The following is a 144,179-nucleotide window of genomic DNA, read 5'->3' as shown; positions in this document are numbered from 1 at the left end:
AAACCCAGTTCCTTTGATTTCAAATCCAGTGCTACTTACATGATACCAGTAAAACCTTACACTTATAGAATTAAGCACTAGACCTAAAGTTCAATGAGAGATGAGGAAGGAGAGAGATCCCTGTGGACTGGGGTTGGGGAGTTGGGATCAGAGAAGGTTTTGCAGCAGAGGTAAGACTAGCACAGGGTCCTGAGTGGCAGACAGGATTAGATAAACAGAAGGGTGGGGAGCACATTCTGAGGTAGAGGGATGAGCAGAAGTATGGAGGTAAGAATTAGCCCAGTTTATGTTGCCCCACCTGCCACCCCCATGGAGCTCTAGTCTGGAATGAATGGGGCCCCACTGGAAAATCCAAACAGTTTCCTTTCCTTTGTAGATAGCAATTTCACCTATTTCCTGGCCATCCATGAATTGGTCTCAAACAATAACAGCATCAGGAAAACCAGAAGAGGCTGTCCCCTGCCCTGAATTTTCCCACCCCCAAGAGACCAGGTCTTGGTATTCTCCTCAGTAGCCAAATGCTTCCCTGTTTCTCTCTTCCTGGTATAGTTTTTTTCTCCACCAAAAAGCTATTGTTGAAAGAAAGACAGAGGCAGAGAGAGAGAGAGACAGACAGGGAAAGAGAGGCAGAGAGAGGTACAAAGTTTAGATAAGAGTACTACAGTTGGAGAGACTTTAAAACATAGGGAGAGAGAGAAAGAGATAGAGAGAATAGTATAGGAAAAGTAGCAAAGAACTTGACTCAAGTAAACTTTGGTTCAAACTTTGGTTCAAATTCTAGGTCTTCCACATCACTTCCACTATTGCTATAACCTTGGACAAGTTATTTGGCCTCTCTGAGCCTCAATTTCTTCCCCTGTATCTTGCACAGACTATCTTGAAGGTTGTTCTCAGTTCTAACATTCTGTGTTCTAAGGTTTTCTCCCAGCTCAGATTTAGAGCTGGAAGGGACCTTAGAAATTGTTTATAGGGGAGGAAACTCACAACTAAGGAGGCCAGGTCACTTGCCCAAAGTTGAACAGTTTGTAAGTGGGAGAGCCAGGATCTGAATGGAGATTGTGGGCCTTCAAATCCAACACTCTTTCCATTGCACCAAAAGGTCTGACATTCAACCTCTTAAAATCCCTTCTGGCTTTAATGTGTGGTGGTCTGAGGTCCTATCCACATTTATTATTCAATAACTATGCCTAGTGTAGGGCTTAGCTAATAGTGGTTATATAACAAATGACTGTTGAATTGAATTAAATCAATTCACTTTCTCAAGCTGTTTCCCTGGCCCACTCACTTCAATTTACCCAAATCCTATAAGGTCAAGTCTCAAGGGAAATATGGAATTATGGAAAAACCACTCAAAAGGGCTGGCAGGCTTGAGTTCCAATCCCAGCTTTTCCAGTGACTTGCTTAATTCACTTCATTTCCCATCTGCACAATTATGTGATTAGACCAGGGACCTCTAAGATCCTTTCTAAGTCTGTAGTATTGTGTGTTCTAAAGTCCTTCCAAGTCTAACATTCTTATCTTAATTTTGTACCTCTTTTCTCATTCCAACCCTAGCCCAGCATCTAAATACTGTAGGCTCTGAGGTGTTTATACTTTGCCCTAAAATGTTTACTTTTAATTGAGCCCTACTAAAATAAAGGCACATCTTCATCCTGGATCTGAGAGCCTTTGATGCTGAGATGTTCAAGCCCCAAGCAGGCACTAGAGGGAGTCGGTATCTGAGATTTCCAACAGAAATAAAAGCCACAGGAGCTGTCTCAGGTCTTCAGAGTTGGGTGGCTGCTGCTTTTACCATGAATAAAACCCAAGCCTTTTAATCAGCATCATTGTTCACTCATTACCATTCACCCATACCCACTGACTCAATGAGTACATAGCAAGGGAGAGGTCGTGCTCATAGAGAGAGCCTGTGGCTGGAGGCAGTTTGTGGCTAGAGTTTGTGTTCCATTTGACTGTGTTCTTCCCTTGGAAAAACAATACTTCAGCCTGGCCTCCTATCTTTTGTCTCCTGCTGCACCTGTCCACACATGGCTTACACTTCCAGGCTAGAAAAGGAGGTTCATCAAGAGATTGCTCCAGACTCCCCAGGATGTCTCAGGCCCTGGAGGTTCCCTAGTCCATCCTTGAGGGACATAGATTTAGAATCTTATCCATGTCCTTAATTTTCAGATGAGTAAACAGAGGCCTGAAGAGGTTAAGTGACTTGCCACATGGTCACTATGGCTAGCAAATAGCAAGGCTGATACTTGACCAAGTCTTCTATCTCCAAATCTGCTCTTCTTCCCACTATATGATAGTATGATAAATGTAGAGGTGTAAGAGACCTCTGAAACCATCTAGCACAATGCCATTTTACAGATGAAGAGACTGATTAAATTACTAGGCTCAGTAGTAAGAGTCAGAAGCAGGATTTGAACCCAAGTCCTTTGACTTCAGACCCAGGGCTATTTCCATTTTACCATCATTCCTCCTTACTGTTGTCATCCATGAGGACTGTGTGTGCCTATCCCAGCCTGGAGAGCTAGTCAAAGTCACAAAACCAGAAGACTTCTCAGGTACCACCTAGACACTAATCAGAGGCAACTGGTGGCCCAGTGGATAAAGTGGCTGGAAAACTTGAGTTCAGATTTGGCCTCAGACACTTACTAAATGATTTAAGTGACTGTAGGAAAGTCACTTAATCTCTTTTTGCCTCAGTTTCCTCAACAGCAATGGGGATAATAATAGCATCTATCTCATAGGGTTGTTGTGAATATCAAATGAAATAATATTTATAAAAAGAGTTTAGCACGATGTCTGTCATATATAAATTCTTATTCCCTTCTCTAATCCAACCTTTTCATTTTACAAAGGAGAAGATTAAGGAGGGAAAGTGGCTTGCCCAGAAATAGATGGCAAATTAACAGACTCCCAGATCAGAACTCTTTCCATCCTTCCCATTAGCCTTACTATCTTGGTAGGATTTGGATGGGTAGGAGAGTGCAAATGAGGGGATAACCTAAGCAAGGGAATGAATTACACTTAATTTCAATTCAACAAATGGTCTTAAAGCACCTGTTATGTGCAAGGTCCCATGCAAAATATGGTCATAGAGCATAGAAGAGCTGGAATAGGCCTAGTATCTTGTCAAAGCCATAGGACCAGGATGGAATTTGAGATCACTCAGTTCAAGTCTTTCATTTTAAGGAGGCAGAAACTGAAGCCCTCGTAAGTAGAGCACCTTGCTTGAGGTCATGCCAAGAGTTCATAACTGAGATCTGATCAGAACTTGTCTCCTGTCTCCCAGTTGAGTCCTCCTTACCCTGGTTGGAAGGTCAATCCTGGCTCACCAAGAGGTTGGTGAATACATGAGGCTTTTCTGCCTAAAACTCTCTGGCTAAGATGATCAAATTGTATGCAAGTCCTCCACAAAGCCCAAGTTCTTGAAGAATCCTACCCTCTGATTGTCCCATTCCTTATCACTTCAAATAGAATAACTCATATTGATACAATGTTTTAAGTTTTGCCAAGGACTTTCCTCGCAATAATCCTTCGAGATAGATGTTGACCAGTGTTGTAAGCCTTGTTTTATAGATGAGTAAACTGAGGCTCGAAGAGATTAAGTGACTTGCCCAAAGTAAAAAACAAAAACAAACAAACAAACAAACCCCCTAAGTTTCAGAGCCAAGTTTTAGACCCAGAACTCTCCTGATTCCAAGTCTACTATTCTTTCCACTATACTAGACTGCATCTCTTGGACTACTTCCATACATGAAGGATCTGTTATTTCCAGTGTGAATATTTCCTTCACCAACATAGATCATGGTCTCACTATCTTTGAAAGATGGTCTTGGAACAATGCTGAGGCTCTTAGTTGAAGATAGAAAGAAATACAGATATGCAGATGTACCACTTTTTACATGGCTAATCAATTCCCTTTTCCAAATTCACTGGGAGCCAAAAAAAAAAGCTAATAATTTTTGTTTTGCCTAAATCAATGATTTCATTCTTGTGGGGAATTTCTGAGGTGGAAACCTCCCTCTACCATTGCAGTTTATCACCTTTGAGAGTTGCCTGGGGCCACTGTTAAGGTTCAATGTCACATAGTATGTATCTGAAACTGAATTTGAACTCAGGTCTTCTTGACTCGTGCTGTTTCTCACTAATGCAAATTTAGACTGCATTAATAGAAGCTTAGCATCCAGAGAAAGGAAAGGGATAGCTCTGCTGTACTCTGCTCTACTCAGACCACATGCAGACTAGAATGTTCAGCTCTGGCTGCCACATTCTAGAAGACTACTGAGAAGCAGAGTTACAGCATATCCAGAGGAGGGTGATCAGAATGGTCTAGAAGCAATGCTATATGAAAATCAATGAAAGAAACTGGGAATGTTTAATTTGAAAACAGGACACTTGTGGATGGGAAAAGGGAGGTGGGATGGGAAGAAGAGAACATGATAGCTATCTTCAAATACAGGGCTGTTATTCAGAAGAGGGATTCAACTTTTCTACATTGGCCCAGAGGTTAGAACTAAGAGAAATATGTAGAAGTGAAAGAGGGACAGATTTAAGTTCAATAGAAGGAGAACTTCCCTTCTATGGGGATGCCTGTATCCTATGGCCATTCTCAATGACTTATAAGTCTATGCCTGTGACCACCATATCATGAGACAACCTCGCCACACTGTTCACCTCTCCAAGTAGAGGACCTCCCAACACTTTTCACATGACTAATAACTTTTTCTGGCTTACACTTCAGTCTTCTCACCCAACATGATCCTCTTTCATTCTAATGCCTTCCCCCTGTTATTTCAAATTTATCTTGTATGAGTTTCATTGTGCATAGTTGTTTGCGTGTTGTCTCCTCCATTAGACCATGAGCTACTTGAGAGTAAGAACTATCTTGTCTTTCTTTGTATCCCCAGCATTTAGCACAGTGCCTGGAACATAGTAGGCACTCAATTAATGTTTATTAAGTGACTGTGCCCCCAGGGACAGCTTCCCTTTACAGTTTGTCTTTTCCTATAAGAATATAAGCTCCTTGGGAGTAAGGATCTTCTTGTTTTTTTGTATAACCAGTGCTTAGCACAGTACCTAGCAATAATAATAATAATGAGTAATAATAATAATAATAGCTAATACTTATATAGTACTTACTGTGATCCAGGCAGTGTGCTAAGTATTTTACAATGATGATATCAGAAACCAGATGACCACTGATCAGGGATACTATAGACAAGATATGCTTTGGTTAAAGAACAAGGGTGGGGGGTGGAGGGCCTACATGTACAAAAATATAGCAGTTCTTTTTGTGGTGGCAAATAAATGGAAATTGAAGGGATGTCCATCAATTGGGGAATGGCTGAACAAATTGTAGCTTATAATTGTGATAGAATACTATTGTACCATAAGAAATGATGAGCAGGATGGTTTCAGAAAAACTTGGAAAGACTGGTATGAACTGATACAAAGGAAATGAGCAGAACCAGGAGAGCATTGTACACAGTAACAGCAACACTGTGTAATGATCAGCTATGATAGACTTAGCTCTTCTCAGCAATACAATGATCCAAGACAATTCCAAAAGACTCATGATAAAAAAAAATACTATCCACATCCAAAGAAAGAACTATAGAGTCTAAAGGCAAATTGAAGCATACTATTTTCACCTTTTGTCGTTTTTCTAATTTTTGTAATGTTTTCTTTCACAACATGACTAATGTGGAAATATGTTTAACATGACTGTATGTGTATAACCTATATCAGATTGCTTGTCATCTTGAGAAGGGGGGAGGGGAGGGAGGGTGAAAATTTTAGAACTCAAAATCTTATAAAAATGAATATTGAAGGGGAAGCACTAATTGAAGATGACTTCCAACTAACAATTCCAAACAATGCCACCTCCATTCCAGCCATCATTCCCACCTCTTCACCACCAGAACCTTGCACTCAGCCCTTGAAACCATCATGGACTTAGGAGGAAGAGGAAGAAGAGGAAAATCAATTGTAGGAAGAGGCAGAAAGACAGTATCAGGAGCAGCAGAAGAAGCTCCAGGCTGACCCCACTGTTCAGACAGACCAGCCAGAAGCAGTGACATCAAATTCTTCTGTTAACCTCAATTTTGAAATGGATGGAAACTGTAAAGTAACTATGGAAAATAAACAAAGCCTAACCCCTGTTAGCCATAAATTAGAATAAAATGACTTAGCAAAAAAAAATAGAATGTTGAAAACTAAATTAAAATATTATTTTAAAAAAGGAAAGAAAAGATATGCTTTGGGTAGAAGTTAGACTAGACCATAGGATCATAGATTTGGAACTGAAAGGTGCCTTAGAAGCCATCTCTGAGTCTAGCCCTGTTATTTTACAGATAAGGAACTGAATCCCATAGAGCTCACGTGTCTTGATCAAGGTCACACTGGTAGCATTTCCCCTGAGTGCAGAGGTTATACACTAACTAATTAAGAAACTCAGAAAAATACCAACATTGCAAAATGGAAAGATGACTACTAGAAAGTCATATAATGCATTCCAAAGTCAAGTAAAAATGACTTTTGGATCATACCTTTGTACAGACAGTAAGACTATTAGTACACTTCATTTTATACAATAGATGTATTCCTAAAAATTTTGGCATCAATCATATTAATTTTTATAATCAAATAATTTCTGATAGAGAAAGACAAGAATATTCTGACTTGTCCCCACAGAGATTTTTAAAAGTCCACAGGTACAGGCCTATGAACTAAAATTCTAGAAAGGCAGGTCAGAAAGAATAGAAAACTCTCAGGAATGAAATTCTGGAGACATAAAGAGAAAATTCCAACAAGGAAAAAGGCGAGTTGTTTACATAGACTGATGTGAATACACAGAGAACTTAATCAACCTTGTTGTTGTTTAGTTGTTCAGTTGAGTCCTTCATGACTTATTTGGATTTTTTCTTGGCAGAGATACTAGAGTGGCTTGCCATTTCCTTCTTCATTTCATTTTATAGATGAGGAACTGAGGCAAATAGGGTTAAATGACTTGCCCAGAGTCACACAGCTAGTAAATGTCTGAGGCCAAATTCAACTTCAGGAAGATGAGTCTTCTTGACTCTCGGCCTGGTGCACCACCTAGCTGCCTCAATCAACCTAAATCTTTTAAAAGGCAAAATACAGAAGTAAGGACAGATAACAGAAGAAAAATACAAAAGAACGGCCTTGTTCTGTAAGAACATTGTTAGGACTTAGGAATCTCAGAATAGTGGAGGCTGTCGAGGAAAGCTAAGGAAAAAACAGAAGGTTGTGGTTTTGGGGGTTTTTTGTTTTTGTTTTTGTTTTTTAGCTATCTTGGGGAAAAGAAGAGAATCAAAAATGAGATAATACTTCTTAAGACAGATGGGATAAAAACAGATGACATAATGAAGGCAGGAACCACATAGTTTCTCTGTCTCTCTCTCTCCCTCTCCCTCTCTATCTCTTTCTCTCTCTCTCTCTCACATACACACACACACACACACACATATGCACACATATATGAGATACACCTACCGTATGTATATGAAAGATACACATACACATATGTGTATGTGTATGTGTATCTGTAGAGTATATGTAATATCTGTGTGTGTTTGAGTGTATGTATATGCATAGATAGGTACATACGTGTACATACATACACATACAGAGACAAAGAGAGTCAGAAAAGCTTCTATTCAAAGTATTGCCTCAGACATCTACTAGCTATGTGACCTTGGGTAAATCCTTTACCTCTCAATTCCTCAGGCAACTCCTTAAAACTATAAATTTCAGAGTGGTTGCCAATCTAGATTGGTAGAGGGAATTTCTCTATGAAGTATTCCTTAAGCCCTGATGACATCACAGGTCAAGCTCTGTATCCCACCCCTCATCCTCACAAAAATATATTTTTTGCTTATGCAGATTTGTTGTTTCTACCATAGAATGTCAGTTCCCTAAAGTTTCCTAAAGATCATTTCATTTTCTGTCTTCATGTCCCCAGTGTCTGTCATATAGGAGGCACTTAATAAATGTTTGTTGATTGATTTGATGAGAAGAAAGGGGAAATGGTTTGCCTAAGGGCCACCCAAGCAGTAAGTAGCAGAGTAGGGGCTGGAACTCAGGTCGTCTGGTTCCAAAGCTGGCTTTCTTTCTCCTGCACCACTTTGTCCTTTCAAGCTTTAAGATACTATGAGTGCATACCAACAGGCACTAGCTACCCCTCCCATTAACTATTCTCACTTCCCGCAATCTTGGCTTCAGCCTCCCTGCTCAAGCTGAGGGAAGGAAGGGAAGATTGAATTAGCAACCTCAGAGCAGAGCACTCTGGGGATCCTGATTAACAGGCACAGCCCAGAAACCACAAATCCCCTGGGCCAGTTCATGCTAAAGGGGAAAGACTGGGGCATTTGGCAAATGTCTGGACACCCCACAGTTAGTTAATGGCCCTGTTCTGTCTAGCAACTAATAAAATGTTAAAAAAAAGGCTGAAAAAACTTAAGTCACGTGACATTAGCTGCCAATGTCTATAGAAGTATATTTACTAAAGTCTACATTTCCTCTCACCCTAGGTCCTTCTACCACTTTTTCCTTTTTTAAAAATTTAACTTTATTATTTTTTTTTCTGATTAGCAGGCATTTATTTTCTGTCCCTTCCACCCCACCCCAATTGAATAATGAAAGAAAAAGAAAACCCTCATAATAAATATGCATACTTGAACAAACACATTCCCACATTGACCATGTCCAAAAACGTGTATCTTATTCTGCATTTTTAGTCCATCTGGGCAGGAGATGGGTAGCATTCTTCATCTTCAGTCCTCTGGAATCTCCACTATTTGTTTTTGAGTTTTAGTGGTGTTTTTTGTTTTGGTTCGGTTTTTATATCACAGTCATTTTCTGATATACTTTTCTCCCACAACTGTCACTGCTCCACCAAACTCGCCACAATGAACTTTCTTTTGAAACGAAGACAAATAGTTAAGTGAAATGAACTGGTTCATGGACCAAGTCTAATAGCATATGTAAAACTTCATGCCCATAATCCTATACTTCTCCAAGTCTAGGTTCCCCCATCACTTTTCACAGACTTTTTTTTTCATGTACCTTTTTCCTAATTCCAAACTGACAACCAAAACAAACCATTAGGATATGGTAGTAAGAAATGTAATCATGACATGGTATTCCTTTAAGGGCCTTTGAGTTCCACTCCATTCTAACATTCTATGCTCTAAACTCCTTTCCTGCTCTGACATCCTATGTTCAAAGGTCCAACCTAGACCAAGTCTTATCTTGCCTATTAGAACGTAAGCTCCTTGAGGGAAGGAAATGTTTTTGCCTTTTTTATGTTCTCAGCGCTTATTACAGTGCCTGGAACACGGCATGTGCTTAATAAATGCTTGGTGATCTGTCTTATGTTATGTATTCTAAGGACTCTTCTAGCTCTAACATACTAAGTTTTAGGATCCTTTCCAGTCCTGGCATTCTATGTTCTAGGTTCCCTTCCAGCTCTAACGTTCTATGTTCTAAGGCCCCTTCTAGTTTTAACAATCTATGTTCATGAGAGTCTAAGATGGCAAAGGGTTTCTTTTGCTTTGCATTTACAAGGAGATTGGAAATAGCTTTCCTCTGCTCCCACAGTGACCTCTCTTCCCTAAATTGAGGGATTAGGACTCACACCAGAACCTTAACTTCCCCCACTTTGCCAAATTCTCAAGTAGCACAGCAGGTTCTACTTACTACATTCCCCACTGTGGCAAGCGCCCATGACATTGGCCTGCAATTTTCTGACACTAATTGTTAATTTCATGCACGTGATTACAAGCTTGGGCAAAGCCGAGAGCTCAGACTCTACCAAATAATGCTTTTCTTGCTGCCAGCAAAGAACCTCTGGGTTGAATTTTTGAGTGTCTGCTCTCTATCTGCCAAGGAACCGTCAAGATAAATTCCTTAGAGATGGTTTTATGGTTTTAACTGAAACTTGACATTGGCTTGTTCTAAAATTTCCAAGAAAACATTACAGTTCCATGTGAGCATTGTGGATTGACTAAATCAATGCTATAATAGTGAATAGATATGTCTGCATGTTGAACATTAATCCTTAGGGGCCCTCAGAGGGACACTAATAAGATGCGGAGCTGGACCACAGAAATCCCAGGGCAACTCAGGTAGGGAATAGTCTCTCAAGAGATTTCTTCTCCTTTCAGTTAAAAGCAATCAGAATAGTCTTTTGCATAAGACCAACTCCTGATGAAGGGTACAACAAAGGAGGAAGAAAAGGGGAGCAGAAGAGGAATAGATGGGAATCACGACATTGGAGTTCCAGTCCATGGGACATATCTGGACAGTCAGTGTTGTTTTATCTGAGCTCATGTCAAATCTGTTAAATGTCTATGTGACCTTATTTAAACTCTTTGGTGCTCAAGTTTCCTCATTTGTAAAATTGCAGGATTGCAGTAGATGATTTTTAAGGCTGCTTCCAGCTCAAATGGTCGATGTTCAAAGGTGGGTGGTGATGGTGATAGTGGTGCAGAAAATCCCATAATCCATTTCTACATCTAGACTACAAAATTATAGTTTGGCTTGTTTACCCCCTTTCCATTTAAAACCAATTCCCAAAGTAATCTTGGTTAAGCAAATGTCTTTACTAAAATCTTCCCTATTCCCTTCCCCCTGAAAAAGATTGATAAGAAAATCCTGGCAACAGAATAATATACTATGTTATTTTTAGAATTATAGAATATTAATATTGAAAGGAATTATAGAACACAGAATGTAAAAGCCAAAAGGGGCATGAGAGCATAGGATGATGAAGTATGAAAAGAGCCTAGAGCATAGAACTTAGAATATAGAATGTTAGAGGAGTAATAGACTTGAGACATCATCTTAGTCCATTTCCCTCATTTTATAGATGAGGAAACTGAGGCTTTGAAAACAGGAAGTGACTTGCCTAAGGTCACAGGGCAAGGTAATAATGGAGCCAGAACTAGAACCCAGGTTTCCCGGACCAATGCTATTTCCACTTTACCCTACTGTCTTCTATGTTGGAATACAAAAGAACTACTTCAAAGATTTTCCCAAGGATGCTTAGTACGTTTGCTGAAAATCTTATGGCTTCACGTCCTTAGAACCACATTTACAGAATGTTGGCATTAGAAAGAATCTTAGAGATGATATAATCAAACCCTATCATTTTATAAATGAGGAATGGAAGCCCATGGAGGCCCATCTTCCTAGGTGGTGTGATTTGCCCTAAATCACCTAAGGTAGCAAGAGGCAAAGGGAAGATTCGAACCCAGGTCTTTTAACTCAAAGTCCAGTGAGTTTTTGCATAATACCACGCTTATTATAAAGAACATAAAAAATTTCTTGGAAATTACAATTCCATCTTGACAATATCAATGTTGAATGCTTTTTAATATTATAGATTTTAAAACCATTTAATAAAATAGAAGTTTCTGTACCTTTAACTCCAGATACTAACCATTTTCCTTTTCCTTTTCAACCCTTTTTACTGGAGATGCAGAATTCATTAAAACAAATCTTACAGAAAGGGCATGACTAGCTAATTTGCATTATGCTCTCAAATTAAAGGAATACCATTCAGTAATTATATTTCTTATTTACCATTCCCTAACCTGACCTTTTCTTTTTTCCCCCCACAGCTCTCAGATGGTATGTTTACTGAGAATGCTACAGTGAAACCACAGGGATTTCTGTAAGATTTGTTTGCTTTTTTCCAGATCAAAAGAAAAACTGTGAAAGCATTCTCCCTCTCCTTTCACTGTTTCCTCCATCAAGGTAGAAAGAGAAGTCTTCTTTGAATAGAAAAATACCCTCATTCGTTCTAAATAGAAGATTGCATATTTAATTCTCAACTCAGTCTATAATCTTCTGGGAGAATAGAGACATAGAGAAACCAATAACGTCAGAGCTAGAATGTACTTCAGAATTCCTATATGACCTTCTGAAAGTCATTTGACCTTTCTAGACCTCAGATTTATCATGTGTAAAATAATGGAATTTTAGTACATGATTCCACATTCCTTTCCAGCTCTAACTCCTGTGACTGTAGAATGTTACTAATGGAACATAAAATAGAGCTGATCTTAGAACATAACAGCTGATGTCAAAGTCCTACACATGAATTCATTTGATCCGCACAACCGTACTGTGGAAAAGGTATAATTATGCCCATTTTACAAATGAGGAGACTAAGGTAAGCAATTTGCCCATAGTCAAACAACCAGTAAATTTCAGAGGTAAGATCTGAACCCACGACTTGCCCAATTCCTAGTCCAGTGGACTACAATATTCTCTCACTTTAGAGAATGATTGTACTATCTATGTGACTCTTAACAATTACTTTACCTCTTCCAATCTCAGGTTAAAGAAGGTGATCATATTTGTACTCCCTGTCTCACAGGGATATTGTGAGGATCAATTAAAATAATTACATAAAACATACCTGAAAACCACAAAGTTTTGTAAACTAAAAAGCACTGCAGAAATGCTAAAATAGAGAATGTCAGAACTACAAGGAACTTTATGATGTAAGCCCAACCAACAATCAGTCAATAAGGATTTATTAAGCCCCTTCTCCATGTCTGGCAACATGCTAGGTTCTGAGAACTCGAAGACAAAAATCAAATCGTTAATGTTCTCAAGGAGCTTACATAATATTGGAGGAGACAGCATGAATATATAAGTATAAACAGCTAAAATAAAATAAATACAATTTAGTTTAGAGATGGAGGACATTAGCACTCATTGAAGTTTTGGAGGGTTTTTTAGGCTTCATGTAGAATGTGCTGCTTAAATTGGCTCTGGAAGAAAGTGAAAGATTCTACACTCAGACAGAATAGTGGATAGAGTACCGTATTTGGAGTGAGGAAGACAAGAGTTCAAATCCTCAACACAATAGAGGCACATCAGAATCTTTGACTATATGACCATAGATCTAGAACTTGAAGAGACCTCAGAGGATATCTAGTGCAACCTTTTTTTTTTCTTTTTTCTTTTACAGGTGAGGAAACTGAGAACTGAGATCCAGAGAGGTTAGGTGGTTTATCCAAAGTCACAAGTAGCAAGATGAAAGATTGGGTTTGAACACTGGTTCTCCAAATCTAGAGTTAGTACTCTTTCCATTTATGGAAATGATGAAATGTAGGTTGTAACCATCTCCTATGTGTGGAGAATCATGACATTTGAGGATGTTGAGGAACTGGGAGGATAGGGGGCTTTAGGTGTATCAATATGTATGTGAAGTTTCTTAGTATTAGTGCCCTAATAATAGCAGAAGTAGAGAGGAGTGGAAATCAACTAGCCCCATAGGTACTGAACTTTTTGACAACAGAGGGAGATTACGTGGGGGCGTGTAAACAATAGCCACCATGATTTGGGTAATCAATTCCGGTAGAGTGACTTTCAAAAGAGGAATTTTTGCAGAGTGATGATGGCAAAGGGTAAGTCTGGAAGAGGCAATGAGGATGATGTATTCCACCTATAGGATCAGTGTGATGGCCGCCAGGTATGGTCAGTGTTAGAGAAGATGAACAAGGATGTAGTGTCATCTGAGGGAAACCGGAGATCTATAAGTATCACAGGGCAGCTAGGAGGTACAGTGGACAGAGTGCTGGCTCTGGAGTCAGAAAGACTCATCTTCCTGAGTTCAAATCTGGCCTCGGACACTAACTATGTGACCCTGGGCAAATCACTTAACCCTGTTTGCCTTACTTTTCTCATTTGGCAAATGAGTTAGAGAAGGAAATGGTAAACTGCTCTGATAACTTTGCCAAGAAAACCTCAAATAGGGTCACAAAGAGTCGGACACAACTGAAAAACGACTGAACAGTAACAACAAGGGACATGAGACGAAAAGGTTCAAAATGAAAGGAAGTATGTTAGTTATGGAATGGAAATTCCAGAGAGCGCAATGAAAAGGGATGAGTAGAATTGGAGCAGGGAATGTGAAAGGTAAAGCTGAAGAAGATGGTGATAAGGAATTGGGAAGGAGAGATAGGGAGGAGGGTAGTTTACTCTTGGGCAGTCAGAGATTAAGCTTTGGTTCAAGAGCCAGACAATAATTTTGTAGCCTAGATATGGAAATGATCGTGGGATTTTCTGCAGAACTATCATCACTAGCCATCTTTATCCTTCAAATATTTGAGCTGGAAGCAACCTTAAAAATTGTCTACTTCAATCTTGCAATTTTACAGATGAGGAAACTGATCCCCAAAGAGGTTAAACAAGGTCACAGATTTGATATGAGCTCAGATAGAACAGCACTGACTGTTCAGATGTATCCCACGGTCTTGAACTGCAATGTCATGATTCCCATACTCTACTCCTCTCCCGCTCCCCTTTTCTTCCTCCTCTGTTGCACCGTTCATCAGGAGTTGGTCTTTTGCAAGACTATTCTGATTGCTTTTAAATAAAAGGAGAAGAAATCTCTTGGAAGGCTATTTCCTTCTCCTGAGTTGCCCTGGGATTGCTGTGGTACAGCTCTGCATCTTATTAGTGTCCCTCTGAGGGTCCCTAAGGATTAGGGGGGATTGGGGGAGAGGATGGTCGAAGCAAAACACTTTAGAGAAGGGACAGGGTAGAAGGAGAAAGGGAGTGAAGGATAAACGGTGGAGGGGAGGAATAGGATGGAGGAAATGCACAGTAATCATAACTGTAAATGGGACTGGGATGAATTTACCCATAAAATGGAAGCCGATACCAGAATGGATTAAAAATCAGAATCTGTCCCTATGTTGTTTACAAGAAACATACTTGAAGCAGAGAGAGATAAACACAAAGGAAAGGTAAGGGGCTGGAAAGTTACAAGTGGTAAAAACTCGCCAGCTGTGGCAAGTAGGAATGGGTGGGAGCAGCTGCAATAACAATGATGACAGATTTGAAGACTAAAGCGCTCCTAGTCTCAGTGCCTCTGCCTCAGAGGCCTAGAAGATGTGAGAGGTGTAAGAGATCTTAGAAAATAGAATATTAGAGCTGGAAGACAAAAATTTTAGAAGAACAGACTATAGAATGTTAAAGGCGAAAGGAATGTTACAGATGATCTAATCCAACCTTCTCATTTTTTGAGTGAGAAAAACTGAAGACTAGAGAGGAGAAATGATGTCCCAAAGTTCATACAGCTAGTTAGTAGAAGAGTCAGGGGATGAAAAAGTATTTTAATACCATTCATATGACTGATATATTTTGGGGGCACAGACATAATATACTACACACCAAACATTTTAGAAAAGATTTCTTAAATCTATCCTGCCCTACAGGAAAATTGAAGGGGAAGAGGAGAAGTGGAGGGAGGGGGGAGAGATAGAAGGGAGGGCAGATTAGAAGGGGTTTTCAGAATGCATGCCATCTTGGGGTGGAGGGAGGGACGAGACGGGGAGAAAATTTGGAACTCAAAGTCTTGTGGAGGTGAATGTTGAAAACTAGAAGTAAATAAACAAAAATACTAAAAAAAAAGAATTTCTTAGCTTAAATGGATGTCAACAAAAGAGCAGGTATTAGGGGTAAGGCCGGAAATACTTTGAAAAGTTTAAAAATATCACCTGTCAGATAATATTAACACGATGTCCTGGAAAAATCACTGAACTAGGAGTCAGAATTCTTGAGTTTTGCTCACGGTTCTAGATCTGGTGTGACTTTGGGAAAATTTATTTTCCCTCTCTGAGCCTTGGTTTCCTTATTAATAAAATGATGGAGGTAAAGCCTCCTCCAGCTTTGACATTCCTATATTCAAAAGTTCCTTCCAGCTTTAACAGACTAGGGTTCTATTGTTATTCTTGAATCGTTGGTTTCCAAAACCTCCAGAGAGACTTTTTGCCCAATCTTTGAAGTCTAATTCAATTGACTCATTTAAAGGGGTCCTTGCACACTAGCTCCCTATAACCTAAGACCTTTTACCTATTGAAACAAAGGAATTCATTTGCTAAGAGTTAATTCAGAAATTGTGTCTTTAATTACTTAGACAACAAGGAAATATGTCAGTACAAAAGCCAAACACAGACTCCTTTGTTAAATCCATTCAAATTGAGACTATGGGGAGGGAACAACTATCCAACTTGGGGGGAAAGTTAGGACATCCCACCACTCCTGAAAGAGTTATTAGTTTGGCCCAGTGTGATGTGGTGGAGAGTATGCTGTGTTTGGAGTCAGAGGAACTAGGTTCACATTTTTGTTCTGCCACTACTTGAGGGATCTTGAGCAAAATTACTTCCTTTTAAGGTTAATAAGGGGATTGGATTTGATGATCACTAAAGTAGGCAGGCTAGTTTCTCCATTTGACATATGAGGAAATTGAATCTCAGAGAAGTTCACTTTTTTTTTTTTAAGGCAATTGGGGTTAAGTGACTTGCCCAGGGTCACATAGCTAGTAAGTGTCAAGTGTCTGGTCTGAGGTCAGATTTCAACTCAGGTCCTTCTGACTTCAGTACTCACTTTCTTCTTTCTTATAGGCTAACTATTTACTTCAGCTAACATTTAAGCACCTAGCATTTCTAGAACATCATGTTGGGCCCTGTATATGCAAAATGACAAGTCCCTCAAGGAACTAACAGTCTAGGAAGAAGTAGGGGTGAGGCAGGACTTAATATAGAGACAAATAACTATGATAACAGGTTAGATTGTAATGGAGGCAAAGGAAAGCCTATCAAAATGCTACAGAGGCAGAGCCAAGATGGCAGAGCAAAGGCAGAGACTCATTTGAACTCTCCCAAATTCCCCCTCCAAACAACTTTAGAATAACACCTCAAAATGAATTCTGGAGTGGCAGAACCAATGAAAGGAAGGGGTGAAATAACTTTTCAGCCTAAGACAGCTTAGAAGGTTAACAGGAAAGGTCTGTCTCACTGGGGTGAGAGTGGAGAATAGTTCAGTGCAGGTGGGCCCTTACAAGCCATTGGTGGTTGAGTGAATCAGCATCTGCAACTGTGGGAGCTCTCAGCCCACAGACAGAAAACTGGTCAGAAGGAGACTGCAGGGGACACTTTGCTGCCACAAGGTTCTGGACTCTGCTGCATTGGCCCATAAGGGTCACAGGCCCAGGTTACAATTCCAGGGCAAGAAGGAGCAGTAGCACACTAGAGCTCACAGCTGAAGGGTAGCAGGGACCCTGGTCAGAGTTCCAGAATGGAAAAGAGTGCTTGTGGTCACTCACAGACCAGAGCACAGGCCAGAAGAATAGTAAACACACCTCTCCTTAGATCATACCACCTTGGAAGAACTAAAAATTTACAGGTCACCAGAATTATCTCTGAAAACACAAGCACAAAAAACTGGAAGCTTGGAACAGTGCCCCCAGCAGAGCCAAACTTTAACATAAAGTTAAAATACAAGAAATAGGTTTGATAAATGAGCAAACAACAAAAAAAGAACCTGATCATAGAAAGTTACTATAGTTATAGGGAAAATCAAAACACAAACTTGGAAGAGGACAACAATGTCAAAAGGGCTACCTGCAAAACCTCAGAGAAAAAAGTGAATTCATGTCAAGCTCAAAAAGAATTCCTGGAAGAGCTCAAAAAGGATTTTTAAAATGAAATAAGAAAGGTAGGGGGAGGATTGGGGGAAAAAATGAGGGTGATGCAAGCTAATCATGAAAGAAACAGTCAACAGCTTGGTAAAGAAAGCACAAAAAAAATGGAAAAAGATGTGTGAAAATTCATTTAAAAATAGAACTTAAAAAGTAGAAGTGTCCAAATGGAAAAGGAGGTACAGAAGCTCTCTGAAGAAAATAATTCCTTAAAAATTAGAATTGGGCAAGTGGAAACCAATGACTCTGTGAGACATCAAGAAGCAATAAAAACAACACCAAAAGAATGAAACAATAGAAGAAAATGTGTACTATCTCATTGGAAAAACAACTGACCTGGAGAATAGATCCAGGAGAGATCATTTAAAAATTATTGGAAAGTCATGATCAAAAAAAAGAGCCTAGACACAATAATTCAAGAAATTATTAAAGAAAATTGCCCTGATATCCTAGAACCAGAGGATAAAATAGAAATTAAAAGAATCCACTGATCAGTTCATGAAAGAGATCCCCAAATGAAAATTCCCAGGAATATTATAGCCAAATGTCAGACCTACTAGGTCAAGGAGAAAATATTGCAAGCAGCCAGAAGGAAACAATTCAAATATCATGGAACCATAGTCAGGATAACACAGGATTTAGCAGCTTCTACATTAAAGGATCAGAGAGCTTGCAATATGATATTAAAGAGGACAAAAGAGCTAGGATAACAATCAAGAATCACCTACTCAGCAAAATTGTATAGAATCCTTCAGAGGGAAAAAAATGGACATTTAATGAAATAAAGGACTTTCAAGCATTCCTGCTGAAAAGATCAGAGCTGAACAGAAAATGTGACATTCAAATTCAAGACTCAAAAGAAACATAAAAAGGTAATCAGGGAAGAGAAATCATAAGGGATTCAACAAAATTAAACTGTTTACTTTCCTACATGGGAAGATGATACTGGTAATTCCTAAAAACTTTATCATTATTATGGAGTATACATAGACAGAGGGTACAGATGTGAATTGACTACGATGACATAATATCTTAAAAAACCCAAAAAAACAAAAACAAAATTAAGGGCTGAGAAAGAAGGATGCACTGGGAGAAGGAGGAAGGGAGAGGTAGAATGGGTTAAATTACCTTACATAAAGAGATATGAAAGAACTTTTACAGTGAAGGAGAAGATGGTGGGGGTTGGGCAATGATTAAATCTTACTCTCATCAGCATTGGCTCAAAGAGAGAATAACATATATACTCAGTTGGATATAGAAATGTATCTTACCCTACAAGGATGTAGAAGAGGAGGGGTATGAGAGGAGGGGGAGAGAGTGCTGATAAAAGGGAGGACTGGAGGAAGGGGTGGTCTGAAACAAAATAATTTAGAGGAGAGACAGGGTGAAAGGAGAAAGAGAGAAAAGGGAGACAAAGGAAAATAGGACAGAGGGAAGTACACAATTAGTAATCATAACTGTGAATGTGAATGGGTTGAGCTCATTCACAAAATGGAAGCAGATACAGAGTGGATTAAAAACCAGAATATGACAACATGCTTTGGTTTTTTGTTTGTTTTTTGTTTTTTTACAAGAAACACACTTGAAACAGAAACACACACACACACACACACACACAGAAGGGGGGGGCAGCTAGGTGGCGCAGTGCACTCCAGAGCATCGGCCCTGGAGTCAGGAGGACCTGAGTCCAAATCTGGCCTCAGACACATGATACTTACTAGCTGTGTGACCCTGGGCAAGTCACTTAACCCCTCATTGCCTCACCAAAAGGGAGGGGGAGAGAGAGAGAGAGAGAGAGAAGGTTAGGTGCTGGACCACAAGCAATTCTGCTTCAGCTGAAGTTTAAAAAAAAAAAAGCAAGGGTAGCAATCATTATCTCAAACAAAGCAAAAGCAAAAATCATTCTAATTATAAGAGATAGGCAAGGAAACTACATCTTGCTAAAAGATACCATAGACAATGATGTAATATCAATACTTAATATAGATGCACCAAATGGTATAGCTTCCAAATTTTTAAAGGAAAAGTTAAATTAGGTACAGGAGGAAATAGTGAAATTATACTAGTGGGGGAATCTTAAATCTTCCCTTTCAGAACTAGATAAATATAATTTAAAAAAAGAAAGAAGTTAAGGAGATGAATAGAATTTTAGGGAAAAAAATTGCATGTGATAGATCTCTGAAGAAAACTGAATAGGAACAGAAAGCAATATACCTTTTTCTTAGTGGTACATGGCTACAAAAATATAAACACAAATACAGACCATGTGTTAGGGCATAAAAACCTCACAACCAAATGCAAAAAGGCAGAAACATTAAATGCATACTTTTTAGATCATAATAAAACTAGGAGCTGGTTTTATGAAAAAAAAAACAATAAAACAGACAACAGGAATGGGTGAGGGCAGATTCAGGGAGGCAGTAGTCAGAAGCAAAACACTTTGAGGATAGACAGGGTGAAAAGAGAAAGAGAGTAAGACAAATGGAAAAATAGGATGGAGGGAAATAGTAATAATAACTGTGAAAAAACTCAAGTATATAGAAAACCAAGTCAAATTTATAAGAATTCAAGTCATTCATTACCCAACGGATAAATGGTCAAGGAATATGAACAGGCGATTTTCAGATAAAGAAATCAAAGCTATCTATAGTCATATGAAAATGCTCTAAATCACTATTGATTAGAAAAATGCAAATTAAAACAACTCTGAGATACTACTTCACACTTATTAGATTGGCTAAGATGACAGAAAAAGAAAATAGCAGATGTTGGAGGGGATGTGGGAAGACTAGGACACTAATGCACTGTTGTTGGAGTTGTGAAGTGTTCCAACCATTCTGGAGAACAATTTGAAATTATGCTCAAAAAGTATAAAAACTGTGCATACTCTTTGACCCAGCAATACCACTATTAGGTCTGTATCCCAAACAGATCAAGAGAAAGAGACAGACACCGAGACAGAGAGACAGAAAGAGAGAAGGCTTGTATGCACCAAAATATTTTTAGTAACTATTTGTGGTGGCAAAGAATTGGAAATTGAGGGGATGCCCATCAATTAGGGAATGCCTGAACAAGTCATGGTATATGATTGTGATGGAATGTTATTGTGCTATAAGAAATGATGAGCAGGATGGTTTTAGAAAAACCTTGAAAGACTTGAAAGGAACTGATGCAAAGTGAAATGAGCAGAAATGGGAGGACATTGTATACAGCAACAGCAACACTGTACAATGATCAACTGTGAATGACTTAGCTATTCTCAGAAATACAATGATCCAAGACAATATGGAAAGACTTGTGCTGAAAAATCCTGTCCACCTCCAGAGAAAGAATTAATGGAGTCTGAATGCAGATCAAAGCATACTATTTTTATTTTATTTTTCAGGGTTTTGTTTTGTCTTTTTTGTCTGTGTTTTCTTTCACAACATGACTAATATGGAAATATGTTTTGCATGTATAACCTATATCATATTGCTTGCCTTTTCAACGAGGGGGTAGGGGAAGGAAGGAGATCATTTGGAACTCAAAATTTTTAAAAAATGAATGTTAAAAATTGTTTTTATATGTAATTAGAAAAAATAAAATATTTAAAACTAAAAAGATTATGGAGATCATTTAGTGATCTCTCCCTCCTCAAATTTCTCATAGCACTTGGGGAGTAGAGGGTACAGTGGTTCAAATAAGGCTTCAAGGAGGAGGATGCATCTGAATTAGACTCTGAAGAGTTCTTTAAGAGGTCAGAAACCTCCAGTGTCTCCCCATTGCCTACCAAATAAAGTCAGAAGTTTGTACTTTATTCAGTAGGGAATGGGGAGCCACTGAAGGTTTCTGAATATAAAATGAACGTGCTCAAAGTGGTACATGATACAGTAAAAGTAGCATCTTGCTGTTCCTCGTACTCAGCACTCTCGCTCCCATGTTCAGCGCTTCCCCCCCCCCACCAGCTGCCCCTGAGGCCCAGAGTGCATTGACTCTTCTCCTTCTTAGAATCCCTCATTTCCTGCAAAGCTCCAATGAAGTACTTACTACCTTTTATGTGAGATTTTTTCCCTGTCTCCCCAGCTAATAACGCCTTCCTCTCAAAATCATACCCCTATGTTTGTGATGACTCTGATGGTGAGATTATAAACTTCTCAAGGGAAGGGCCTGCTTCACTTTGGTCTATCTGCACTAACAACCTAATCACTGCTTTTGATGGACTGAATAGAGCTGGAGATTTTAGGAAATAAAATATGAACACAACTGCAGAAAGCTATAGCTAAAAGAAACCTTGTAAAAGTAAACTCCTTGAGGAGATAGGGTGGTGTCATTTTTTCTTTCCTATTACCACAGCCTATTTGAATTCCTCGAGTACATCAGTTACTTAATATTTGTTGAATGGAATTGAAACTTAGAATATAAGAACGTTACAGCACATCCATATATTAGAATGAGAAGAGACTTCAGACATTGTTAGAACATAGAGCACAATGTTATAGCTGGAAGGACCTTAGAACACTGAATGTTAGGATGCCAGAACTAAATGTTAGATCATTTAGCCCAACCCCTCACTGAGGCCCAGAAAAGTGAAATGATTTGAACAAGGTCACACAGCTAGTGACAGTGCCAAAAAGTATAAGTATTAAAGAGGGAGATGTAGCTGGTAGAATTGGTGCATTAAGGTCACTGTGAATTTAAAAAAGACATTGTAACAGTGCTTTGAACTGAAAAGTTTTATAAACACACATCTATAACCTGCCCAAGAGGTAGATAAGCACTTGTCCCTTTATTTGTCCCCAATTTCCACTTCTTATAGAGGTTAAGGAACACACCCAGGGTTGGAATTGACACTCAGACCTCCCAGCTTCCGGGCTTTGGAGTTAGGAGTTCAGACTACACCTCCCGTGTCTATCAGGAAAAACATCTGGCGAGCAATGCCTGAAAATGGGATGTAAAGGGGAAGTGCTGGAAACTAATTTCTTTAGACTTAGAGCCAGACTGGACAAGTTGTGGGAGGGTGGAGCCCTCCTAGTCCCCAGTTCCTTGTTATTGAAATAGGTTATAGGACAAGACACCTTGATAATTTTTTTCAGCCTAGAAGTGTTCTCAGTCTGTTTAGTACTAGAAGCTTCAACTCAGTGGACCTTTTGGGAAATCTATTGTCTACTAGATGGTGATGTCAGAAAAGAAAGCTGAGAATCTAAATTCTAGGAAATTATTTGGGAACAAAGGGGTCAATTCATTAATAACCCCAATTTATGTAACACTTTAAGGTCTACAAAACACTTCTCACACAACTACCCTGTGCAAATATTTATAGCACTAGAAAGTAAAATGCTTCTATGCAACCGATGTTTCTCACCACAGTCCTGTGAGTCCAATATGATTTTATAGCTCCATTTTATTAATAAGGAAATTGAGGTTCAGAAGGTTAAACACTTTGTCCCAAGTCACATAGCTAGTTATGTTGGGAGTCAGGATTTGAACCCAGGTCTCTCTCAAAGTCTGACTATTCTCCCCTTTGCCCTAAGTTGCTTCCCTAATATCTTCCTTCTTACATAGCATCTTCTTACAAATACTTCTATTGGCTCTCCAGCATTGGAGAAGGCCTTAAAGGTCTCTAAACCTATATTTTGAAAGAGCCATGGTCACGGAACCACAGACTAAGAGCTAGACAAGATCTTATGCAGTCCTCTAGTTTAGTCCTCTCACTTAATAGATTAAGGAAGCAAGGCCAGAGAGGGGAAATTATTTGCCCAAAATCATACTACAACTAAGTAGTAAGGCTAGAACTCAAACTCCTGACTCCAGAGTGTGTGGGTAAATGTTTAATAACTGGCTTTGGGGGGAAAATGCACATATGACACACTTTAAACGTTAAATCTGCATTATTAACATTTTCTTCATCACTTTAAGTATGAACAATCAACCTAACAATAAATCAAGTCTCAATTCCTAGCATTTGACAATTTCCGAGGCATATATTCTAACACTGAAAATGTTAACAATCCCCTCTTGTGGGCTGGGTCAAGCTGGTTCCTAATCCAATGTTCTTTTCTACTTATGAGTCCTCCCTTTACCAATGTAGATCACTCTTCCTTAAGAGTATTGGTCAGGGCAGCTAGGTGGCGCAGTGGATAAAGCACCAGCCCTGGAGTCAGGAGGACCTGAGTTCAAATGTGACCTCAGACACGTGGCACTTATAAGCTGTGTTACCCTAGGCAAGTCACTTAATCCTGACTGCCTCATAACCAAAAAAAAGTATCAGTCTTCCACTTAAACTGATGCAAAGTAACATGAGCAGAACACTAAATAGTAACAGCAATATTGTATGATGAACCATGAATGACTTAGCTATTTTCAGCAATACCATGATCCAAGACAATCCCAAAGGACTCATACGATCTGCCTCCAAAGAACTGATATTGTCTGAATAGACTAGAGGATACTACTTCTCACTTTTTTTCTTCAAGTCTTCTTATACAAAATGACTAATATGGAAATGTTTGACATGATTGCACATGTATAACCTATATCAGATTGCTGATCTAGGGAGGGGACTGGACAGGGAGGGTGAAAAGGATAGAATTTGAAACTCAAAACTTTTTTTAAAAAAAATGTTAAAAATTGTTTTAACATGTAATTGGGGGAAAAGTATTTTTAAAAAATCAGTCTTCACAAATTGCCATGCTAAAAAAAACAAAATTCACTAGTTGGCCTGCCTTTTGATAAGCTTCTCTGCACTTATTTTCAATCCCTCACCAACCCCTTCCCCAACCACCATATCTGATGAAAAGAAATACTTTAATTCACCCATAATTTTGGTCAGTGTGGGTCCTGTCATAACCTATGAACATAACAATTCTCCCTCAGCTTAGGAGGGGTTCTTCATAAGCTGCCTACACCAAGAAAGTCATTGACCTAGTGGCTAACGCTCTAGTGATAAGCCTCTCTGTAGGTACATTTTATTGCCTGCTCTGTATTTGGAGCTTCTCCAGCTCACAGGGCCTGTCAGAACCTTTGAGAACCCAGAGTTATGTCTGTATCACAAGGAAGTATCAGGTCTTCTCCCAGAACGCTTCAAGCACAAATTGGAGCCAACTGGCAGTTTGAGTTCAATATTCCTGTAGTATGTTGTGAAAGTATAAAAAATGTGAATTCATCATTTGGATGAATTCCAGGCAAAATAAAAGACCAGACTCACCTGAAGTAACTCTACAAACTCATTATTGCCAAGGCACACAACAGTCACACAACCACACCAAAATGGCAAATGGTCAGCTCCCTGTCTATGTTTTTATAAGCTCTAATATTTTTTTCACTTAAAATCATGTTTCCCCCATAATCCATTAATAACTTTAGGTGAGGTATTCCTGTACTCATAATAGGGGTCAGCTTCAAGTGGAGTTGTGACACTTGGCAACCAGATGAATGCACACATAGTATAGTGAGAAAAGTACTGGATTTCTACATTAAAGGAACTAGGTTCAAATCCTGGTAGTGGTACTCGCTACCATGTACCATTTGGCAAGTCATCTCATCTCTCCACACATCAGAGAGCGGAAGAGACATCCCCAAAGACAAGGAAGCAATGGGACTCAAACTCGGGTCTCTTGAGTCATAGCCCAGTGACCTTTTCAGTCCATGACAGCGGCCTCCACTATCTGAAAGAAAAACACAAACAGCAGTACTCCAGAAACCTAAAAACAAGAAAGGGAAATCAACTTAAAAGGTCAGAAGGCGAAATGAAATATAATAAAGTGAAGTGATTTCCTTTAAGTCTCTACTAAACAGCTAGTTCACCCTAAGAATCAGGAAACAGTATAAAATAAGTGCCAAGCCACGTAAATGAGGTTTTCTTTTTTTATTTTCCTGGAAAGGACCCACTGGTCCTGCAGAGAAGCTGGACAAGAGTCTTAATTCTGTACTTGTTGCTTGAGGCTGTCTTTGAGTATGAGCTCGCTCTTCTACCAGCTAAAGAAGTAGAATCGGCTGCCATGTTTTGTAGGCTTCAAATTTCCCTCATAAGCAGGATTTGGCTCTGGTTTTGGTCTAGAATGATAGGGATTCTCTGGTAGAGATCGGGCTGTGCTCACTTTTGTAATCTGGAAAGGGGAAGAAGAGAAGCAAATGACAGTTTTAGGAGAAAGTTGTATAGTAGCAGGTGCTTCCATTTTTATAGGGCTTTAAAAGTTACCAAGTAGTTTCTTCACAATAATCCCCTGAAGCAGGCAATGCAATAGTTAGCACAGAAAAGGGAATGGAGATTGACTTGCCCATGGTCACACAAGCAGTAAGTGTGAGAGACAGATTTGAACAAGAGTCTCTCCTGACCCTGAACTTTGCACAGAATATCAGAAGTGGCAGATACCTCAAAGAATATCTAGGCCAACCTTCTTATCACATAGACAAGAAAACTAAGGTTTAAAGAGATAAAATGATTTGTCCGTAAATACATAGTCAATATTCAAAAGAACCCGGGTATTCTGACTCCAAACCAGTGCCTTTCCTACCACAACATGCTTTCTCTGGGGAAAACTACCGATTCTTCTCCATCCTTACTCTCCAGTCCCATTCCTAGTTTAAACCCGTGTGAACATACAAGTATGTTGGCAGGAGATCTGCAAATGAAGTCTAAAGGAGTGGGGTGGAGCTCTACCACCCTACTACCTACCTGTGGGCCCCTCAGCCAGGTAACTTCCTTTCTCTGATACTCAGTTTGCCCCTCTGTAAAAGGGGGATAACAACACTCTAACATACCCAGGAAAGGTTTGGGGAGGAAAACATTCTGTAAACTATAATGAAGCCCTGAATTAAGAGCTGTTTTATCAGGATAGTTTTATGCATAGGAGGTAACATATCTAACTGGCCACAAAATCAAAGATGGCTGGAAAACCTTTCCAAAGTACACCGAATCTTAAGATTGTAGCTTTAGAACTATACAAGACCTTAGAGGAAATTCAGTCCAAACCCCTAATTTTTTAGATGAGGTCAGGTGACTTGTCCACAGGCAGCATTCCCACCAAGTGCAAAGATCATATACTCAAAAACTAAGAAGCAACCGAAAAATACCAACACTGCAAAAAAAAAAAAAGAATCCTCCCAGTGTTCTAAAGTCAAGTAAAAATGACTTTGGGATCATACCTCATAAAAGGAGGTTGGTGTACCTTCTCTTATACAACAGATATGCTCTTAGAAAATTTGGTATTAATCATAGTTTCATATAATTATAGAAACTTAAAGATTTTGATAGATAAGGAGAAGGCAGGAATAGTATGACATGCACCCTACATTTTAGGGAGAGCAGATCTTTAAAAGTTCATAAGTATGATCCCATGTACTAAAATTGTAAAAGGGAAATGAGGCCAGAAGGAATAGGAAACTTTCAAAAATGAAATTCTAGAGACCCAAAGAGAAAATTTCAATGAGAAAGAAAAAGAGGAGTTGCTTGATATGGATATACAGAGAACTCAACTAAGTTTAAAAAAAACAAAACACAATACATACAGAAGAGGGAAGCAAGGGAAGATGACAGAGGAAGAATGCAAAAGTATCTCATGGTCCTATAAGAACAGAGTCAGGAGCTAAATTTCAAAAACAAACAAACAAAAAAAAGGAGCTTTTTAAAGCTAACTTGATAGAAAGAAAAGAATAAAAAACAAAATGACAGGGCTACTGCTCAGGACAGATAAGATGATGGTAGGGTAGTGGATAAAGTGCAGTTAGGTGGAGCAGTGAATAGAGTACAGCCCTTAGAATCAGGAAGATAAGTTCAAATTCTGCCTCAGACACATGCTAGCTGTGACCATGGGCAAATCACTTAGCTTATCTTATTCTCAGTTTCTGTTTTTGTAAAATGGGATAATAATATCTTCTAGATCACAAGGCTGCTTCAAGGATCAAATGAGATAACACCTAGAAAGAGCTCTTCGAACCTTAAGTCCTATATAAAAATTAGCTATTTTTGTGATTAAAACAGATGACAGAGAGAACCACTCAGTTTTCATTTGATTCTGCTTTCTCTCACAAGAAGAGTCAAACGGCATCTAGCACAATATTTACATAATTGTAGGTACTTAATAAATGTTTCTTGAATGAATGATTTTAGGACTAGAAGACAGAACAAATATGACTAATAAGGAGTTGAATCCCCAGATAAATAAGGACACAGTAAGAGAGACTCTAGCTGCCCTTGAAGAACTCAGGTTACCTAGCCTACATGAAACACATTCTGAAAGAACTGCAGATGTGATCATTGAACTATCAATGATCTTTAAGACTGTGGAAATCAGGGAAAAGATCACAGGACTAGAGAAGTACAAATGTTGTCCCAATTCTCAGAAAAGAGAAGAGAATGAGTGCTAACATTGGGCCAGTGAGCTTGACTTTCATTACTAACAAAATTCTATAAAGTACTATTAAAGGAATGTTTAGTAAACACCTAGAAAAGAGAGTGATTACAAAGAGTCAGCAAGGCTTCATTAAGAGATCATACCAAATTAATACAATGTCTTTCTTTCTTTTTTTTTTTTTTGACAGAGCTACTAGATCAGGGAATGCAACAGATAATATTTTACCTGCATTTCAGCAAAGAATTTGCTAAGAAACTTTCATGCTATTATTGTGGAAAGGATGGAAACATGTAAGCTAAATGGAGATAAATGGAGAATCTTACACACAAATGTAGAATCTTTGAACCCAGAAGAGACTAAAAAAAAAACAAAGCCCCATTAACTTTCACAAGTATAAGATGGGGGAAAATATGACTAAATAACAGTTTGTCTGAAAAAAAAATCTGAGGAGTTTTGGTGGCCTATAAGATCGACGAGCCAAATGATGGGATAGTTACTGCAATCTATTAATAGAAACCGTGTCCAGGGATAAGGAGGCAAGAGTCTCCCTGTCCTCTGCCTTGATTAGACCACAACTGGAACATTATGTTCAGTTTTGGCTACCAGATTTTAGGAAGGACACGATAAACTGAAGAAGATCAAGAAGACACCAATCAGGCTTTGAATTCATTTGAGGTTTATACCATATGAGGATATAATGAAGGATCTAGAGCAAGGGTGGGGAACCTGTAGCCTCGAGGCCACATGTGGCCTTCTAGGTCCTTGAGTACGACCTTTTGGCTGAGTTCAAGTTTTATAAAACAAATATTTTTGTTAAAGGGATTTGTTCTGTGAAGTTTGGATTCAGTCAAAGGGCTACACTTGGGGACTTAGAGGGCCACATGTGGCCTTGAGGCTGCAAGTTCCCCATCTCTGATCTAGAGAAAAGATCCGGGGAAGGGATGCAAGGGTTGTTATGATAGCTGCCTTCAAGGAATTAAAAGTGCTGTCATGTGACAGGGGCTTAGATTTGTTTCACTTAGCCCCAGAGGACAATATGTGTAGCTACAAAGATGCAAATTTAAGCTTCATATGAAGAAAAACTTTCCAATTCTCAGAGGAACCGGCTGAACCAGGAGATAGTAAGTTCTGAGGTCTGCATACAACGGCTGGATAAGCTGTTTTGGGGTATGTTTCAGAGGGGATTCTTTTTCCAGTATTGGGAAAGCTAGATGGCCACTTAGGTCCTGAAATGCCTAACAGGAAAATATACTTACAGTAGAGAATATTAGAGCTGGAAGTTATTCTAAAAACACAGTGATGGAGCTAGAAGGGATCTTAGAATGGACAGTAATGGAGCACAGAATCTTAGGATTCATTTACTCTTAACTCCCTCATTTTAAAGAATGGGAAACTGAGTCTCAGAGAGAGTGATTTGCTAGTAGCAAAATCTCCAAGCCTTCTGATTTTCCATACACCAAGCTATTATTTTCCCTACTGATTTATATCATAATCTTACTAATGCTTCATTTTTCTTTTCTTCCCTTTAAACTGCAGCCCCTCTCTCTTTTTCCCCTACCCCACCCCCACAAACTGATCTGAAAACAAGCACTCTAAAAGGGATCCTTCTATAAAACAAAATTCTTCTTAAATGTGAGTAATCATCCAATCTCATTTTTCTGTTTTGCAAACTTGGATTTCAGGAAGCCCATTGTATTTATAGTGACAACTAAAGGCTAATAACCTCAATGAGCATACTCCCCTACTTCTGTCCAAGATGCTCCTCTTGCTATTACTCAACTATTGGTTCAAGAGCAAGGTAAGCTACAAGTCTTTTACCTTTGACAGTTCTCCCAAGTCAGGGCGCACCCAGCCCAGTTTGTCCAGAACACAGTTGTCAAATTTTGCCTGTTCTTTTCGACATTGGCGAAACTCTTGAAGTTCAGAATAATCAAGACAGGTCCAATACTCAGTAAAGGGCTCAGCACAGTGTGTCTTTATACTCCTGAAAGGCAGGAACTAAGAAGTTAGCTTATGAGGAAACAAAATGGGGAGAAAAGTGATGAGTGTGTGAAAAAGCATAGAGGCAACATAGTGAAACAGAAAGATAACTGGATTTAAAATCAGGAAACTTGGATTCAAAGTTAGACTCTGTTATCTGTGTATCTCTGCTAACCATGTAACTGTGTAATCTGTGAGTATATAACTTAATTTCTATAGATATCAATTTCCTCATCTATAAACTGAGTGGCGGAAAGAACCTATGTGACATCTAAGGGCCCTTCCAATTCTAAATTCTATGACTTATGATGGTAAAGTACATTCTAGGATAAAAAAAAAAATCTCTTCAATCTATCCCCCACACAACTGACAAATTTGATGTTCTAAAAGCAGAGGTCTAACTATATCCTCTTCTGCTCAAGAAACTCAAATGGTTTCAAACTGTCTTAAAAAAAAAAGAAAAAGAAAAACTTCTTTCTTTGGCACTTAAGTTCTTCACAATCTGGCTTCAGCCTATCTTTCCAGGCTTACTGCACGTTAAACCTCCTTCACACCTTCTCTGCTCTAGCCAAACTGACCTACACAATATTCTGTCTCCATCTGGAGATGGAGCCTTTACATAGATCTGAATCCTTCAAGAGGTCTATCTTGATCTTCCCAGTTGCTACTTGCCCTCCCCACTACTCCCCAGAACTGACTCTATTTACTCATCTGTGAACATTATCCTCCCTAACAGCAAGCGAGTTCCGTGAGGGCAGAAATGGTTTCATTTTTGTTTCTTTATCCCTAGCACAGCAGGCACTGAATTAACGTTTATTACATAAATCAGTGGGATAAAAGTGGTAGGTAATAACAACAACAAAAATAGTAATGATGATGCTGATCTTTAAGTGTGTATATGTATAAAATATTGTTTCCAAAGCACTTTACTTACATTATCCCAATTAGTGTTCAGAATGAACTTAAAAAGTAATACAAACATCATTCGGTTTTTAAAAATGAGGAAACAAAGAATCAGAGATGTGAAAAGATTAAAACATAGACCTTCTTATTCCAAATCTAGCACTCTTCCTATTATGTCAATGATATTTTTGTAAAAACCTTGATTATGCAGTAAGGTCTATTATTGGAAAGATACCTGAGAACCAAAAAATTGGCCTAAAAGACCACAGAGAAGTCAAAACAGATACCATAGAGTTAAGTAAGGCCCTAACTCTCTCTCCCTCATGAGAAGCCTATTTACACTTGAAACATCCAATTCAAATAAATTAAGTTAATTTGATTCCTAAAACCAGAGCAGATTAGAAGCAAATTAAGCAGTGGTAAAGAGGGAGTTTGGAGAACTACACCAGCAGCAGGCAAATGGAGAGTAGCAAGAAATGACAATGACTATGAGAGAGAAGGCAGGAATACTACAAGAAGCAGACACAAGAAGTCAAAAGCACAAAGTACATTGCAAGACCACTAAGCACAGTGTTTTACAGAACACTACATCAACTAATATACATAGTGAAAGCTCTGGATCATCAAGAGAAGGTTATGTTATATCAAGTATTCTCTGTTTATGAGAAAATGTGTGCTTTATTTTAGAAAGACTTCCATCCCAAAAAGGGAAAACCGTTTTGGTGCTTAAAGTTTAAAGCCACTGAAAAAGTCTCTAAATTCCTCCTCCCCTGAAAACATCACACTGTTCCTAACAATGCTAGATACAGAAGGTGTTAACTGCAGTAAATGAGACAGTATTGATTATTAGCTGGTCCTAGAAAAGTCCAGGTCTCAGACTTGCATGTCCCATTGACTATCAAACTCAATATGTACAAAATCTGCTCCTTCCGAGTTCACTAACTCTTCAGCACCATCATTCACCTACTCTCATTCAGTCAGCTTGCATTTGTTAAGTACCTACTACGTGCAAGGCTGCTGGCTACTATGAACCAGGCTACTATGCTAAGTGCTAGGAACACAAAGAAAGGCAAAAGATTGCTCTCAAGAAGCTCAGTCTAATGGGAGAAACAACAAGAAAACAACTAAGTACAAACAAAACACTGATATCTAGATATAGCTACATATATGTACATATGTAGATACATCTCTATACATTACATATGCATACACAAGCTTTATATAGGATAAACTGAAGATACTCAATAATGGGAAGACACTAGCATTAAAGGGGATTAGGAAATACTTCCTGTAGAAGTTGTGATTTTAGCTAGGATCTGAAGGAAGCCAGGGAAGCCTGAAGGCAGAAATGGGAAAGAAGACAATACCAGGCATGACAGCCAGTCAGTGTCAGAACATGGATTACCTTGTTCCAGAAACAGCAAGGAGGTAAGTGTTGCCAAGAGCGGACAGGTTATAAAGGGCTTTGAAGACCAAAAAGAAAATTTCATATTTGATCCTAGGGGTAATAAGGAGCCACTAGAGTTTACTGAATAGGGGAGTGACATGGTGAGATCTATTCTTTAGGAAGATCAATGTGACAGCTGAATGGAGGATGGATGGAAATGGGTAGAAACTTGTCATTCTCTCCTGTTTAAAACCTAGGATTATCTTCAACTCTTCCTTTTCAATTGTCTTTCATGTCTAATCAGTTAGCAAGTGATCAACACATCTCACAATCATTTCCTCTTGATTCCCACTACCATCACCCTTAGTAAAAGATTTCATTATACTCACAAGGACTACTGCAATAACTGCCATTTAATTTGCATAGATTCTTAAAGTTTGTAAAGTGTTTCACATACAGAATTTTATTTGAACCTATAAGGCAAGAACCACTGGTATTATCATCCCTATTTTATATAAATGAGGAAACTGAGGCCTAGAAATGTCAAGTGAGTTGCCTTTGGTCACAAAGCTACCAAGTGTCAGAGGCAGGAGGCCATTCCTACCTCTAAGGCCAGCACTCTCTGCATGATATCTTATTGCCTTTCCTAACAACCAGAGCTCCTAATAAGTCTTCCTGCCTTCACTCTCCCTCTCTCCAATCCACTTTTTAATGCTACAAAAAATAATCATTCTTAAGTAGAGATGTAGTCAAGTCTCTCTTCTGCTCAGAAAATCTTTTGTGTGACTTCCTATATTGCCTGGTGAGTGAAATTAGAAATTTAATTGATAGATAAAATTGACTTTGGAGGGCTTGGTATATAATCATAATACTTCAGAGATGGAATGGACCGGACCTGAACAAAAAGCTACCACGTAACTAGGAAGTATGGCACCATTCCACCTTCTTATGGTATTCCCTTACATGCTCCCAAACTGAACGATTCTCTATGCTCGGAACCTACCCTAGACTTTCTACCCCGATACTGAGTATGGTGCTCTGCACTATTTAGTTACCAAATTTTTAATTGAATTGTTGAACATGATATGAGGTAAAACTGCAGGGGGAAGAAGGGAATTTATTTCTTAAGAACAACTTCCAACTGAAACGGTAAGCAGACCAGAGGTCCTCGGGAGGGTCGCTCAAATTAGGGTTCAAGGGTTCCCTTAGATTGTGGCTATCAGGTTTCTTTCTTGAGTAATCAGTTAAATGAAGGTATATAATGTAGAATTTGGTTATATTCTATTTTTTAATTTTATTTTAAACTTATTTCAACTAACAAAACTTGCCCTTTCTTCCTCCTACCTCCCCTCCTCACAATGAAAAGGAAAGGCAAAAAAAATTCCTTATAACAAATATGCAACCAAACCAAATTCAGTTACAATGTATTAATGACCTTTTTACAAAACAAGTTTAATAGAAAGCATGCCTCTATACGGCAAGATGATGATGACAGAGGTCAATTCAGGGTGCCCCCCCCCCAAAAAAAAGGAACTGTAGTGTGGCTTTTAATCCAGAAATTTATAATATAGTGGAAGGAGTACTGGGCTAAGAAAAAGGACACCAAGCTTCAAGTCCTGGCCCTGCTACTGATTTATTGTAAGGGAGTGGTTAAGTCAATATTGGGCCTCAGTTTCTTCATTTGTAAAATGAGAAGATTGCAGTAGTTTCTAAGGTTCCTTCTAACACTAATATTCTACAGCTCCATGATTTATGATAGTTTCAGTCAGTTATTCATGACTTCAAGCTCATCCCTGTCACACTAGAGTCTATACAACCTAACTCTCCCCCTAACATTCTCAGGATTAATGGCTTTCTTCCAAGGCAGCTTTCAGTCACCACAGGACAAAGTGAGAAAGAAACTTCTACCATGGGAACATGGTATACCTAAATCATAAGAAATTACTGTGTTAAGAATCTCCTTTTAAAAAATTAGAAGTTCCAATTTCTGAAGTCTTATTTTGAGCTTTTCCTAAATCAATTCTTTAGGTCTTATTATCCATGCTTCACACATGAATGTGTTAGAATGGAAAAAGCCATCGAATTAAGTGTCAAGAGGCCTAGATTTGAGCCATGAACAAATCATCTCTCTAAGCCACAGTTTCCTCATCAATAAGAGACAATACTTGCAATACATACTTCCTGGAGTTGTAGCAATGAAAAAACTTGGAAACTGCTAAACCCAGTAGAATAATAAGCTACTATTTATGTATTAATGTTAGTGTAATAGCATATTATTAATTAAACAATAATTCCTCTTATTATAAGGGGCACAGACAGTACAATGGGAAAATACATATATTGCTATGTCTCACCTCTGAAGTTCTTCGCTTATTTTAAAACTTGTCTCTGCAGCTGCCTTTTCGGAGTGTTATTGCCAATATTCAGCAAGACAACAATTTTAAAGTCTTATTTCACATTATTAACCTCTATAAACAATAACTTTCAGCTGAACTTTACCAGCTACTTCTTAAACTTGAGGTTCTATCTCTCAATTCTATGAATTTGTACAAATTGTTCCTAATGCCTGAAATGCATTACCTTCTTCATTTCTGTCTATCAGAAGAGTCTTGGACTTAGAGTGAGAGGGCCTGGGTTCAAATCCCAGCTCTGCAGTGTATTCTTGGGCAAGTTATTTAATGTCTCCACCTCAGTTTTATTCTATGCAAAATAAGGGGTTTGGGATAGATCAGTGGTATCAAACTCATATAGAAATAGAGGCCACCAAACCATATATAAAGATTCCTGTAGGAATACTAACTTAGAAAACCACATATTAATATTATCTACGTTTTATTGTATTTTTACTTATTTTGTTAAATATTTCCCAATTACTTTTTTCTTTTTTGCTTTTCTGTGAGGCAATCTGGGTTGACTTGCCCAAGGTCACAGAGCTAGTAAGTGTCAAGCTGAGGCCACATTTGAACTCAGGTCCTCCTGATTCCAAGGCCAGAGCTCTATCCACTGCCCCCCCTACTTGTCACCTCGGGGGTCCCCCCACCCCTTTCTGTTTTAATCAGGTTCAGGCTGCAAGGGGAGTGTTGCAGCTGGTGTCTGACACCTCAGGTCTAGATGACTTATAAAGTCATATATAAAGTACTTATATCTCTTAAGTCTATGATCCTCTGATCTTCCTTCAGGTTTTGCTATGATACCTTTCCTGATTCCCCCATTACTAACTGGTCCTGTCTCAAATTACTTTGCATATCCCTAGAGTACAATATAAGCCTTCTGAATACAGGGACTATTTTGTCTTTGTATCCCCAGAACCTAGCATAATGCTTTTCACATAGTATGCATTTTAGTGAATTAATTTTGGTTAACCAACTGGTCTTTTGTATCAGGGCATTTTTACACAGAGAATCTTTACCTGAAGAAATCAATAGCACAGTGATTGACAAGTTTCCCTTCGCTTAAACATCGCCTTGGGTCCTTTTCTTCCCAGCGGCAAAGCATAAATTCTTTATTGACTTTATCACACTGTGTGCCATAATGATGGGCTGCAGCTTTTAGTACAGAAGAACTGACATTCACCTGCAGGAAAAGTTTTAAAAGAATTACATATTTGTGAATGAAAACAAGTTCCTTAATCATAAATCATACTTGTGCTACTAGATTATAAGCTCCTTGAGGAAATGGATGATGTTTTTACCATATATTTTAGTGACTATACTGGTCAGAATATAAGCTGCCTCCAAATATAGGCAACAGCCCTAAAAGACTTATTTGAAAGGAAAAATAGGGACTTATAATGAAATAATTACAGACAACTACAATAAAAACTATGTATAGATTTGCTGTGAAAAACAGATGGTAAGGGAAGAGATACAGATTGCCCAAATGGTCAAAAGATGCCATGGTCCCAAAGGAAAAAGGTCTAGTACCTGAAGTTGAAGCAAGATGACAACCAGCATCATCAACAAATTCAAATTCATATTAAGAAAAAAAAAGTTATTAGAAACACAACTGTAGATTCCAAACTTGACTGATGTCTTTTATCCTGTAAAGGCTAGGTGAGGAGGTTAAAAGCTAACTGTAGCAGAATCATTTACCACATGCAAGTTTTGTATGAGGCATATTTGGTAGGGAAGGAAATCCTGATATTTATATTTGAAGCAATAGAATCAATCAATCAATCAATCAATAAACATTTATTAAGTGCCTACTATGTGTCAGGTACTGTGCTAAACACCGGGGATACACAAAAAGAGGCAAAAGACAATCCCTGCTTTCAAGGAGCTTACAATCTAATTCAGAAGATACCATGCAAACAAATACATACAAAGCAAGCTATATACAGAATAAATAGGGAAATAATAAAAAGCTAAGAGATGGAGTATCATTCAAAAACAGCAAGGAGGACAGTGTCACTGGATTGAATAGTTATGTATCAGGCAGTAAGGTATAAGACGACTGGAAAGGTAGGAGGCATCTGGGTTATAAAGGGCTTTGAAAGCCAAATAACACATTTTGCATTTGATTCCGGAGGCAATAGGACGCCAATGAAGTTTTCTGAGTAGAGGACATGATCAAACCTTTGCTCAAGGAAAATTACTTTCATGGCTGAATGGAGTATGGATTGGAATGGGGAGAGACTTGAGACAGATAACAATAGCAGGCTATTGCAATAATCAAGGTTCAAGGTGATGAGGGCTGCACTAGAGTGGTGGCAGTAACAGAGGAGAGAAGGGGGTATGTATGAAAGACATTGGAAAGGTGAAATTGACAGGCCTTGGCAACAGACTGGATATTGGGTGGGAAGGAACAGTGAGAGATAGTGATGACTCCTAGGCTTCAAGCCTGAGGGGACTGGAGGATGGTGATACCCACTACAGTAGCAGGGGAAGACTTAGGTGGCAGATAATGAGGTCCATTCTGGACATGCTGAATTTAATATGTTTACTGGATAGCAAGTCTGAGGTGTCTGAAAGCCAGTTGGAGATTTGAGATTGTAAATAAGCAGAGAGGCTGGGCAGGATAGGCAGATTTGAGAATCATCAGCACAGAGATGGTAATTAAATCCATGGGAGCTATGAGATCAAGCATAGAGGGAGAAGAGAGGAGGGTTTAGGTCGGACTTAATCCCCACCCCACCCCACCCCCACTCCTAACATTTATCTCAGGGCCTTGAATATAGCATGCACTCAACAAATATTTATTGAATTAAAAGTCATTAACAGCTCTTTACTATCCTCACACATTTATTCAGTATCTTTTTCCAAAATAGATTCCTGTTGGTTGAAAAGTCTTTAAGTATTTATAAATATTCTTTAAGTATTCATATGTACCAATTAATTTCTCATAATAACAATATCACTTCACATGTATACAATACTAAGATTTTAGATAACACTTGCCTTACAACCACCCTCTGATGTGGACAGATAACAACCCCATTGCTAGTAAATGTTAGGACTCGGACAAATGCCAGTCTGACTGCCAAGTTCTACTGGGTTAAAAAGTAGATCATTCATTAATTTATTCATTTTCATCCACCTAACACTGGGTTAGGTGTCAAGAGAAACACAAAGTTTAAATAAGAGAGATTACTGTCCTCATAGTGCTTTACAGTGCTTTTTAAGACCAGGGCTCAAATTCAGGCTTCACCTAATAACCCTTTTGTCCTTAACCTCTCAGTGCAACTCTCTAAAGCTATAAATTGAAGAGAAAGTGCAGACCAGCATTGACAGAGGGAGTTTCCTCACCTAAGAGTTCCCTCTATTAATGAAATCACAGTTCTAGTTTTCATCCAAATCCCTAAAAAATAAAATGTAACCAAAAAATCCCCCCCCAAAACAAAACAAAAAACCCCTTACATTCATGCCAGAAAACTTCTTTCCACAATCCTAAAAAAGTTATTTAGTGACAAATCAAGAGGCATATATTCTAATGATGGCTCATACTTTCATCAGGATATTGATATCTTTTGTTTTTTCATCATCTTTACTTTTAAATATTCTCCCCTCCTACCACTTATCTAATGAGCCATGCCATCTAACAAAAAAAAATTTAGACAAAGAAATAAAATTCAGCAAAACTGACCAACACATTAGGTATGCAATTTTCAAATCTCTCCTAGAGTACACATATACTCTGTTCTTGCTCTGACAAAGTCAAATAGTTATTGAATTAGCCAAGGGAATACTGACAGAGTTCTCCTAATTTCCATTCTGGGGTTCCTTCCACTCCAACATAGTGCAGACAAGGTCAGGCTGCCATCCATGGCAGCTAGAAATAGAACCATAATGCGCAGGTTCCTGGGGCCCAACTTTTGCTACTGGCTACTTACTGTTTACAAGCTATAGGACTCAGGTGACAACTATTGAGTCTGAGGTCTCAGTCAACTGCCCAAAGCTAAAAAGACTCTCCTGATGCTAAGGATAGGCCCCTCATTAAGTTCTGGACACAGACACATCAGACTGACACCATCAGGACAGAGAGAAAGTAAAATGACTGGTGACAGTGCCTCACAACGACAGGGAGTATACCTCAGGATCCACAAATATGGGCTTATGCTTACATCCAGAAAGACTAAAGAGAATCTAAAGGAGGGGAAAGGATGCCAGGGACCATAGGCTTTCCACTTATAGGAGGTGGAAAGGTAAAGTCTGAGAGAATTGAGGAACACTCTAGGTGGAAAATGGGAGGTGGGAAGGTTTCAAGTTTGGTAGAGAGTTGAAGGAAAAATACCTGGAAAGAAGGGATCAACAATCAGGTGTTTAGGGAGTGAATTGAGGTGGGAGAGCCTGTCCTACAGGAAAAGCCACTGCTGCCCTCATGTAATAGGCAGGTGCAGCCATTTAAGGGTCTCCCAAATCTGGCCCAGGAAGAGGTGAGCATCAGAAAGTAACGGTGAGGGGTGGAGGTAAGTTAGGCCCCAGTGGGGGAGGTAGAGAGGATGATGACGGACAATTTCGTGGTAAAGTACAGTCATTAATTTACTTACTTAGAAGAGAATGAGGGAGATAATTGTGCAGGGAATGTGGGGGTGACAGACAGGGAGAAGAACGGGGGTGACAGAGAAGAGAATGTGAGTGACTAATAAGAGAACGCAGGGGTCAATAGGAAGAAAACAGGGGTTACAGGGAGAAGAACGGGGTGACTTGGAAGAGAATGTGGGATGAATAAAAAGAGAATGGGGTGAGAGGGCAGAGAATCCTGGGCCGGGGGAGGGGATCAGGGGGAAAGGGCAGGAGGCCGGCCTAAGGGGCTCCAGGACGCGCGGAGAGGAGCCAGGCCCGGAAGGTGCAGGGCCGGGGCTCGGGCCGCCGTTCCGTCTATTGCTCACCGCGAGCGGGGCCTCACCTCCTGCACTTTGAGTTCGTCCAAGGTGGGCAGCTCCACCACACCTGGCATGGCGGCGGCAGCGCACGGAGCCCAAGCCGGCCTGCTCTACCCTGGATCTCCTTGAACTCCCCTTTCCCGGACTCTCCTCTCGAGTCGCACCGCAATGACGCATGCGCAGACGCGGTAGCCAGAGCAGGCCGTCGCTCAGCCCGTTACCCGGGGCTGTACGCAAGCGCAATGGAAGGCTGGCGCCTGGGGGGCGACGGGGCATGCGCAAGACTGGTTGCTATGGTGAGGGCCCTGTACACAGTGGCTGGGCCTGGATGTGAAGGGAGCGGACGCAATGCAGTACACCGGCAGCAAGTACTTTGGTGGATTTGTTCATGGAAGGTAAGGAAAGAACGTTGTAAACACACGGCAGTAGCCCGGCAAGAAGATGGAAGCGGAAGGAGAAGAATCAAAGGACAGTTCCTCCCAGCCCCAGCCTTGCTGTGCCTTCCTCCCTGATAGCAACAAGAAGTCCCGCTGCAGTGTCTTGAGGCCAACCCGACCAACGGGCCTAGTGAAACCTAAGTGCGCATCCACTAGCCTGCCTTATCGCGACAGCGCCTCCCTCTCTACATAGTATGTCGTGACTTAATTGGCGCTCCCTTCCCCTGCCCACCCTCTGTCATGTCCTAACACATCTCCTCCAAGCCTGTCAAACTTCTTAATCCCACATCTCCCCAGAAACACACTCTCCCCACAACCCCGGCCAGATTCATCATAGACGGTCAGAGCTGAAAGGACCAACTCTGCATTTTGAAGTTGAGAAAATGGAGACATTGTGTTGTGACACTAGTCTCTACCTACGTTGGTACAGCATGACTAAAAACTGCCTTCCCATCCTTCCAATTTTTGAGGTTATGAACAACAACAACAAAAAATTCACATGATATGGAAAGGCACCCTGGTGAATTGGAATGACCCTCAATTTTCCAAGCTCTGCTTCTGTCTAGCTGTGTGACTTGCACCAAATCACTTTTTCCTCCCTGGACCTCAGTTCTCATCTGTTAAATGAAAAAAGTTAGGTGATGTCTATCTCTAAGGCTGCTCTAATGTTCTATATTCCAAGTCTTATCCCGGTAACAGTCTGGTTCTAATTTCTAACATACTCTTTTTGTGTTCTGCGTTTTAATGTTCTATGTTTAAAGGTCCTATTTAGCACTAAAATTCTATGTTCTATGACCTATTTCAGGCATAACAATATACATTCTAATATTTTATATTCTAACACCCTTTCCATCTCCTAACTTTCCACATTCCATAGTTGAATGTTTTATGATCTCAGATTTGCATCTCTAACATTCTTGGTTCTAAATTTCCTTCCAGTGGTAACATTTCTAGAACTCAATGAATTTTTTTTTTAATTTTCATTGATAAATTTTGTTTTGCCATATTATACAATTTAAAGCCCCAAAATACTTGCAATTGAATTTTACAATATTAAAATCTCCCCCAAACAAGTAAAACAACATAAATGAGTGATTATAGTGGTGATTACATGCAACCTTACATTTTAGTAGTTTTCTGTTTATTAAAAGAATGAGTGTATGCCTTACAAGTTAATTTCAACGTCCATTATTCTTCATCTGAGTTTTGATGTTGTTTGAAGTTGTATTCATTTATGTAGTTGTAATATATATATTGTCCTTTTGATTCTGCTTTGTTGACTCTATCACTTCATGTAAGACTCCTTGTGTTTCATTAAATTCTTTATATTTGTCATTCCTTGTAGCACAGTAAAATTCCATTACGTTGATGTACTATAGTACGTGTAGCCATTCCCCAGTTTCCAGTTCCCCATACATTTTGTTTCCAATTTTTTTCTTATTGTAAATAATGTTCCGTGAAATTCTGTGTGTTTTCTTAAAACAGGATGGAGGGCCAGGCCTCGTACATTCTCCCAACGGAAACAAAATATCAAGGGGAAATGAAAGATGGAATGTTTCACGGCAAAGGAACCTTGTATTTTCCTAATGGGAGCCAATATGATGCCACATGGGAAAAGGGAAGAATCATAAAGGTACTCAGCTTCTTCCAGGAGACACAACAGCGATCTAGTGCTTTCCAGAACAGAGGCCCTTGAATAGAAAGCCTTGTCTTTCTCTGCTGTACACAGTTTAATCATTAACTCATTCAACAAAGATTTATTCAACAAAGATTTATTCAATGCCCATTAATTCAGCCAATAAGCATTTATTAAATAATTATATTCAAAGGGTACATATAACTTCTGTGCATATAAAGGACCAACTTCAGGAGATACAAAAATAATGAAAAATAATAGCTCATATTTACAGTGCTTTAATGTTTACAAAGTGTTTTCCTAATAATCACCTTTCAAGATGGGAAATGCAAAGATTTTTGTCCCTATTTTACTAACAATAACTAGCATTTATGTGGCACTTACTATGTGATAGGCACTTTACAAATATTATCTCCTATTCTCTTAACAACCCTGTGGATAGGTAACTGTCATCCCCATTTTACAGCTGAGAAAATTGAAACAGACAGAGCTTAAGTCACTTGCCCAAGATCACACATCTAGTGAGCATCTTAAGTCAAATTTGAACTCAGGTCTTCCTGACTTTAGACCCAGTGCTTTATCTATTGAATCACCTAACTACCTCATTTTGCAAAGGAGGAAAATTAGGCTTATGGAGAATGTCAGAAGACCTGGTTGTGAATCCTGATTCTGTTACTTAGGATTTATACAAGGAAGAGAGCTAAAAGATCACCCATTCCTTTACCCTTCCTCCTTGAATTTCTGTTTCTTGAAAACCTCTCCATCTTTTTAGGCCCATCCTGAATGCCATCACCTCCAGGAAGTCTTCCCTTTCTTAATCTTACCAAGCAGATTTGAGTCCTCCCTTCTCTGAATGTTCACAACACTCTGGTGCTCTCAGGGGCACTTATCACACACTGTCTTATGTTATAGCGATTTGTTTTTAAATTTTTGTCTTCTTCACTAGATCGAAATTCCTAAGGGCAGGGTCATGTCCTACACATCTTTGTATCCCCTTTCTCAGCTTCAAACACTAAGTATCAGAGCTTTCATCTAGTAGATACAGATGAGGAAATTGATGATCAGAGAGGTTATGTGACCTCCCCAAGGTCACACAAGTAGTAAATAGCTGAGCTGAGATTTGAAGTCGCTTAATATTAAATCCAGTGTTCTTTCTACTATACTATGCAGCCTATATGACCTCAGACAAATTATTTGAACTCTCTAGTTCTCAATTTCCTTATCAAAACAATGAAGGTATTGAACTAGATGACAGCCAAGGTCCCTTCTACCTCTAAATTCTATAATCCTATAACCTTGCACAAGGTCACATAGCTAGTAAGTGGTAGAACCAAGATTCAAACTGAGGTCCCTTACTGCAAATCCAATGCTCTAAGACACAAGTGAACCTACTGAAATGATAAATGTAACGGGCACCACAAAAGAGTTTTTTGATTGAGAGGATATACTCCTATGCTTGGAGTCCCCTAAATCTTCCCTTTAAGTCTTTATTATGTATACTTGAGAATTCTCCCTCCTTTCAATAAACTCTGGAATATATCTTTGATTACATTTAAGTATATCTTTGTATAAATAATTTAAATGAAGCTAAAAGTTAGACAATAATTATCATTCAACAACCAACAAATGGTGAGCAAAGCCTCGTGCTTGGCACTGGTGAGTTGGTGGGAGAAGGGGGTGAGGAGCAGAGGTTCAAAGAGGAATAACTTCTGAGCTCTCCCTTTAAAGAGTGTACAGGCCAATGGGGGCAATAAGATATGGATACAAATTGCTAATGCAAGGCAAAATGTGATAAATTCCATTGAGAAGGACAAATAGTAATGTAGGCATTCAGAAGGGAAAGACAAGGCTTCCTAAAGGAGGTAGCATTTATGATTAGCCTGGAAAAATATATAGATTTTCAACAGGCAAATTAGAAAATGAGGGTTACCTTGTCTTGAGAGCAGCCTGAATGAAGATATGGAGGCAAGAAAGAATGGGACAGTCTGTACAGGGAACATTAAGTATTCAATCAAAGTTGGTGTATTAGATGTCTGGAAAAGTAGTTTGGAGATACATTGTGAAGAATGAGGCTAAGGATTTTGAACTGAATGACTCCTATTATTCTGTGAATTCTGTAGGGAGAGGTAGGCTTTGAAGGGGAGTGGCATGATAAGATCTATACTTTAGGAAGATAAATCTGGCAGTAGTATATAGAGGAAGCAAGAGACTGGCAGAAGACAAATGAGTAAGAAGGATATTCAAATAGAACAGACAAGAAGTAATGAGAGTCTGAAGAAGGATGGGAATAGTGGAAATGGAAAGGGCAGATTGATGTAAAAGACATTGTGGATATAGAATCAATAGAACTTAGTGACTATGTGGCTATGGATATGGGGAAGAGAGAAAGAAAGGTTTAAAAATTACTGGTTTTAACATAGGTAACTGAAAAAGTGGTGGTATCGTAGAAATAGAAAAGTTAGAAGTCAAAGAAGTTGTAGGGGCGAAGATGTTGAATTCAGATAGAGGTATGATGAATTTGAAGTGTAGGCAGGGCATCAAGGTGGAGGTTTCTAGTATGTACTTTGAGATGTAATTCTAGAGCATGGGAAAGAGTGTAGGTTTGGAAGTCATCTTTATGCACATGCTTCTCCAACTGCAGACTGGCCCTCCTCATCAGTGACCCTGCCCTTCCTCCTTTGAGGCTATCCTTTTCAAGACCCCAAAGGTGAATACTTACTCCTCAGGTCTCAGATTCATTAGACAGGCATATGACTTGTCTTTCAGGGGAAATACACCTTTGCTGATGGCCTAAAATACAAGGAAAATAAATGGCATTACTGTGATGGCTATGACAGAAGATTTTACACTGAAATCTGTGAAGGCCTGAAGCCTGCAGGTACAAAAATTATTTTCCTTTTTATAATCTTGAAACTGAGTGAGGGTAGGGGTTGGGGGAAGACAATAGGTTTGTTTTTAAGTTTGTTGAGGTAAAGCTAAAGAGTGGAAGATAATAACAGAGCATCAACGGTGTAAGCAATGTTTATGATAGTCTTGACAGGAAAATCTTTCCAATATGATAATTATTCCCATTTCTATAGTATCTTGAGGTTAACACAGCACCATCTTAATAACGACTATGAGAATTAGGTAGTATAAATGTACAACTATTCCTTCACATCGCAACTTTTCCCCATTGTGGTTTTGATATATCACGGATCGTCTTAAGAAATTAAATGGGAGTTTTTTGGGGAGTTTTGTGGAAATCTCAGATGACCACACAAAGTCCAGCAGACAACACAGAGCCTATGACCAAATACTTAACCCAAATTTTACGACAGTATGATAAGCACCCATAAAAGAAAAAGAAAAAATTCAGACTTCTTCTCTGGTACAAAAGGAGGGCCAAAAAGTTTTATAGGGATTTTCCATATTGCTGGGTTTGAGGGGGGCGGTGCTACGCCCCTAACCCCCATGTTGTGGAAGGGATAACTGTATTCATGATTTTATAAATAAGTACACTGAGGCCCAAAGAGGTAAAGAGACTTGTTTGAGGTTACAGATAGATCTAGTAAGTAAGTCAAAAAGCATTTATTAAGCACTCATTATGTATCAAGCTTTATGTTCCCTATCGAGGATACAAATGAAGGCAAAAATAGACCCTTCCCAGAACGGAAGGACAACATGGAAACTAGGTATATATAAACTATATGCACAAAAGATTGTCACCTTAGGAATTCAATCCAATTCAATAAGCATTGATTAAGTACCTACTATATACCCACAATTTAAGCTCTGTGGATACAAAAAGATAGTTTTTTAAATTTTTATCAATTAATTTTTATTTATCAACAATCACTTCCATAAGCTTTTGAGTTTTAAATTTTTCTCCCCCTCCCTCTCCAAGACAGCGCAATCTGATATAGGCTATACATATACATTCCTATTAAACATATTTTCACATTAGTGATGTTGTAAGGAAGAATTAGAACCAATAGGAAGAACCAGAAGAAAGAGGGAACAAAACAGAGCAGAAGAAAAAAAAATAGCAAATAGTATGCTTCAATCTGCATTCAAACTCCATAGTTGTTTCTTTGGATGTGGATAGCTTTTTCCATCATGAGGCCTTTGGAGATGTCTTAGATCCTTGTATTGCTGAGAAGGGTTAAGTTTATCAATATTAGTCATAGCACAATATGGCTATTATTGTGTACAACATTTTCATGATTCTGCTCACTTCACTCAGCATCAGTCCATATGAGTCTTTACAGGTTTTTCTGAAGTCTGCCAGTTCATCATTTCTTATAGCACAATAGTATGCCATTACATTCATATGCCACAACTTGTTCAGCCATTCCCCAATTGATGGGCATCCCCTCAATTTCCAATTCTTTGCTACCACAAAAAGGGCTGCTATAAATACTATTGTACGTATGGGTCCCTTTCCCATTTTTATAATCTCTTTCAGATACAGCCCTAGAAGTTCTATTGCTGGGTCAAAGGGTATGCACATTTTTATAGCCCTTTGGGCATAGTTCCAAATTGCTCTCCAAAATCGTTGGATCATTTCACAGCTCCACCAACAGTGCATTAGTGTTCCAATTTTCCCACATCTTCTCCAACATTTATCATTTTCCTGTTTTGTCATGTTGGCCAATCTGATAGGTGTGATGTGGTACCTCAGAGTTGTTTTGATTTGCATTTCTCTATTCAATAGTGATGTACAGCATTTTTCATATGACTATAAATGGCTTTAATTTCTTCATCTGAGAACTGCCTGTTCATATTCTTTGACCATTTATCAATTGGGAAATGACTTATATTCTTATAAATTTGGCTTAATTCTCTATATATTTTAGAAATGAGGCCCTTATCAGAGACACTGGTTGTAAAAATTCTTTCCCCATTTTCTACTTCTCTCCTAATCTTTGTTGCACTGGCTTTGTTTGTGCAAAAACTTTTCAATTTAATGTAATCAAAATGATCCATTTTGCATTTCATAATGTTGTCTATCTCCTATTTGGTCATTAATTCTTCTGTTCTTCATAAATCTGACAGGTAAACTATTCCTTGCTCTCCCAGTTTGCTTATAGTATCGGCCTTTATATCTAAAATATGAACCCATTTTGACTTTATTTTGGTATATGGTGTGAGATTTTGGCCTAAGGCTTGTTTCTGCCATACTCTTTTCCAGTTTTCCCAGCAATTTTTGTCAAATAGTGATTTCTTATCCCAGAAGCTGGGGTCTTTGGGTATAGTTCTTACCCTTAAGAAGTGTATAATTGAATGGGGAAAGATAACACACAAAGGAAGCTGAAACGGGTGTGGGGGTGGGGAGGAAGGGTGTTCTGGTTTCTTTAGAGTTGAAACCAGGCAAAGCAGCAGATGCCAAGTGAAGTCCAAGTCCTGCCCTCTATAAAGGAAAGTATTGGCGCTCTCCATCCCTCCAGTCTGAGAGCAGTGAAATCCCAAGGCTTGTGTGATGTGATGATTAGAGGTGTTGAGTTTGTCCTGCCAGAGAGGCATCTTGTTCCATTGAGATGCAGAGTGGATTAGAAAGATAGGAAAAACACCAGCTGGAGAGACTTAGAAAGGCTTCCTGCAGCATTGTGTCAAATCTAGAAAGCCAGGGAAACAAGAGGTGGAGGTAAGTAGGGAGAGCATTCCAGATATGGGGGACAACCAGTATAAAGACAAAAAGACGGGAGAGGAAGTGTTGTGTGTGACAATCGCAAGTAGGCCCATATAGTTAGATCACAGAGTGTGTGAAGGCAAAAAAAAATGTAAGAAGACTATAAAGGTAGGAAGGGGCCAGATTATGAAAAACTTTAAATGCCAAACAGAAGAGAGTAGTGTCTGTGGGAAAGGAGAGAAGAGGGCATAAATGAGAGATGTTGTGACAGACAAATGACAATATTTGGCAAGAGATTCCTATATGGTCAATGAATGAGAAGAGTTGAGGATGACACTGAGGTAGCAATCCTGGATAACTGGGAGGATGGAGGTGCCCTCTACAGTAATCAGGAAGTTCAGAAGGACAAAGGATTTGAAGGGGAAAGCTAATGAGATCTGTTTTAGATGTATTGATTTTGAGATGCCTATGGACCCTCCTATTCAAGATTTCTAAGGCAGTTGGTGTAGGACTGAAACTTTGGAGAGAGACTAGTTAAATAGGACTGGGAATCATCTGCATAGAGATGATAATTTAACCATGGGAGTTGATGAGATTATCTAGTAAGGCACTGTATAGCGAAAAGAGAAGAAAGACTGGGATAGAGTTAAGGAGAGAGCAATAGTTAGTGAACATGACATGGATAGAGAACCAGAAAAGAAGACTGAGAGAGCTAAGAGGAGAACCAAGAGAAAGCAGTGTCGTGAAAGCCTAGAAAGAAATAAGTGTTGAGGAGATGGTGGTCCACAGTGTCAAATGCAGTACAGATTTGTAAAAGGGCATTAGATTTGACAATTAAGAGACCATTGGTACCTTTGGCGTTTCAGTTGAATAAATAATGAATTATTCTTCTAGCCTCAACCTCAATGACTTTGCACTGTCCTCTACAACCATTATGTTTCCTCCTCTTGAGCTACTTCCTCTTGATATCTTATAAGAGTAATAGAATATCTGAACCAAACGAGACCTTAGAACGTGGAATGTTGTAGTTGGAAGGAAATTATAACACAGAGTACTAAAGCTTAGGGGGGAAAAGGAGAAAATAGATACTAGGACCGAAGGGACCATATAACAGATGCATTATGTGCTATAAATCTGGCCATGTGATTCAGTTGTTAACAGTGAATTAATCTTGTTGTGTCCTTTTCAGGTATTTCTCAGCTCACCAACATAGATCCACCTCGAAAAATTCCTGATGGTTGTTACGACTGTGGAGATGGGTTCTATGACCCAAAAGTGAGGGTGATCAGAGACTACAAAAAGCGGTTCCTGAGAAATGCAGGTGTGTTCATTTCTTTTTCCCATCTATCCATAAATACATGTTTGTGGCAAAGGATAGGAAGGTCATTGCAGGCAAAAAAAAAAATGACTGCCTAAGTCACAGCTATACCAGCTCACTCGTCCAATATCTACGCAACCTATATGGCACAACTGCATGTAGGAAAAAGAATATGTTCTTAAAAAAAATTCTACTAATTCCAAAAATATGGCCATCAATTCAACAAACATTTATTAGAATGTTAAAGTTATAGAGTGTTCTTGTTCTTTAATATTGAAATAGATCTATGATCTTATCAATGTGATCACTCCCTCCATGATACGGCTCACACCCCCTCCATTTGGTGGGGCATTCACATTGCCGACGGCCTTCCTTCAGATCGCCTGACTATGTGTGGCTGTGGGTGCAGACCATGAGCTGCCTTTTGTTCTTCTTCACCCTTACTCCAAGGCACAAGTCAGAAACTTGCTGGGTGAGGCCCTTTCTGGTCTCTCTATGTAGCAGCCCTGTTTTTCTCTGCACATTAGTTTATACTATTTTATATTTATTTACTTTTGTGTATCTTGTGTCCCTACTAGAAGAATGTATGTTCTGTAAGGGCAAGGACTGTCTTTGTATCATTGGAACCATAAATGCCTTGCTCTCCCCATAGTAGCCTCTTCATAAATATTTGTTACATTTCATTGAATTAGATTTCTTAGAGAATCTACTCTTTCTATGATTCATTGCTATATAGCTTCATCAAGAGAATACTGATATTAAAAAGTAGGGATTTTGTTTCAGGGAGAAGCTTGGGGTAATTGAAAGCACAGTGGAATTTTCCAACTAAAATCTAGTCGATCTGTTTTCTTATTCCTATTCAATTTTGTGTTCAGCTCATTGTCTGTTGCAAAGATATAGATACCAATAGAATAGCTCCATGATCTGTTCATACTACTGCATTGCATAATCTAGATCATAGTCTTTATCTAATCAAACCAAATTCTTTTGAATGACTTTAAAAGTCATTTAGGAGTCTCAGAAATGTTTTATGGTTTGATAAAAGCAACATAATGTAATCTACAAGTAAAACTATCTGGAGGACCTCATAAGCCACAGGGAATCTCTTCTATTTGTAGTCTGTGCTGGACAGAGGCAGTTTGGTGGTGCATATAGATGGCTGGGCTTGGAGTCAGGAATATCTAACTCCAACCTTTGACACTTACTAGCTTTGTGACTCCTGGGCAAGTCACTTAGTCTCTGCCTGCCTCAGTTTTCTCAACTGTATGACAGAGATAATAATAGCACCTTCTTCACAGGGTTAGTGTGAGGATCAAATGAGATAGAATTTATAAAAAGCTTAGCACAGTGTCTGGAACATAGTAGGTGCTTAATAAGTCCTTGTTTCCTTCCTTCATTCCTGGACATCCTTTAGGATAGTGATACCTACAGTGAGCATACATCTACTTGTTTTGTGCCTTCTTGATATTAGTAATCAAGATCATCAGTTTATCTGTTGTTTCATCAGTCTTATGATATTCATATAAGCATGTGAGAAATCTTATTGATAGAGAGCCTCTAAGGTTGGGGATAATACAGTGCTTTTTATAGCCAACAAATAATATTTATAGTGCGATTTTATATTCTCTACATTTTTAAGACAGTTGTATAACTGTCAAGATGTATTCTGTTGTTGAATATTATTTATAAAAGACTGCTTGTTGTGTATGTACTGTTTGGTTTATATTTTTAAATTGTTGTTTTACATTTTCATCAAGAATACCCTTGATAATACATAACTTATTATCATAAAGGTTTTGTAAAGATGAAAAGATTGATGTGAATCATTAGTTATTTTATCGATTTTTAATTATCAAGCATCAATCTTTTTCTGTCTCCCCCCCCCCACATGCATACACTATAAGAAAAAAAAGAAAAGAAATACAAAACTCTTGTAACAAATGAGCATAGTCAAACAATACCAAGCTGCTGTTTAATCCATCCTTTTTTCTCATTAGGTGGGTAGTATTTTTCGTCATTTGTCCTCTGGAATAATGGTTGCTCATTGCATTGATTAGAGTTAAGTCTTTCAAAAATTATTGGTATTGCAGTATAAATTATTTTCCTTGCCACAAAGATTTTTCCCATTTTACTCTTTCTCTTCTAGTCTTAACTGCATTGGATTTGTTTGTGCAAAAAAAAAATAATCTAGTGTTATATAACCAACTTGTACATTTTTTCTTATGTGATCCTCTCTGTCCCTTGTTTGATCATGGACTCTTCCCCTATCCATAAATCTGAAAGGTAATTTCTTCCTTGTTCCTCTAATTTATTTATGGTGTAGCATTTTATATTAATTTGGCAAATGTCTTGGCATGTGATGTGAGTTGTTGATCTAAAGTTAATTGCTAGCATGCTGATGTTCAGTGTTCCCAGCAGTTTTTGTTAAATTCTTACACTACTTCTTATACTACTATGTCTAAGCTATTGTGTTTGCTTCTACATGTCACATACCTAATCTGTTCCCCTGATCCTTTCTGTTTTTTAACTGGTACCAAATTGTTTGGGTGATTTCTGCTTTGTAGTACACTTTGATATATGATACTACTCAGGTCCTTCCTTTCTACTTCCTTCCCACTTTTTTTTTTTTATTATTTAATGATCTTATTTCCTGTGACATTAGTGACTTTTGTCTCTCTGGATGAATTTTGTTATTTTTTTCTAGTTCTACATAAGTATTCCTTTTATAGTTTGATTGGTATGGTACTAAATAAGTAAATTAATTTAGATAGTATTATCATTTTTTATCATATTGACTTGGCCTGCCTATGAAAAATTAATATTTTCCCAATTATTTAGGCATGCATTTCTTAAAACAGTATTTTGTAATTTTATTCATATAGTTCTTGTGCATATTTTGGTAGATAGATTCCCAAGTATTTTTCACACTCTTCACTTTTTTAAATGGAATTTCTCTTCTATCTCTTGCTCCTGGATTTATTGGTAATATACAGAAATGCTAATGATTTGCATGGATTTATTTTACATCCAGCAACTCTGCTGAAGTTATTATTTTAATTAATTTTGAGTTGACTCTCTAGGGTTCTCTAAATATACCATCATATTATCTTCAAAAAGTGATTTTTTTTTGTCTGTTCTTGTTTCCTCAATTTCTTTCCCTTTATTCTATTGCTACAGTTAGCATTTCTAGTACCATATCAAATAGAAGTGGTGACAATGGATAGATGTCCTTGCTTAACCTCTGATCATATTAGAAATGACTCATTTATCCCCATTACCTATTAATGTTGGTTCTTGGTTTTAGATATATACTATTTACCATGATAAAGAAAAGTACACTTATTTCTACATTTTCTGGTGTTTTGAACAGAAATTAGTGTTGTATTCTCTTGAAAGTATTTTCTTCATCTATTGATATAATTATATTATTTTTGTAGGTCTTGTTATTAATATAGTTATTTATATTTATGGTTCCTCTAATATTAAGCTGACTCTGCATTACTAGTATAATTCCAACCTAATCAAAATATGTAGTCATTATGATATGTTGCTGCAGCCTCTTTGCTAATATTTTGTTTAAATTTTTTAAATCAATGTTCATTAGAGATAATGTCGGTAATTTTCATTCTCTGTCTTAAATCTCCTGAGTTTAGCAGTCAAGACCATATTTGTGTCATAAAGGAATTTAGTAGGTTCCCTTCTACTGCTATTTTTGTAAACAATTTGCATAATATAGAAATTAATGTTCTTTGAATGTTTCATAGAACTATTCAAGTTATAAGTTTTATTAGTATATAATTGGGCAAAATCAGTTTCTAATGATATACTTTATTTCTTCCTCATTTGTCATTCTTTTTCATTTTTGATACTGATAACTTGGTTTTCCTCTCAAATTAGCTAGTAGTTTGTGTTTTTATTTAAAAACTGGTCTTAATTTTTATTTGTTAGTTTTTTTTTTATTTCATAACTTTATGATATCTTTATTTTGGTATTCACTTTGGGTTTTTAAAAATTTCTTGGTTTTCTGGCTTTTTTAGTTGCATGTCCAATTCATTGATCTTTTATTTCTTTTGTTGAATAAAGTCTTTAGTGTTATAAATCTTTGCCTCAGAATAGCTTTGGCTGCATCCTAAAAATGTTGGTATGTTGTATCATTGTTGTCATTATCTTTAATGAAATTAGCTATTGTTTCTGTGATTTTCTCTTTGACTCATCAGTTCTTTAGAATTAAGTTAAATATTTAGTCTCCAGTTAACTTTTTTTTTTTGTTGGACCATTATTAAATATACTTTTAAAATTTTATTCCATTTGTTTACAGATAAATATTGCAAATATTTATTTATTCATTTATTTTATTGCATTGTATAAACACATAAATGATGTGTTTAATATTACTCTTTTTCTGCATTTATTTGTGAGGTTTTTATGACCTAATAAAAGCCCTATGACAGCTAAAAATATATGTATGGTTCCTTTCTATTCATTGCCAGAGCTCTGTCATATCTAACTTTTCTAAAATTCTATTCAAGCCTTTATCTTCTTTCTTGTTTATTTTTGGTTAGATTTGTTTAGTTCTGAAAGGAGTATACTAAAATCCTCCAGTATTATAGTTTTACTGTCTAATTATGCCTATAAATAATTTACTTTTTCCTTTAAGTATTTAGATGCTATGCCATTTGCTGCTGGAGTCAAAGTAGTAGCACTGACAACCTGTTCTTCACCATAGTCTGAAATCCTCTCTCCTGAATAGAGAGGTACACCTGAGATCTAAGTCTCAGATCCACTCTGGGGGACTGGAATGACCATCCTGAATTGCTGATCCTTGCCTGTAAGTCAAGTATCAGATCCCCTCCTCTGGGAATTAGCATTTGAGTGGTCACTGAGAGGCCCTACTTCCCATCTGGGAGTTAGAGTATCAGATCCCCTCTCCTCAGGGATTTGGGTTTGGAAAAACAATGCTGAGGCTTTGTTTACCTGCCATCCGAGTCCCAGGAGTAGAATAGAGCTGCAGCCTCTACCTCTGGGAGCTGAATTATAGTGGTCAGAGAAGCAGAAGATTCACAACACCACCATCATGGCTGGTCTCCAAAGAATCATTTGTTATTTATATCCTTTTTATTACTTTTTTAAAGACATTAGTAATATTTCTAGTTTTTTTCCAGTTGCTTGATATCTGTCAGATATCAAGAGTCAATCCCACAATATTCTAAACCTGCATAACCTCCAGAACAGACCTCTATGTGTTCATTTGGTCTGGTATAGTTACTTTTCCCATCTTTGTTTTCTTTAGTACTCTTTCTATTTCCATGTGGAACACATTGTGTTAGCATCTCAAATTGGTAGACTCTAGAATATAGTTCCCAATAATACTCTATTGTTGTATGTTCTGAGGTTTCTTATGGCTCATAAATTCTATTCATTCATTCAGTCAGTCAGTCATCATTTACTAAGAACCTATACTTAATATGCACATTACTTGGGGGTTAAACAAAATTTAGGTAAGACATCCCTACACTCATGAAAGTTAGTAGCAAAAAAATGCAAATAAAACTGTAATGCATGCTATCACATGAAAACTTTAGTGTAGAAGTACAAAACAAAGTATTTTGTGAGGTCCAGGAGAGTTGTGAGAGGAGAGGTGGTTCAGAGAAGGCTTTATGAAGGAATTGATATTTGAGTTGGGCTTTAAGGGATAGATAAGAATTCAATTGGCAGAGAAAGAGATAATAATAGAGGCACAAAAAACAATATAAGCAAAGGAATGGAAACAGTAAGGCATTAGGGATGTTCAAGGACAGAATAATCCAGTACAGTTGGCACAATGAGTGCATGGCATGAAGGGGAGAAAGGCTAGAAAGGTAGAGTGACTCTGTTAGTTTCTTCAAGTGCTAACATTTTATGCTGTAATGCTCTGATGCTTTTACATTCTATGTTCCAATTTTCCTTTAATCTCTATGGTTCAATGATCTAGGATAGAAATAGCCAAGGGATATTTTGGTTGCAATATTACAGGACATATAGAAATGTAAGGGTCTTGCAAACCACTAAATGCGGGTCTTTGTTCTTTGCTACCTAGTCATTAAACTTGATTCACTTTATCTATACCAGGAACTCATCTGGACTTCAGTCTAACCTAAAATAGAATTGCTTGATTCTTAACCACCTTGTATTTTCCCTAAGGTTTCTTTCTTGCCCTGCACTCATAAACCCATTTTGTAAACAATACATTTGTGGAGCAGAGAGAAGCATATTTCTATGGACTGCTGGCTATTCCCAAGAGCGGGCACCTGAATAAACAACATGATCAAACCAGGTCATAAGTTTGATTATTGAAATGATCCCAGAGTGAATGGGTACACTCAAATACTGCAATTTAGAAAGCAAATATGACTTGAGTGTGTCACATAGTCTGAACACCTCTAATTTACATGAGTCAACAAGGTGGGCGAAGAGCAGATAAACTGTCTCTAATTAACCTTTCCTTCTAAACCAAAATTCCTCTGTTCCATCTTGATTTCATTTTGGCCTGTGAAGAAATTACCCTTCACTTTCTGGTAGTTAGGAATTATATGTGGGTATAACTAACATTCTATATTCAATGTTCTAACATTCTATATTCTAAAGTACTTTCCAGCTCTAACATTTTAAGTCATAAGGTTCTCCCAGCTCTACATTTTATGTTCTAATGCCCTTCTAGCCCAAGCATTCTATATTCTAAGGTCCATTCCAACTTGATCATTCTAGAGTTCTATAAAATTCTTTGTCTTAGATTGATGGTTACAAAGTAGAGGGTAAAGTCCATTCTGCTTCCTGACTTAAATAGTAAGTATTGAATGAGTTCAGTGAGGAATGTAGTTGAGGAAAATCTGATAGAAAGGGTTAGCCATGAAGGATGGTTAGTATTTCATAGAATCTTAGATGTGGACGGTATCTCAGTCCAACCCATACCTAGAGCATAAACACCCTCAATAATCCAGTCTTAGTGACTTCCAGTAATGGAGAATTAATTACTTCCTAAGGTGACCCATTTTATGGAAAGCTCTAATTGTTAGAAAGTTGAATACAGGTTCTCTCTACCCCCTTTATGCCCCTCACCAGAGTCTTCTCTAGGATAAATAAGGAACCCCTACGTCTGACCAAACTTCTTTATCTTCTTGTGCCTTTTGGGATCTCATGGGTCTGTTATCACCATCTATCATGAGGTTGAACCTCAAGGGAGAAGGTCAAACAATATAGTCTTGGGCTTCCCTCAACAAATTTCAGCTATTTATATTGTACCTGTACTTACTGTTCAGTGCTTAACATACTCTCATCCTCTTGTATTTACCCCATCCCAGTGATTCTGAATCACTGGTGGCCTACGTACAAACTATGTTTCCCATCTTTAACTCACCACTCCTTCATGTTTATCCACCTCAAACTCACCTCACAAAGTTCCACTCCAGATCTGCCCTCCCCTTCCAGTGGACCCACTGGAATGCCTGTGCCACAGTGAATTAACTTCCCTTTATCTTAAACTTGTTTCGTTCTCCTTCCTTCATTTGGCCCTCACTGAAACAGGGTTCCTTATTACACCACTTCCCTTTCTAATACGGGCTATACTGGTGGTGGATATGTAAGCTTTAAGTATTCCAAAGTGGTTTGATCCAGGGCAAAGTCTGATCGCTGCCCTTCTCATCTGAACTCTGCAAGTTTCTGACCTTGATTTGGGTCTATGCAACACTCTTGTTGGCTTGAGTCTGGTCGGAGGTCCCATTAGACTGCTGCTGGACTCAGATCCCACTGAATTTTCTCAATCTTTAGTGTAACCCTGTTTCCTCTGAGTTTTTTTTTTTTGTATAGCATGAGAACAGCTGCATAGTAACCTTTCATTTATTTGAATACAATGTCAACAACATTGAGTTTAATGCTTCAATGATCTGTAATTATCAGTGGCTGTACTAAAATATATTGCAGTACTTTTATAACTTAGTAGAGGTCTTTATGAGTTGTTGTGGCTAAAAATATCATGATTTAGGAGACAACCTGGTGATGATTCTTTCTGAACTTAACTAGGCTAGTTGTCAGATAATAGACATACAGTCTTTCACTTGGCCTATATTCAAAGCATTACCAATTTGATAGTCCCTGCCCAGAACTTACCCTTTACTAGAATAACCTTCAGGAACCCAGGGCCACCACCATTTCATGATAAGTTCTCAGAATAAGACATTAGTGAAGGCAGCATTTATTGATCTACTAAATGGAAGCCCAGTAGTAGACAATATTATGAAATTGGAGGAGTTTCTTTTGGCCACCCTTACCCTGATCTTACTTTAGGTGTCCATAGATGGACAGAAAGAGGAAATAGATGAGGAAATCAGGAAATTGATCACAACCCTGACACAGAGGGATGTTACAGTGGTGATGGAGGACTTCAGTTATCCAGACATATACTGGAGTTTTCACTCTTTCTGCCAAAAGTGGAACAGCAATTTCTTGACTTACCTTAATGATAATTTCATTCCTCAAAATACGGAGGAACAAACAAGGCAAAATTGTATTCTGAATCTGATTGTTCCCAACAGGGAGAAACTGATTTCTGTAGGAGGAGTCATGGGAGATTTGGAAGGAAGTACATGTTCACCCTAGATTTGGGGAGAGCAGATTTCAAACGGTGGATCTTTGGAACTAGAATGCTGTGGGGTTAGTCAACCCAAGGAGAATGAAAAACTCCCAAGAACAAAATTCTGAAGACATTAAAAAAAAAATTCCAATGAAGAAGAAAAAGGGCAATTGTTCAAAGAACTATGTGTGACTACATATCTAATTCACCAATCAACTTAAATTTTTAAAAGAAACTTAGAGGGGCGGAGCCAAGATGGTAGAGTGAAAGCAGTGACTTGCTTGAGCTGTCCTCCAAACCCCTCCAAATACCTGTAAAAAAGGCTCTAAAATAAACTTAGAGAAGGTAGAAGCAAAATAAGGTAACAGAATAAAAACTAAAGCATAGTATGGTGATATAAGAATGGTGTCAAGGGCTGCTAAAGCTCAGAATAAGCTGAGGCTGGCAACAAAAATTAAGGACAGCAAAAGGGTTTTTTAAATTTTGTTTTTGAAGGGTTTTTTTTTAAGCTATGGTGGGGAAAAGGGGGAAAATCAATAGAAGGATATGACCACTGCTCAAGGCAAATGGGATAACAAATGGAAGAGCTCCTCAATCCTCACTTTGTTTTTGTTTTCTGTATCAAGGAGGATGATCTTTGGATGGATTACGACAGAACAAATATAGCTAATAGGGAAATCAATACCCCAAATGGGTAAGGAGACAGCCTCCAGCTACCCTTGAAGAATTCAGGTCATTTGGCCCAGGTAAACTGTATCCTCAGATACTGAAAGAACTGAAATATGTAGTTGCTGAGCTACTGTCAGTTGTCTTTGAAACATTTTGGAGACTAGGAGAGGGAACATGGTTCAGAATATGAACAGGAAGTTTTCAGAGGAAGAAACCTAAGCTATTTATAGCCTTTTGAAAAAATGTTCCAAGTCACTAATAATTAGAGAGATGCAAATTAAAAAAAACTCTAAGCTTCCATCTCATAGTTATAAAATTGTCAAAGTTGACCCCAAAAAATGACATGTTGGAAGGGCTGTGTGGAAACAGGTACATTAATGTACTGTTGGTGGAGCTATGAACTTGTCTAGCTGTTCTAGAAAGCAATTTGAAACTATGCCCCTGAAATTATTAAACTTACTCTTTGACCCAGTGATATCACTGCAAGGCCCTATACAGCAAAGATATCAAAGAACAAGGAAAATCACACATATGTACAAAAATATTTATAGCCTTTTTTGTGGTGGCAAAGAACTGGAAACTAAGGCGGTACCCATCAATTGAAGCATAGCTAAACAAGTTGTGGAATATGAATGTGATAGAATACTAGTATGCGGTAAGAAATTATGAAGGAGATGGTTTCAGAGAAGTCTGGTAAAACCTATACGAGGGGCAGCTAGGTGGCGCAGTGGATAGAGCACTGGCCCTGGATTCAGGAGGACCTGAGTTCAAATCTAGCCTCAGACAAATAACACTTACTAACTGTGAGACCCTGGGCAAGTCACTTAACCCCATTGCCTAGCCAAAAGTAAAACAAAAAAAAAACCCTATATGAAATGATGCAGAATGAAGTAACAGAACCAAAAGAACAATATATACAACAACATTATGTAACTATTTATGGTTGCTGCCTTCGTTTTCAAAGAGGACCAAAATGACATATGTTAGCATCAAATTACAGTGTATCTGACTGTGGCTGATCAGACCAGTATGAGTTTGGAATGCTCCACCACAGTTGGGGCACAAATAGTCCATGTGAACATTTGGGGTGGATTCTCTAAATTTGCGCATCTCATGTTTCTTTTGAGCTACTTCAATTCTGCCTTGCTCATAGAGCACAGCACTTCTCTGATAAGGGCATGCCATGCTGGGCCATCCTGTCTCCCATGTCACACAATCAATTCCAGAGTTTTTAAGAGAAACTGTGAGAATGTCTTTGTATTATTTCTTCTGACCACCATGTGAGTGCTTGCCCTGTGTGAGTTCTTTTAAAATAGTTTTTTTAGGCAAGCGTAAGTTTGGCATTCAAACATGTCCAGCCCATCATAGTTGTGCTCTCTGTAATAGAGTCTGAATGCTTGGCACTTTAGTTAGAGAAAGGACCTCATCATCTGGTATCTTATCCTGCCAGGTGATCTTCAGAATCTTCCTAAGACAATTCAAATGGTAACGATTCAGTTTCCTGGCATGGCGCTGGTATACTGTCCTGGTTTCACAGACATACAATCATGAGGTCAGCACAATGGTTCTGTAGACCTTCAGTTTGTTAGTCAGTCTCATACCTCTTCTGTCCCACACTTTCATTCAGAGGCTCCCAAACACTGAGCTAGCTCTGGCAATGCGTGCATCAACCTCATTATTACACTGCCAAGGTAAGTGAACTTATCCACAGCATTCAAAACTTCTACATTTGCTGTAACCAGTGGTTCTATGCATGGTTGTTGTGGTGCTGGCTAGTAGAGTACCTGTGTTTTTACCAAATGAGCACTTGGGCTGTGTATTCCTTGTTCTTGCCACGTAACTAGATCACCTCCTTTCATATGATCATATGGAACATTTTCTTGATGATATCCCTTATAAGGGAGTGGGTTGGAGCCAATTCTAATTAGTTTGGGAGAGCCCATTGTTAAATTTTCATTGTGAGCATTCATTCTTCAAAAATTGGCAGTTGCTACAAATCAGTGCTTGATTTGTTGTTCTTTTGATTGTTTAGATTTAAGAAAATGTTACTAATGCAGATTTAAAAGCGTGTGTGCATAACTTTTTCCTGAGAGCCCAGTTATTAAACATTTAGCAGCATATCCCTATATTTCACCATAAACATTGCTTGAGCTCAGCAAGAATGTAGTAGAAGGCTCAGGGAATGAAGTTACCACTAAAGTTGGAAGCCTGGTAACTGTAGGCAAATAATAATAATAACAACAACAACAACAACATTTGTTTAGTGCTTTAAAGTTTTCAGAGCGCTTTATATCCATTATCTCATTTGAGCTTCACAACACTCCTGTCCTTATGCCACTTTTGTATGGAAATATGTTGCAGCTTACTTTTACCCATCATTCATCTTTTCATTATTCTTTGATCACCCCAACATTGATTCCTCAGATAGTGTGATCTGCCCATATTTGCAACTGTGAAGCATCACTGGGAGAACATTTTTCTTAAAGATAGGACTTTGTGCCACAAAGCAGCTGGACTTAGCCACTTGTTATCTTTAAAAATAGTGCACAGTTTCTCAAATGTAATACAGCCTAATCACTTCCTCTTATTTAATTATGAGTCCAAGTTAGTGTTCATCTGTAATGCCTGTATCAGACATATGAACCACCTGTCTGCATAGTCTAGGACCCAGAGGCTCCCAAACTTATTTGGCCTACCGCCTCCTTTTCAGAAAAGAAAAAATTACTCAGCACCCCCCAGGAAATCTGCTTTTTTAAAAAAATTTAAATTTAATTTTTTTTAAAGATTCGTGTATTTGTTTTTAGTTTCCAACATTCACATCCACGAGATTTTAAGTTCCAGATTTTCTCCCCATCTTGTCCCTCCCCCAACCCCAAGACAGCATGCATTCTGAGTACCCTTTCCCCTAATCTGCCCTCCCTTCTATCTCCCCGCTTTCTGTTATCCCCTTCCTCTTCTATTTTCCTGTAGGGCAGGATATGAAATCTACTTTCTTTAACCCTTTAACTTTTTTTTTTAAATTTGCGTCATTTCAAACTACTGCCACCCTCCCTGGATCATTCCAGTGCTGCCCAAGGTATAATATTGACCACTTTGGGAACCTATGTAGGCAAATGGCATTTTCCATTCATTTAGATTTTCTTGTATGGATGGTTAGACTAGTCTTCTGAGTATCCATGGATCTCATTGAGGAGGCTCTATAATGTTCTAGGGTTTAATGCAATCAGCACAATGACATACACAAATAGGAACACCTGATTTACCTCAGCATCTATAGGGAATTCCTCTTCTATTTGTGCTTTGTTTAATAAGTCTCTATCACAGTGGCAAATACTTTTTTTTTAAATATAAATCTATTTATTTTTAGTTTTCAACATTCCCTTCCACAAGTTTTTGAGTTCCAAATTTTCACCCCATCTCACCCCTCCCCCACCCCAAGATGTCATGCATTCTGAATATCCCTTCCCCTACTCTGTCCTCTCTTCTATCTCTCTCCCCTTCTCTTATCCCCTTCCCCTTCTATTTTCCTGTAGGGCAGGATAGACTTCTGTACCCCATTTCTTATATTTATTTCCCAGTAGCATGTGAAAACATTTTTTTTAAACATATGTTTTTAAAACTTTAGGTTTCAAATTTTCTCTCTTCCTCCCTCCCCACCCACCCTCATTGAAAAGGCAAGCAACTCAATATAAGTTGTACATGTGCAGTTATGCAAAACACATCCATAGTAGACATGTTGTGAAAAACTAACTCTATTTCCCTTAATCCTATCCTGCCCTCCCATTTATTCTATTCTTTCTTTTGACCCTGTCTCTCCTCAGAAGTATTTACTTCTGATTAACCCCTTTCCCAATCTGCCCTCCTTGTCCCCTTTCCCCCCTATTTTCCTGTAGGGTAAGACAGATTTCCATACCCAATTGAATGTGTATGTTATTCCCTCCTTAAGCCAAATCCTATGAGAATAAGATTCACTCATTCCCTCTCACCTTCCCCTGTTTCCCCTTCCACTGTAAGAGACTTTTCTGTTTTTTTTTGTGAGATAATTTACCCCATTCTACCTCTCCCTTTCTTCTTCTCCAAATATAATCCTCTCTCATCCCTTCATTTTATTCTCCAGATATGACCCCTTAATCTTCAACTCACCCTGTGCCCTCTATCTATCTATCTACATATACATACATATAATTTTTTTCCTCCAACTACCCTGATACTGACAAAGGTCTCATGAGTTATAAATATCATCTTTCCATGCAGGAATGTAAACAGTTCAATCTTAATAAGTCTCTTATGATTTCTCTTTCCTGTTTACCTCTTCATGTTCCACTGAGTCCTGTATTTGAAAGTCAAATTTTCTATTCAGCTCTGGTCTTTTCATCAGAATGCTTGAAAGTCCTCTATTTCACTGAATGACCATTTTTTCCCCTGAAGGATTATACTCAGTTTTGCTGGGTAGGTGATTCTTGGTTGTAATCCTATCTCCTTTGCCCTCTGGAATATTATATTCCATGCCCTGCGGTCCTTTAATGTAGAAGCTGCTAAATCTTGTGTTATCCTGATTGTGTTCCCACAGTACTTGAACTGTTTCCTTCTGGCAGCTTGTAATATTTTCTCCTTGACCTGGGAACTCTGGAATTTGGCTACAATATTCCTAGGAGTTTTCCTTTGGGGATCTCTTTCAGGAGGAGATCTGTGGATTCTTTCATTTCTATTTTGCCCTCTGGTTCTACTATATCAGGGCAGTTTTCCTTGATAATTTCTTGAAAGATGATGTCTAGGCTTTTTTTTGATCATGGCTTTCAGATAGTCCAATAATTTTTAAATTCTCTCTCCTGGACCTATTTTCCAGGTCAGTTGTTTTTCCAGTGCAATATTTCACATTGTTTTCTAATTTTTCATTCTTTTGGATTTGTTCTACTGTGTCGTGATTTCTCATAAAGTCACTATCTTCCAATTGCTCTATTCTAATTTTTAAGGAAGTATTTTCTTCAGTAAGCTTTTGGACTTCCTTTTCCATCTGGCCAATTTTGCTTTTTAGGGCATTTTTCTCCTCATTGGCTTTTTGGACCTCTTTTGCCATTTGGGTTAGGCTATTTTTTAAGGTGTTATTTTCTTCAGTATTTTGGGTCTCCTTTAGCATCACTCTCAGTTTTTCCTCTACTTCTCTAACTTGCTTCTCAAAATCGTTTTTGAGCTCTTCCATGGCCTGGGACCAATTCATATTTTTCTTGGAGGCTTTGGATGTAGGGGCTTTGACTTTGTTGTCTTCTTCTGGTTGTATATTTTGGTCTTCTTTTTCACCAAAGTAAGATAATATAGTCTGACTCTTTTTGTGCTGCTTGCTCATGATCCCAGCCAATTACTTGAGTTTTAAACTCTTTGTTAAGGTACGAATCTGCTTCCAATGTGGAGAATGTACTGTCCCAAGCTTCGGGGGTTTGTACAGCTGTTTTCAGAGATACTTGTAGGGACCTGTAAATTTTCAGTTCTTCCAAGGTGGTATGATAAGGGGCAAGGTGTTTACTCCTTTCCTGGCCTGCGACTACAAGTACTCCTTTCTGTCCTGTAACTGTGAGGAGGGGCTTCTCTCCCCAATCACTAAAAGCTCCACCAAGCCAGCACTCCTCCTCACCCCAGCACCGCTGCCCAGATCCAAACATGGGCAAAGGAAGAGATTCCTGCCTCAGCACTGGCAAAGAGATCCCTGCAATACCTCTCTGATCAGCCACTGGATTCCCCCTCAGTCTGTGGGCCGGAAGCTCGGGAAGCAGCTGCCCCCTCCCCCCACAGGGCCACACTCTTGGGGAATGGAGCTGAAACCCCGCCTTCCTTTCTCAGGCACCGACAGAAACAGACTTTTCCCACTGACCTTCTAAGTTGTCTTTGGCATTTGTGGATTGAGGAGTCTGGAAACCTCCACAGCTGCCCGAGATTCAGTCCTCTGAGGCCTGCTCCAGGTTTGCTGCAGCCTGCGGGCCCACGCTGCAGCCTGTGCACCCACGCCGTGCTGCGCTGGGCTCCCAGCCCGGCGCGACACACCTTTCTGATCAATCATCCACCTTGTCTTGGGCTGGAAATTTGTTTCACTCTGTCTTTTTGTGGGTTCTGCTGCTTCAGAATTTGTTTAGAGCCATTTTTTATGGGTATTTGGAGGGGTTTGGGGGACAGCTCAAGCAAGTCACTGCTTTCACTCCGCCATCTTGGCTCCGCCCCTGGCAAATACTTTTGATGAACATGTTTTCCTGTTATTCTAAATCAATATTATCCTTGGCCTCCATCTCTTTCCATTTTGCAAGAAGGTCAAGTGTTTGCTGATTTAGCAGTTTATGTGTTTTTTTTTAACCTCTTCGTCGTGGCACCTGTTATACATCTGTTAAACTTTTGCAGGAAAAAAATGATCATCAAGTCTTAATATTGTTGCCTTTTCCCATTTTTCTTCATCAGTGGCTCATTTGAATAGGTGAGGATGATGATGTTGTGGTTGTTCAGAGTATTTTTCTAATTGGCCTTCTAATTTGATGTTGATTTTGACCTTTTCCCTAAATTATCAATGATCTCAGTATGTACAACCAATTGATGCTAATATGACTCCCCATTCATTTCCTGTTAGCATATATAGTCAATTTCATCTTTTTGGTGGTGTTTTTCAGTATTTCTTATGTGTTGCACCTTTTTGACTCTTTTCTGGAAGAAAGTGTTACTGATACTGGAGGCTTCTGAGTAATCTAATGTTAGACCTCTTAAATTTCTCAAACTTGAACCATATTTCCCAACTTTTTTTGCCATCATCACTTGGGATAGTGTTCTAATTGAAGTTACTGAGTTTCAAAGTATATACTGACTTGGTCTGGAGGATTTAAAAAAGTTATCCATGGAATTCCTTAATTTCTTCCCCCTCTTTAACAGATGTTGTAATTATATTCATGATGATCTTTTTTGCTTATGTTCATCATGAGCACTGCAAGATAGGATGACCCTATCCTCTTTCTCCTTGTCTTGACTGCATGATGAAACAAACTCCCTCCCATAACCCCATTGTGTGCCTGTGAAGAGAAAATCTATAAAGTTCCTCTTCCATTTAGCAGCATTTGGGGGGTAGAAGGATCATTTAGTTCTGTTTATTGAGAGGGGGCAATGTTGATGTGTTTCAATTCATCCAGTAGTATGCCAATTTTTGGCCATTGAGCAAAGATCTCATATTTAGACAGCTTTAAATTATTTTAATTTTTAATAAACTGTGAATTCTTAGCCCCCTCTGCACTTATTGTACCTTGGTTGGTTACTGCATAGGTAGAAATGAGGGCCTAATATCTGATGTGTTTCATCATTATACGTTAGTATATACCAATTAAGTAGATAAGATTAAACATTAAAATAACTATAAGATACATATATCAGGATTTACTTATGAGTCAGTTGGTGCCAACTCAACCAGGCAAATAGATCTGGAGGCAGGAAAGATGAAGCTAGCAGCAAGTCAAGTTGGGGTGGTTGTAATTCAGGATTTTAGTGAGATGTAAAATTCTGGAGCATAAGCATGGTGCTTGGTTAGGTATGAGTTGGGAGCTCTGGAATATAGCTCCTCTTTGTAGTTCATGGACTGAACATGGGACCAAAAATCAGACATTTTTATCAGTTAGCAAGATCAGATTTAGGTAAAGGATAACAAAGTAAATCCATACTTGGATCAAGAGCAAAAGCCAAGAACTATCTGAAAAAGGACTTGGGAGACCTTGGTTAATGACACCAGCTCTGTACGTTGTGATATAATGCAGTGCTTGAGGAATATGTTGCTATGTTATGTTAGCACCTGGTAGGATCCCCAGAAAAGTTACCACAGGTTCATTGTATTTTATGGTTTCATATCCATTCAAAACCGTAGCACATGAGCCCTCACTGTAGACTGATGCATTTATTTTTTACTAGTGAGCTAGGGGACACAATTAGTAAAGGCAAATACATTTAACAAAACGATATAGTAAGAAAATTAACAGTGCAAAATTTTCCTCATAAATTTGAGGTATGCCGCCCAACAACTATACACATAATCAATGGGAAGAGTAGATATGCGGCTGAATCATGCATGAAGGGGTATACATGTGACTGAGAACACATGTGGATAAACTCACCTCTGAGGAACACATGTGACCAGGAAACAAACATAGAGAGATAACCCATATCTCTGTCGCTGCAGGGATGCTGATGTCTTCAAATAATGTTACTGTGTTGCCCTGTCTGGGCTTGTCTACTAGAGAGAGAGGCTGCCTCCTCCTGTCTCCACTATTAGAAATTGAGCTCCTTCAGAGCAAAGACTTTTGCTTTTCCATTTGTAACTCTAGTACTTAATATAGTGCTTTCCACATAGTAAGTACTAAAATGCCTTTTCATTCATTCATCTATCCATCCATCCATCTGCTCCTTCATTCATTGTTTCCTTGCAACAGTTTCTGAGCTTCATCTTTTTAGGGTTACTTTCTGGCCATCTCATCTCCAACATGCAAGGGTATGGTGACTAGGAAGCTTCTCCTTGGTAAGGACCTGCTGATCACTTTTTAGTCCTAACCAGTTACTATGAGCTACCACACCCAGCTAACAAAAGCCAAGTACCTCTTAAGACAAGGTTAAATCTTTAACCCCTGTCCTGGACAGTGAGATCACAGCCCTTTGTCCTAGACAACTCTATGGATGGGACTTAGAATTGGACAAGCAAACTCCTCTTTGTCTTGGCATACAAAAAGTAAGTGAAAGAGTCTAGGTTATTGTTTACCACCCATCCAGATATCATTCCTTGAGAGCAGAAGTGTCTTTTGTATCTTTTTGTATCCCCAGCATTTAGCACAGTGCCTTGCACCTAGTCCATGCTTCATAATGTTTACTGATTGATTAAGAATTATATCTGTCAACAGTAAAATCCCATATTTTTGGTGCTGTATTTTGGCAGGTAAAAGATTCTCTCTGTCATGGTATGGTATGGAAAGGTATGCTATGCCATGCTTGTATTCTGTGTTTTACTGTGCAGTGTAATAGTAATTGGCTGTAGGAGTAGCATTCAAGAACCTTCCACAACATTTAGAATTTAGACAGACACAAATGGAATAACAGAAAATTATCTCTGTAAGGTCATTCTTGGGTATACTGACATAGTCTTCCCTGCAGCTATTTAGTACTTTTTATCCCCTGAGCTCCAAGTTACTCTGTACCTCTCCAGCCATGACTATAGAATGCGCATTGATAACAGGGTGACCAGGGGAGATCATTCTCTCTGAGCTTCAGTTTCTTCATTTATGGAATGATTAATAATAAGTGAAAGACAGCCTATTAGGGTGCATAGGGAACCAGCCTTGGATTCAGGCAGATCTGGGTTCAAGTCCTGCCTCTGATACATATTACCTATATGACCTTGAGAAACCCACCTAACTTCTCAGTTGCCAGGACAACTTTTTAAGACTGCAAGTTGCCAGATGATTCCCAATCTGCTTTGGTAGGAGTTTCTTCAGTAGAAGTTTCCAAATAAAATCACAGGTCTGATGATGATGGTGATGATGATGGTGATTATGTGTGTTGATAATGAAACAACCTTCTCAAAGTCCAATTCATCATCTATGTCATAGTGAAGGTAGGAAAGGGATAGTAAAGTAAGGGAATACCAGCCAGAGTGATATACAGCAGGGACTTGGTGCCCTAAGCCCACCAAACTGGCTAGGAAAGCCAGGCAGGAACCCTAAATTATCGAGTTTTTAGGCTTTAGAAATACCACTGTCTGAGTTATGGTCCCAGCTAGTTTAATAAAAACTATTCTTATATTTCTAAGAAATAAACAGGGCAGCACAGGCTTGTAGGCTGGCCCACTTGGAGTCATTGTGATGATCAGCTTTACATGGATGGATGACAGTGGAGAAAGTGATGCTCCTTCATGGTTTGATATCACAAAAAGGCAAGATATAGTAGAACAAATCAGAAGTACCAATAACTCATCTGCTGGCAGTGCTTTGGTGCAGATGGCACTGCACACTAAAGTGGGCAATATATGAATGTGCATGAAATAGACTGAAGTCATACACATTTCCATTATGTGCCAATATTATATCATAAATTAGTAGCAAAAGTCTCTCTGGTGTGTCTGATCCCATCTTTCTTAATAGAAAGTACTACAATTATTTCTAAAAGATGAGAACACCAGTGACCCTTATAAATATTGACCAATTATTTGTGTAATTTATACAAAGAATGTACAGCTTGTATCACTACAAAAAAAATCTATAAACACTTGCAAGAAAGCATTTTATTGTCAGAAGAACAAGAATGTGCCCCCAAATTCTAGGGGTATAGAAAGCAACTCATTTTTCATTTGTTGATTTTTTTAAAGGACCACCCCTTAAGCTCAATGTTTGCGTTGCCTCTTATTAATTATTGCAAAACCTTTGACTCTGTTTGAGAAAAAGTATTTTGTAAACTTTAAAATGTCATTTCAAAAAATGTGAGCCATTGCAATTAATAGTAATGGTCTCTTTTGCAGCCTTTCTCCTGGTAGTCTACTCTGGCTCCTTAAGAGGTTTCAAGTGCCATTTGTATTATATGTTCTACATTCTTCTCTCAAGAACTTTCTGAATTAGAAAGATGGACTTCATCTTCAAGGGGTATCAAAGACTATAGTTACTAAAGATGTAACCTTTCCCTACCTGGTCCCCATATTCCTAGCCTTTAATTGTCTCATTCTTCTGAGCAAGGCTGATGAGTCTTTAGTGCAAAGTTGGACCAGAACCCTGATACTTCTCCATGTTGTCCCTCCCCTCAAAATATGGTATTTAGAATTGGCTAACTATGCAGGCATATGCTAAAAGTATCCTTAGGCATTTAGCGTATTAAGATGACCTGAACTTTAAAATATTTATTAAGCGTTTGTTATGTGCTAAGCCCTGGGGATATGAATATAAAAGCAAAGAAAGTTCTTACCTTCAAAGAGCTAGTATTCTAATAAGGGCAATTACAAATAGAGGAGCAGTGACCAGGAAGAAGTACTTTTGATTTGCTTAGTTATGGAATGGTGGCTAGTCTGCTGTTAAGGCTTTCAAAGAATAGGGAGTGAAGTGTTGCATGATTCTAGTATTCCTGAAACAGTGGGCCAGGTGAAGTAATCACTAATCAGAATAGCAAAGCCCCAGGATGCAAGTTCAAAGATAAATGGGTTAAAATCTGGTAACTATTGAGAAGATATCTGGGAAATGGCATTGTAACTCAAGAATCCTTAGTTTGTAGTCCTTGAGTTTCTACTACCTTTCTCTGCAATCTTGGTAAAGTGACTTTCCCTCTCTGGGCCTCAGCTTCCTCATCTTTCAAATGAGGGTGTGGAGCTCAACAATATTTAAGGCCCTGTCCATCTATGACAGTTCATATATTATGTAGCCTTGCCATCATAGTTGTCTTCCCATGATAAATACTTAATAATGTCTGCTATATTATAAAAATGTTCTTTAATCTCATATTTCTCCATTTGCCTATAATTATATATCTAGGCCCTCCTCCATGTATTTGGAGAATGTTTGAAAATAAATTACTTTGCAAATTCGAGGACCCAGAAAAAATCACCTTTCAGATCTATGGATTAGGGAAGAGTTCATAACAACAACAACAACAAAAAAAGAGAGAAACATAGAAAATAAAATAGACAATTTTTATTATATAACATTAATTTTTCTTTTGGAAAAAGAAATCCAGTGCAGCTAAGATTAGAAGAAAAACAGTCAAATGGAAAAAATCTTGACGATTTTTCTGATAACGATCTACTTCCAAAATATATAAAGACCTGATTGAAATTTATAAAAACAATAATAGCCATTCCCAATTGATAAATGATTGAAGAATATGATCAGGCAGTTTTCTGAGGAAGAAATCCAAGCTCTCTATAGCCATATGAAAAAATGCTTCAAAAAACTAATGGAGAAATGCAAATTAAAATGGTTCTGAGGTTCTATCTTATACCCATCAGATTGGCAAAGTTGACAAAAAAGAAAAATGACCAGTGTTGGAGGGGCTATAAGAAAACAAGCACATTGATGCACTTGTTGGTTGAAGTCTGAACTGGCCCAGCCATTCTGGAAGACACCTTAGAACTATGCCCCAAAAGTCACTAAACTGCATAACCTTTGACCCAATGACCCAATAATATCACTACTAGGCCTATACTCCCAAAGAGATCAAAAGAGGAAAAAGTCCTTTATATACAAAAATAGATATAGCTACTTTTAGTGTTGTGGCAAAGAACTGGAAATTAAAGGGGGTCCCCATCAATTGGGGAATTCCTAGACAAATTGTATTATATGAGTGTGATGGAATACCATTAGTATGTAAGAAATGATGATGGGGACAGTTTCAGAGAAACTTAGGAAGACTTGAATGAATTGATACAGAGTGAAGCAAGCAAAACCACAAAAATAATTTATACTATAATAACAACATTGTAAAAAAACTATTTTGAAAGATTTACGAATTCTGGCCTATTCAGTGATCAACACGATTCTGGAGGAGTGATGATAAAGAACGCTACCCACCTCTTGACAAAGGTGATGGACTAAATATGCAGAATGAGACACGTTTGTAGACATAGCCAATATGGGAATTTGCTTTGTTTGATTATGAATATTTGGTTACAACAATTTTGTGTTTCTCCACCCCCCCCCAACCTTCAAGAATGAGAGTAGGGATAGAAGGGAGAAAAAAACAAATGCTTGTTAATTGAAAAATAAAATTTAATTTAAGAAAGAAAATGATGGGTTTTGTGGGGGAAAATATGTATAACTGGGTATGGTAGATCTCTCCATCTCTACTGGAATGTTGTAAGGTAAAGGATGTCCTATTATACCCCATATTGGCAAAAAGCCTTGCACTTGTGGCTCAGCTGCCTGTCATCAACTGTAACTGAAGCACCAGTATCAGACACAAGCATTACACATCCCAGAGAGATCATAAGAGAGATCATAAGATTTAGAGCTAAAGGGACCTCAGAGACCATCTGCTTCAGTCACCTTATTTTACACATGAAGAAACAGAAGTCCAGAAAGGGGAAGCTCACTGCTAGCAAGTAGCAGAGACAGGATTCAAACCCAGATCCTGACCCAGATCCAGTTCTCTTTCTACATTATACCACAGTGACATCATTAAAAGATACCACTTCTTTTGAAAGGATCACTTAGAAACTGTGAGCTGATGAGGCATTTGAAAAGATTTGAGGTAATTACCTTTAATATGGTGGTAAATCACAGGATTAACTCTTAGCCCTTCTCTCTCTGATCTTTTTTCATTCCTTAGATGAAGGATAAGTCACACCAATCTTATAAGTTCATACATCTATCTTTTATGTATCTGTTTGCCTTAATCTTATGAGTTGTAGGGATCTGCAAAATAATTGTAGTAATTCTTACTCCCTCCTCCTCCCCCATTAATGATACCAAGAAAAAGCCTCAGATGAAAGGCACATTATTAATATTCAAAGAATAAGCCCATATAACCATTTTAACATATACAGCTAACAATGGGCCAAATTGGCTTTGTGGAAGACAGAGAGCTGGCATCCCAAATTAGTTTGTGTAAAAGCAGAAATTCTTCCCCCAAAGGTCTCCAAACCATTCTCAAAGAATATCCTGATTATCAATAATGTCTTATAGCTTTATAGGAACATTACTGCCTTTGTTGTCTGAAATGCAGAATCAGCCACATCTGGCAAACGTCCTAGAGAGAAAAAGTCTTTCATTGAGTGTATAATTCCAAATGGTTAAATAGATAACACCAAATGGTAATCGCACCACTCTTCAAAATAACACTAACTTTACTTCAATCAGAAACAATGCTTTTTGTGTCTTAAAAATATCTCCTGGTCCCTGATTATTTGGAGAGAGGGTTTGTGCATGTTTGAACCTGTGGATTCTGATGCAGAATTAAATTCAATGTACTGTTCTTCCATTGAAGTCCTCTTCCATTGTCTCATTTGGCATGCACGTATCCCAAGATTCTGAAAGGCAATGTCATAAACTCTGGCAAGTCCTACCAAGCTGAAAAGGCTTTGAGGATGGCCTGGCAATGGTCTCTATGTCTGCCCTCTGGAAACAAGTCTAGTTAAGTGTGAAGAGGCTCGTCATTAGAAGTGGTTTTACCGGGGCTGCATTATTTTTTTTTCAGCCCAGCAGTTCATAAAACCATATATTAGGGTGTAAATAGATTGCAGTTAACTTTGATTGAGGGAAGAATGACACTGGAAAAATTATAGGTCCTTTGATCCAGCTCTGGTCTTCCTCCTGAGCTCTCGTCCTGTATCACTAACAGCCTAGCATTTTCCATAGGATGTCTCATAGGCAAACACTACATGTTCAAAATAGAACTTAATATCTTTCCCTTCAAACCTTCCCCTCTTCCTAACTTGCCTATTTTTGTCAAAGGTATCACCATCTTTCCAAATCATCTTGGAGTCATCTTTGATTTCTCACTCTTCCTCACCCCACCACATCTAATCAGTTGCCAGATCTAACCAACTCTACCTTCATATCATCTCTTAAATCTGTACTCTTCTTTCTACTCCTACAACCACCTTCCCCACCACTCTTAATTGGTCTGCAGACCCCAAGTCACTCCCCTCTCCAAACCACATAACTGCCAAAGTCATATTTCAACGGAGGTCTGACCATGGCACTCCCCTGGTCATGAATCTCCAATGTTTCTCTCATTTCTAGGCTGAAAAGAAGAAAAAGCCCTCTCTGTTTGGCACTTAAAGCCCTTAACAGTCTGACTCTGGCCTACCTTTCTGGGTTTAGTATACTTTGCTCCCCCTCACACAACATTTCTGCCAAACTGGCCTTCTTGCTGTTCCTCACACCTATATTCCAATCCCCATCTTTTTGCCTTTGCGCAGGCTGACCCCATGCCCGGGATGTATTCCCTCCTCACTTCCACTGCTTAGAAACCCTGACTTACTTCAAAACTCAGGTCAAATGTTACTTCCTGCCTGAAGGCTTTCCTGATCTCCCCATTTACTAGTGTTCCACCCAAAAAATTACATTGTATTCATTTCGTATATACATATATGTGCACTTATCATCTCCCCTATAAGATATGAGCTCACTGAGGAAAGGAACTGCTTAATTTTTGTCTCTTTATCCATAATACCTAGCATGGTGCTTGGCATATAGTATATGCTTAAATGCTTGTTGATTGCTTTATTAGCGTTGTGGAATAATAGATTTATATTTGGAAGGGCCTTAGAAACCATCTAGTCCATCATCTTAAACTGAGCTTAAATGATTTACCTAATGTTATGAGAGAAATTATTTCTCTCTTATATTAATAACCAATTATTCAATTAGGATTAAGGTTTTCCCTTTCTATTTCCTCATTCAGAAACCGGCCCCTGTAGGTTATTCAGTCAGTTTCTGAAGGATGTTGTTGATAGATGAACTTGCCCAAATCCTCTGGGTACATGCTTCTTGATCTTGGGTGGGACCCCACCCAACTAGAAGACCTTACAAACAGAACCCAGTCTAGGCGGTTTCTTGCCCTTAGGAAATAAGCCCCTATCCTTGGAACCTTTCATTGGAATTTAGGGTGACCCAACTTATGAAGGGGAAAATCAGCAAGAGTAGTCTGGGTTGAGATAGTAGAGATTGTTCAGATTGCTGGAGGCAGCTCAGTCTCATGATCTGGGCAAGTTCTCAGTAGGAGGAGCTGAAGACTTTTTGCCGACTTCTTCATTAATATGGCTACCACCTTGATTGTTAACCAATTGATTGTTAACCAATCAGTTGATTTCCCCCCCCCCAAGTATACTCCCTTTTCCAAAGGCTTTTTAGGTATTCAGTGTACTACAGGGTGCATCTTTGGTTTCTGAGACTGCCACTGACCTCGATCTATTAATTATTTGCTAGCCTTAATTAATAAATTGATGATTAATTACCCAGAAATTATGTCTCTCAGATTTTTCATTCCTCACAGTTACATAGATAGGAAGCAAGCAAATTCTGGATTTGAACTTAGGTCTTATAATTCTAAATCCAATGCTCTTTCCTCTGACTTAAATGTAAGGACGGTTAAGTGCCATTTTACAATTTGACACTAAGATAAAGAGGACAGAACATTTGGTCTAAAGAGCAGTACTGTGCTTACTTCTGTATGAATTATTGAATGGCAAAGATTCCCTCCCTGTGCTCTCCTCTATGAATGTCAAGTGTGCCATGTAAAAGAATTCTTTCCCAGATGATGTGCTCATCAGGCACCAGTATCCTTCTGCTTCTGATGGCAGCAAACTGAACAACTTCAGAAGAGGATAAAAGCTAAATGGCTTAGTAAGCATCTAGAATTTCCAGTCCACCTCAATTTTCTAGCCTGAAAGTGAAATCTGCTGCAATGATAAATAGATTTCTAGTGCTGAAGGGCTTTTGTACCAAACCACCCTGGAAGTCCCCCTTCTCAACTGTTAAGGTATCTCAAATAAGAAATATTTAACCTATTCTCTTATTAGTAGCCCCACTCTTTGATATATGTATAAGTTTTCTGTTTCCTTTTTCTCAAGATAGGCCGGCAAACATGTCTTATACAGTAACATTGAGAATGCAAGGGCTGGAAGGGTCCTTAGAATATGCACTGTTATAGACTATGCATTCTATAGAATAGAATGTTAATTGGACATTACCTGGAAACTAGCATATATAGCATAGAAAATGGAATGTTAGGTCTAGAAGGGACCTTGAAATATATTGTTAAAACATAGAGACATAGAGTATTAGAGATGGAGAACCTTAGAAAATATTGTTAGACCATAGAAACAGAGTATTGGGGATGGGAAGAACCTTAGAATCATGTAGTCCAAGAGGCAGAGCCAAGATGGCAGAGAAAAGGCAGGGACTTTCCTAAGCTCTTCCCCAAGCCCATCCAAACCCCTTTAAATAATGCCTCAAAACAAATTCTAGAGTGGCAGAGCCCACAAAAGGACGGAGTAAAACAGAAGGTTGGCAGGAAAGGTCTGTCACACCAGAGTGAGAGTGGAACACAGTCCAGCACACGCCTGGCCAGCATAGACCCAGCAAACCAAGAGCAGACCTTGGGGGGCAACTGAATCAGCGGCAGCAGTGGTGGTTTCCCTACCTCTCAGCCCACAGACAGTAAGGGGGTTGGACAACAGGTCAGAAGGCAATTACAGGGATCCCTTTGCTGGCACCAGGGGCAAGACTCTGTTGTATTGCCTATACTTGGATCAGAGTTGCAGTCCTGGGTCTTAATCTCATGGCAAGGAGGAGCACCAGCACACAAGAATGTGTGGCCAGAGGGAAGCAGGATCCCTGGTCACATTTCCAGGGTGGAAAAGAGTGTTTGTGGTCATTCACAGACCAGTGCACAAGCCAGGGGAGTAATACACACCTCTTTCTACATCATACCACTTTGAATTTCAAGAACCAAAAACTTACAGGTCCCTAGAATTACCTCTTAAAACAGCTGCTTAGAAAGCCCCAAGCTTGAGACAATGCTCCCTCCACTCTGAAATCAGAGCCCCACTTTAGCATAGAGTTAAAAGTGAAGAAATAGGCTGGTAAATGAGCAAATAGCAGAAAAAGATTCTGACTATAGAAAGTTACTGTGGTGACAGGGAAGATGAAAACACAAACTTTGAAGAAGACAACAAAGTCAAAACTCCCACAAAGCCTCAAAGAAAAATATGAATTGGTTCCATACCATGGAAGAGCTCAAAAAGAGTTTTTAAAATTAAGTAAGAGAGGTAGAGGAAAAACTTGGAAAGAGAAATTGTAGTGATGTAAGAAAATCATGAAGAAAGAGTCAACAGTTTGGTAAAGGAGGCACAAAAAAATACTGAAGAAAATAACTCCTTGAAAATTAGAACAGGCCATAAATGGTAAAAGAAGTACAAAAATCCAATGAAGAGAAGAATGCCTTGGAAAGCAGAATTGGCCAAATGGAAAAGTAAGTACAAAAGCTCACTGAAGAAAATAATTCCTTAAAAAATAGAATTGGGCAAGTAGAAGCTAATGACTTCGTGAGATATCAAGAAACAGTAAAACAAAATTAAAAGAATGAAAAAATAGAAGAAAATGTGAAATATCTTATTGGAAAAACAACTGACCCAAAAAATAGATGCAGGAGAGATAATTTAAGAATTATTGGACTACCTGAAAGCCATGATCAAAAAAAGAGCCTATTCATCATCTTTCAAGAATTTATCAAGGAGAACTGCCCTGATATTTTAGAACCAGAGGGTAAAATAGAAATTGAAAGAATCCACCAATCACCTCCTAAAAGAGGTCCCAAAATGAAAACTACTAGGAATATTATAGCCAAATTCCAGAGCTTCCAGGTCAAGGAGAAAATATTGCAAGCAGCCAAAAAGAAACAATTCAAATATTGTGGAGCCACAGTTAGAATCACTATTTTAAAGGATTTCTATATTAAAGGATTGGAGGGCTTAGAATTTGATATTCTGGAGTGCAAAAGCTAAGGAGTACAACCAAGAGTCACCTAGCCAGCAAAACTGAGTGTAATCCTTCCGGGGGTGGGGGTGGGGGAGAGAAAGAGAGAAAGAGACAGAGAGAGAGAGAGAGAGAGAGAGAGAGAGAGAGAGAGAGAGAGAGAGAGAGAATAGTCAGTGAAATAGAAGACTTGCAAGCATTCCTGATGAAAAGACCAGAACTCAATAAAAGACTTGACTTTCATATACAAGACTGAAAAGAAGCATAAAAAAGTAAACAAGAAAGAGAAATCATAAGGGATTCAATAAGGTTAAACTACATGGGAAAATGATACTTGTAACTCCTAAAATCTTTATCATTATTAGGCCAGTTAGGAGTTTACATTGACAGAGATAATGACTATGAGTTGAGTATGATGGGATGATTATCTTAAAAAGGGTGAGAAAGAAGAATACCCTGGGAGAAGGAGAAATGGAGTAGAATTATCTGACATTCTAAAAAAGCATGAAAGAGCTTTTATAGTAAAGGGGAAGGTGGAGGAGAAAGTGTGTGTGTGGGGGGGAGATGTGAACTTTACTCTCATCAGAGTTGGCTCAAAGAGGGAGTAACATACACACTCAGTTGGGTGTAGAAATCTATCTTACTATACAGGGGGATAAGAGAAAGGGTTGGGAATGATAGAAGAAGAGAGGGTAGATTGAGGAAGGCAAGATTCAGAAGCAAAACACTTTTGAGAATGGACAGGAGAGAGAGTAGGATAAATCGGTGGGGGGTGTGGGGGTGGAGAAATAGGATGGAGGGAAATACATAGTAATCATTACTATGAAAGAAATTTACAGCAAGTTTCTCTGATAAAGACCTCATTTTTCAAATATATGGAAAACTGAATCAAATTTATAGAAATAAGAGCCATTCATCAACTGATAAATGGTCAAAGGATATGAACAGGCAGTTTTCAGACAAAGTAATCAAAGCTATCTATAGACATATGAAAAAATGTTCTAAATCACTATTGATTAGAGAAATGCAAATTAAAACAACTCTGAGCTACTACCGCACACCTATTAGATTGGCTAATATGACAGAAAAGGAAAATGACAAATGTTGGAGGGGATGTGGGAAAATTAAAACACTAATGCACTGTTGGTAAGATCGTATACTGATTCAGCCATTCTGGAGAGCAAAGGGCTATAAAACCATGCATACCATTTGACCAAGCAATACCACTACTAGGTTTGTATCCCAAAGAGATAAAAAAGAAAAAAAGAAAAAAAGAAAAAGGACCTATGTGTATAAACATATTTATAGCAGCTCTTTAGTAGTGACAAAGAATTGGAAATTGAGGGGATGTCCATCAATTAGGAAATGGCTGAACAAGCTGTTGTATGTGATTGTGATGGAATACTATTTCACGTTAAGAAATGATGAGCAGATCCACATCCAGAGAAAGAACTATGGAGTCTAAATGTGGATTGAAACATCTCTCTCTTTTTTTTTTGGGGGGGGGGGTTCTTCCTAATGGTTTTCCCCTTTGGTTCTAATTCTTCTTTACAACATTACTAATGTGGAAATATGTTTAATATGATTATACATGTATAGCCTATATCAGATTGCATGCCGTCATTGGTGGGGTAGGGAAGGGAAGGAGGGAGAGAAAATTTAAAAGTGAAAATCTTATAAAAGTGAATGTTGAAAACTAAGAATAAATAAATAAATTTTTTTTAAAAAAAATGATGAGCAGGACACTCTCAGAAAAACATGGTAAGACTTACATGAACTGTTGCAAAATGAAATGAGCAGAACCAGGAGAACATTGTACACAGTAACAGCAATATTGTATAATGATCTACTGTGAATAACTTAGCTATTCTAAACAATAGTGATCCAAGACAATTCTGAAGGACTTATAATGAAAGTTGCTATCCATCTCCAAAGAAAGAACTGGTGGAGCCTGAGTGCATATTGAAGATATTTTTTCTTTATTTTCTTAATTTTTCTTGGGATTTCTTTTGTCAGTGCTTTACATAGTATGTACAATTTACATAGAAATGTGATTTGCATGACTACACACATATAACCTATGTCAAGTTGCTTGTCTTCTCACAGGGGTGGGTGTGGAGAGAGGGAGAGAAATTTGGAACTCAAAATATGAAAAAAGAATGTTAAAATTGTTTGTATATATAATTGGGGGAAAAATAAAATATTAAATTAAAAAAGAATCATATTGCCCACCTCACACATATGTAATGGATGGCCTAGCTCCATAACTCTGGGGTTACAAAGATCAGGTTCAGTCTTCAGGAGTTCTCATAAATCATTCTTAGGATTGTACCTCCACCAAGGATTTCTCCTAGGAATATCAAAATATGGTTCAGGTCTAGATCTTTTCAGAAAAGATAATGGACCCTAATGTTCCATGCAAACACTCAGGTAAACAAACTCATTGAATATAGAACAAGCTTTATTTCACCCCGAAGAATGTGATGCACAAAAAGCTAACACTCAAGGATATAAACAGATAAAAGACTCATTCCTTCCCCACAGACCTCAATCTTCTGCAGGAACCTGGACATATAGAGTTGTTAACTCCTCCCCCCACCTCAAAGGGGAAATTACTTCATTTCACTGGAAAATCAACTTCTTTCCCCCAAACATGAGTAATCCAAGTAATTCACAGCACTAGTCAAGGTCAAGGTCTAAATTTGCTCCTCAGTATCATATCTCTGTCCCTTACTGCTCCTGTCCTTAACTGGTCCAGTAACTCCTTCCAATCTCTCCAGGAGTCTTGGTCCCCAAATTCCTCCTGCCCAGGAATTCTTCTTGCTATTCTCTCAATACCTCTGGCCCCTCATATCTCTCTGGCAGAGCCCAAAATAGTCTAGGTCTCGCACTTCCTACTTCAGTGCTCTTCCCACTCTACTGTGAATTCATGGTAGATATACGTTAACTCAGCCACATTAGTGACCTGGCAACAGATTATTGTGAGTGTCATCTAAGGACCAGCCTAGCTAAGTTTGGAGAAGCTCATCCATCACATTGGCTACAGAGTGATAGATTTGTCAGCTCTTATAACACATAAAGAAGTCACTGCTGAAGGGTTGTGGGGTTTTGACCTGTGACAGTGAAAGGTGTACCCAAACCAATAATAATCACAGCTTCTTGAAATATACAACCAAAAAAGAATTAAGTTATTTCCCTCACTTTCTAATGAGCTATTCAAAGAGGAAAAGATCCAAATGAAAACTGACTACTAACTGGTGTCTTCATCGTTGTTTTCGACATCTTAGAGAACTAAAGTTTTAAGTCCATTGGTTTGGAAATCTTAGAGCAGAGATAAATTTGCTGAATAAATTTATATAGAAATCACACTGTGTAAGCTCAAGGTTACTGCTATTCTATCTCAATAATGGAGAAACACAGGATGCTAAATCCACACGTACTGAAAGTTCCCAGAGAGTTCCTAGAAGTGCATTCCAAGCTATGCAGGTCTCACTTTTGATATTATTGGCACAATCTATAGGTCACTGATACTGCATTTTAATTCCAAATTACTGTGCGCCAATCACATGACTGGTGAGCTGGCCAATTAGCAGCCTGAATTTGGAAGAGTTCTGTCCTTTTAGGCTCTCACCAACATATTCCCTTATTAAGGTCATCTAGAACATTGTGTTGGTGGACAGAGGAGGTTCAGAAATAAATAAGACTCAGTCCCTGACCTCAAGGAGCTTACAGTTAGTGTGCATATGTATGCCTGTGTGAATGTATATGTGAGAGAGAGACAGACAGAGATGGAGAAACGGAGACAGAAACAGGAAGGTGGGGCATGGAAGTAGGAGAGTCTGACCCATAAAATAACTGTAATGCAAAATAAAACCTAATAAGTGCATAAGAAAAATGCAAATGAAGTGATCGAGTAAGGGAGGTCTGAGGAAGGACAAGATTATTTCGGAGGGGGAAGTTTTTCTGGAAGAGGTACCATTTGAGCTGTCCTTTGGTAAGATACAAAGAAGAGAGAGAAAGGGGCAAAGAATTTCAGATAAAAGAAATTGAATGAACAAAGGCACATAAGAGAGAAAACACTGGGTGGTAAATAAGAGAATGGTGCCATTGACAGAAATAAGGATACTGGGAAGGGGGCAGCTGGTCCGGGAGCAAGGTGATGAGTTTGGTCCTAGACAGAATTATAGATTCATGTAATGTTAGTCTAGAAAGGATCTTAGAGACCATCTTGAGAATCACAGAATCATCTAGTTCTATATTCTAATTTTTTAGAGAAGAAAACAAACCCAGAGAAGGTTAGTGACTTAGCCAGGACTAGGACCTAGGTTTCCTGAATCCCAGGTCAGTGTTTCTTCCACTACACCACAATCCCTCTGGGCAGCCAGAGACATTTTCACCACCTCTTGTTTATATAATGATTCTCCTTTAGGATGGCTAATCCACTTCACCTGAGGTTCAAACTTTCAAGGCAGATCTTTCTCAGTGGCTTCTTTTTGAACTCTAGTTCTTGGTGTGGAGAAGGGCAGAACAAACACACTGGCATTGCCATCTGTTCTAAAAAAAATGTTCTCTTTCCTTGGCCGGCTGCAAACGCCCTATATGCAAACTGAGTGGGATCGCTGGGGATGGCAATGGTCCAAAATACTGGAATGCAATAGGAGTAATGATGAGGAAGATAAGCCAAATGCCTTCCAAAAACACAAGAACCTTCACCCATTAGTACAAAAGGCAACGCCTAGAAATCTCATTTACTTCTTTAGGGGAGAAAAAGACTTTGAACTCTCTTCCACAGTAGTTTAGGCCTATGGCCAACAAATGCAGTCATCAATATTAGAATCATCAAATCATAAAATGTTAGAGCTGCAAAAGACCTCTTATGTTTTACTACTGTGGGCAAGTCACTTGACCTCCATGGACCACAATTTCCTCATCTGTAAAATATAAGGCTTGGACTAGATTGTTTCTGAGGTCCCTTTCAACATCATGATATTATAATGCAGAAAGTATTTGAAGGACCCTTAATTAGAACATGGAATGTTAGAAAAGTGAATGCAAGAGCTAGACTCTAGAGAAAATCTAGTCCATTCCCCTCCTTTTTTTTTTTTTAACATGAAATAAGGCCCAAGAAGGGAAAGAAACTTTCTCAAGGTCACACAGGTAGTAATTTCCACAGCCAGAATTTGAACTCATCTTAGCTTCCAGATCAGGGCTCTTTGTATCTATACCCTATATCATTGACTAATCTGGATCAGTTCTGATTTCCAAATGCCCCCAGGCTTTTCTTGGTTCTTAGGATTTAAAGCTGGAAGAGACCTCAAAGATCATTTAAACTAACTCCCCTATTTGACATATGAAATTGAGGCACAGAGAGACTGGATGATTTACACAAGGCCAAACAGAAAACAGCAGAGCCAAGATTCAAACTCGGGTCAGCTAATTCTAAATCCAGTGCTCTTGCCATTATACCACAGCTGATTTTGTGGGGGGGTAAAAGGGCAGGAGGGAAGGAATATGGGTGGTTCGAGGTTTCTAGGAGTCATCATGTCAGTGGGCAGTTTAAAGAGAAATCAAAATAAGGCATACATATCAGCACAGCTCTAAGATCCAAACATTGCTTGACATCAGAGGAATTTGAGGGCATCCTCAAGAGCTATGCTGTGCTGGAGTACAAGGATATGACCATGCTTCTATGTGTGTACAAGAAACAGAGGAAAGAAGTTAGAATGACGAAGAAGAGATCCAGAGGGACAGCTTTAGAGGTTGGGGCAGGAAGAGGCAGGAAAACATTTAGGCCTCCAGCCAAGTCTTGAAAGCATCCAAAACAGATGGTAGGAAGCATTCAGGAAGGGCTTTCAGCCACCAGATAGGTTTATCGAAGTGATGCCATCTTCCTCTCTTTGGGGTAGTGATATTTAAGGATCCCCTGCTTGGCAGCCTTTCACCCTGGCCTCAGCCTTCAATTTTCCTGGTGGAAAAGGGGCCTCTTATTGAGATTCTGGGTATTCTAATAGTTCTTTTGGCCATCTTGACTGGAGAGAAGTTATAATTGCTCAAAAATTGAAATTGAATCACTAAAGGCAGAAATGGTGATCTTAATTGTCTTTTTTTTATGAACTGCCACTTAAGTGACTTCTCTTAGCCTCAGTTTTCTTCATCTGTAAAATGGAGAGGTAAATATTTGCCCTACCTACAGCAGAGTTGTTATAAAAATGCTTTAAAAACTTTTAAGTGCTGCAGAAATATGAAATGATTGATGTATGGATATTTAGAACAAGGCAGTATTTTTGGAGGTCTAGTCCAACCTCCTGTCCATTTTATAAATGACTTTTCTCTGATCACATAGGATAATGACCATCCATTTCCATATAAGGAGAACAAGCCAATTTATCTCTTTTGGTAAATGTGATACAGGTCAGAGGATCTGAATTCAAATCCCAGCTCTACTGTTCACTCATGTGGCCACGGGCAAGTCACTTAACTCCTCTCTACCTCAGCTTCCTCATCTGTAAAAGGGGATCTCTAAGTTTCCTCTTATCTCTAAATTCTGTGATTCTATAATCTTACAGTTTGGGGATCAGAAGAGAGGGCCATACCTTTCAGAAATACTAGAATGTGATGTCCACACTTATTAAAATGGAAATTTCTAAGGAAAAGAGCAGTTTGTTTTTCCTGTAGAATATGGAATGTAAGGAGGAAATCAGGGCAGGATTTTCATTAGATTCTAGACCATGTCCTATTTCATTCTTGTATCCTGGGCACATTCCACAGAGCATTGCATATAGTAAATCGTCAAGAATTATTGAATTGAATTTCTAGAGGTAGAAAAAATAATCTAATTCTCATTTTAATGAATCCCTAAACTTTTAAATAAATTATTTGATCAAGAAGTACCTCAGACATAATTTAGTCCAACCCTCAAGGAAAGTTAAGACACTTGAACCAAAGTCTCGCTGGCACAGTTCAACCATCAGATGCATCCATTCTCCTTGGTATTTTTCTTAGGCAAGTGGTAATGTTCACTCATGCAGACTGCTAGGAACAAATAACTAAGCCTCGTATAAAATGGACAATGCCATGATCCTGCCATTGGTTCATCTCTATGCATTGCCTGTAATAAACTTGAAATTGACAAACCACTCAGCAAATTAATTCTTTTTTACTCACAGTGTGAATCCATAGTGTCATAAGATTGGGGAGGGGTTGGGAAATGGGATTATAGACCCTTAAACTATCAGAAAACAAATTGTTTTCAGATCCTTTCTAGCACCACTATAATTGATGTGATATTTACAAATGAGTCTTATTTTTTGTTAAAGTACCCCCTAGGACATCTGAGTTCAGTATAATTCATGTTAAATTGTTGTCTCTTCCTATATAGAATATGCACTCCATCGAGGGCAGGGGCTATCCATTTTTGTCTTTGTTCTTGGAAGGAATGGTTCTTGGAACACTGTCGGCACTCAATACATGCTTGTGGACTGATTGAATTCCAAAGACATTTGTTAAGAGCCTCCTAAAAGCATTGTGCAAAGTATTGGGTACACAAAGATGAAAAAGAAAATAGGCAACGTCTCTGCCTTCAAGGAATTTAAAGCTTAGTAAGAGGTTGGGAGGGAAAGAGGGCTGAGTCTATACATAAATAACTATAATCCATATTACAAAATTATTTAAGTACACAGACTCTAAGGGCCTCAGCTTTAAGACCAGACTGGTTTGAATTGGGGGGTGCATCTACTTGTACCCCTTTACAAATTTTCTGTGATTCCTACTTTTCATGACTCTAATGAAACGAGCTTTGTTGGGTAAGAATTTGTATAGTAAAAGATTATAATTTTTAAGAACTCATAAGTCAGTTACGGTATTTTATCTGACAATTACACATGATTTATTTTTGCACAATGTAAACTCGTTATAACACTGGTTACAAAACTACAGAAAAGGTAAAGATAGCATTAAGTACATGTTTCCAGATGATTGTAACTTTCTCGATAAATTACCATTTGTCTAGTCTAAGAGATGATTGACACAGGGATATTTTGACTAAAATTCACTCTGGCATTTCAGAATTGCCCTAGTTATTGTCCTTGTCTTAACAAAATAATAATCTCTTGAAATTTCTGAGGCAGTATGGTATAGTGGGGAAAAAAAAGTGGATAGTCAGCAGACCTGGGTTTGGGTCCAGGCTACGTGTGACCTTGGGCAAGTCACTTTCCTTTTGTGGGCTTCAGTGTCCTCATTTATAGAATAAGGGTTTGGGGGCCAGCTAGGTGGCACAGTGGATAGAGCAGGAGTCAGGAGGACTGGAGTTCAAGTCCAGCCTCAGGCGTATAACACTCACTAGCTGTGTGACTCTGGGCAAGTCACTTAACCTCAATTGCTTTACCCAAAAGAGAGAGAGAGAGAGAGAGAGAGAGAGAGAGAGAGAGAGAGAGAGAGAGAGAGAGAGAGAGAGAGAGAGAGAAAATAAGGGTTTGGATTAGATAGCCTATATAGTATTTTTAAGTTCTAACATTACCTAATGAGGTTCAGCTCTGACTTTCTATATTCTTTGTTTTATTACTCTATTTTCTAATGTCCCTACCTGCTCTAACATTCTATGTTCTAAGGCCCCTTTCAGTTCTAATAATTTATGGTTCTTTGAATTCATATCTTAGAAGAAACTGAGACTCAGAGTCAAGATTCTCCCTATGATACCATGTTCTGGTGTTTTGCTGTGAAATGTATTCTGGATTTTAAAAGTCAGTCTATGTATCAGAGTCCTAGGGATGCAACTCATGTGCTGACATGCTCATTCATATTAGTATACTTTGATGGATCCATTGTTAAGGATACTTTCTTCACTGATGTACCCATGCCATCTTATCCTGTGCACATTTTGCACTGCCCTTCTATAAATTCTCCACAAAGAATTTACCCAACAAGCTGGAGACCTTCCTCTGGTTCTTTTAATATTCCCTGGGTACCAGTGTAGCTAAGCACTCAGGCCTTCCACCTATTTTCCCAAATTCTCATTCTGTGACTGGCTCACTTCTTTTTCTCAACATTCATGTCCTTAATGGTATCTCTTTTACCATTTCTGAAGTCATTGTTGATATTATGCTATAGTCTGCTCACACCCAATGTGCCCTCTAGGTCACCTATAATTTTGATTCTTCTTAGTTCATGATGTTCTATGATTTGAATGTTTCTACTGAGTGAATATTAGTTTTTTTTATTGGACTTTTGTTTAGAAAAAGTAAATTTTGGGGGAAATATGGTAGTGAGAAGTTTGGGATTATTCAAGTGTTGCATAATATTCCAAATGTGACACAGCTTTATCTCTTCAACTCTGGGCCTACCTCATTTTGCTGAAGCAACATCGTGTGGTGAAAAAATAGTTTATTTTGGAGTCAGAGGACCTAGGTTCAAATCCCATTTTTACTGATCTTGGGTAGATCACTTAACCTCTCAAACTCTTTCCTCATTTGTAAAGTGAACAATTCCAAATCATATGATTCTTGTCCTGTTCAGCACATCGTCCATCTGTAGTATCTGTCCAAGGTGTATGTGCAGATGACTTCACTTAAGTAGCTGCCCATCTAGCTGCATGATACAATTTGGGAAATTATGGATTCTTTACTTGGTTTTTCCTTCAGGGATTGATAGATTAGTTGATCTCTTCAGCAACTGTAGATCTCATTGGGTGTCCTTGTAGTATTTTGGTGTTTGATGAACTCAAAACAATGTCAGCTGCAAACAGGAACATCTGGAGAACCTCATCTGTGTTATTTTTGGTCCCTGATTTGGGGGAGGGGTGCTGCGGAATGGGAGGACTTGTGAATTCATAGGTCTGAGGAACCTATGCTTTCTACCAATGCATCTCAGCACCTACTCTGCAACCCACTGTCTCAAGGTTGCCTGGAGCCCTGAGCAGTTCAGTGCCTGGTCACACACACAGCCAGTGTGTGGCAGAAGTGGGACGGCTACATAACCCCTCCTGGAACCCAAGGCTGATTCTCCATTCTTTGACCATACTACCTCTCATGGTCAGTCATGTCTTCTAAATGTTCTAAATAGTCAGTGTTTGACCTAACTACTTACCAAGAGTCAATTAAAGTTACCATGTGCAATTCCCTAAAGGAAAAAGGCAGGCTGTTTCTACTTCCTGAATTCATTCACATAACAAATATATTTTGACATCATGACTATATTATTAAATGCAGCCTGGTTGAAGAAGGTCAGCAAATCAATAAGTTTTTTAATGTCCTCTCAAATCAAGTCATTCCATTCTATTCCTCTCATCCCCTTATCTTACTAAAACATAGAATATTAGTGGTGTAAGGGATTTTAGAATATAAAATGTTAGAATGTTGAATGTTAAAGATAAAAAGGAACACTAGAAATAGAACATCAGAACACAGAACAATGTTAGAGTAGAGAATATTGGAGTTGAAAAGGACCTTCACAATTGTCAGGTCTGATCCCATTTTACAGATGTGAAGACTGAGAATAGGAGAGGGGAAATGGCTTGCCTAATGTCATAAAACTAGGTAGTGGCAGTTTCTCTGAATCCTAGCCCAGGACTCTGTGGGATGATGGATATTTCTGATAGGGGAATCCTTGGGTTTTGGGTTTGTGTTTTTTTTTTTTAAGTAGCCAAAACATTTCATAAAATTTGTAAATTCTTAAAGAGACCTTCTTCTCTAGAACAAATCTTAAAGTTTAAATACGGACTCCAACCTGACTTCATAGAGTAGGACAAAACAGTCTCTGTAATAATCCATTTAATTAAACACTAGTCCTTTCAAGAATATCAGTGTAACTCCAAAATCTGTTTCATCTGCTCCCTCCTCTTCTTTCCAGCTCCCCTCACAAAATTTAGCACCCTGTAATGAATATAGAAGGCACTGAATAAATGATTAGTCCCTGATTGTAAGGATGTATCATAGAGATGAAGGAGACCTTAGATATTATGGAGTCTGACTCCCTTAATTTGCAGATTAGCGAACTGAGGCTCAGAGAGATGAAGGAGATAAAGAAACAGTCAGAATTCACACCCAGGTCTTATGACTCCAGATCTAGTATACTCTGTCCCACTATACCTCACTACTTCAGATTTTAGCAAATTTTTTTAATCCTGAGAAATGTCTTTTTTTTTTAAGCAACATTTGGGGAAAAGATTAGAGCTTCTAGGAATCTGAAAGTATTCCCTTTGTATTAGTAAAGTATGCCCCTTGAGATCACCGAAAAGGGAGAAAAGCAAATAAACTTTAAGAGATAAATGTAGCACAAGAAAAACTGTTCTCCCTGGTCTCTGTACTGGGGGGAAGAGCCATGCTCCCCTTAATTGTGCCCAGGGTAATAATTTACAATTGATTAAACAGTTTGTGGTTTTTTTTCAATCTCCCTTTTTTCCTCCATCTCCTCCTCCCCTCCCCCCATGGAAAATTACCCAACAAGGTGAAGATGTGCTTAGACAATCATATTACCATATTCCAACAATCGCAATTTGCAAAATAATAATTACATCTCCCGCTATCTGGTAGCATTAATCAAACCGCCAGGTTTCATTCCATTTTAAATATTGATGAAATGTGATTTTCCAGCCTCACCCTGGTGTGGCAGGGTTATGGAAGCCGGCAGAGACTGACAAGGCGAGATGGATAGTGAGCAGGCAGCTGCTATAAAAGAGGACCGGCATCTGTGATTTAAATTGGTAGCTGCACAGTCAGGTAGAGTGTAAAAAGGGTAGTCAAGAGGCTGTTAAGTCCAATTACTAACAATCAGGGAGGGGTTTGAAGACTCGTTCAGTACAATAAACCCAGTTTGTCTTGTTTCAGAGGTTACTACTGAAGAGGTTGCAGCTGTACTGATTCGAATAGCCCTAAAACTATAGTACTGTAATTATCAACCAGTCTTCTTTTCGTGTGGCAAAAGTGTGTTTAACCAGAGTTTAACTCTTTGTGTTCTGACATGCCACTGCCTCTCCACACACCCAGCTATCCCCCAGGCCCAGGCAGCCCTGCCATCCTTCAGAGCTTTCGGCTTTGGTAAATCCTGAGGCACCCCCCTCCCCCTACCCCCAACACCTCAGGCATAAAGAGATCCCCAGGCACTTGGAGAATTGGTATAAGGCCCTGGGTCCAGAATGAGAAACTGAGGTAAGAGGCCTCTAGTCAATTGCTCCAATTTCCCCAGGCCACATCAAAAAGAGCTAAAGGATAGAAACAAAGCAGGGTGGGGCCTTCATTCTTAAGGATAAAGGGGAACCTGGCGTCCTTGGGTCTGTTACCTTTTCATGACTCAGAATGTCAGCTCTTAGCAGATGGCAGCTTCATCCCTTACCTGGCACCCAGAAAACCAAAGATAGGTGGTGGAAAAACACCAAAGGCCATGCCTTCAGTGCCCTCCCCCCCCCTTTTAAGTGCATTTCCCATTTCCCAAGATCCCTTGTGTTCTTTGTTCTCTGAGTTTCATCAATTGATTGTCATTCCAAAAAAGCCAATGTTATCTTTGGCTTTATAAATGGAATTGAAAGGCAGCATAGTAAATGGATAGGGCACAGGACCCAGAGTCTGGAAGAGCTGGGTTCAGATTCTTCCTCAGACACTTACTAGCTAAATGATCCTGGACAAGTCATTTAACCACTCTCCTCACAGATTTCCTTGATTATGAGAGGAGAGTCTTGCTATGTTGGCCTCTTAAGGATCCTTCCAGCTCTAAAATCTGTGAACCTAATCTATGATGTCTGGTGTCCAGGGTGCAGGAATCAGCAGTCCTCCTACCCCTGCTAGGGTCAGATGATTTCTGGAGTATTCTTTTCTAGACACCAGCTAGATTGGATTCCTTTTTGGCTCCTTTCATGATTGCTGTCTTTTGTAGCTCCATGCCTTAGCTCACACTGTGCTGAAATGTCTTCCCTCAGCCTTTTTGCTGTTAAATTCCAACTCAAATGCCATCTCCTCCAAGAAGCCTTCCCTCATCATCCAGCTGATAATAACCTTTCTCCTGAGACTTGCCATGTAATACTGTAAATTGTAACTGTGTTAGTATCATCTCTTCACTAGTTGGGGTAGCATCTTCCCCACACACAATGAGTCTCCTGCACACAATGAGTAATATTTGTTGTAATCAGGTCCAGTTGTGGACACCTTATTTTAGGGAGGACATTGAGAAGCTGGAGAACGTTCAGAGGAGAATGACCAATACCCATGAAGGGATATAAAACCATGTCAGTCTAGAATCAAGGACTTGTGGAAGAAATAACTAGAAATAGCTAGTTTGGCCTAGAGAAGAGAAAATTTAGGAAGAACATGGTCAGTTTGTAAGTATTTAAAAAGCCGTCAAGTCAAATAGGGATTAAACTTGTTCTGCTTAGTCCCAAAAGGCAGAACTAGAGCACTGGGTGGTCCTATTTACCTTGAGCACAATGAAAGGGAACATGGCTCTTCTCCCCCTTACTCCCCTCCCCACCCACAAGAGGATATTGAAAACAATTTCTGTCTTGTTGAAATGGGTTTCTATGTAAAAGAATTCTTTTGTGAAGCCTTTTGTAAAGTGAAAACCCAGCCTCTAATTTATCTTTTATATTAAGGTGGATTTTCCTATACAGGCTGTCCCCAACTAACAAACTTTGTTCCAAAAATTTGTTTGTGAGTCAATTGTTTGGAATGTGTAACACATTTTTCCCATGGAAACAATGTTATAAATGATGGTTAGGTCCCCAGGCCAGCCCACCAAAGCCTATGGAGCTGAACTATAGTGCTTTTAGTCCAGAATGCAGATTGGACCCTGAGAGCAGGAGGCCATGTGGTGCAGGATGGAGAAAGAATAGCTCAGCATCTTTTCTGAGATGATGGTCTCAGAGTGTCATCTGGGACTCTGAGAGGTTAAGCGACTTGCCCAGTATCACACAGTCAATATGTCAGAGGCAGAACTTGAATTGGGGTCTTCCTGACCCAGAAGCCAGCTTACCATCTACTATATGCTGTGGCTTGACAACAGAAATGGTTAAGTCGTATGCATTCATGAAGCACTTACATTTCTATAGCATGATATTACTTATAAAATGCTTTCCTCATAACACTCCCATGACATAGGTTGTGAAAATAATGTCTCCATTTTGCAGATAAAGAAATTGAGACTCAAAGAGAAGAAATTACTTACCCAAGCCCATGCAGAGAGGCAATATTGGAGCTAGGATGCAACTATAATGGATGAGGCACTGCATTTAGAGTAAAGAAAATCAATGTTCAAATCTAGTCCCAGACACTTACTAGCTGCGTGACCCTGAGCAAGTGACATAACCTCTCTGTGGCTTAGTTTCTTCAGCTATAAAATGAAGGGTTTGATGATAATGATATTAGATTAGTGGCCTCTTAGGCCCCTTACAGTTCTAAACCTGTGATGCTCAGAGTCTGCATCCTCTGCTCTTCCCTCTATAGAAGGATACTTAATTCTCTTTCTCTCTCTCTCTCCCCCTCGCCTTTATTCGGTAGAGAGCCAGCCTTCAGCAAAATTTTGTGTGGTCTTTGACCACTTCTCATTTCCCTTTCTAATCCCCTCCCCAGTTTCCTAGTACTGGTCTTCTCGGGTTTTCAGTGCCCTCATCCTTCCCTGAGTCCCCTGTTGGAATAATGCTTGTAGGCCTGCCCTACACTAAAATGCCCCAGGTACCAAACTTATCTACCTCTACTTCCCACATTTAAAGCTTCCATTCCCACATTTACTAGTTACCAAACAGACTTTAGCAGGAAAGAAATGATTGGACCAATTTACACAAACATGAGTTATAATCCTTTAAGCTTTCAGGAGACTCCTCAATTCAAGTGACTCTCTAATAGAACAAAGTATAACAGTGTAAAAAGTCTTGTTATTGGATTTTATCTAAGGGAAACATTATCATCAACAAGTTATATGCTGCCTCTGAAATGCCATTGGCTCATCATGAGGCTTACAGCTGGGAAACAGCCACCTTTCCCAAAAGCACACAGCATTCTATAAGCAAGCATCCTAAATTCCCTAGCCTACAGTGGGACTGGCCCAGGCTACAATGAGAAAGACCAACCTTACTCTCAACATGCCTCTGGATTGGAATAAATGACATTTGCACTGTATCCAACTGATTTGGTTTGTTGTGACTCATTCTGCATAGTAAGCAAAGGGCCTTGAAGGAGTCTTGGTTGGGGAATAGCTAAACAAATTGTGGTACGTGAATGTAATGAACTGTTACTGTACTGTAAGAAAAGACAAATATGATGAGTACAGAGAAGCATGGGAAGACAAGAACTGATAAAGTAAGCAGGATAAGGAAAACAATATACACAATGATTTGTTCAATTGTTTCAGTCATGTCTGACTCTTGGTCACTCCATTTGGGGTTTTCTTGAGAAAGATACTGGAGTAGTTTGCCATTTCCTTCTCCAGCTCATTTTACAGATGAGGAAACTGAGGCAAATGCTGTTCAGTAACTGGCCCAGGGTCACACAGCTAGTATGAAGCCAGACTTGAACCCAGGAAAATGAGTCTTCCTGACTCCAGATCCAGCACTCTATACTTTATGCCACCTAGCTGCCCCTCACAGTGACAGAAACAATGTAGATGGGAAGAAGACAAAATATAATAATAAAACTTCATGATGTGTAACAAAAATGATCACACTTGTTCCCAGAGAAGAGATGAGAAAATAGATCTCCTTCCTTTCTTTTCAGAGGTAGGGAACTGTGGGTATGTGTGCTGGTTAGTTCTACTGATCTTTTTCTTTTTTTTTTTGTGAGAAAGAATGGCTCTCTCGGTAGAAGAGAAATACATTCAGAAAGAAAGCTGATGTAAAAATAAGAGCCATCAATAATTTTCTTTAAAAATGAAGGAGCAACTTTGGGGCAGAGGAGCACATCACTCTCCTTCTGTCCTCTCACAGGGCCCTACTCTGATTTTATCCCTCTTTTGCTTTCACCTGTACTACTTTAACAGCCTCCTAAGTGTTCTTTCTTTTTCCAGTCTTCACTCTTTCCAATCCACCATTAACATCACTGGCCTAAGTAATCTTTGTACAATGCTCAGGTGTCATCACGCCATCCTTTATTTAATGATGTCCTTTGCCCATAGGACAAAATACAAATATCTTAGTTGATTGATGGATTGATATATTCCAAAATCTGGCTCCGACCTCTTTTTATAGCTTTACGTGCCAGGAACTGTTCTAGGCACTGGCAATACAAATACAAAAGGGAGTCCGTGCACTCAGGCATTGTTTATATTCTATAGTGAGTCAAACCAGTTGATTCATTATTCCCCGATCTCATGGCCCATCTCTGTGCCTTTCTTTGTGTACACATTCGTGGAATGGTCTCTGCCCCTCCCCCATTATTCCTCACTTTCAGGGCCCAGTTCATATGCCACCTTCTCCACCAAATCCTTACTGATTCCTCCCAGATGTGTTCTCTCCCTTCCAAGTCTCTCATACTCTGGTTGAACCTCTCCCTATGCACATATCAACTTGTGTTATAATTATTTGTGTATTTATCTTATCTCCTCCTCCCTACCCCATTGTAATGTCCTTGAAGTCATTTTAGGGGTCCTTTTTCAACCTAGCATAGCTCCCCCTCCCACATAAACGTTTAATAAATGTTTGTGGGAATTAATTGAATTCTGAAGAATAGGAAGTTATTTCTCTAAAGCAGGGGTTCTTAACATGGTATCTCTGCATTTAAAAAAAAATTTTGATAACTGTATTTCAATAGAATTGTTTCATTGTGTAATCCTATGTATTTTATTTTATGCATTTAAAAAACATTATTTTGAGAAGGGGCCCATAGGGTTCAACAGACTGCTCAAGAGGTCCATGATTTAGAAGAGGTGAAGAAAGAAAACCTTTACCCTAAACATTCACCCCAGGAAGCTTCCACCATGTTCTTCTGTACATGTCAGGATCAATTATTTCTGGGACCAGCGACAGGCGATTTTGAGAAAACATTTATTACAAGATTCCCTTCCATTCATGGGAATGTGTGTGAGGAAGAGAAGTCTCAAAATACTGTTTACTTATTATGGCTAATCTTACTAGTAAGACTTCCTAACTGGTAATAGCTCATGAACTAAGAGCAATTGTAATGAGCTACAAGGTTCTATCATTTTCCTCAGAAAGAGAAATTGGGACCTAACTATATGGAAAAAGAAATGAGCAAATATCTTCTAACATTATTTTGGAGATTCTGCACCTGAAATAGAGCATAATTAGTAGGATTCGTTGAGATTTAAGGTCCTACAGCTTCATACCAACTCCATGAAGAGATTAGCATTTACTGTAGGCTTCTGAATTATTTCAGGAGTATGGCCCAGAGGAGGGCTGATTGTTTTTAAACACCTTGTAGCTCCCAGTGTCCTGCAATGGGACATTTTTTGATCCTATGAAGTGACTGGAATCTATTGTAGATTAGGATGTTCCCTCATTTCAGGGATGGTACCTTGAAAAGGGCTAATCTCTTTTTTTTCTAAACTCCTCATTCCTAAAGCAAGTAATTAAAGATTAGATTAGCCTCTACAAATGACTCTAAACAACCCTTTCCCTTCATTTATAAAAAAAGAATCAACCTCTATTGGACCATATGGGACAGTTTTGGGAATCAGGGGCCTGGGCCACTGAACAGAACAAAATTAGTTGACCTCTAAGGGGACTCGCTTATCCTCTTCCACAGACAAGACAGAGAGGGCCCAGGTTGGGAAAGTCTTTGCAGGAGACAGCCTCTTCCCTGCCCTTGTGGTAATAATTCCTTTTCTGTCGTAGATGATGATGAACACGAATGGATCATCCGGACCTGTCGGAAAGGCTGGGATGAGTTTATTGGCCATAAGGCTAAGCTCTGATCAGCCTTACTACTTCTGGGATCGATGGATACAGTTCTTGAGGTTGACTATCTCTCTAGAAGGAAATATTGACGGTTTCGTTGTTTGCCTGTTTTAAGTAGAAATAAAGACCTTTGGGATTCACTGCATCTGAGGTGTTTTCCTCATACAGAAGGGTCTTGCTTGCAGGGGAGTACGGAAGTATTATGGAGGCCAGGTTCTCACTTCCCAAAGATCAGTTCCTTTGTATTTACCTTATAATCACAAATGATCACCTCTCTCTTTCAAAATGTAAAACATAGCCATGCTGGATAACCTAACTGCAATTCTATAAAACCACTTTTTTTTTTGGATCATATACATAAAAAAGCAGTGAGTGCCTCAAAAGCTATTAAACTGAATTACCTCTGAATTCAAGCACTGGCTCTTTCATTTGTTAGTAGTGTGAAATGGGGCATACTGCTTAACTTCTCTGATGGTATCCATAACATAGGGATAACAGTATTTTCCCTTTAGGAATTATTAGGAGGACCTAATGAGATAACTTAAGTAAACAAATGTCATGAACATGACATCTATTATCATTATCATCATACCAGGTCAGTGCACTAGCATTTATTAAGCACCTGTAGGACCATAATGAGACTGGATGCCTTGGGGCTCTCCAGTCTGTGGCCACTGAACAGAATAAAATTAACTGGCCTGAAGGGGACTGGTACATGCTCTCGTGTGCAAGGTACTGTAATAAATGCTAGGTATACAAAAACTAAAAGATGAAACAGTCCTTGCCTTCAAGGAGCTTACATTCTGGTGGATGGTGGGGTGGTTCAGTACAAAGATATGGCTAGCACAGTCCTCTTAAAATAGTGTCAGGAATGATAACACTCTGAATGAGCCAAATGGATTGTCAAAAATTCTATGAAAAGTCTAAGTGGAATAGGGATTCTCTACTAATGATAGGATTCTTCAGATGTTCTTATTTGTGGATAACATAGTGTGAATTGTATTAAGGCCTAGAATACTAAGGGATCTCCCAAATGAGATCAGTGGCACTCAAAAGAGTTAGTTTAGCCAGCCACCATGGAAAAACAAAACGGATGAGAAATACACATTGCTTAGAAATGATATATAATTGGATTAGTAGTCCATTTGGTTTGACCTATCAATATATGCATTTAAAATTTTTTGGACAGGTGCTACAAATTGGGTGAAAAAGTCCAAAATTAAATAAAAGTAAAAATTTAGAACAAATCACATTTGGGCAATTACTTTCAATGATCCATGTGGACATACTCATTAGATTCGCCAAGTTAGGTTGTGGGAAAATAGATGCCTTACATGTTATACACTGTCCACTCCAGCCATTCTGGAAAGCAAAGTGGAATCTGAATTATCTCTTAATTAAGCGAGAGTACTACCAAGTCTATGCCCCTCAAGAGACAAAGAAAGAGAAAAAGGATTTATATATACAAAAAATACTTATAGCAGCTCTTTTCATGGTGGTAAAGAATTTAAAACTGAGAGTACGCATCAACTGGGGAATGGCTGAACAAGTTATGTTAGATGAATGTGATGGAATACTATTGTGCTGTAAGAAATGGTATAAGGGATGGTTTCAGAAAAATCTGGGAAGACTTTTATGAACTGATGCAAAGTGAAGTGAGCAGAACTAGGAGAACAATTTATATGATAACAACAGTATTGTAAAGATGAACATCTTTGAAAAAAATTAGTAATTCTGATCAGGCCAATGAACAGATCCGAAAGACCCATGACAAAACATGCTATCCACCTCCAGATAGAAAAGAGATGGACTCAGAGTACAGATTGAAGGATATTTTCTTTTGTTTCTTTTCTATATTTTTCTTTTAGGGATGGGGAGGTAATTTGTTTTGCACGTCCATACATATTTGCAATGGGTTTTGTTTTTGCTTTCTCCATAAGTGGGGGAGGTGGAGGTGGGAGTGAGAGAATTTGAAAGTGACAATAAAATAAAATAATATTGAATTTTTAAAAAATTATCAACATGGAATAGTGCAAAAAATACTGAATTTGGAGTCAGAAAATCTGGGGTCAAATCCTGTCTTTGCCGCTTTCTTCCTGCTTAACTTTTTTCAGACAGAGTTTCCTCATTTGTAAAATGAAGGGGATGGACTAAATGATCTCCAAAGTTTCTTTTTGTTCAAAATCTTAAGCTGCTTTCTGCCACTACAACTCATATTTTGGCCACTGGGGATTTCTATGGGTGTGAATCATGGAATATCATGATCTCAGAAGAATTAAATCAAGCCAGTGTTAGAAACTCCAAACAAGAATGGGTTCTCAGCAGCATCCTATTTGTAAGAAATTGAAAAGACAGTTCATTGGAAATATCTATGACATAACACTGAACTCCTCCTTCCAATGTCAGGCAAAGGTACATCTCCCAAAACCTTTTTGCCCTGTTTATCCCCCAGAAGGCACCAAATCCAAATACTGTATGAAATCCAACCTAGTATTTACAACCGTGAGAGTCATAGTGTCCAGACTGAGGAAGGTACCAATCTCAACTGTCTTTCAGGTCTAATCAGACCATAGCTGAAGTATTATGTTTATGAAGAATCAGATACCACATTTTATTATAGAAATTCACATTATAGATACCATATTTTAGAAAGGGCATTGAAAAACTGGAGCAAGTCCAACAGAGGGCAATCAGGGATCAAGAAGACCATGCCACATGATGATGAGTTGAAAGAGATGGGGTTGGTTAGGTTATAGAAGAGAAGGCTCTGGTTGAATATTTGTTTTCAAGTGTTTGAAAAAAGTCATACAGAAGAGAAATTAAGTCTTCTTCTGCTTAGACCCAGAGGGTAAAACTAGGAAAAGTGAATGAAACTTGTATTGAGACAGATTTTGAAAGTGAAAACTGGAGGACCATTTGTCAAGGATGCTATACCATGCTTGGGCATGGTATCTTTGAATCAAAGGGGGCTTACAATAGGCCATGGAGTCCATCCCTCTCTCTTTCATTGGATGACTAAGGACAAAGGCTTTACTCCCTTGATGGGTTGAGGCCAGACATGTCCTCTGTTTCTAGGCTGTGTAGTCTATTGGAAGGAAAAGCAAGAGTGGTTGCTTCTAATTGTCTAGGTGGTTCTAATTCTCTAGGTCCCATTTGGTATCTTCTTTTTCTGCTTGGTCTGTATTTCAGTTGGAATACACTAAATAGTGACTGGGCCTGAGCCTGAGCTCAGAGAAGCATTGAGGCAGAAGAGCTCATCCTACCACATCTGCTAGTCTCAATAGTCAACTCCGTTCTTCTCAAGAGTAACTCAATTTAACTTCCTCTCTCCTAGTGATGGCTTCAAATCATGGAACATAGTGATTGCTGAAGAGCTAAAACTTATAAATCACTCAAAGAGCAACAGAAAAATGCAAGGGGGGCGCAAATAATCTCAAACACGTACCTAAATATGATTTTGTGTGTGGAAAGTTAGGAGCTTTTATTAGCAGAAAAGGAGGTGCACCAGCTTTATGGCAATAAAAAGGCAACAGATAGACAACTGCAGTGATACATTGGTACTGCCATGATTCTAGAAGAATTGAAGCCCTTTTAGTATTTGGTAAATTGAAGATTTGTAGTAAAGCTTAGAAAATGGTATAGGATGAAAGCACAGAAAGATTTTAACCTGGGTCTTTGATGGAAAGAGTTATGCACACCTCAAAACTACATAGTGCCTAAAAGTCTGCACCACATTTTTCTCACAACTGTGTGAGGTAGGCATTACAAATATTATTTTCCCCACTTAAATGTATGAGGAAACTGAGGCACAGAGAGATGACACAACTAGCAGAGCATGGGGACAGGAGTCAAAGCCAGGTTTCTTGTGATTCCCAGCTCAGCCCTCTTTCTATCCTACCCTCCTGCCTCCATATCATTCTCAGCATTCTAAGTACACTCAACACTCCAAATTTGACGTGGCATCTGCTCTGTCCCCTACAGCAATGGCAGAAAGTGCTAGTTAGTGGTGGTGGGGAACTGCTTTCTTTTTCCTCTTCTTGGGGCTTGGGTAACAGACGACATTGATTGGGTAATTACACCAAGGAACACCATTGCCAGTTTAATGACCAGTTTGCTAACTGGGAAATTGTAACAATTTACCAGGAATATGCACTAAGCTGGTAGCTGGTGATTAACCAAATCATCACACACTGGGACAGGGGCTCCCAAGGCGTGATCTATCCACTAAGAAGCTAGTGGAAAAAATGGAATTACATCATTTTCTTGATGTAAGTGCCAGCACTTCTATTTGCATTAACTTTATTTATTACACAAATAAGACATTTACAAAGCACACAACATTAAAAGTATGTAACAAAACAGACATTGGTTTTACAAAAAAGTGCTTACAATTTTTTAAAATTTTTTATGTTTTTGTTTTTCTTCCATCTTCCCTTTTGTTTTATATTTAAATAAATATGAGTTTTGACCGCCTGCTGTGTCTAAGGCGGCTCTAACCATAGTAGTGGACATCTGTTGGATCTGCAGCATGCTGGGACCACATGAGCCACTTTAGGGATACAACTCTGGGGCAAAGTCTTAAGCTGAACTTGTGTCTGTGGTGACTCCCATACATGGTTCACCCATTGATCTCCCCTCCAAATTGGGATTGGAGGTTTTAACCATCATGAACAAAAAAATCACGAGAAAGATTTTGGTAAACAATTTATGAAACCACTCCCTTCTCTGAGATCTGGGACCAGCTGTTAAGGTTAAGTAGTGTTTTTGATTCAGAGATCTTCTTATGGGGTCCCCCTCCTCCGCCCTGAGTATTTCAGAAAATCATTGCCACTTAGAGCTGGGAAGGGCCTTAGAACATAGAATACTAGAGAGGGACCTTAGAATATAGAATTATAGAGATGGAAGGGATCTTAGAACATAGAATGTTAGAACGTGGAACATAGACTATTATAGCTGAAAGGGACTGTAGAATATAGAATGTTAAAAACAGAACATAGAATGTTAAAAGGAAACTTAGGTGAAAAGGATCTTAAGAGGTCGTATAACTTGACCACTTTAATTTTGCAAACTGGGAAGTAGAGGCCCAGAGAGGGGAGGGGACTTGTCCAAGGTCTCCAAACTCTGTATAGGACCCTTTCTGCCACACCAAATTTTGTCATAGTTTGCCCTTGCTGTTTCTGTAAATAGCACTCAGGCACACTTTAATCATGCATCATGAAAGACTCTTGCCTTCTGTGGTTCATTCTAACATAGGTGCAGTAAACACAGTTACCTGTGATGGAAGCTAAATGGAATGACCTGAGATACAGTTTGATTAGTGGTGACTGCAAATGAGAAATGAATCAGATGATTTTTGAAGTATTTAGATATTTAACAGAATAAGAGAAAGTTATAATCTTGGCACAGTTAAGGTATTTTTCCATATGCATGATCACTGTTGTTTTAAAGTCACATAGACACTGGGGCTTACTGGATGCAAAACTTCCTAGAGAAGGAGTTTTTGACTTCTCCCCTGAGGAACAGGCTCTGGAGCAGGCATTGGGCAAGGCAATAGATCTCTGTGGGGATGTGTGCAGAGACTATCCCTGAGGCAGATGCCAAAAGCCTCAGGGCCCTGGGGGATCACAATATTCAGACTGATTCAGTGGCTTTCTCCCTTGGGAGCAGCTTGCTGTTTAATGAGCAGGTCTTGCTTTGTGCTGCAAAGCCCACCTGCTTCTCCTGGAGGGGGCAAACTGGTGAGAACCTCAGAGAACAGGTAGTGCCCAGTGTGGAAGGTCGACCACTGTTTCAAGGAGTTTCCTCCCTCAATCTTGTTCCAAACTCCTTCTTACCCTTTCACTGGTTACATTAGTCATGAGATAAAACAACTGCCTAGATGAAGAGGGGATAGGGGTACAAGTAGATCCCTGTTGTCCTACTTAAATAGTCCAAGTAGCTTCCAGAGCCTAGTTGAAGAGTAAATCTAACATTGCCTTCACTCCTGAACAGAGGAGAATCACTGACACATTGTTCCATTGTTAGTTTATGTGGGGCTGTTTCTAGGACACAAAGGTCCTGTGATCCTAACATGTTATCTCCTTGTCTCTCTAACAGAAAGCTCCCAGTTCAGGTTTAGAATGACCCATCATCAGATATTCACTTTGTCATGCCATCAGCTGTTTTCTTTAGGACCCTTACCCTATGGCATTTTGGGAGGAAGAGAGCTGACCTTGTGGCCCCATTCGTGCCCATCAAATTCAGTCCCTCTCTGAAATGTCTGGGGCTCTGGCCTGCCAGTGGTTCAACCTCTAAATTGGCTGAACTTCACAGTGTTGCCCTTATCCTGCTGCTGCAGGTGCTCTGTGCTGACCCCATACAAAGCAATTATTTAGAGGTGTTTGCCTCCTACTGTATCCATCTGCTGAAAGAGTTAAAGATGCATTCATTCTGATAAAATAACATTTTTGCTCTATATTCTGCATACAAGTTGTATAGCCTGAAAGACTAATAATTTTTCCCCTCTTGATTTCCATCTTGTTTCTATTTATTTTCTTTTAAAAATGAGTTCCCAGGGGAAGCTAGGTGGCAAAGTGGATAAAGCTCCAGCCTTGGAGTCAGGAGGACCTGAGTTCAAATCTGGCCTCAGACACATGACAAGTACTAGCTGTGTGACCCTGGGCAAGTCACTTAACCCCAATTGCCTCACCAAAAAAAAAAAAGAGTTCCCTTTAACTGAAGGTATTCAACCAGAGGCTGAAGGGCCACTTGGCAGGGAAGGGATGCATGCTTTTGATGGGGATTGGATGAGATCACCCCTAAGGTCTCTTCCAACTTAGAGATTCTAAGATTCTGTGATTTACATCAATAGATTGGTCCTTAGGATGGGACTGGAGTGAATGATTAGGGTTCTCTGCTCGGTTCGCCAAATCTTTCTTCCCTAGCTAGGCTTTGCTGTAAGCTGGAGAAAAGAAGAACAGCTACATTCTGAAAACTGGCAGCTGCATATATATCCACTGACTTAAAGGTTCAAAGACTCCTATAGACATTGTGCCCAGTGTGGGACCGCCTTTTCTTCTGGATGGGTAAGCTCTTCATTTGCATCCTCTGTGGCTCTCAGAGCTGGTGAGTCTCACTTTGTTCTCTGAATTAACTTGACACAACCAGACAGATGGAAATGATAAAATTAGAACACAGTTTTCTTTTGGGAATTTCCCACAAAAAAACTGTATAGTTTCTCAAACAAAAGCAACTGAGTGGATAACATTTGGGGTTGTCAACTATTCAGAATTCATAGATGGTCTCAAGGAAATGGGTAACAAAGGCCAATATTAAAAAGAATTAAATTGGATATTGTTACTGTCCTGACAATTTCATTCTTTCTTAATTCTAATTCACTCAAGTTGAAAATTATTTCAGTTCCAATAAAAATAAAAGTTTTTTCACCCTATTTCCAAATTTGGGGGAGCTTTGCCTTCCAAGAAGTGGCCTCAGGAGTGTTCCCGGTAGCTCTGGGGATCCGTGCTGGCTGGACTTGGTCTGCACAGCTCCGGGCCTGCTTTCAGCAGGAGGGGAAGAAAGGCCCCGGGTGGCTGAGTGGGGACCTGGAACTGGCTGGTGGTTCATGGGAATGAATGGAAAGGCTGAGGCAGAAGCCACTAGTCATACGGGCAGACACACAGAATTTCAGTGACTGAGGGGCAGCTGTGGAATCACCATAGACAGATGTGGAAGAGTCTGCGTAGTCAGTACTGAAAAAGGATGACCTGTTGGGAGGGAGAGAGTAGACGAGGAAGGTTAGACAAAGACATATGAAGGCTTCCCACCCATCGTTCTGACAGCCATTGCCCTTTAAAGTCATGCTCTATGACTGGCTCCTGGCTCCCCAAAAGAACTAGTGACTCATTCTTGTTGCTACTGCCAGTAAAATGTTTTTCCTTCACTGAAATAATTGGAAACAAAACTTTATTTAAAAAATGTATCTGACATGGGACTTTCCTTTTATGCTGAATAATGTTCACACCCATAGACCCAGAGGCAGGCAGTGTGGTATATGACAGAATGAAGGATGGTACTGGATGTAGAGAATAATGATGATGAAAATAGCTGACACTTATAAGATACCTAAAGATTAAGTGCTTTGACATTCATTACCTCACATGAGTCTCCTAATAACTCAGTGCTGTAGAAAATTCAAATATTAGTATTCCTTCCTACCCATTTTATAGGTGAGGAAACTGAGGCTTAAGAGTCTGAGTGACTTTCCCAAGGTTACTCAACTAATAAGTGGGAGATCTGGCCAAATTAGACTCAGCAACTCTCCCTTTCAACCCACCAAAGCAAAATTGACTTTCCCAAGAATAGGAATTAAGTCTTCTCTGAGCTCACTAGTGATGTCCAGTGTTCTGGGAATCCATCCACAACAGGCATCTATGATCACTAATGATCTCTCAGAGAAGACTGCATCTTGAGTCCACTAACTTCATTTGGTCAGATCAGAGCACTAGAGTTGAAAGACCCAAGACTGGGAGCCAGAAGATCTAGGTTTGAGTCTTGTCTCTGCTACTTTCTATGTGACCTTAGGCACCGATGTCACTGCTATTTCTTACTTTCCTCATCCATCAGAGAGATGATAACTACTTGCACTATTTACTTCACACAATGGTTTTATTTATTTCACATACATCATGAATATGAAAAATATCCGTAACCATAAAGTACCATATACATATAAGTTATTATTATTTACTTAATCCCATCTCCTGGCTGGTCAGTCCTGCCTGCTCTTTTTGCCTTATTATCCATTTGGTACTAGAGCATTTTGATGGCTCTTAACTAATGACAAGAGACTCCAGTCCCCTGATTGGGGTAGGCTTCCCTTTCCTCTCAGTCAAGGGAGAACAATGTCTGGAAGTGACTATAGGCAGGAAAGTCTTCAAGTAACCAAGTCCACTTCATGTCTTGGTCCCTTTGGTTTTATCTAGACAGTGAGAGAAGTGACAAAGTGCTCTATCCTACCTACACCTCACACAGGCAGAGGAGGAGAAGAAAGGAATAGAGAAAGAGATTTAGTGGATGGTTGTGTACAAACAAGACTACTGAGGAAGATAAAATCATTGAAGGGTTGCACTGAGATGGAATCAAGAACAAAGAACATTAGACCACAAAACCCTGGAAAAGATGTTAGAACACAAAACATTATGTTAGAGGTGGAAAGGATCTTAGAAATGAGATGATAGAATATGGAATGTTCATCATAACTGTAAAGGACCATAGAGATTTTCTAGTTCAACCTCCTTATTTTACATATCAAAAAACTATGACCCAGAGGAGTGATTTGGCCAAATTAACACAGTCAGTGGCAGATCCAGAACTGGTTTCTGTTCAATGAATGTTTCTACTGATTTGTATTATTTATTGAAAAATGAAATGATACAAGGTGAATGTTAGAGAGGACGGTGATAGAAGTAGCTAGATGTATACCTTTTGTTTTGGAGATAAGTAGCCCTTGAAGTGAGCTTAGAACCTCACAAGGTGAGATTTAAATACATCTTCCCAAACTGCCCCCTCCCTTTAAGTTTTCCTCCTACTCCCAACATCAAGTGTTACGAAATGCTCTCTAAGTTAATAATCCCCAGCCAGCGGCATCACCCCCAAACCCTATGTCACTGACCAAACCATTAGATTGCAAACCAAAGTTATTGTGAATCCTATTAACACGGACCAAAAGATAGGGAGGGACTATTCTATCCAGAAGTAGAGGAAGTATTCCAGTGGACTCTCCAGTTTTCAGTCACAGTATTTACTTACTAGGTCTTCTGGAAAGAGAGGAGTTGCTGGGAAGTATTCACCACTAAGTAAGTGGTTTTCTATCTCTCTCTGCAACCAAGAGTAGACAACTAACTCCACAACATAGGGAAGGAAGGCATAGCCAAGCTATGAGTGAAAATGAGACTGCTATAGAAGCAAGCACAGACAAAATAGCTCCTTTCCAAAAGTTTATACTTTTTTTCCCATTGAATGTTCCAGATCTAAGTCAGAGACATTTTGAAGGTTACATTAAAAGAAGAAAAAAAATTTTTTTTTGTATTAAGAGCCTTATTTATAGAATTGGGAGCAGATACAAAGAAAGAACAAGTTTAGAAAACTTTGAAGTCAGCCAACTAAGTGGAAATGGATACTAAGTAATTAACTACTGCTGAAGAAATAACTATAATTTATCCACTGGAGTTTTACAGAGACTGTAGTCCAGGGGTAGAGCAGAAGACTCACATTGACAACGGAAGCCTCAGAGATGGTAAGTCATCATCAGAGTGACATCTCTCAGCTCTTACAGTCAGGACCACACAATCTAGCTCTGTCTTACTTGAGGGAACTGTTTCATTTGTTAAAGCTTTATCTTCCTATTTAGATTGTTAACTCTTCCAGGACAGGTTATTAGATCTTTTGTGTCTTCCCCTATACTAGTGTCTATCGCACAGTAAGTGCTCAAACAGACTTTCTGTTAACTGGGTGGCCAGACTGAAGGTCTCCCTCACCTTTCCCTGGAATGGAATTTTGTACATAGGGAAAGGTGCAAGTGATGGAAGGGAAGAGGCCTTATCAATGAGGATGATAGCTTCACCTTAATCTTGAAAATGAAGAACAATGACACAACTCCTTAAAATTCTCACTTGAAGACAGAAAGCCTAAAGCACTGTGCAAGATATGAGCCAAACTTTCATAAGAACTAGGAATATAAGAAGACAAGATAATAAAACAATAATAACAAACAAAAGTAAAATGGGAATTTTACAGATGAATAAATAAACTTAGAGAGTTTTACCTCTAACTTGCTGAATTTGCTAAAGGTCACACAGCTAGTCAAACTGTCAGGGCTCTGGTCTCCTGACTCTAAACCCATAATTTTTTTTTACTACATCACAGCAACACTGAGGGAATCCTTAGGTTGAGGGACAAGGGGTAGCTCCTTTCCTAAGTCTGGGACTGGAAATGTTAGAGAGAAAATCCTATTCAGATAGATTGGATCAGATAACCTCTTTGATGCCTTCCAGCTGTGAGATTCAAAAATCATTGTCACTGAGACCTAACATGGTAATATCATGAACCTTTACTACTTGTTTCACTGTCTCAAGGACCCAGGGTCTCTTCAATGTGAATACTGAGAACATCATAAGATTTAGATTGGGAAGAGACCTCAGATGTGATCGAGTCCAACCTCCTCTCATAAATGAGAGAAAGGAAGCCCAGAGAAGTAACTGTTCTAGGTTTATATGATGACTGTGTGGCAGAACCAGATTTGAACCCAGGTCTTGTAACTCCAAATACAGCAGTCTTTCCACTACAACATCTTGCCTCCCCACACCATGCTGTTTTCTTCTGTCAGTGGAAATGGAAATTCCCTGCACAGATAAATTCATTACCTGGTGCCAATCTTCTATTGATGTGACTCCAGTGTAGGTAGGTTGTCTTTGCACAACAATTGGCACTAGGCTTCTATTCAAAGCCTTTCCAGTTTGTTAGGACCCCCCTACCCTCCTTGTACTTCCTGGCAGAGCTGTGAAGAAGCCACAGTCACTCCCACACCATGATGAAACATGGGGGAAGGGCCTCAGTGGAAATCAGCAATGATGATGACAATAAAAACAATTATACCCTTGCCTGGACTGGATTCATACACACCTTAAAAGTAGGATGTTTGTCATATCTTGGAATAAATCCCCCTTCCCCCCAAGAGCACTTCTGAATACCTATGATCATGGAATCATAGAAGCTTAGAGTTGGAAGGGACCTCCAAGGTCATGATGTCACTAGGAGATTTCTAGTCTAACAATAGATTATTACCATGTAGAATGAAAGCTGCTTTATTCTATATTCTTTCAACTGTAAGCCTCTATTAACCATCACTTCTACAATGATAATTGATATGCACAGGTTGACCCTGAGACCCTGCCAGATCATGAAGTGCTTTCTAAATCATCTAAGAAAGATTAAATTATGTTCAGGATAGTTCTGCTGTTAAGCATATTTTATTTTATTCTAATAATCTGAAAATTGGCAATTCATATATGGCATATATAATAATTCTCTATCAGTATAGCTGATGAATAAAAGTGGCCCATTCCTTAATTATATTGGATAATGGAGAGATAACCTTGGGTAACTCTCTGAGCCTCAGTTTTTTCATCAATTAAATGGGGATATAATATATATGTATGTATGTAGGGAATATAATAATACTTACCTCATAAAGTGATTGTGGGGAAAGTGATTTGTAAAGCTTAAAGAGGTTATTTCTTGGGAGTTATTATTTCTTGGCTAATTTTTCAACTGTCAAATTACAGTGTATTAAAAATTGATTTACCAAGCAATAAAAATTAAAATGCCACAATGAGTTGGGATAAATCCAGGTCTTTGTAATAAGAAATGGCAGCATATAGAACAGACTCCGGAGTTACTCCAGTATGGATGTATGTTGTAGTCTGTGACTTCTTGAAGTAAGAATTTATAGGGGTGAGAACCAGAGAGTGACAGGATGGATAAATGGACACTGCACTACACACAGACACAGGCAGATAGACCACTGGTTTCTGAGGAAGAGATGCTTCAACAGTGTATCACTGATAGGCCCCAGACCCTTAAGATGGACAAAGGACCTGGGGTGGATGGAGGTGAATACATTTGTAAAAGCCCCATAGCTCTAGTGCCAGCAGAGCACCACCTCAGTGGCATGCATGTAGGGGTGCCTATTGGGAGGAATACATTGTAGTATCAGGGGGCACTTAATTTACCTTCTCACCCCTATTAGAGAGTGGTCCATCCATGTCGGCTTTGAGGTGAACTGGTGGGGCAGTGTAAGGAAGCCGACAATGCACCTGCCCACATTGTACCTGACCTGTAAACAAGAAGATGGCTTCAGCCTCTGGGGCTCTCTATGCCAGAGATTATCCTATAGCATCACCCGAGGGTTGAGGCCCCAGAGAGAAATGTCACAAAATATTGACTCTGTCATGGAACCCTCAAGTGAAATGATTAAGTTCATCCCCCATATTTCAGACTAGATTGGTTGTTGGCTCATGGGGACTAGGTAACCAGTTAACTAGTATTAACCAGTTAATACTAAATTTTAGTATTTATTGAGCACATACTGTATTCAAGGCCCCATGCTAGGGGCTCTATCCCATCCATAAAGATCTCTACTATCTTCCATACCCCATTCCAGCAACTAAAAACCATCACTGTTGGAAACATTCTTTCTTAATCTAAACTAAGTTCCTTTTGGTTAAGTCCTTTTCCTACTCTCTCCACTGAAAATGGAAATGTATGATTCCCATCTATGCATAATCCATCACAGACCTAAAGGGTCAAATACCCTACCACCATCACTGCCCCAATTCTTTTTTTTCCAGACTCAAACACTGTTAGGGTAGGATTCCTTTCATGTTAGCGTGGATAAGGGAAATGAGCCTGGTAGACCATTCAAAACCAACCCTAGCATTAGCCATATGGGAGGGATAGTCTTGATTTGACCTAAATGAGTGTGAAGAATTGTGGCTATGAGTGAATCAGTGCCTTTCACCAAAAAGATATGGGTGGGAGAAGAGGATGTGTGTGTGTGTGTGTGTGTGTGTGTGTGTGTGTGTGTGTGCACATGCGCACACACTCGCACAACTGGCCCAGAAGTATTTTGATTTTTGAGAGGAATTATAGTTGCTGTGGGTATAGTTTTGCCAGTAACCCCATAACTGATGCCTTCCGACATTAGGTGTTTGCTTCTTCCATTGGGAAAAAAAAAAAAAGACTGCAAGATGTTATACAAGGTTTATCTGTGAGCCTGGGCTAGAGATACTTCTCCCAGAATTAGAGCTCTTTCAGGGTGGCCCATTGTTTTCCTCAAATAGCCTCGCCCAACTCTTTAGTCCTGAAGCAGAATAGGTCAGTCATCCACTGCTCAAGGTCAGGGAAACCTTTTCTAAAGTATCGAATTTCTAATATTCTATAATTTGAAAATTCTGATTCTATGATTCTAAAATATGACCCTAAGAGTCTTTGGCCCCTATGTTTCCAGGGTTCTGAGATTCTAAGATTCCATGTTCAAGTCCTACCCAATTTTAGGTTCTATGGTTCCAAGCTTCTAACTTGTTCTTTGATTTCAGGTTTGTAAGACTCTAAACTTGTACGATTCAAAGATTCTAAAATTTTGTGATTTCAAGAGTCTATTATATTTTTTTTTTGGCTAGGCAATGGGGTTGTGACTTGCCCAGGGTCACATAGCTAGTAAGTGTAGTAAATGTCAAGTGTCTGAGGCTGAATTTGAACTCAGGTCCTCCTGATTCCAGGACCAGTGCTCCATCTACTGCACCACCTAATTGCCTCTAGAGTCTAATATTCCTAAGATTTTAAGCTTCCAAGGTTACAAATTTCTAAGGCTCTATGACTTTTAAGATTCTGTGGTTCTAGATAGGGAATGATGTTAAATTCATGGACCCCATTATCTTAGTTAATTTTAAAACAAACAGATCTCCAGGAAGAGAGAGGTATCATCTTTTTGTATCCTTCTCTGCAGTTACTTTGCCTATTTTTTTAAGTTTAATTTGGTATGTATATGTCACTTCCCCTTGAGTCTCGGATGTGTTTTATTTTTGGCTTTATATCTCCAGAGGCTAGCATAGTAACTGGAACACAGTAGATGCTTAATGAATACTGGTTGAATGAATGAATGGAAGAATGCTGGACTACTTGGTCAGAATTTGGGTCTATGCCCAGAGAGAGCACCATCATGAATAAGGGTGTCCCTGCTTCAGAGAAGAGCTGAGGGAATGGGGTAAGACTTAAGATCCATCTTTGAGATTCCGTGTCTTAGTATACACATCTTCAAGGCGGGCGAAGCACAGATCTGAAGCACAGATCGAAGCAAGCTGCCCTTTCCTGCATGGCAATGAAGACGATGCTCTGTCACATAAGTCTTAGCCTGGCCCCTGGTGATCCAGCAGGCCAAATCTATACTAAACAAAGCAGGGAAGCAAAATGAGACCCATCATCCTCACTGCTATGGAGAGATAGCCCTTTTCCTTCCAGAGCATATCTCAATACCCAGTCTGCAGAACACCTGAAATCTGCTTCCTCTTTCCTCAAAAGAGGCACTTTTATCGGACCCTGTTGTTCTGAAAGTACAGCTGGACCTACTTGGTCTACACTGACCTCAAGGTGAAATTCATTTCCAAAGCTTTGGAACCCTTCCCATCTTGTTCCACTTCTAATCTAAAAATCCATTTAACAAGACATACAGATAGATTTTCAGTACAGATAGTGTCAAATTATCTGGATACTGAGGATGATATATAGATACACTTTGAAAATTAATCACTTTGGGAAAAAGAGTTCCTCATACCAAGCAAGTTTTTGTCTGGCTTCCAAAGAATAACTAGCCAAAGGAGAATAATATTTTATTAGTGAAGAGTCCTGGATTTAGAGTTGTAGAACCTGGGCACCAACCCTAACTCTTCCCCTAGTGTGACCATGGGCAAGTCACTTGAGCTTTTTGAGACCCCAGTTTCCTCATATGTAAATAAAGGGGTTTTATTGAATCATCTCTGAAGGTCCCTTTCAAGTTCTAAATCCTATGAAGTACAGAATCCTAGGGAGACGCTCTTGCTGTTTATCTTAGGGAAAATCCTGTCATCATCAGTGGGGGTCTGAGACTCTCACAAGATGTGGGAGAGGGCTCCCCTGTGCCCACCCAGAAATTGAGGTGGGTATAGGGTGGGGACCTGAGGGACAACTCCAGAAGTGTGTGTAGACAGAGTAGGAATTAGGTACCTGCAATATATGTGTGGCCGGTGAAGAAGAGGCTGAAGAAAGACTAGCCCAGTATCCAAAGGATATTCTGGGGCCTAGAATTTTACAGCTATTTCTTAGAAAGTCCAGTTTAAGCCAGTGAATGAACAGATGAGTATATTTCATGCTATTTAGAGCCAGAATGGGCTTTAGAGATCATCTGATCCAACAATCTCATCATATGGATGAGGAAACTAATATCCAGCAAAATCAGTGGCTTGTCCAAGGCCCACAGCTGGGTTAATAACCAGTGTTCTCACTCCACATTCAGTGTTTTGCACCCTTGATATGTGTGGGCCCTAGAACACTGGCAATGATGGCAGCCAAGGCAGGACGCATCCCCAGGCAGGTGCTTCATCACCCAGCCTGAGCAGCTAATGTAATCATGAAGGTCCTAGTAAAGGCAGAGTCTGTTAGTCAAGGTTTTTTCCACAACCACAGGGTCTCTCTCATACTGCCCTCAGAAGTGAGAGCAAGAAGCTGGCTGAGAAAGAGCCAGAATAGCAGAAAACATGTTCTAGACTAGGAGATCCCTGTACACCATCCTAACAGAACAGAAGATAGTTGTTGTTGAGAGCACCCAGATCCCTGTGCTCCCCCTGGGTCAGAAGGGAGTCAAAAAAACAAAGCAAAACAAAACAGAAAGTGGTAGGTAGACCAGAGCCTACAAAAATCTTATAGGACCATGGTATTCAAAGCTGAAAGAGACTTTCGAGGTTATGTAATTCAACACATTCATTTTAGAATTGAGGAAAACGAAACAAAACTGAAGTGATTTGTGTGAGGTAGAATTGGGACTCATAAGGGATTACAATTATTCTAATTGGTTCCATACAACAGAGCTAAGAGGAAAAGTGACAAAGCTATAGATCCTGACTGGAAAGGAATCTCCAATGATGGAAGTGACCTATAGTAGGTAATGAGTTCTGGGTCACTAGAGATCTTCAGACACTGGATGATCTTATCAAGGAGGTCAAAGGGGCAATTTTTATTTCTGATAAGGATTGTACTAGATGCCCTTTGTAGTCTCTTCCAGCTGTGAGATTCTATTATTTTCAAACAGAAAAGAACACTTCATGGGAACTCTAGCCAAACTCAGGAGAGAAACACTTTCTTCCCCAGGGACAGAGAAAAGAAACCCAGGATGGACTTAAGAGGGGAACAGGATGCAAGCAAACCATTTTCATGCTTTTCTAGTCCAGGTCTAACAGGGGGGTAAGGGTAGGAGAAGTGTTGTTTCTGATCCTTCCAGTGGGACTATCCCTTGCCCTTCTCCCTAGCCAAATGTCCATCCTAGCCTGGCCCTCATTTCTTTTCTGCCAGCTTCATCCGTTCCCACCAAACCCTGAAGTCAACAGAACCAAAACAGCAAGCCATTTTCCCCCAGGAATCTGGGAACATCATTTTCTCCCAGCTTGGCTGGGTTGCTTTGTATATCTCTCCCCTCCCCTAGACCCTAAGGGCTGTGGTCACTTACTTTCTATATATCCGTGCAGGGTGACCATGCGGGCTCGCTCAGGGCTGCTGAAGGGGGAATAGTGGATGTCATCAGACAGGGAAGAGGAGAGACGGGACTGTGGAGCTCCAGAGGGTGGCACTGTGTGCTGGGGGGTGTGCTTTTTATGGCGGGCTCGGCAGTTTTGAAACCAGACCTGAAATGACAGCCCCAACCCACCCCCAAGGAAAATCCCACACAGCTGGTCAGGTTGTTGAAGTTTGTTCTCCATCTCTCTTCATGAATGTCCCAGAAAATTCCTGTCCCCTTTAGGTTCCTGCCTCCCCAACCCCACCCCCATGATGTGTTTTCTGCTGGACTGCTTAGCTTGGGAGTTGTTCCCGCCCAAAACAGCAAGGCCATGTCCAAGAGCCAAGGAATAAGTCAAAGGGTCATAAGACAGAGTTGGAAGGGCTCTTGGGTGACCCCTTCTGCCTTTGGGGAAGAACACTTGCTCTCCCATGGCCTTGGGAGAAGAAGAGCATCAGACTAAAGGATGGAGAAGATGTAGAGTAGAGGCAAAAGTCTTGAAATAGGGGTATAATGTGTTAGGGATTTAAAGTTTGGCTCTTAATTGGCACAGAGCAATTTCTTAATGTTTGTGTCATGAAACTCATTCATTTTTAATAAGAAAGGAACTAAAGTCCAGGGGGTTAATGACTTGACCAAATGACCAATGCCAAGTAAGCAGAAAGTAAGGAAACAGAAATGGAATTCAAATTCAGGTCTTCTGACTGAAAATTCATTCCTTTTTCCATTATACCATGTGTCTGAGGGATCAGGTCCATATTCAGTTCCCACCTACCCTCTCCCCACAGAATTTTCCACCCCTTCATACATGGTTTCTACTCCCCCCCCCCTTCCTTCTCCCCTTACAGTCTTTATTTCTCCTTGAGTAGCAGGACCAGCCCTGGCCCCACCACAATGATTTCTGTCTCTGACTCTGTCAGCCTCACCCTCTTCTCTCTCATTGGGTGTCTGCCCTCCGCCCACCTGGATAACTCGACGACTAAGGCCCGTCATGTCTGCCAGCTTCTGAAGTGTCTGTGCATCAGGATTGTTGTCCTGGGCAAACTGGGCCTGCATTACCTGGAGAACAGAGTGAGGGTATTAGGGGTGAGGAGAAGGAGAGAAGGTCAGGGAGCTGGGAGGTAGGCTCTCCCTAGTCATCCTCTTGCTCCCATCCAGATAGGCCTCTAGCCTGGGAGGCCCACTGCCCTGAGCCCGTACCTGCAGCTGCTCCGCTGTGAAGGATGTCCGTGCCCGCTTGGCTGGCTTTGGTTGACTGTCCTGTTCTGATGGCACGGCCCCTTCCAATGTGATCCCATTGCCTGAGAAGGAAGAAGGGATATGGATGGAATGCTGTCTCATAGAATCAGAGGACCATAGCATTTTAAGCTGTATGAGGCCTTAGACATCACTTTGCCCAATCCCTTCATTTTACAGATGAGCTGAGGCTTAGAAAGTTTAAATGACTTTCCCAAGGTCATACAGGTAGTAAATGGCAGAGCTAGGATTCTAACCTAAGTCTTTTGACTCCAAACCCAGGCCTCTTTTCCAATATGCCACAGACTGGGTACCTGCTTTCCTATAGTCTGGAGAGAAGAGAGAGTCAGATTAAAGGATGGAGAAGATTTAGAATAGAGTCAGGAGGCTTGAAATCAGGGTGTAAAGTGCCAGGGATTTAAAATTTGGCTCTTAACTGGTTCAGAGTAACCTCTTGTATTTGTCTTGTGTGTTATGTATATTCACCATGTTTATTAAAGAAACCATATGATTCGGTCTACCCAGTAAAAGAACAAGGTTGTGTTAGTTGAAATAGTTTGGAAAGTCCTGATGTCTCTTCCTGATGTCCCATAGGAATGCCTATCTTCAGGGAGTTCCCAAATTAACTCTAGGGATAGAGGTTTGACCTTTCTATTTATGGAATTCAATCAACAGAAAGATATGTGTGTGTACATGTATACACATATGTATGTAGATATGTATATACCTATATATGTGTATATAAAGACACCTCTGTGCCTCCAAAGAAATAGGATGCCATGTGGTATGATGGATTTGGAGTTAGAAAACCTGGCTACTATCTCTTCCACTTGTCCCTCTGGGTCTGTTTCCTGACCAGTAAAATGAGGAGGTTGGATTGGATGATTTTTATGGTAGCTTCTAACTCTAAATCTTGTTGTTGAGGTCCCAGCTCAGACCTGCTACTTATGTGACCTTGGGTAAGTCCCTCCCTTTGCCTGGGTTTTGGTTTCTTCATCTGCTCAATGATGAAATGAGCTAGATGGTCTCTATGTTCTCTTCCTGCTTGAATTCCTATCATCAATGAAATGATGAGCAAAGAATCCTAGGATGGGAGACAATCCATTTGAGCCTATTTCTTTCCCGGTATGGTAGCTTAGCAAAGTCAAGTCCCTAGGCAGCCCTCTAATCAGGAATAATAACAGCTAACATTTATATAGTGCTTACTATGATCCAGGCACTGTGGGAAGTGCTTAACAATTCTAAACTCATTTCATACTTAAAATAATCCTGGGAGAAAAATGCTATTATTATCCCCATTTTACAGTTGAGGAAACTGAGACAAAGGTTAAGTGACTTGCCCAAGATCACACAGTAAGTGTCTGAAGCTGGATTGTAAGTTGCCTCCCTGACTCCAGGCTTGGTGCTCCTAGCTTCCTAGCACCAGGCACTGTGCCACCTAGCTTCCCCAAGGAAAAGAAGGAAGCTGTAATATAACGGGAAAGGGCATTGAGCTAAAAGACCTGAATTCTAATCCCGACCCCACCAATAACGTGCTGTGAAACCTCAGGCAAGTTGCATCCCTTCTTTGGACTTCAATTTCTTTATCTGTAAAATGAGGTGGACTGATTTTATACTTCTGAGGATGTACTAGCTGACTGTGGAAGGACTGTCTCCTTTGGTCCTTTTTCTCCTGCCTGAGTTCTCTAACAGAAGATGTTTTTTATAAGATTGATTTGCTGATTTCCCTGCCCCTGTACAGACTGGCTGGATGGACAACATGTATTGGCTTGGGATATCTCTATTTCTCTGTCTCCTTTTTCTTTCTGTCTTTGTGTGTGTGTGTGTGTGTGTGTGTGTGTGTGTGTGTGTGTGTGTGTGTCTGTGTGTGTCTGTGTCTGTGTCTGTCTGTCTGGCTGGCTGGCTGGCTGGCTTTCTCTCCTTCTCTTCTCTCCCTCCTATTCCCTCCCTTGTCATTCAGGAAGTTAGGGCTGGCAAGTCTCCAAGGGGAAAGGAGCTGCTTTGTGGCAAGGCTGACCTTCCCCCGCCCTGTGCTGTCCCCTTGGGGCAGTTGGGCAGGGGAGCTAATGGAGAAAGCAGACACACACCATCCCCACCTTCTCAGCCCTCACTTACAGTAAGCTGGAGAGCCAGGCCTGATTTGGGGAAGGCCAGGAAGTGAAAGGTGGGACCTGGAGTGGGTGGGGAGATTATGGAAAAGGCTTGTCCCTTTGCCAGCCTTCCTATCTCCCTGACTGTGACTCATCCCACAGGATTGTCTACTGCCCTGGTCATTCATGGGCATCGGGGGACACAGTGGGAAAGGGTGGAGACTGGGCTTGAAAGTAAGGAAAGAACGGAGAGGGAATCTCTTTCTTTCTTGCCTCCTGATCCATGCATAGTGCCACAGAAAACAATGTCCAAACTGGAAGGTTCCTTACAATGGAGAATGTAATAACTGCAATAGGACCTAGAACATAACATTTTATTCAGACCACAGGATATAGAATTTGAGAGCTGAAAAGAATAGCAAGGTGCAGATTGTCACAACACAAAGCCACAGAGCTAGATGAGACTGAGAGATCATCGGATCAGTAGATTTAAAAGTGGAAGGAGCTACAATGGTAACAACGAGGTCCCGATTAGTATGCATAACAAATTCCCTGAAGAGGTTGAGTTATTTGAATTTGCACTGCATTATTTCCATTGGGCCGGGAAACAGTTATCATATTTTACATAATTACAACTTCAAAATAGTGTGAATTCAAATACATGCAGCCATTTCAAGGAATTCATTATTCGCAGTAATTGGGACCTAGTTGTATCTGGTCTGATCTCCTCATTTTACAACTGAGGAAAGCCAAGCAAGCTCCTAAAGATAGTAAGGAGGAAAATGACATTTCTGGAGAGATAGTTTCCTCCTCTGGCCCAGGCACCATAAAAGAAGCCCTCCCTGAACAGGGTCTGTAAACCAGAACCTGTAAAAAAAACCAAAAAGGTGGGGCACTCTTGTGAACCTGGAGGTGAATTTGGTGAGGTAATATAATTCTGTCTTTGGGTGATGCAAGGGATAAGCTTCACTGTTTACAGCTTGTGCAACTTTAGTGAAGTCACTTATCCCTCCTGGGCCTCAGTTTCCTCATCTGTAAAAATGACAGGGTTACATTAGATTATCTCTAAACTAATTTCCAGGTTGAAAGCCTGTGATCCTGCAGGTTAAGTGATAAAAATCACTTGGGGTGTCTTCCATAAAGAAGCTCTAACTGCTCTTCCACTGTAAATAAAAATGCTTCTTATCCTTGATCTGTTTTGGCTGTGAGGAAGAAATAGGAACCTGGAAATAATAGCTCACCTTTCTATATTGCTTTAATGTTTATCTACCTATGAGTAAGTAATACAAGAATTATCGTTTCCATTTTGCAAGTAAAGAAAGTGAAGCTCAGAGACTTAATGTTAGATCTGGAAGGGATTCAAATCCAAGACTCTCTTAACTACAAGTCCAGCATTCTTCCCATGATACCATGCAACAGGAGATAGGTTCTGGAGCACTAAGTATCTGAACAGTGCCAGAGGTTTGAAGGTTAAGCCCAAGACTATGCTCAATCACGTGTTGACCCAGATGCACATCACTCAAGAAAAGTCAGGGTTTGAAGTCACTTGAGTAGGAGTAGTTCTGGAAGTGATGAGCCTCCTCTCTGTCCCCCACCCTCACGCCCCCTCCCCCTCTCCCCTCCACCCCTTCCCATTTCCTTTCTCCAGAAGCAGTGGATTCAGCATCTGGATTTTAGGTCCTCACATAGAGTGGTCAAGGAAATACCCACACTGAGGACCAGTCCAGTAGGACTGAGAGTTAGATCCAGCCATCAACCCCCTCAGAGACAATGCAGGACTCAGGCATTGTGGAAAGCAGCAGAAACAGTTATATAATTTCCATGGATGGCAACATCACGTACTTCAAGTCACACGAGGCGGGAACATAGGGTCAGACTCCTTGAGAGAGTGGTAGGGACCCTAGTGTCTTGTAAAGTGTCAGAGCAAGAATTTGAACTTGGTCTTTTGATTCTGAGTCCTGGGCATTTCCCCCTCCCCCCGACACCATAGCTCTAACGTCTATATTTTAAGCTCTTTCTTTTACGCTCTTCTGGAACTAACAACCTAGTGTCAAAAGCCCCTTCATGTTCTAATATTTTATGGACCCTTCCATATGCTATGGCTCAATGTCCTTTCCAATTCTAACATGCTACGTTCTAAGCTCTCTTCCTGCTCTAACATGCTGTTCTAAGCTTCTTTCAAGCACTAACATTGTGATCTAAGATCCTTTCCATCTCTGACATACTGTTATAGGTAGGGGTAAGTGCAGAGGTGGAACCTACATTGTGGATTCCTTCCCTAGAAAGGGGAGGGCACAGAAAGGGCCTGACACCCTGTCCTCCCATGTTCAGCCCATGGCCCAGTCTCCTGAGGACAACCCCAGCAAGATTTAAGAAAAGGGTAGTGCCCAAGAGGCTGAAAGAGTGTGGAGGCAGGGGATTGGGGATGGATACCGTTCTCAGCTGCTCTCTTGAGGTTCTCGATCATAGTGTCGTAATGGATGCGGCATAACACCTTCTCCTCCACCAGCCCGAACTCCTCGCCTGTAGAGAGCTGCCGCTTGCAGGAGAAGCAGGCAAAACAGGCCAGGTGGTAAGCATTGCCCCGTGCCCGTCGCACCCAGTCACTGGCAAAGATCTGGCGGCCACACCGGGCGCACTTGGTACCGAACCGGCTGGAAGAGAGAGAAGGGAAGGAGCTGGGACTCAGGGAAATGGAGAATGAAGGAGGCATCTACGCTAAAGTGTCTGTTTCTCTGTTCACCTCAATCTCACCACTGTCATTGCTTGTAAATAACAATAATCACAATGATAGTAACTTCCCTTTCTATAGCCCTTTGAGCTTTCCTCACAACTGCCCCTTTGAATTGAGGGGCATTTTGGCATAGTGGATAGGGGGACAGCTTTGACCTCAGGAAGATGGGTTCAAGTACCGCCTCTGAAATATACTTGGCTGTGTGGTTCTGGACAAGTCACTTAATCTCTGAGTACTCCATGCAATTCTTTAAGGCTATAAATTACAAATAAGCTACCATGATGAAGGGAGTTTCTACACAGAGAGTTGCTCCATGATGATGAAAACATAACTCTGATCAAAGAGTCCACTGGAGTCCAGTGGTACACATAATTCTAATTTACAGATGGAAAAACTGAGGCTTAGAGAGGCTAAGTTGTTAAATGCCTTGCTAAAAGTCACACAGGTCCATATCCTTGTCCCTTGGTCCTTACAAGAACCCTGTGGAGTAAGTTGTACAAGGTATATTATTTTCATTTCACAGATAGGAAATTGAGGCTTGGAAATGCAAAATGACTTGCTGAATCTCTTCAGGAGCAGAATTGGTGTATGTGGTGGGACAAGATGACAAGAAGCAAAGGTCTGTTGAGGCTGCAGACCAGACAAACAACATTGTCATCAGCCAGTGAAGGTGACTGAGAAACAAACTAAAACAAGTTAGCCTTAGGTAACATTTAAACCAGCTGGGCTTGCAGTGACACTCAGGGCAGCAAGCAAGGAGACCAGAAGAGACTTAAATACTTCTGATGTTCTGTGTTTGCTACTCCATGACCCACAATTATGTAGTATTTTTGGTTTAGAAAGCACTTCACAAAGGTAATGCAAAATGTGACTGTCCCCACTGTACAGATAAGGAAGTTGAGACTCAGGGACTTCCAACCCAGGTCTAACTCTTAATCTAAGACTTTAGAATCATAGAATTTAGGGCTGGAAAGGCTGTGAAACAACTCATTCATTTTAAGATAAGGAAAAAGAGACACTGGGAGGGGAAGGAACTTGCCTAGGGTAGTAAACAGCAGAGTTAAGACTTGAATCCAAGTCCTATAATTCCAAATCCAGTGTTCTTTTCCACACATTCCATGGGGCGGGGATGGGGGTGGGGAAGGAGTGTTAAAGGAAGACAAAGACAAGGAATTCTTTGGGATCATTTGTTTCCAACAAATTAAGTATTTTATATGCATATTGTTACATTCTACATGATGGAAAACTGAGCTGGGGTAAGGGAAGAGGGGCTAAGGATAGGGAGATATTCCAGGAGTCAGAGGGTATGTTTCTTTTGCATTTGGGCCTTTCAGGAAAATTAACATTATTTGGAAAGATGTAGGTGCTTTAAGAAGGGACAATGCCTAGGCCTTGCATGTAGGTCCTCAATGAAATAATTGTGTAATAGGTGGAAAAACCACTGAATGCAGAGTCAAGACACCTAAATTTGGGTCTTGTCTCTGCCATTTATTAGCTATGTTACCTAAGGCATTTCTTCTCCTCTATGAGCCTCAGTTTTCTTATATGTAAAATGAATAAGTTGTAGAAAAAAGTTCTACCCAGGACTGTCCTGATCAGTCACTCTCACTGCGTGATCTTGGGCAAATCACTTTATCTTTCTGTTTCTTTCCTCATCTGTAAAATGAAATCCTATTCTGTTCTAAGGTCCCTCCTGGCTTTGCTCTGTGTTCTATGTTATAACATTCTGCATTCTAATGTTCCTTTTAGCTCTAGCATTTTGTGTTCTAAGGTCCCTTCCAGTTCTATGTTTTATATTTGAACATCCTATAAAATGAAAACATTACTTTATTGACTGTGACATCTGTAAGCTGGTTGGTAGGCAGTAAAAGTGTGAAGAAAAAGTAACCTGGGAAAGCAGCTGAGTGCTGGGGACAGCACGAATTCTCAGGACTGAGGACTAAGGGTAGAAACTCCTAGGTGAGTTCCTGAAGGAGCATAAAGCAAAAATAAACCCCTCCACTCCCACTCCCCTCCCACACACACATTCAGAAAAGACAACTAACTATGCAAGTCTTCGTGTTTAGGACCCAAGGTGAAGGAGGGCCCAAGATGAATATGAACAAATTCATAATTTATGAGAATGAAGTATACAGAGGAAAGTTGAGGGTGAAGGTTAAGATAGAGGGGCTCATAGGAGCAAGCGACCATAGATTTAGAGCTAAAAGGATACTTAAAATATTGAGTCCAACCCTACTCATTTTATAGACAAAGAAATTAAAGTTGAGAGAAATTACTCGATTTGCCCATCTCCTGTGGGATTTGAACCTACGTCTTCCTGGCTCCAAGTCCAGTACTCTTTCCATACATTATTCTGCCTTAATCATATCTCAGAGGCTCCCAATTCTTTGGGAGGTGGCAGACAACATTGGTCATGCCCTACCTTACTCCCCACCCAAGTGACCCATTTTAGGCCCAAGTCTGGAACTTATTGTCCCCCCAGATATACTCTCTGGCACCTGAAGAGGAGAATGGAGCCACAGGCCAAGGGCCAGGGGCCATGCTTGATTTTCCAGAATGCCTGACATCATTTTCCATTGGGGAACTTATTTAAGTTGTTTAAAATGTTTTCATTGTGTATATTCAATGGTGTCACTGGGGATTGAGGGACGCAGCTAATTAAAACAAGACTGTGGGGGTGTGTGTGTGTGTGTGTAATCCCTGTGTTTGTGCAATATGTGTGCTGTTGTGTGGATACCTCCGTGAGCTGCACTTTTGTGTATCTATGTGAATCTCTGTGTTTCAGGACATCTGAGTGTGTCTCCATATATATATGTATATATGTATGTATAGATATATACACACACACACAAACATGCATGTCCCTGTCTTATCTTAATACATATATTTTATATGTACATGTCTCTATTCTCGTTTTTTTGTGTAAAATGTGAATGAATATGTGTGTTTCTGCACAAGGTATGGGCACCTCTCTGTGTCCCTACAAATCTAGGCTGCTGTGTGTGTGACCCCCTGCCTGTGTACCCTCGTTTCTATGTTTATGCCTACTTGGGTGGGGGGGGGGTTGGTCTCCGTGTTTATTTGTCTCCATGTGTATTCGGTTTTGGATCTCTAAGTCTTGTGTACCTATGTGTGTCTCTGTGTCCAGGGGTGTTTCCATATGCATGCATGTGACTGTCTTTGCTTTTGTAGGTAGCAAGTACTGTTCAAGCCTCTTTGTGTGTGTTTATCCCCAGGAGTGTTGGCGCTCCTGTCTCTGTGTCAGATGTGAGTCTTGCCTCACTCTCCAGACCAAGCCCGGAGAGGGCAATTTTTTGTTTTCCATCCATTCCTTCCAAGGCTAGAGATCTCCTTTTACTCTCCTCTTCCCTATTTCTGCACCTCCGCACTGTGATCTCCTCTAGTCTCAGCTCCCTAAGTGGGGCCTAACCAGCCCCACCCCCATCCCCACACTCAAAACCCTCCTGCCCTTAGGGCCTTTGGGGACTGGATATGGAGTCTTAGAGGAGCGGAGCCAGTAAGTGAAGTGTCCTGGTCCCGCTTGCTGCTCGCTTTCAGATTTAGGGTAATTATAGGCAGCTTTGAGCCCATAACAACGTACAGATTCTTCTCAAGGATGGAAGAGGGCCCATTAGCCGATGCTCCTCTAATTAACAGCCTCGAGGAAGGACGATCCTATAGTGTATTTAAATGATTAATCACCGAGCCATTTGGGAGAAGAAACAAGAGGCAGAGAAAGTGGGTTGTGGTGATTTTTCCCCCTTGACCGCCTCAGACAAAAATCCCCGGAAAACGGAAGAAGGCAAAGCCACGGTTAATCGGAAGCATCAGTACCCACGACGTTTAATTCAGCGCGCGCATCTTCCAAGAAACTTCGTTGTAGGCTGACTCCAGCCTGTGTGGCCTTGGTTCCGATTCACAGTGAATATAAATTCTCCCAGAAAAGGGCTTACTCTCCTCTCCCCACGGCGGCGAACCCACTGCCAGAGAAGTAGGGAAGAGAAGAGCGATGAATCTTTCGTTCCCTTTTGCCAGCCTCACCACAAGATTTAGCTTCAGAATCAGAGACACATGATGGTTTATTTGGTTGTGACGACCGTCAGTCAGGTGTCTTGTAAAGAGCCCTGGCCTGAGAAATAGTAATTAACTGGGTTCCAGGGGTGACCTTCAGTAACTTTACTTCAATTATCTGAGCCTCAGTTTCCCCACTAATAAAATGCGAATGATGATACTTGCAACACCGAATTCAAGGGCTATTTAAAAGCAAGCTATCATTAAGTCGGCTTTTGGAGGAGGGAAAGTAGACTCCGAGAGACTGAGAAAGGGTTAGAGGTAGGGAGCTCTCTGAGGGAGGGGAACTTGCAGATACTGGCGCTTTGGTGCGCCCTGATTGCAATTGTCGTATTTAACAGGAATGATAATTCCCAGCCCTAACGGGAATATTGCTGCGTCTCTAAGATCTGAGATTCCAGTTTCTACCTTTGATTCGTAGTCTTCTGCCCTAGCCCTGCAATGTCCTTGGAGACGGGAAGGGGCTCCGTGCACAGATACTTGGACCCGAATTCCCCCTGCCTCATCTCCCCAGCATTAACTTGGGCCTCCGGCTCTAAAGGGAGTCTGACAGCAAGGAGTCCGTTTGGACTCAATTCTAGGACTGTTAGATTGGACCGCGATCTTCCCTTCTGCTGCCCCGAGAAGGTGACCAATTCAGTAACCTCAAGGGGCCCAAAAAGCTTTCAGGGGAAGGAGGCCGAGCCCAGATCCCGTCCAGAACCACCTATCCCACCAACTACCTCCATTCCCCCAGTCCCTAATGCACACTCCAGTCCAAAATCACTGGACATTAGAAGTGCCCAATCGGCTTATTTTACAGATCAGGAAACTAAAGTCAAGAAAAATAACAATGGCCACACAACTAGTTAGACCCAGAGACGTGGCCCGAACCCAGTCTCCTGAATCCAGAGCTCATTCTGGGCTTTCTCCCAGACACCTCTCCTGAGACCTTTCAATTATCAGACGTCCTCATAGAACGTTATTATTAATTCTGCTAATAATCCACACACTCAAACATCGAAGCTCCCATCATGAAAGAGCTCGAGTCCGACCCTGTCAGGGCCCTTTTTCTCCCCAAAGCTCCTTGCAGCTGAGACCTCTGCCCTGGTGCCCGAAGCGCATTAATTAACTTCTCTGCTCCAGATAACGAAATCCCTCCAGGACTGGCCTTCCGAAGTTCGGATCCCGCCAAACTCGCAGCACTTGGGCCCTCTGTCCTCAGACCCTCCAACTCCCGTCCCGTCGGTCTGCTGCTGTGGAGGCTTTCGATGTTCTGCTCCTTCACCCGGTGCTGTTCAAGAGCAGAGTCCTCAGCGAGCTCTTTCCACTCCTATGGGTTCGATGGATTGATGAAGCTCGCGACCTCTGCTACCCAATCGTTTTGCCTGGCCTCGGCTGCTCCAAGTCCGCCAGTTCTTCTGTCCTAGGGCCGGACTCAGAACCTTGCGTGCAGAGGCCCGGAATACGGGTGCCGTCCTACCCCGAAAGAAAAGCCGGGGTTGGTTGTCCATCCACCCCACCGGGCTCAAGGTTATTTTCTAGGGCCGGCTGCATCAGCTCGCCTGCTCCACCCTAATTCCGGGAACAACGAAATCGTCCCCGCGAACTAAACGAAACAAAATTCAAACTGCCAAATACATGCATAGGGTGGCTGGGGGTGAGACTAGCTATTATTTTTTTATTCGACCTCCCCAAACCTCGATGCCTCAAAGTGCAGGGGGCGGGGGTCATCAGGGCAGAGAACTGGGGTTGGAGATTTACGAGTGAAGATACTTAAGGCTTAGGAGCGCTGAGCTGTCTTATAGACGGAAAAGGAGGGCGAAGCAGTTCAGGGGAATGAGGGGAGTAGGGGGCTGGGACTGGGTGAACTGTAGGTACATGTTGAGCATCGCAATACTGTGGAACATGGAAAGACATTTGGATTATGGGGAGCCTGACTGAGACGTGGGGAGGCCGGGGACTGAGGAGAGCGCCGGAGTAAGGCTGGAGACGCCCTGAAAGATAACAATGCTGAGCCGTACGAAGCAGCACTGGTGGGAGGACCGAAGGGCTATAGATGGGAGCATAGTGTGGCGCCGTTAAGATAATCGAAATGTAAGACGCGGCGTTGTGAGGGGCTGTAGGACATCGCGCAGCAATAGCGGAGCTGAAGGGCTAGGGGCTGAGCAGTGCGGCGCGGTGGGAAACCGATCGGCTCGAGTTTGTTGTACTAGGGGGCTGCAGGACTTACGCAGAACTGAGGGACATACATAGTCTGGGGTTGTAGACATGAGCCTGAGATGCTGGTCTGAGGGAAACACACCAAGCAGGGGAGCGCGGGGCTGAGCCTCACGGCTCTGAGAAACCCAAGCCTGTAGAAAGTGCCGCAGTGAGGCATTGAGGAACAAGGACTGGCGCACGGCATTGAGAAACAATGTAAGTCAACAAGCATTTAGATAACATAGAGGCTGTAGGACACAGGAGTGAATGGCTCAGAGCTGTGGCACGCCAGAGCAGCTGCTTTCGTAGGACTCAGAGAAGCTCTAACCCGAAGTACATTGAAATATTCGGCGGTAAGATCCACAGATTGTAGGACACATATCTGAGCATCGCGGAAGAGCTCGGGGTTTCGGGGCTCTAGGGCGTAAAGCTGAGCAGTAAAAAAGTAGCTTTAGGACACGGGGCTGAGTGGCGCGGACCTCAAGGCCCAGGCTAATGGGACTTGAAGCAGTGAAGAGCTGAGGGACCCAGATCTGCCTGGGGCTGTAAGTGGCTCCGGGCTGAGGGGAGCTGAGAAGAGGTGTTGCAGCGGGAGGAAAGATGCTGGATTGAGGAATGCGGGTCAAAGAGGCTGGAAGGCTGTAGGATTTGCTGCAACGCCCGCGCTGTGGGACAGATAGTCCAGTAGGCAAAAATATGAGCAGCGGCGCGGTGGCTGAGTGGCCTGGCGCTAGGTGCCACGGTGGTGGCGCGCGTTTGTAGAACATGCTGCTCGGCTGCTCAGAGGAGCGCGAGGCCGGAGTAACGCTGTTAAAGAGATGCGCAGGGATGGAGGATGCGGAGGTGAGAGATTGACTCCCTCACTGCGGAAAGAGGTTCGGTTAAGGTTCCGAATTAGATCCATTCAGGGAACAAGGAAGGGAAGAGAGGTAGGTGAGTACAAGACTCCCCAGGGAACGTGTGACTGGTCCCAGGTAGGACTCTGGTAAACAAGATTCAGGGTCTGAACGGGTCGTGGACAGATTGAGTCCAGTCCTGGGCCTTGTGGGGAAGGCAGTTCTCCAACTGAGTAGACTGGATTGTTTGGGGAGGGGAAGACTAATAGCACCCTGTCTTGAGAATTCTGGGCCCAGCCTGGCTCTGAGGCCAGGAGAAAAAGCAAGAAAACATGCCTTTAGCATCTCCCGGTCCCTCCAGATCCCTTCTGGAGTCTGACCTCCCAGTCAGCTTGGCAGCGAGCATAGAGAAAAGAGCACAGAGGAGCAGGTCAAGACATACAGGTTCTGGTTCTCAGTCTGCTACTTCCTTGCTATATGACCTTGAGCTAGCCACTTCCATTCTCTGGCCCTCCATCTAATGTCTATTAAATGGGAAAAATAGCCCCTACCCTACCTACCCTAAAAAGGTTGTTGTAAGCCTCAGATGAGATGGTGGATGAGGAAAGTAGTAAATGCTCCCCTCAAATGTGAGAAGTCAAGTTTCTTTTTTAGAATATCCCATGGACTACAGAGTCTTGCACTCAAAAGGATCCAAAGTGAGACTTACTGATCCAGGACATAGGAAGCTGCAAGCTCATTCTTAACCTTCCTATGGTAAGGAGGAAGAGGGAGAGGGAAAAGAAGAGGGAGGGGGCGGGGAGAGAGAGAGAAAATGTAAGGGGGTGGGGCTCACTGACTTAGAACCTGAGGTGAAGGGGCAGGAAAGAGAAACTTTGAGTAATTAAATTGGAAGAATTGCTAGTAGGATAGGTCAACTTAGGTGCTGACTTATTGAAAAGTTCTGACCTCAGAGAGTATTGTCCATACTCACTGGCTTAGGGAGGAGTGCAGAGCGCTAAGTGATTTTTAAGATTCCTTCCATCTCCAATATTCTGTTTCAACATTCTGTCTTCTAAATTTCTTTCAGCTCTGACATTCTATATTCTAAAAGTGTACTGAAGTCCCTTTCAGGTCTGATATTTTGTTTTATCTTCAAGAATGTGTGGTTAACATCCATTACTTTACCCTCAACCTGGGTTATGGCCACGAGGCTATGGGGTTTGGGGAAGAGGATGAGTAGGAAGGGGAATTGACATGAACCACCTGGTATAGAACACTGAATCAGGAGACTAGATAGTACTGCTGGGATACAGTATTCCCACCTCCATTACTACTCCAGTTAACTATGGAAAACATAAGGCATGGATACATATAATTACTTCACAATGATACCCCCAAAGAAATGTTTATTTAACGTGAGAGGTCAGCTCCTCAGAAATCTTACTGATTTTGTTTTGTGCTCTATTAATGCTCTATTCATGCTCTATTCATGCTCTATTAATGGGGTGTGTTTGTGTGTGTATGTTTGTGTGTGTGCAGAATTAGTTGGGTTTTTTTAAGAGTTGGAAGGGATCTTAGAGAGCAACCACTTCAACCCTTTTATTTTACAGATGAGGAAACTGAGGCCTCAGGTGGAAAAATGACTTCTCTAAGATCACATCAAGTTAGCAGCAGAGTCAGGTTAAGAATCCAGGTCTACTCACTCTCAGAGCAGTGTTCTTTCCATTACTCTAATTGTCTTTCCTGGGTGTTGATTCCCCTTCAGAACCTGACTTAAAAGTAGCCCATGAGCAAAAACAAGCTCATATGAACCTGTTCATGAGAAGACACTGGTAGGCCTGCATTCCAACTGGTCTTTTTGTCTCAGATCCCATCTTGTAACATGAAGCAGCTGAATTCTAATCTCCCTTCCAGCTCTGACATTGTGAGGCTTTGGTATTGGCATATTTAGTCAATTTTCCACTTTCACAGTACTTTATGGCTCTATGCAACAAGTGCTGGACCCGGAGCCCAGGGTTCAAGTGTTGATTATGACACTAACTAGTAGTATGATCTTAAGCAAGTCAAGTTAGCTGACTGAGATAAAGGTTTCCTCTCTACAAATTAGAGATAACAAGACTTTTACTACTTACCTAATGGAATAGTTATAAAGAAAAAGATTTGTAAACTTAAAAACATGGAACTGAATAAATGTTATCCCTAAGGCCCCAAGAGCAAATTGTTCTGGGCCAGCAAGACAATGAAGTGCCTCCTGACCCTAGCTGGTTTGCCTGCTGTCTGCTACTAGAGTTGGGGTGGGGGTAGAAGAGAAAATGGAGAACCACCTTTCTTCTCCCTCCTCCCAGTGGTATACACCTAACATTTATATCATGATTTAGGTTTACAAAGTACTTTACATACATTATCTCATGTTACTTGCTAAGTCTGTGAGGTAGGTAAGGTAGTGTAATAATTATTCCTAATTTATAGATAAGTTGAGAGACATTTGGCACATGAGAGCATGGGGGCAGTTTTGAAAAGCCCACACAAAGCACATGGATTTGTTTTTTCAGTTGCAATAAGACTTTGACTGGGTCTGGGCATGAACCTCAATTTGATGATTTGGCAGGGGAGGTGGGGAAGGGAAGGAGAGAACCCAGTCGACCACAGAGCAAAGGCAGAAAATCCAAAGTAGGAGCCGACCAAGCCAAGCGGGGCCACGCCTTTCAACAGAGAGGGACGCTGCTCTGACAGAGGCTGCCAATCCCTGAAAGTCAATAAACCTGGGGCTGTCAGAACCGAGACCCTAAGGGGTGGGGTCCTTGGCCCTTTGGGAGGATCTGAGGGAAAAAAGCCAATAACTAAAAGGGTAGGGCTGACAGCAGCTCCACAGAAGAATGCCAGCAGATGAACTGGGGTACATTTTCCCCTCCTCACTTTCAGGCTTCAGGGGACTCTGACAAGTCAGTGATACCAACCCCAAGCCAGCCAGTTCCAGTAATTCCCCACTATCTGAAAGCAGAGCGTGATCAAGACAGACTTCTTCCTCCCCCTGAGAATCACAGGCTATTGGGGTTAGAAGAGGCCAAGAAGGTTAGAGTTGGAAGAGAACTCAGAATACAGAATGTTAGAGTTCAAAGGAAGGTCAGATCATCCAGGCCAACTCACTCATTTTGTAGATGAAGAAACCAAAGATCAAAACTGGATTTCCCGAGGTCAGTCAGGTAATAAGCAGCACATAGCATGTTAAAGCAGAGAATATTAGAACAGGAAAAGACTTTAGAGATACTGAGTGCCAATCCCATGTTAGACAAATTAAAAAACTGAGGCCCAAAAACTGTAAGGGAAAAGGGTAGGGAAGAGGGGAGAGGAAGCAACATGTTCAAGTTTGCATAGAAAATTATTGAGTCAAGATCAGAACCTGGGTCTCCCTATTTTCAGAGCAAAACATTCAGTAGGAAGAGGGCAGGGAGGGCAAAAGGTCACTCTGGCCTCCCTTGATTCTTCTGGGGAAGTTTCCTTTGTGATCTAGAGGATGGATCTTGGTTCCTCTAGCAGAAGCTACCTAAGGAACTTGGCTATGAACTAGGACAGAGCCTTTTCCATGAAGGGGTAAGAGAACCCTGTTCAACCATTCCCTTCTCACAGAGACAGTTTATCAAGTGGTTCCTGTGCAAGGAATCCACAGGCGTACAAACACATACATGGCATGTGTGCACACACACCTACAGAGATATATCCATTTATCTACACATACATAACAGAATTTGCCTACAGTCATGAAGATTGAACTCATACAGGCACACACTTTTTCATACACACACACAGCTCACAGAGACTAGTTCTTTTATGCATATACAAATTCTCAGAGAAACATACATAAATCTCTTTTTGCACAGACTCAAACACAGAGATGCTCTTATTATACAGAGAGACAGATCCACAGACTCATCCTCACGTAAACTCAGAAGCAAAGGCTGTCACACAAACAAGCACTTGCACGCTTACTCACACAGACCCAGATATACAGGGAAATATATTCGTAGTCACATAAGCACACACTGGACAGGTTGGGGTTGTGGCAGGGGGTGAGGTGGGGTGGGGGGGTGAGGAATGTTACAGAAGAGGTTATGGACCCAAGAATGGCTATGGTTTTTCAGACATAGGCCCTAACCTACCATTGGAGCCCCTTCTCTTTCCATAGCCAGAGAAAATGAATTTCCAAGGGGGAGCCAGAAAGCGAATGGGAAGTTGTTTCCTCCTGTACCTGGACAGATGGTAAGGGATAGGACACGGCACCCTCCTTCCTATTCCCACACCTATCTTTCACATGCCTTGATACACATGACACACATTCTCTCATACCTACCCTGATACACACACATACTCACCACCCCATTTGACACATTGTCATATGCCCTGATACGAGTACATATACACACACTCATACTTATCTTTGTGCACACAACCATACATTATACCACCTTGTATCCACACACATGCCTAGATATATACAAAGGATCCTAGTAGCACAGATTTATAACTTGAAGGGATCTCAGAGGTCATTTTATAGATGAGGAAAATAAGGTCCAGAGAAAGAAATCTGGGATTTTAACTCAGGTACTTTGATTCAAAACCTAGTGTTTTCCCCAACCCCCGATGCTGCTTCCTCTATATGCCTTAGCATACATGCACATACACACCTTGATGTATATATTCCAAACCACCCGACAAATACATACACATTCGTGCCCTCATTCTTTCATTCCCACCCTGCCACACATAATACACACACACACACACACACACACACACACACACACACACACACACACACTGAGTTGTGAAGCAAACCAAGGCTCATTATGCCATAATCCAAGTTTGACCTCTGGCCTTTCCCATCAGATGTTGTGGGGAACCCTTATTCACCATACAGACCTCCAATCCAAGGGGCCTAGTGTTAAAGCCACTGGAAGCAACTACCACGAACACCAAGGAGTTTTTCTATGGGTATATCAAGATGATACAAGAGAAGGCACCAACCCCTGTACTATCTTCCCTTCCTACAACTCAACTTTCCTGGTTAATCTACTTTATAAATCATTCGTTTTAAACACTCCCTATTCTTAAATTGGGCACCTTGTAAATGGGTCAGTGAGTGGAGGCCCTGATCTGCTGGGTGACATTGGTCAAGTCATTCCCCCTTTCTGGGCCTTGTGAGTAAAATTTGGGTGTTGGACTATAAAATCTCTAATGTCTCTACTAATTCTAGATTCTATGACAAGCAACAAAGGCCATAATGGCACACTTCTGTGACACGCATACCAAAAACCAGCAAGAGCCTCCTGGGAAGGTAGACAGAAGTCAGGGGGCTGTGTGAGACCAGACGAATCTTAGAATTCAACCTTAGCCCTTTGAACTTGGATGTTTTTTCAAACCCATACACAGAATTTCTGTCCCTCTCCTCAAAGTCCTCCTAGCTCCAAAGACATGTTCTTACAAAAAGACTCTCCTCAATCTCTGTCCCAATTTCAATCTATCCTCCATTCAGCCACTAAAGTGACTTTTCTGAAGTGTAGGTCTGGTCATATCATGCCCCTATTCAATAAACTGCAGTGGGTTTCTATTGCCTCTAAAATCAAATGGAAAATGCTCTGTTTGGCATTCAAAGCCCTTCACAACCTAGCCTCTTCCTATTCCTTTCCATTTTTCTTGCACCTTACTCTCTGATACATATTCTTTGATCCAGTGACAGGGACCTCCTGGCTGTTCCATGAACAAGACACTCCTCTTAGCTCCAGACATTTTCTCTGGCTGTCCCCCATGCCTGATTGCTGACCTCCCTGTCTTCCTTTAATTCCAAACTAAAGTCTCATCTTCTACAGGAAGTCTTCCTCAAACCTCTCTTAATTCCACTGCCTTCCCTCTGTTAATTATCTTTTTATCCTGTATATGGCTTGTTTTATAAATATTTGTTTTCATGTTGTCTCTTCCATTAGATTGTAAGCTCCTTGAGAGCAGAGATTGTCTTTTGTCACTTTTTTTTTTTTTTAGTATCCCTATCGCTTAGCACAGTGCCTGCCTGGCACGTAGTTAGTGCTTAATAAGTGATTATTGATTGACTCTGGGTAAGTCACTTGCCTTCTCTGAACATCAGTTTCTTCATCTGTAAAATAAGGAGATTTGACTAAATGATTTCCTAAGTCCCTGCTACCTCTAAACTCTGAGAGTCACTTCACTAAGTCTGTTTTATTATTTGTGAACAAGATAACAATCCTATTGGTAGTACTGTGGTATACTGGAAAGATTACAGGATGTGAAGGCAGAGAACCCAAGTTCAGTTCCCAGCTCTGTCACTCAAATCTCAGTCTCTGACCTTGAATAAGTAATTTAGGTTTACTGGGCCCCAGTTTCCTCATGTGTAAAATGAGGGGTTTGGACTAGATGACTTTTAAGGACCCTTCTCGTTATAAATATATGCTCCCATGATTCTACCAACCTCACAGAGTTGTTGTGATAAAAGTACTTTGACTATCATAAAGGGTATTTACCATTATTATTACTATTATTATTATTATCATATCATCATCACCACCATCATCATCCTGAAAGCCTGGGTAGGGGTTGGTGAAGATGGAAGGAAGGATCCGTTCAGTTGAAACCAATCCTTCACTAACGGAGGGGGGGAAGCCTCCCCTTTCCCTCATCTGCTAATGTGCAGTCAAAAGGAGGAGATTGTGTGTTCCAGAGCCTAAAATGCCACCCCTCCCCCAATCTCTCAGCTTCCTAATAGTGGGGGTGGGGCAGAATTCCAAGATTCTTCCTTCTGTGGGTGAAGAAGGTAATTCTCTTTCACTGGGTTCCTCAGCTCCATAGGTATTGGGTAGCCCAGCTATCCCTTCCCCATCTAAAGGCCCTGCCCTATGAGTGACTTCTTCCCCAAAGGGTAACCCTCATCACCGTTAAAGTTGAGACCAACCTTGCCCAAGAAACCACAGGACTGGATTTTGTGATATAGTGAAAAGAGCATGGAATTTGGAGAAAGGCTGATTTGGATCCCAATCCTAGTTCAGACACTCATTAGCTTGGTGACTTAGAACAAGCCACACTTTGGGCTACAGTATTCATATACACAAAACGAAGCTGGACTGAAGTCCTTTTCAGCTCTAACATTGTGTGTCTTAAAAGTCCCTTCCAGGGGCAACATTCTATGTTTTGAATTACCTGTTAGTTTTAGTATTTTGTAATTCATTACTCTTTAATGGGGGGAAAGTAAGGACAGAAAAGAAGATGGGATGTAGACTAACCCCTAGGCCCACCAAAATACTCTGCCTTTCAAATACTGGCAAGGAGAGAAGTAATCCCAATGGCTGAATCTGGTAGCAGAATAGATTTATTATATGTGGAGGATGAGGTTGCTGGGGGCTTAGAGGAAAATATCTTCTCCTCTCTCTCCTCACTCCTCCCTATGTGGGGCTCCCTTCATCTTCCCACAACATCTAGCCCTCTATAGAGGTCTTTTTTTTTGGGGGGGGTGGGGGAATGGAAAACAATAACCATGCTAATTTCAGGTGGAGGGATTAACACCTCTTTCTCCATCCCCCTCCTACAAATATAGGTCTCTCGCCTTGTTCTCTGACATTTCAGAGTCCTTGGCCATTCACTAGAGCTGTGGGTTCTCAAAGATATAAATTTGCCAAGGGTGGAAAGAGTTGACTTCATTGGTCCATTGCACCAGTTCCAACCAGAGGGAGCCTGGGACTCCCAAATTGCCAAGGTCTTTCCTCTCTGGCCTGACCAAAATCCCAGACTCTCAGTTCTCAGTGAGTGGTTCATAGATTTGCTGATCTCCCTCAGGAGGAAAGGGTCAGAGCCCAGCAGAGAGAAGGCTCCCACCAAGTGCCAGGGGGAGCTCCAAGGGAGACGCCTCCCCTCCCCCCCATTGGGTCACCAAATAGAGCCTTATCATCGTTGTCCCATTCCCTAATCCTTCCCATGAAGCAAGGTGATATGGAACTTCCTCTGGGTGGCAGACTGGGGACCCCTTCCTCCAATTTAGGAGTCCTTTTTCTTTTTCAGGTGTCGATTTACAGGCGTCACCCTTCCTTTTTCTACACTGCTCTCCGCACAAGTCTCTGTGTTCCCGGCGACTACTGCGTAACTGAGTTGTCTGTCACCACAAGCGGGTCCCTTCTAGATTGGGAAGTTGGCTGAGGGCACTGCTGGGACAGCTGCAGTTTGCCCCCTCCCCTGTTTTCTCCCCAGGACGCAGAAATCGGGTGGAAGTACCCTCTCTTTAGGCACACGGTGACATTCCCAGCTCCCATCCCAGTCCTCTCTCCTTTTTCCCAGAGCTCCCAGATTCAGTAATCGAGGCCCCTAGCTTTCCGGACTGCTCAGTTCCTACCTGAAATAGTCCATTTTGCAGAAGATTTCCTTGTTCTTAATGTAGCAGCTGTTCTGCTGCCGAAGTGACGTGCGACAGACAGAGCATTCCAGACATCGCACGTGCCAGATCAAGTTGTTGACCTGGACATCGGAGATGGAGGAGAGGAGGATAGAGGAAGAGAAGAAAAGAGAGAGTTGGGACTCAACTTGGTGTCCGATATTCCAGTCCTTCCCTGCTTCCCACGGCTGCTCACAACTCGCGGGAGTAGTGTCCCGTGCAGATTGGGGGAAGATGGAAAGGCAAGCCATTCAATCTACTTTTCACCTGTCTTCCGGGCACAGGTTCTAGTCCCTGCTCTGTCGCTAACTCGTTATGTGACCTTGAACAGTCAAGTCACCTACCGTCTCTACCCTTAGTTTCTTTCTTCCTTTTTCAAAATATAGTATTTTGACCAGATTTTTAAAAGCCCCCATTTCCAGCTCTGATATCTTATGTTTTAATATTTATAATCTAAGTTTCTTTCCAGCTTTGACGCTCTCCGTTCTATCGTTGTGTGTGTTCTAGGTTCCCTTCCAGCTCGTTCATTTTGTGTTCTAAGGTTCTTTACAGTTGTAACATTCTATGTTCTACCTCCACATTCTCCGACTGTAAGCGCACATACCTTGAGCAGGTAGCGATCGAGAATCTCGAGGCCACAGCTAGAACAGATGTTTTTGCCCGCGGATGGCACCGAGGAGGAGGCAGAGGGAGGTGAGCAGACTGAAGGGGTGCTGGGCGTGCAGGGGGAAGAGCGTCCCTCGTCCTTGTCTAGGCCCCCGGGCAGAGCATCTCCGTCCGACTGAGCCTGCGAGAAAAGAGTGAGGGGAATGCGACTGAGTTGGGATTCAAGAAGCCAGTAAGAAATGCCCCCTCCCCTTTAACCACATTCCCATTTGGGTGTGGGTGGTGGATAGGGTGGGGTGGAGATATCAGGACAGTCCCCTTTAGTCTCCCTTGGTTGGACTCTGCCCTCCACGCGTCCTCTGGAGGAACTGGAGGCAATCATACTAGACCCAGGCGTCACTCACTTTGAGAGGGACCAGAGACCAAAGTCTTCCCGGTCGGTGAAGGGGGTCTGTTTTCGCTGTTCCATCACCTCTCCCCCGAGTCAGGGGAGATTTGTCTCAACGAAATTTCTCCAGTTCACCCACCCCGGGAAGCCAGGAGTGAGGAAAGGGTGGAGAAAGGGGTGCGGGAGCTACGGATTTGTGTTTGGTGGGGAGGAAGGACCGGGGAGACCTAGGGCCCAGCTTACCATGCTGGGCGGCGCGGTTCCCTCCAGGCAGCGGGAGCTGGCTTTACAGCCCGGCCCTGGCTGAGCCATCACCTTGAGGGGAAAAGACGGAGAGCGGGAGTCACACGCAGCGAGAGAGCAACGGCCAGGAGCCGGCTGTGTCCGCGCTGCGCCTTCCCGCGCCCCCTATATAAGCCGCAGCAAAACAATACCTCAGAACTTTCCAACGGGCATTTAAACCCTTCCCTACAAAAGCGGTGTCTCTTTAATGAAGCAATTTGAATTTGGATGGAATTTTTTTTCTCTCCCCCCTCCCTCCCCGCACTTAACCCGTGGCTCTTGAAGTAATCGCTCCGTTCCCCTGCAATCCACAGCTCTGAAACACACAAACTACCTGCAATTAGAAATTGTCGTAAATGCCCGAGATAAGAGGTATGGAGGGTGTCAATTCCAGCTGTCAATCAGAAAATGGATCAGACCACCCAAAGAATTGCAAATTTGATTTTTTAATGGTAGTAATTAAAAATCGAATTTTTCTTCTCCTCCTGCCCCCCTCCTCTTGCCCCCCGTCTTCTCTGGCACAAAATGCAGTAAGGGAGAGAGAGAGAGAGAGAGAGAGAGAGAGAGAGAGAGAGAGAGAGAGAGAGGAGAGAGAGAGAGAAGAGAGACAGAGAGACGAGAGAGACGAGAGAGAGAGAGAGAGAAGAGAGAGAGAGACGAGAAGAGAGAGAGAGAGGAGAGAGAGAAGAGAGAAAGAGAGAGAGAGAAGGAGAGAGGAAGAGAAGAGAGAAGAGGAGAGAGAGAGAGAGAGAGAGAAGAGAGAGAGAGACACAGAGAGAGAGAGAGAGAGAGAGAGAGAGAGAGGAGAGAGAAGAGAGAGAGAGAGAGAGAGAGAGAGAGAGAGAGAGAGAGAGAGAGAGAGAGAGAGAGAAACCCAAGAGGAGGAGGAACAGCCCGGACCCGCACTGCGAAGCCGCCAAATGGTCCCAGATTTCAGCCGAGCGGGCGCAGGTTCAAGGTCTCTTTGGAAATAGGGGTGGGGGCGGTAAGAAAGGGGGTAAAAAGACAGAAGGGAGAAAACAACATAGATAAAGGGAAGGGGGAAAACCACCCACCCCCACTCCACCCCCTTCCCCAAACGAATCCTTCGGCAGCTTGGTATTCAAGACTCGGAAAAGGGCAGCGGCTTTGGAATTCTGAGCGTTGCATCTCCACAACCCCTCGGCGCATTTGGGTTATTAAGCCCCTATTCAAGCAGACAATACCGAGCTCCCCCAGTCATGATTCCCTGCTCGTGGCTAAATCGCTTTTTTTGAGAAATTCCTCAAACATTTGCATAATGTTTGCCTTTTTTTCCCCTCGATTTCTTTTTGAGCCCCCCCCCCGCCTCCGGCCGGCTCCCTCTTCCTCCCTCCCCCCAACCAACCCACTCCCCCACTGGCGGATTCTCTCTCTCCCCCTTGTCCCCCCTCCCCCAAACCCTGGGCTCTTGGCGGGCCGGGCGCTCCTCGGTTCCCCTGCATCCTAATCACGTTACTGAGGGGGACCCGAGCTAAAGGCGCTAACTCTCACCTGGTCGGCGGGGACCCCTTCTGAAGGGAGGCGACCGCCCGCGGGCGCTGGGGCGGCGCAGTTCTCATGCTTCCAGTACATGGGCCCCGGCGAGCGGGCGGGGGAGAGCCCGGCAAGGAGCAACGAAGGACAGGAGAGGAGAGGAGAGCCAGCCCAGCAGGCTGTAGAGCCCCGCGCCCCCGCCCCCTCACACAGCCGGGGTCCCCCCAACACCCCCGCCCCACCTTCAGGCTCCAATCCCCACGGGCAAACAAGTACAGTCCCAACAAACTTGGAAAGGCCCGTGCCCCCGCCCCTGCTCCTCCTTTGCTCCTCCTGCCCTTCTCTTCCTCCTCCTCCCCTTCTTCCCCTTCTGCCTCTTCTTCCTCCTCTTCTTCTCCTCCCCTCTTTCCCTCCTCCTCTTCTTCCTCCGCCTCTTCTTTTCTGCTCTTCTTTTTCTCTCCTCCTCTTCCTCCTCCTCTTCTTAGCTTTCTCTTCCTCCTCCTTTCCTTTTCCCTCCTCCTTTTCTCCTCCTTTCTTTTTTTCCCTCCTCCTTTTTCTCCTCTCTTTTCCCTCTTCTTCCTCCCTCTCCTCTTCTTCCTCCTCTTATGGAAGTGGCAGTTGTTTGATTCTCCACTGGGTTCAAGAAGAGTTCCGGCCTGACCAATCCCTGCTAAGAAGAAAAGTAGACACAGACGCATACCACACATACATATATAAGAACATATAGATCTACACATCGACATAGACTATACATACATATATGTGTGACCCTGTGCCACCATATATACTCACCCTTACATATACACACCATGTATGTTTCCCATCACACACATTTGCACACACACCACATTCACAAATATACTTAACACATGCTCATACTGCCACCATATATTGTCACCCTTAAACACATAACCTAGTGTGTATCCCACCACAGACATGTTTGCACACATACACACACACAACACTCTCCTACCACACAAAAATACATACACACACACCATAGAGGCACTCACACCTTCCTACCATGCCACACACATAGAAGACATATAAGTGTCCAGACTGATGCACAGTTCCCCCCCACCCCCCATAGGCTGGCACTGACTTTGACTAAAACTAAGATATCTTAGGCATATAAGCTTAAGGTCAAAGGGCTTGGAGCACCTTCCCCTGGGCCCTTTCCTGGCAAATGCCAAGCTCCAAGAATCAGGCTAAGGCTAAGGAAGATCAGATCAGATCTCCCCACCCCACCCCACTTCCTTACAAGACTGGGGGAATGAGGGGAGGCAGGGCAAGAGGAGGCCATCCTTAGGACTGGAGTCCCAGGAATTAGAGTAGGGAACTTTAAGGTACAGCCCCCCCCTTCCCTTTTCCCTCCTCTGCCTGCATCTCTCTAGGGAAACTGCTGAAGGCTGGGGGATGGAGCTAGTCTCTGTTTCTGTGTAAAATAATTCTCTGCAACTCTCCCTTGTGGAAACTAGAGCAATTACAGGCCCCGAACCTGGTGAACATAGATATAGACATACAACCCCCTAAGGATATACATACACACACGTTCCATATATTCCTATACACTACCACCCTATCCACACCTTGACTCTAGGGACAGAGACAATCTTCCAACCTACAAACCTCATCCTCAACTAACTCCTCACACACCTTAGAAGAAAGATATACTCTCACTTCTTTCTCCCAACCCATCTTATATATATATATAAGATACACATATACATATTTACAAAGCACAATAATTGCCTCTACTACCTATAACCTCTCCGAAAACAGGCAAACCCATAAATACATTCCTTTCAACACACTAATATATGTACCCATATATGCACAAATCCAGAATCACTAATTTATATACACACTGCATCTATAGATACAGCCACATAACATACCTCTATACCATCTTCCTGTATGGAGAAACCGCCCCATTTATGTTCAGATCTATATACATAATTCAGAGATATACCCAAACATATATACAACTTAGTAACACATCTTCTTGTACCAGTTACACTGATACAAATTTACATATGTATATATATATAATATATACACATACATACATACACACACACCCCTCCACATATGCAGACACATCCCACACATTTACTGAAACATCAATATATACAAACACTGCCATCTCTATCTGTTGAAATCTTACCCATTCTTCTAGATGCAGGTCAAATGCTTTTCTTCCAGGAAACATATAAGTTTTTCTCCCTCCTTTCAATTGCCATGACATTCTGTCTATTCATTCATTACAAATTTATCACACTTTACTTTCTGTACTATACATATTTGCGTCTATGTCTTAATCAACTAGATTTTAAGCTTCTTGAGGACAGGATTTGTCTTACTTAAATTTGTCATCTCTCTCAGTAGTATATTGTTCACTATGTGCTAAGTGCCTGGCACATTTTAGGCACTTTATAAATGCTCATTGATTGATTAATGGTTGGTGCTCAATAAATGCTGTTAATTGAATATAAATTGAATTCCATTCCAGACTGATTCCATTCTGTCCTGTCCTATCCCATTTGTTCCAACTTATCCTTTATAATTCCATCTCATTTTATCATATACTATCTCGTGTCATCTTATCCTATTCTACTCATTTCATCTCAAGCTATTCCATCTCATTTCTATAAATATTTGCTGCAAATCTGAAGTGTACTTAGGCCTAAACAGAGGAGGTCTAGATTTATGTCAACCTGAGGGAGGTCTCTAGTGGAGTGCCCCATGGGCACTCGTTGGCATCATTCTATCCTTGACAACTATTCTATCCTTGACATTCTATTCAACATTTGGATCAACAACTTGGATGAAGGTGTAGATGGCATTTTTATCAAAGACATGGATTACCAGAATCTGGCTAGGATAGCTAACTGGCTAGATGACATAACTGGAATTGAAAAAAGATCTCAGAAAGCTAGCAAGATGGGCTGAGACTAACAATTAATAAGGATAAATGTTAAGTTGGGAACCCAAATGTTTATTTGGGTTCAAAAATTCAGTCATACAGGTTAAAGAAGACAGTCAGATAAAATTTCATGTGAAAAAACCTGGGAATTTTCATGAATTGCAAACTCAGGACAACTTAGCAGTGGGGTATAGTTGTCAAAAAAATTATTGTCATTAATAGAAGCATAGTATTTAGAATGAGGGTTCGGCAGTCATTCATGGTCAGATCACATCTGAAATCAATTAATAAACATTTATTAAGTACCTACTATGTGTCAGGCACTGGGATCTTATGTTTAGTTCTAGGTACCTAATTAGAAAGGACATTAGCAATATCAAGTATGTCCAGTGGTAGACAACCAAGATGATTGGTGACTGGACTTGAAGCCATGCTACATAAAGATTAGTTGAACAAACTGGGGATGTTAGCCTGGAGCAAAGAAAATATAGGGTTTAGGCAGTACCTGTTTAAGGATTACATGGAAGAAAGATGAGTCTTGTTAAATTTGGTCTTGAAAGATAAAACTCAGAAAAATGGCTCAGAGTTACAGAGATGCACTTTTTGGTTTAGTACAGAAGTAAAAACAGCTTCTTAACAATCAGAGATACTTAATCCTGGAATTAACTGCCTCAAAGATAGCGATCTCCCTAACAGAAGCCGTTTGACCACATCAGGTGTGTTATAAAAAGAAGTCCTGGGGAGGAGGAAAGGAGGGAGAAAAGGAACCGTACCTTTTCCCATGGCCACCCTCCTCCAGCAGAAGTGGAAGCAGTCTCAGCTTGTATGTGAACTTCTTTTAGGTCAATAGTTGTAGACAGAAAGCAAGTTCACAAGCAAAACTGAGATGCCCTGTAAATGGTAGTCTATGGACTCCTGAGTCTTCTGGATGGTGAATTACATAGCTCTTTTTCTAGATGAGAAACTCATTCCTAAGAATATGTGCACACAACCCCCCTCTCCCAAGCCACCTCTCTTGCTCTCATTTCGAATCACATTCGTGTCCAAACTTTTATTTTTCCACTTTAAAAGATGTGTGAGCATTAGGGTTATATTAGCATGTGAGACCATATAAATTTTTAAACTATAATGCTCTATATTTGGGTTCCCAACTTAACATTTATCCCTATTAAATTTTATCTTGTTAGTCTCAGCCCATCCTGCTAGCTTTCTGAGATCTTTTTTCAATTCCATTTATGTCATCTAGCCAGTTAGCTATCCTAGCCAGATTCTGGTAATCCATGTCTTTGATAAAAATGCCATCTACACCTTCATCCAAGTTGTTGATCCAAATGTTGATCCAAATGTTTCAATGTTCCTTCCAGTTCTGCTTTTCTATGTTCTTTCTATGTTGAGGCCCCTCCTAATTCTAAAATCCATATGGGTTTATAATCTCCATACTCATTCGTTCTTTGAGGTAGATGGGGTAGGTGTTCTACCAGTTTGACAAATGGATAGTCTATTAGAGCTCTTAAATCTGGATTCTGGATTATAAATTCCTGGTGGGAAGAAACTCTGTCCTTTGTATTCTCCGAAGAATCAAGCAGAGGGCTATGCCCATAGAAGGCATTCAGTAAGTACTTTGTATCTCAGAATCTTAGAACTTCTGGCTGAAAGAACTCTCCTAAATGACTGGGCATTTTCTCCCACTGTCCTGAATAGACTATATATGCAATGAGCGCAGAGACCATGTCTTTGTATTCTGGGGACATGCAATAGATTAAAAGATTGAATGAATGAATGAAAAGATATTTAAGTCCCAGATTTGGTACTGGTGATCATGGACAAGTCTCCTAACCTACTTTGGATTTCTGTTTCTTCATCTGTCAAATGGGCATAATGCTTGCACTACTTGCCTCCTGAGATTGTTGTGAAAAAAACACTCTGGTCATCAAAATGTGATCTGGGATTACTTGTTGCTGAGTTGAACTGAACTTTATCTCCTTAGGAGCCTCATTTCCAGACAAAGCTCCTCTGGGACCCAGGCCCAGGCCTGCAGGCCTCAGGCAGGGGGCATCTCCTAAGATAGAGTCGGCTTTAGGTTTGTGATCTCTCCCTGAGGATTTCCAGTGAAATTTGATCCCCTTGGCATTTCAGCAGTCATTCCCCTCCTCCCTGCCTCCCACACACTGAATTTGTACCACGGAGTTTGGGGCTTCATTAGTAACCGGATCAATCCATGGGAGAGCCCCCAGCAGTGGTTCCGCCTCTGAGTAATTCTAGGAAGGTAACATGAGCTGCAGGAGGCTGCTGAGCCATCCTCACGTTTATTACCTTTGACAGCTAAATTGGGGAGTAGAGAGGAAATCAGATGAAAGCCATTTCAGAAGAAAGACCAAATACTAAATTTAAACATCCAGGTTGGGACAAATAGGCAAACAAATTAGACAAACTCCCAGAAAGACACATATCTCAGCCTAAGACATCATCCTTACCTAATCTTTTTCTTGAGCTCTATCTGCCTACTGGACAAACTGCCTACTGGACATTTCTAACTGGATGTCTCAAACTCATTATGTCCAAAATGGAACTCATTATCTTTTCCCCAAAACCTATCCTTGTTATGTTTCCTGTTACCACTGACGGCTGCCCCATTCTTCTAGTCACAAGCCCAGCTAGTGTCATCCTTGATGCTTCATTCTCACTCATTTCACGTATTAAGGTGCTTACTGTGTGCTAGGCATAGGGCTAAATCCTGTTCCTACCTTTACATCTCTCATATACATCCCCCTTTCTCCATTTATGTAGCCAGCACCGTAATTCGAACTCTCATTATCTCTCATTTGAACTATAGCAATAACTTCCTAATTGATTTCTTCCCCTCAAGTCTGTTTCCACTCCACTCCATCCTTGCTACTCAATAAACTTGTGACTCTGTATTACCTATCTTTCTATATACGAACAGTCAGTTTCTTCATTAGAATGTAAGCTTCCTGAGGGGAGGGTCTGCTTTTGCTTTTTATTCGCTTCTTAGCACTTAGCACAATGCCTCACACATAACAAGCATTTAGTAGATACTTTGTTATGTCATTGATTGATTCATTCTCTCTTTGAGAAAGTCACCCTGGACTGAATAAGAATCAGGGAGAATGGGGCTCTATTCCCACATTGTAACTAACTACCTTTGTGGCCATGGGCAGGCAAGTCAATTCCTGTCTCTGGTTCTGTTTACTCATCTAAAAGATGAGTGTTGAACTAGCTGGTTTTTAAATTTTTTCCTAGTTTTAACATGCTATGTTCTAAGGTCCCTTCTAATTCTGACATTAGTCTAACATTGTATGCTCTAAATGTCCTTTCCATCCTTAACAATCTAGATTCTATTTTCTATACTATTTTCTTTCTTTCTTTCTTTTTTGATTAGGCAATTGGGGTTAAGTGACTTGCCCAGGGTCATACAGCTAGTAAGTGTCAAATGTTTGGTCTGAGGACGGATTTGAACTCAGGTCCTTCTGACTTCAGGGCCAGTGCTCTATCCACTGCACCACCTAGCTGCCCCCTATACTATTTTCTGAGTCTACATTTTCACCCACTACAAATTCCTAATACCTAATCTTAGCTGGGACTTTGCTACAACTCAGCATCTTTTCTCATTGCCCACACTGACTTTCCCAAAAGTTTTCTTCTGTCCTGTTTATCCAATATATTCACCTTTCACATTTAGCAGGGATGAGCCTCCTACTTCACTGAGAAAACTGAAGCTCTCTGATACCAACTCTTTGGCTTTCTGCCCCTCTCGCCTCTTTACTTATGGTGAGGTCACAGGTTAAAGACATACAGCTACTATGGTGAGGATATATTTGAAAAAGAAGGTGATCTGAATTCTGAAGCTCTAAACCATTAGTGGTGATTCCTAGAACGTGAATTCAAGTAGAATGGGGCGATGAGCAACAGGGTTGAAGTATCCAGTGAGGCAGGTGAGCAGAAATGTTATTCTAAATAGCAGCTGTAGGATAATGTTTTCCTTCCCCTTCTAACTTTCCCCCCCTTGTTTCCTGATGTGTCTTGTTGCTGTGGACCCTGAAACTGGGTGTAGAGGGGCTCTGGAAGGATAGTGAATGAAAGTAGCCCACGAGAATGAGATTGGCTAGCAGGAAGAAGTGTTAATGCATCTGTGCTCATTTGTATGTAGAAGAGGTACATATGTCGGGCATTTGTTTGTTGAACTGCTTGTATTTGGAAGATCCAAAGACTCTTAGCATTCTTCTCTCAGTCTCTTCTAAAATGCATTAAGAAATTAATTGTCCTTGTTTTTTATTATGCTTTAAAACTCATTTTTTAAATGCAGTTGGTGTCAAAAAAAAAAAAGAAAAAGAAAATGAAGGTGATGCTAAAAGCAAAACACAGCAATAAAATCAGATTAAAAAAGAAAAAATGAGATAACCTTACTTTTATGGAAGTGAATTCTCTATTTTTCACTCTTAATCCCATATTTCCTTGTCTCTTCCACGACATCACCCCCTTAATCATCTCTCACGCAATCTCAGTCTCTTCCCTTTTCCAATGGACCTTTCCTATTCACCTGCACACGTGCTCAGATCTCCATAATTTTTTAAAAAGCCTTTCATTAGCCATGCTAAACCATCCAATTACCATTCCATCTCTATTCTGTCCTTCACTGCTAAGCTTCTTTAAAAATTTTAAACCCAATGCTTCTATTTCATCATTATCTACCCATCTCTTCAACTCCTTACAATCAGGTTTCTACCCTAACCATTTATTGAGACAGCATTCTAAGGCTATCAATGACTTCCTCCTATTCCTCAAATCTAATGGAACATCTTTTTTTCATGCCTCATTTTCTTCACCCTTTTTCCAGCCTTCTGGCCCCACTGTCTGAACTTTTCCCCTGGACATTTTCTGCTCCCTCAGCTTCACAGTCATCATACTCTCTTTATTTCCCTCTTACCTCTCTAATCAGTCCTTCTTTAGCTCCTGGTCCTTTTACAACTTTTACATAATGTGCATGCTCACCACGAGTTTGTCCATGACCCTCCTCTTTTTTCTCTACACTGAAATTCATTCACTCCCAGGCTTCATGCAGATTTCAGTACTATTGTATCTAGTGCTGATCTCTTTGGAGTTCCACATTCACATCTCCAACTGCCTACAAATCATCTTTATCCCGATGTTTCTCTCACCAGTGCTTCAAATTCAGCATGTGCAAAACACACCTCAGTATTCTTCTCCACAAAACTGCTTCTCATTCTGATGACTATTTTCCCCTCTGTGCACCATGATTCATTCACCTTGTCTCCCATGCCTGTAAACCTTGGGGTTACATTGAATTCCCCCCTCTCCCATTCCTATTCTATCACTTACTAGGCTCTGGTGATTCTATCTTCTCAATATTTTGATATTTCCATTTAGTTCTATGCTAAGCCACAGGGGACCAGAGGCAGTATTCAGAGCAAATCCATCAGAGATCCCAAGTCCTTGGGAATCAAAGGTAGTAGAGGGCTTGTATTTTGAGGGGCTCAGAGACCAGAAGCCCAGCACTTGATCTCCTGGCACAGTATCTTCGGGTGCACTTCATCTTGGGATGACACT

At 40.5% G+C, this 144,179-nt stretch overlaps 3 protein-coding genes across 6 annotated transcripts; 1 reads left to right on the top strand and 2 right to left on the bottom strand.

The window, feature by feature from the left end:
- Positions 1-25,349: 25,349 nt before the first annotated feature.
- On the bottom strand, positions 25,350-39,635 carry NDUFA8 (NADH:ubiquinone oxidoreductase subunit A8). Its single transcript, XM_020967584.2, has 4 exons — positions 39,467-39,635; positions 35,532-35,695; positions 29,671-29,836; positions 25,350-25,605 (listed from the first exon to the last, which is right to left on the bottom strand). Exons 1-4 carry the CDS (start codon positions 39,515-39,517, stop codon positions 25,468-25,470), a joined length of 519 nt encoding a protein of 172 aa, XP_020823243.1. The 5' UTR covers positions 39,518-39,635; the 3' UTR covers positions 25,350-25,467.
- Positions 39,636-39,720: 85 nt separating this feature from the next.
- Positions 39,721-94,146, top strand: MORN5 (MORN repeat containing 5). 3 transcript variants are annotated; one of them, XM_020967582.2, is made up of 5 exons: positions 39,721-39,838; positions 41,366-41,513; positions 44,283-44,394; positions 48,317-48,448; positions 93,939-94,146. In XM_020967582.2, exons 1-5 carry the CDS (start codon positions 39,792-39,794, stop codon positions 94,016-94,018), a joined length of 519 nt encoding a protein of 172 aa, XP_020823241.1. In that variant the 5' UTR covers positions 39,721-39,791; the 3' UTR covers positions 94,019-94,146. The 3 variants fall into 3 exon arrangements, with proteins under 3 accessions (XP_020823241.1, XP_020823240.1, XP_020823242.1); XM_020967581.1 differs by lacking the exon at positions 39,721-39,838 and adding an exon at positions 39,845-40,021; XM_020967583.1 differs by lacking the exon at positions 39,721-39,838 and adding an exon at positions 39,845-40,072.
- Positions 94,147-98,259: 4,113 nt separating this feature from the next.
- On the bottom strand, positions 98,260-135,875 carry LHX6 (LIM homeobox 6). 2 transcript variants are annotated; one of them, XM_020967612.2, is made up of 10 exons: positions 135,686-135,875; positions 134,135-134,206; positions 133,502-133,684; positions 132,859-132,980; positions 117,102-117,322; positions 112,543-112,643; positions 112,306-112,401; positions 111,295-111,469; positions 106,772-106,875; positions 98,260-101,746 (listed from the first exon to the last, which is right to left on the bottom strand). In XM_020967612.2, the coding sequence occupies exons 1-10, from the start codon at positions 135,764-135,766 to the stop codon at positions 101,726-101,728; spliced, it is 1,176 nt and encodes a 391-aa protein (XP_020823271.1). In that variant the 5' UTR covers positions 135,767-135,875; the 3' UTR covers positions 98,260-101,725. The 2 variants fall into 2 exon arrangements, with proteins under 2 accessions (XP_020823271.1, XP_020823272.1); XM_020967613.2 differs by lacking the exon at positions 106,772-106,875.
- Positions 135,876-144,179: the final 8,304 nt, after the last annotated feature.

This window comes from Phascolarctos cinereus, unplaced genomic scaffold (genome assembly GCF_003287225.1).
Source record: "Phascolarctos cinereus isolate Bilbo 61053 unplaced genomic scaffold, phaCin_HiC Scaffold_2;HRSCAF=192, whole genome shotgun sequence".
NCBI lineage: Eukaryota > Metazoa > Chordata > Mammalia > Diprotodontia > Phascolarctidae > Phascolarctos > Phascolarctos cinereus.
This window is presented reverse-complemented; position numbering and strand designations above follow the sequence as displayed.

Bases quoted from the DNA above. Each gene is read 5' to 3' on its own strand.
- NDUFA8 (XM_020967584.2), bottom strand. From the start codon at position 39,517: ATGCCAGGTGTGGTGGAGCTGCCCACCTTGGACGAACTCAAAGTGCAG. The intron at 29,837-35,531 runs GTAAAGATTCTC...CCTGCCTTTCAG, and splicing joins TGTGCTATTGATTTCTTCAG to GAGTATAAAGACACACTGTG. The intron at 25,606-29,670 runs GTAAAAGACTTG...TCCCCTTTCCAG, and splicing joins ACTTGGGAGAACTGTCAAAG to ATTACAAAAGTGAGCACAGC.
- MORN5 (XM_020967581.1), top strand. From the start codon at position 39,885: ATGGAAGCGGAAGGAGAAGAATCAAAGGACAGTTCCTCCCAGCCCCAG. The intron at 40,022-41,365 runs GTGCGCATCCAC...TTCTTAAAACAG, and splicing joins ACGGGCCTAGTGAAACCTAA to GATGGAGGGCCAGGCCTCGT. The intron at 41,514-44,282 runs GTACTCAGCTTC...CTTGTCTTTCAG, and splicing joins AAAAGGGAAGAATCATAAAG to GGGAAATACACCTTTGCTGA.
- LHX6 (XM_020967612.2), bottom strand. From the start codon at position 135,766: ATGTACTGGAAGCATGAGAACTGCGCCGCCCCAGCGCCCGCGGGCGGT. The intron at 134,207-135,685 runs GTGAGAGTTAGC...TTTCCCCTCAAG, and splicing joins AAGGGGTCCCCGCCGACCAG to GTGATGGCTCAGCCAGGGCC. The intron at 111,470-112,305 runs GTGGGCGGAGGG...CTGTCATTTCAG, and splicing joins TTAGTCGTCGAGTTATCCAG to GTCTGGTTTCAAAACTGCCG.